Source organism: Cheilinus undulatus, linkage group 13 (assembly GCF_018320785.1).
Source record: "Cheilinus undulatus linkage group 13, ASM1832078v1, whole genome shotgun sequence".
Taxonomy (NCBI): Eukaryota; Metazoa; Chordata; class Actinopteri; order Labriformes; family Labridae; genus Cheilinus; species Cheilinus undulatus.
Genome location: NC_054877.1, coordinates 24,925,056 through 25,043,559, shown reverse-complemented (window position 1 = coordinate 25,043,559; position 118,504 = coordinate 24,925,056). Strand labels below are relative to the sequence as shown.

At 38.7% G+C, this 118,504-nt stretch overlaps 2 protein-coding genes across 2 annotated transcripts; one reads left to right on the top strand and one right to left on the bottom strand.

The window, feature by feature from the left end:
- The first annotated feature begins 4,285 nt into the window (after window positions 1-4,285).
- On the top strand, window positions 4,286-87,765 carry LOC121520789 (corticotropin-releasing factor receptor 2). The gene is made up of 12 exons (XM_041804407.1): window positions 4,286-4,406; window positions 4,519-4,638; window positions 54,739-54,824; window positions 56,945-57,051; window positions 60,294-60,411; window positions 60,522-60,675; window positions 70,490-70,550; window positions 70,638-70,710; window positions 71,206-71,291; window positions 81,992-82,127; window positions 82,565-82,606; window positions 84,331-87,765. The coding sequence occupies exons 1-12, from the start codon at window positions 4,286-4,288 to the stop codon at window positions 84,469-84,471; spliced, it is 1,245 nt and encodes a 414-aa protein (XP_041660341.1). The 3' UTR covers window positions 84,472-87,765.
- Window positions 87,766-95,868: 8,103 nt separating this feature from the next.
- On the bottom strand, window positions 95,869-101,745 carry myl13 (myosin, light chain 13). The gene is made up of 5 exons (XM_041803526.1): window positions 101,638-101,745; window positions 96,882-96,909; window positions 96,364-96,513; window positions 96,064-96,237; window positions 95,869-95,975 (listed from the first exon to the last, which is right to left on the bottom strand). The coding sequence occupies exons 1-5, from the start codon at window positions 101,743-101,745 to the stop codon at window positions 95,869-95,871; spliced, it is 567 nt and encodes a 188-aa protein (XP_041659460.1).
- Between the last annotated feature and the right edge of the window lie 16,759 nt (window positions 101,746-118,504).

Below are 118,504 nucleotides of genomic sequence, written 5' to 3'. Positions count from 1 at the left end.
CAGCTGACTAGTCTAAAGAAAATTTAAAAAAAACCCCAGCAAAATAATTTAAAAAAACACTGTAAACTAACTTCACAATTAATAGAACATGGATAAAATTAGCAGTGCAAGCCATGTCAGCCTTCAATCCTCTTTGAAGATTTGCATCCACATCCCTGTGCTGAATGTCACTACTGAATACTTCCAGCATGTGTAGAATTTGATTCAACCTCTGGGAAAATTTGTCCCAATTTTTCTAAATCAAATAGTGCTAAATCCATGCTGTTCCCCTGACATGCTATCAGTGCTATGAGTTAGTGGTTGGCAGCCCTGGACTGGGAAGAAAATTTGACCCTTGATGTGAACTGCCCCTCAACACCAAAAAATGTTGAATCAAAATTTTATTAAAAAAAAAAAAAAAATTAAACTCCCTTTTTTACTTATGCACATACCCTTCAAAAATGTATAAAACGTAATCTCTAAAGGACATACTATCAAGTGGAAGTGTCACCTTGACAGTGAGTGAACACAGAGCTGGGAAGAACAAACCCAGAGAGAGTTTGGCTTCACTTATTAAAAAAAAAAAACCTTACCCAATGGTACATTTATTAGTTGTACTTGATATCTGCTAGATTACTCTGTGAAAAGTTGTTTACTATACCTCTGACCAGAGCACATCCATCCACTATCTCTACAGGGGAGGAGAGGGCTAAAGCCAATCCCAGCTGGGCACAAATTATCAATATGAAATTAATTTGATTCCTTTTGCACATTTCTAATTTATAACGAGAAGCAGAGCAAACACACTCCAGGCAGTTTTATAGGTAGTCTTAAACACTAACAGTTCAAGGTCACTTTGAAAACAAAAGAACAATCGACCCATTCAAAACAGTCGGTCTTTCATTATGTGTGCAAGAGGAGAATAAATCTGCAGGGCTGATTTCTCAGCTACACCGTTGAGTGGGGCAATTTCACTTTATCAAGTGGATTGTCATCTCAGAATGACTCCCTGTAGTGGGAACATAATGACATTCAGGCTGCTTGACACTTGTTTAAAACCACGACTTGCCTAAGGTACTTTAAATTATCACATTTATTTCAATTTTCCATCCAAGTCATTGTACAATGACTTATTCTAGGTTTCACAGTGAGTCTGGGTCAGGTGGGGAAATAAAAAGAGGCCAATCAGCACACTTTGAACTTTTCATACGTAAGCCTCGCCCAATGACAAACCTGTTCCTGCTCCCTTGTCTATCATCTCCTAATCAACCAGGATGTCCTGGATCCTCCAGTCCCAGCTACCACGCATGACAGGGAAAAGAGAGTAGCTATGGCATGAGAACTATAGCTGAGAAAAACTAATAGTTATAAATAATGACAGTAGTTAAAGCTTGGGAGGGTAAATGGCTACAATTCGATAACAACACTTTAACTTCTGCAGCGCTGAACATCTTATGTTGGTATTTATAGAGCATTCACATGAGCATAACCCCATTACCCGAGTCAGAAATTTTCTTTCAGTTTGGCATGTGATGTACTGAATTGCTCAGAAGAAATCTAGGTCATTTCAAATGGATGTCAACAAAGACTTTATACCTCTTTCCAAATGATCTTTGAACATACAAAAACCGTCACACAAAGGACACAAGAAAGTTGCTCCAACCACAAAATTATTTCCATTTAATAAAGATAAATACATATTTTTTTACTGACTTTTTGACTTGCCATGTGGATCTGAGGGGGTGTTTATGTGAACTCCTGACAAAAAAACAAATTACTCCTACAGTTTGGTCCATCTAGTGTTATTTAAATTACTTGTTATAGTTGGTACACCCTGTGGTGTATAAAACATGAAGCAAAGGAGAGGGGAAACATTCAAATTGTAAAGCAACACAGGAATTACCAGCCTAATATCTCGTGATTCAAATCAATAAGATAAATACAATGTGAAAAAATGTTTTGTTTTTTTTAAATAAGTGCAAGTTGGAGCAATGCATCGTATTTATGATTTCAAAAGTGTGCTGTGATACATATTTGTAGGTAAAAAGCCAATGCAGCACTCACTTTTGCAAAACCATGACTTGCTTACATGAGTAAATGACCCCAGACTAGCTTATGTAAACACAGGATGAGATATTGTAACGGAGCTTTAGCAGAGCACTTGTTACCAGCGTTTTCTACTCTTGCATGTCCGCATGTACCTTTAAAATGTATTAGCTTTGGTACGGTCTTTGATCCTCTCTGCTTTCACATCCAGAGGCTTTTCTAATAGTGTAGAGTTGTGTTTTGTTGTGCATGCTTCTTCCTCATCTTCATTAAGGCTCATTCATGCTCTGTGTGAAAAATGGATATGGACGGAGATTGCACGGATAAAACATTGCAATTAAATATAGTTGTTGGGGGCAGTGTGGAGCAATGCAGCCTAACATTCAGCCAGAGCAGCAAAACATAACATCTCAACAAAACAGACACATGTAATTATGAGGGCAGTGATGGTTGTGATGTTTAATCTATTTTGGTACGAACATAGAGCATGAATGAGCCTGTAATTGTTTAATGGCCGTTAGCAAACAGTTATGAGTGTTACTGCCTGGAATGGCAGATAAATACTCCTGTGTGTTAGCATTTTTTTCTCCTTTTAGACATAATTGTCATGTGACGAACCCTGATCCCCAAACAGGACAGTTCAGAATGAATACAACTACCCTTACAGCTCTTACCAAAACATATGAATTACAGAAAAAAAGTAAAGAAATGAGCTACTGATTAAAAAAATGTTTTTGAAGCTGGTTATAAACACGTTTATTTCTGCTGTTAAAATTATATTATGGGGCTTTAAGGAAATTCTTTGGTTTCTGGTGCTGTTCTCAAGTTGAACCAGGCAAATTGCATTTTGTTTCTTAGTATTATTACAGCTCTATGTTAGCTATATTTTTACAACCAGATGCTGTTGTTTGCAGACTACAGCACATGTGAGAGGGGTCTGGCTTCAGACTTCAAATCTTGGACTCTCTTGCAGACCACTAGCGTGAAATGGTGCCTCTGGCAGAACGAAACTGACATTTGGTACAACATTAATTCCAGTTTTAGATATCTTTTAAACTCAACCTTATTTTTTTTTAACAAACATTCATGAAATACCACATTGCTAAAATTACAGACTAAGCAACATTTCATAAGTAGAACAGAATATAGGTCAGAGGTCTAATCCGGGCTTCTATTATGAATACACCTGTTTTAGAAGTAGTAGGCTAGCTTGCTTTAGCTATGCTAACTACTTAGGTAACGTAGCTAAAGCTATCGAAGCTACAAAGCAAATGTAGCGTAAGCTTATGTAGACTAGTTAGCTGTACTTTTGCTGCACTTGCTATGTGGTTATGTAATCCATGTAGCTTACACAGCTATCGTAGCTTTGTTAGCTTTAGCCCTGGCTGCATTAGCTGTTGAAGTGGTTTTGTCAAGAACAATGTTGTTCCTGTAAGTAGACAGTTTACTCTGTTTTATTAGATGTTTTGTCATCAGGTTTTACAGGTCAGGTTTTTACTTGTAACTTTTGGTGTCCTAACCCTTACCTAAATCCTTACCCAAACATTTACTGGAAGTTTTATTTTGAAAATGGCGTGACAGAGGCAGGCAAAGTCTTACCGTAGTAGTGTACAATGGAGGGGCATCTGAGAGCGGTGGTCAGCAGCCATACTGTCTTAGCAAATTTCAGCGTTTTCAGTGATAACATTTTCTAGTCCTTAATGCACGGTGAGTTTGGCTCTATTTATTTTGCTGTCCATGCAAAGTGGCTTGTATTAATTCAAATCAATACAATTTAGCTTTTTTATTATCAGAGAGAATTTTTTACTTCAGTTAGAACTGATGAAAACACCTTACAAACGCCAGAACTGGGAGAATTTTAGGAAGCTTAAGGTGCTAAATCATAAGGTAGGGAATGGTCAGATAAGGGTACTGGCTGTTGTATTAATATGAACTAAAGCCTTCATTCAAAGTAAATTAACCGGAAACGAACAGCGTGTGAATGCAGTCTTACCCCTTTTAAATAAACCTGACAGGTGGGTGTCAGGACAGATCGCTGTGTCGTCTGTCTTTCAGCGACTCCGCTGTAGCACGTGGATGAATGCGGGCACGCGCGGCTCTGATTGGCCGGGCGCGCGGCTCTCAGCAGGAGCGCTGTGAGCGCTCTGCTTGTCATTACTGATGCACCGATTCACAAGCGTGTGAACACTGCTGGGCTCCTCAGTGCATGCATCTCTGCTCGGACCTGGAATTACTCTCTCATTATTCATTAGTTCTCGCCATGGATGCTACACTGTATCAGATTATTTTCGGGGAGCTCGCGGACTTGAACTGTAGTTTGATGGATGCTTTCCAGGACACTTTTTTGGAAAACGCGTCCCTGTCTTTGCTCACCACTGATGGTAAGATTGACGTGCCTCATCTTATATTCTGTGTTGCGTCATAGGAAAGAAAAACAAAACAAAAATCGCCCTTATTTTGTTATATTTTGTTATATTTTGTTGCCTCCTTAAGGTTTTTATTGCAATGCCACTACGGATGAGATTGGAACCTGCTGGCCGCGGAGCAGCACTGGGAGGATCGTGGAGAGACCCTGCCCGGAGTACATCAACGGGGTGAAGTACAACACAACCAGTAAGAGATTATACTGTCATTGAAAAGTACTTTATCATGCTTTTAGAAGTGTAAATAGCCTTTGTAAAGAACTTGTACGGAAATGTGTATTTACTGAAAACAGCCAGAGGTGTTTGCATCAGGTAAAGGTAAAATCTTCTGGCTGGTAGAAGGCTAAGCAAACACGTTCAGGAATTACATAAATGAAGTTGCTGTACGCTGATTCACTGTTCATGACCCATTCTATATTTACTCATGCAAATGTGTTTATTCTTGATGTGTAAAGCCCGTCTGCTGTTATGTGAAACAGTGATGACAATGAATCTCAATGATCATTACACCTCCTGTCAGTGCAGCAGCTGCATCAGTATGAGCACGTGCTGCTCACTGAACGTTAAAGGACAAATCTGTACCAGAGTTTGGCCTACTCTGAGGCTTAGTTTTATTTTTTGTCATTAGATGAGTGGAAATAAATGTAAAAATTATGTTGAAATACTTGACTTCAGTGAATATTCAGAGGGGAAAATCCTCCCATTGTATGAGGCAGTTTAAAAGGAATAAGATTTGCAATAATGGTAAGCATAACAAAGAATTTCATCATAAAAAGAGGACAGGCATCACAGGCAGAGATCCAGATTTCCTCAGCTTCACTCTGCCAGATTGCATTGCAGACTTTTATTCTATCACATATAAGACTGGTAGCCAGGCAGACCCATTTTTTTCCAATTTAATCTGGTACAGAGCAGAGTCTTGAGGTCTCCTCCATTCTTAATTGTCATGCTGAATCAACCCAACAGTGATTATTGAGGGCTGAGTCTCTGTGATTTCCACTTCTTGTAAGATAGGGTCAGTCCAAATGCACCCCTTGCCCCTACCACGAAGGCCGGAGATGTACTTGCTGTTATCTAAGTGAATGTAGACACATGTGTGGCTTCTGTGCATCCCAGGTGTCTGATGTGCAGTGCACGTTCTCAAGAATTAGCGCAGCATGGACACAGGGTGCAGTATGCACATGCAAGGCCGTCCCTAGGGGGGTATAAAAGGGACAAAGCATAGCCAATCCAATTTAAATAAGACAGCATAGGAGCAGTTAGCCAATGGTGTGCTTAGAGCAAATCAGCTGGCCGTCGGCTGATGAGGGCTTGCATGAGATCAGCTGATCTCAATTATGGCAGCACTTGACTCCATGGCCTGTCTGAACTAATGCTAAACACTGGATTTCCTAAAACCAGGTCCACCTCTGGCCAAAGCAAGGCCATAAGCAGACTCTGGTGTAAGGAACTTATGTTTGGTTAACACTTTGTATGCATTACCTTGATCATATTTATCATACAAACACCAGCCTGATCTGCAGAGAGAGAGGAAAAAATACTTAAAGCGAGGCCCCCATGGATGACAAGACCCTACGCGCTGTGCGTGGTCTGTGTATAGGGAGCGGCAGGTCTGCTTAAAAAACACTCTAAAGTTTAAAGTAAAAAGAATAAGTATGAACAAATAACAAGACTAGCTGAAGTGGGTCCAACAGTCGTACAGAACTACACAAACTTAATTGTGTGCACAGCTGATATATCTGTCATAAAAAGTGTTAGAAATGTTCATGTCTGCCTATACAGAAAGCATGCTGATAATGTTGTGCATCATTAATGTTTTAATATTAATAAATAAAGATAATTGAGTCTATGAGGGTCCCAGTAGTTTCTGTGGGCGGGCCTTTGCACATGTGCAGTAGAGTTCATGTTGAGGCAGAGGAAGTGTGACAGCCAATACAGCAGAGTCAATAATTGCTGTAACATAAACTGATAAACCGACTCTGCAGTTCTCTTTATGTGTACAATGTGCCTTAAAGGGACAGATAATTCAATTTTAGAAAATGATTTTTAAACCTCCCAAAAATAATGAAAATAAGATTTGTCTTGCAGTTCAAAACAGTTGTGCAGTGCTGACTTCCAGACAAGTGTCTTCACTGAATGCATATTTGATGAAGATGTTGTGAAATGATAATAAACTAAACAAAGTTTCATTCACTCTTTCTGTCTTTTTGAACCTCATCTACAAATGCAGTTGCAAATGCAGAAAGTCATCAATTAACACAGTCACTAATTAAACTGGTACACCTGGAGCGTTACGTCAGCGTGAGAATAAAAATGTTGTAGAAATGAAAGTGCAGACCATGAGTCATCATCCTGCACTGATCTGATGATACTGCTGATAATGATGTTATATCACAACAAACATCTTTATAAACTTTTCAAGTATCTCCATGTTTTTAGTTTGCAGGTAAGTAGGAACAAAACATGAAAAGAAAGTATCTCTGTCCTTAGACCTGCCCCTATGTTTTTTTAGGGTGTCCCAGTTCTTGTTGAAATGGAGGGGTAGGGTGAAGTGAGGGGTCCACGACAGTAATCTGATTAGGGCCCAAGCACCTTCGCACCTTGTTTTGGGGGCCTTAAAATGTTTGAAGATGCACACATTTTCCATAAAGTTCCCCCCAGTGGAAATTCTTGTCTGATACTTGCCCCAATAATCAGTCAAAGCACTGGGTAGGAGCTACAGGTATGAAAATTCTTACACATATGTGTCATGAGTAGACAAAAAAAAATTCTCACGGGATCATCCTCTAAAAAGTACAAGTGCACCACAAACAGCTAGGGATTTCCATTGATCAATTCCAGATGCTTTCTTTTTTTTTTTTTTTTTTGCCTTATTCTGGACAAGATGAAGATCCAAAGTGGTGCCATGACCAGGGGGCCAAAGTTTTTCTGCATTTTCTGTGTTCCTAGACAAATGATTCCATATAACTTTAACCCTTTACCTACCAAGCCGGCGCTGGCGCTGTGTTTTATATGTCCAGAGCATTATTACCGTAACTCTGTCAAAGTTGGAAAGCTGAGAATTGTGGGCATGCCCACATTTATGGTTCATTGCGGTACTCGCAACCATAGGACGTGGGCATTCATAGCAAAACACCAGAAGTATCGTGAGACAGCTACATGGATTCTCAACACTGTAACTCCTTGAAAGTTTGCACAATCTAAAAAATTCCAACGCTGACAGAGAGCTGAGAACATGTGCTTTCTGGCAATATATGATGTGTAGTATGTATATTACTGTCATCTCAAACAGCACCGCGAAAAAGGCAGCTTTGGCAGAAGACGAGTGAGAAAAAGAGAGTGAAGGAAAAGAGTAAAAGGAGAGCGAGCAAGAGTGGTTTTTTGTTTTCAAAAATAGTGTTAGATGATGGCATTTGTGCGTGTCTATCATGTGCAATAACAATATGTTACTTGAGAATGTTGAAAATGCATTTTTCCACCTTTGTTAGCACTAATTGTCGCCTATGTATATAGTTATCTTTTGCACTGTGTTTTGTGCACCCAGAGTCCTAGACTCAAAAAATGACTGGTGATTGTTCTAAACATGTATAGGTTCACATTTCAAATGTCAAATCAAAACTTCATGAGCAATAACAACATTTCTTCTCATAAAAGCCATGAAAAACAAATCTGTTTTTGTGTTTTTCTTTGTTTAAACTGCTGACAATTCCATACAATGTGCAATAATCATTAACCAGATGTTGAAAAGTCAAGTTCAAGTACTCCTGTGAAAAGGGACCAAAGCTCTCAGACTTAGGGCATTTCCTGACTATTTTACAGCCATAATAACAAAATATGTCCAAATAGCCATTTTTAGACTCAGTAGGTAAAGGGTTAACTTTTCAGAGCTTTTGTTTATCTTCACCAAACATCACAGCGAAGATCACACATTAGACCTGAATACATTCATGCCTCTGATTTCTTTTTGTCACAGCGCCCCCATGTGGCAACAAGAATTTGATTCTTATTTTTGCCTCCTACAAGTTATTAAAACTTTGAGTCCCACTCTGTTGTCAATCTACACCTGAAATCCTAGCCATAATATGCATCATGACAACACCAAAAAAAAAACAAAAACGCCTCTTTGACAAAAGCCCAATCCCAACAGGAAGTCCACCGGCTTCATCTGCATCTCTAATGCAATATTTGTGCTAAAGCACTGAATCCTGTTGCAATTTTAGGAAACATTAAACACAAACAGTTTTTTCCCTAAATTTTATGGACAGACAACAGTATCAGAATGAGCATGCAAACATCTCCTCAAAGCACCACCTTCTGGCAACAAGAAGTGACATAACTAGCCAGTGTGCTCATTCCTGGTCACATCAAACTCAGATTTTTAAAAGGCCTTAATATTTGACCACAACACTGATATGTTTTATTAAAAGACACCTCACTGGCAATGCCACGGGTTTCCATATGTCACCATTTAACAGGAAGTTGGTGTATCTTTCATATGAAATATCTTATTTGCTTTCAATTTCAGCCTCTCTACATATTTAAATGTTAATTTTATGGTTTTGCTGTAGCGCAAAGTACTGTAACAAGCCGGTAACACCTCTAACATAAAATGTCCCATGGACGTGGGAGAGCAACTGTCTGTGTATGTGTAAGTACATCAAAAGTCCTGTTAGCAATATTAAGTCCAGCACAAGTTTAGTGTCTGCCATAGGAACAAAAGTGATAACACTGGACGTTATTAATGGCCGAGCCAAATGTGTCGAACATCAAACTTAGGCAGGTTCAAACACTTGCTGTCCTGGAAATTTTTTCATAGCAGGCAGTTATGTGCACTATTTTCCATGCCATTTAAAATAAAAATGTAGATTTTGAATGCTTACAAATCAAACCAATAATCTGGACAGAAATCATCCATTTCTACCTAAAAAACCATCAGTTTGAGTGGTGGTTTTAAACCTTTAATTTCACAAGGCATGCCAAGGGTCAAGCCAAAATCTCAAAGCACATATCCATAAAAAGTAGCCTCTTTAAAACATGTTACTATACCTTGAACTTTTGTAAAGTAGCACTGATGGTGGTACGGTTTCCCACAGCACACTCAGCTTTAGGGCAACATCATGTTTGATATCTACTGTAATTTTTCTTCATTATTGAGTAAAAAGCATGCCTCTTAAGATTGTTATATTGTTAAGTTATAATAATGGGTTGATTTGGTCAGCTAAGCTACAAGAATGACTTTTTCACAATGTTTTTTTAAATTAATATCTATTCCTTTTTTTTAAAAACTCTCATAACTCTCAGTTGATAACTTTTTTTAACCTGGCAAGCTTGGGAGCTTTAAAGACACCATTCAGTGCTAAAGCCTTGTAAGGCTGACACTGATGCACATCAGTGTCAGCAAACAGGGAAACTGACCCACAGTGTGACACAGCTTGCCCAAATTGTGCCCCCCGTCACAATTTCATTGATCTGTTTGTGTAGGCATAGTGTTTGGAAGTTAAAAACGCCCACAAAAAAAAAAAAAAAAACAATTTTCAGAAATGACCAACTTGTGGGCAAGGCCTCTTGAAATTGAAGGGTGGGGGTCAAAATTGGAAACAGGACTCAGCCTTGGCCCAACCCCAATATGTTGCACTCTCACCTCTAGGGGTAGGACGTCCAGATTCTTGTTGGAATGGAGGGATGGGGATGAGGTTCTAGGGATGCCCTTCAAACATAGATTTTACCAAGGCACGGTCCAAACCATGTGTTGTGGGAAATCTCCCAGAATGCCTTGTGTAACAATAGAAGTTCGCTGCTTAAGTGATGACAAAAGTGTACGAATGTAAGTTGTTTCTTCATCATTCTTCTTCAAATAAATGTAATTTTGTTTCAGTGCATTTGAAAAAATCTCTCATTGTATACGGTCAATTCCTTCAATGATAGCTGACATATCAGCGTCTAAAAAGAGGAATGTTTCACCAACCCTTGTAACTCTGTTCCAAATAGCACTAGAACTTGAGAGGTAGGGATAAAAATTAGAATGAGACTGAGCCTCATTGTTTCCTTACCAAACAGCATGATCCAACAATTTGAAACGAAGAGTTAAGTACACCATCATCTCTTTTACACCACACCAACACTGCTGTGTTATGTAACACCAGCATTAATCATAAGACTGCTGAAGTTGCCTTTGACACCTTTAGAAAAGGACTAATTTGCTTTGATTTCACAACATAACAGCCAAAATTAGCTCCAGTATGAGCCGACTAGTAAGATTGAGAGTATCCGAGGCTGTATTTTTTATTGAATACTGCATCTGTGATCTCTGTTTCTGGCCCAGGTGCAGCATTATTACTCCCTAACCACATGCTCAAACACTAACACAGTCACGCACATGCTGCCCTCTGTGGTCACCTGTCACAGCGTTGATCTAGCCTTTGCTCTGCTGGTGCTCAGTGTTAGTTGGTGTTTTGATCCGCTCTGTGTGAAGTGCTTTGACAGCACGTGCTGACACCTATTGTGACGTCCGCCTTCATGTTATTGACACCTTTATGGATCCAGTTATTATTATTGACCAGTGGAGGTTTTGACTTTGTCACAAAGTCTCATAAAACGAGTCTCCCCATCCGACAAGAAATCAAATGCGCTAAGGTATAATGTGTTTTTTGCTGTAGGTGATGTATTTGCTTTGCCAACATTGGCTCCAACTGGTTTCTAACATTTGACAAATCAAACCGGAGAGAATGAGATCCAGAATAACAGAAAATATCAGTCTTTTCATAAAAGTGGGTCACGTTATTGAAGTGATTACATTCCTTGGGGAGAATGGAAAAGGTGACAGATATTTTTGTTCCCTTTAGTAAATCCCTTGAGTCAGATAATAACAGGAATCAGTCTTTCTGACAGCAGCTAATGCTGCTTTTAGACCCGCATCATCAACAGCATCTATTATTAAAGGGACAAATTTACTTCAACAATATGGACTGTAGATTTGGATTGATCTAAGGCATATTTGTGAACAAATCCTTTCCTTTGCCTGTAACTTAGAAGTCTTACTATATCGATTCTCGAAGTATGGATAAGCATCATGCACCATAAGAAAAGATTAAAAAAGGAATTTTTACAGTTTGGCGGCATTACAAGCATATAATACAGAGCATTGCATGGCACTGACTGTAGCTGTATTCTTCCTCTACATTCTCTCTGTAATGAAAGATGATATAATTTTGGACCTGGGACTTTGGTATTAGGGTCTCCTGGGATTATTGGCTAAGCTGTCTGTGATCAGCAATCATACTCAAGAAGTTTAGTATTCATGGGAGTCTCACTGAGCAGATGAAAAATTGCTTTACAGAGCTCTTTGATGCACTTTTGATCATATGAAAGAGCATTACAGTCTCAGCAAGAAATATACACTCTCTGAGGGTGGATGATGTGACTGCAGCATATGTAACGCTAAGCCTTAGCATTATGGAGCTATTATTGTTGCAAAAGTATTTGCAAATGTGTACAAAGATCTGCGCACAAATCAACAAATGCGTGCACAAAGCCACAAATGCGAGTACAGATCTGTAAATGCACGCACAAATCCACAAATGCGTGTACAGATCTGCAAATCCGTGTAAAGATTTGCAAATGTGTGCAAAGTTTTGCAAATTTGTACAAAGATCCTCAAATGTGTGCACTAAGCTGCAAATATGTAGACCAGTTTGTATTTGTGGACTTAGCTCATTTTGGTTCAGAATCTGCCTCTCAATTGGCTGTCATACACACGTGACTTTTGCAACACTTGTACTGCGCACGATTTGTACTCAGATCCGTAAGCGTGTTCTTAGTTCTGTAAGCATGAAGCTGGGTCTGTTGCCCTCAGCGCAGGCTCACAGGCAAGGCTGCCTTTCTCATCACATCGGAATCACACAGGAGGCAGCAGTTAAGACCTAGTAAGGGCTCTATATAACGTCAGTGTGGAAGGAGAAATGTTATCGTATTATACTGCTATTGTTATTATTCATATTTTGATTGAAAGAGTGAATATAAATGCAACAGACCACTCTATCGATCTTATTGCTAACATCACCCAGCATCAAAATGGGGATTTCTGTTGAATACAACACATAAAACCTTGTCTTGTAGAGATGGCAATTCAACCAACGCTCTGGCACAGTTTTGGAGATAAGGAAGTCATTATTTTATTCACTGTTTCACGCATTTGCAGATCTGTACACGCATTTGTGGATTTGTGCACGCATTTGTGGATTTGTGCACGCATTTGTGGATTTGTGCGCAGATCTTTGTATGCATTTGCAAATACTTTTGCAACAATAATAGCTCCATACATATAGCATGCACTTTTCAAGGATCCAAAACAGGTGAAATTGTGCTGCGTAATATATGAAGTTGTGCAAGCTTCTGTGTACTTCAGGCATTTACCTTTTTGTTTATCACATATTTGGCACAACAAGCATTGCAACCTGCCAAACAGAGCCTGTGGAAGGGATAATTGCCTGGATAGCAGTCATTTTAAAGTAGGTGTTCAGGTTCAGGTGAATAGTTTTGGAAAGTAAAGTGATTCGATCAATTTATGCATTAGTTCCATATTTTAAAAGTGGCGGTTAGAAAATGTGGGAATCATAGTAAGGAAGTTTTAGTTCCTCATAAGAACACTATATGGACCAAAGTATTTGGCCACAACTATTAATTATTGAATTTAGGTACCACATGCGTAAACAAAATCAAGGACATAGCCATGCAGTCTACATTTGCAAACATTTGTGATACAAAATGGGTGAGCTCAGTGACTTTAAACATGGTACTGTGATGGATGCAACCTTTGCAATAAAACTTGTTTGTGAAATTTCATCTCTGCTCTCTCTCTCTTTGCACCAATTCTGTAGTCAGGCCCATAGTTTTATTTTGTGCTCCTCCACTACAATGAGTATTTCTGTGCCTCCTGACATTATAGAAAAAAATGCAGTTTTGTCTTGTTGGCAGTATGTTTTCATGTTTGCATGAGTGTGATGTCTGCCCTGTTACTAACCAGTGAACTGTCCAGGGGGCACACCTCCTCTCTGCTCATGTCGACTGAGTTTGGCTCCACCACCTCCTAACCCTCTGACCCTATAAGTAGTATAGTGGATGGAAGCCTTGAGCATATATGTTAAATAATACAGTTTTACACATGCTGTTTTATGCAGGGTCACCTCGCCCCATGAAAGCCCAATGACCTTTAACCACATGTCTATATATATAGTGTGTATCCCTGGAGACTGTCAATAGATCTTTACACTGCTGAAGCAAACTACTCACTTCCGTTATATTTACCACCATTCCCATCATATTTATTAGTCAGTTTTTCCAGAAGTTTGGTCAAAATCAGATGGGTAGTGGAGCTTTTTGAATGATTTAAATGTGTTTTAAAATACCAGGGGAGATTAGATGTTTCTGGGGCCTATAGCATGGGGATCACCAAAAGCATGGTCCGCTGTAAGCTGCAGTAACCATATTCTAATACCTAATTACTCATCAGAATTATTAATGCGACAGATCACACATTTTATTTATTCTTGCATCGGTAGAATTTTGCCCCATAATGTAAACCCTCTTTTGTGGAATTGATTGAAGGTTTTTTATTTGTATTATTGTCTTGGGAAGTGTTAGACTGAACCATTTTGCCTGTAATAATCAGTCTTCATAGCCATCATAAAGCAATGAAGTCCACGCACCAGGAGGCTGTGATTGAAAGTGCCATCTTGAGCCCACCCATTTGTCCTCAGAATTGCAAATGCATCTCCCCTCTCTCTCTCACACCTAAACAGCTGATCAGGGCTGAGGTGAAAACATGTGCTGTCTATTTGTCCTCAGTGCTCTCACCTTAAAGTAGCAATGCAGACTGAAATCATGTGTGGCCAACATAATTCCTATCATAAAGAACCTTGGACAACCCAGCTTCAAAAATACCACTTGCTGCATAAGTCAGTGTCCCAGTGTTGCAAAATTAAGGAAAATTGTGTAAGAAAAGAATCTGAACTCCCAGAATCTACTCTATATGGACAAAAGTACATGGCCACCTGATCATTACACCAACAAGGACTGTGCAGACATTGAATTCAAATACATGTACTTTAATATGGTTGCTCCCCCTGTTGAAGCTATGGCAGCCTCCACTCTTCTCAGAAGGCTCTCTACAAGATTTTGGAGGGTTTGTGTAGGAATTTGTGCCCATTCATTCTGTTTGCAGGTCAGGCACTACTGTTTGACAACAAGGCCTGGCTCCCAATCTCCATTCTAGTCCATCCCAAAGGTGCTCGATGGGGTTGAGGCCAAGGCTCTGTATGGGCCAGTCAAGTTCTTCCTCATCAACATCCTTAAACAATGTCTTCATAGTCATTATTTTGTGCCCTGGGGCACAGTCGTGTTGGAATAGAAAAGGGTCTTCCCCAAACTGTTGCCACAAAATTGGAAGTAGGGCTGGGCGATATATTGAGTATACTTGATGTATCCCGGCTTTTGCCACCCATGATGTATAAAATGACTATATCACGAATATCCGAGTATAAATTATGTGGAAGTTTTGAGCCGTCAGTGTGCATTTCTCCCTGGAGTTTCGCTTCTCCCATTGTCCCTGAATGCGTCTGTCATAGCAGCGCGCTCACTCTCTTTTCTTCACCAATCCAGAAAACTCCTCTGCACATGTGCATCAGCGGCGAGAAGCACGGGAGAAGAAGGTTAACACAGCAGTGTGGCTAGTTAGTGGGGAGTTAGCTGACTTTAGAGACAGAAACAGCGCTGGACCTGAAGTGGAACTCAAGTGGTATTCATTAAAATATGCCTCCAGATGAATGCGAGATAACGGCGGCAGTATCACAACACGTTGCTAAAGACATGGGCCCAGTGTTGTTGAAAAGACACTTAACCCAGAATACAAGATTTGCCTGGGCGCGTTTTGCTGAAAACTCCCTGCCAGAGTCGTACAGGTCAGAGAGAAGACGGCCCAGCAACGGACAAATGTGATCCACATCTCCACAACAACAGAGACTTATCTCAGCCTTACAGTTCAAAACACAGATAACGAGTAGTTAAAATGTTCCTGCCTCCAGACAAGCTTTTTCCCCCATGATCACACAGGAGAGCTTCTTGAATAAGGTCTAAAGACGCTCTCATTTTATGAACTTGTCAGAAACTAGTACAGCATTCATCAGCACAGATAATGGACTAATATAATCACAGCTGTGAGCCTAAATGGTGGACTAGACTGCAAGATTTTGGCCATTTACTGCAATCAGGATTGGTGAGTTTGGTTTAGGTTTGCTTCACCCTTAATGAGGAAAATAATCATTTAATAGTAAGCTATAGTAAACATAACATAGAAAACATTTCAGGACTTTCCATACACTGTAAAATACCAAATATTTCATGATTTGTGTATTTTTGATTTATTAGGAAAAGATTGAATGAAGTGCTTTTCAAAATAAAACTGATAAATTTGACTCTATATTGATTTTTACTTTCTGCAAACAGTTTTATTAAAATCCAATAGAACAGTCTATTTTTAATCACCAAACTAGTGCCATTTGGGGCTGAATTAAACATTATACAGCTGCTGAGAGGCCATTTCAAAATATCATGATATATATCGTGTATAGGGATATAGCAAAAATATATCAGGATATCAATTTTAGGCCATATCGTCCAGCCCTAGTTGGAAGCATAGCATTGTCTGAAATGTCTTGGTATGCTGAAGAACTAAGATTGCTCTTCACTGGAGACAAGGGGCCTAGCACAAACCCTGAAAAAACAGCCCCATACCATTAACCCTTTTCCACCAAACTTCACAGTTGGCACAAAGTAGTCAGGCAGGCAACCCTCCTCTGGCATCCCAGTCCAGCCCTGCCCATGTGATTGCAAAACAGAGAAGAGGCTTGGTGTGCTTTTCACCACTCTAGCTGACGCTAAGCTTTGGACTTGGTGATGCCAGGCTTGTTTGCTGCTGCTTGGCCATGGAAGCCCATTCCATGAAGCTGATTACATTGATGCCAGTGAGGGTTTGGATGTTTTTAGCACTGTCACTTTTTGGCACCATGTGCCTTAGCAATGACCCTGCACTGTGATTTCATTTGGTCAATGCTCCCTGGCTAAGTGGCTGGCTAAGTACGCGTGCACTCTTAATAACTAGAAAAGCACTCAGAGAGCACAGACCTCCGCCAGTAGCCCTATCTTTCAATAGTACAGAATCCTTTAAAAAATTCCTGGATCCAGACGGTGATCCGGATCACTGAAAAACCATCTTATTGCAAAAGTGGTATCAATCACAGTACCATGCTTGAAGTCACTGAGCTCTTCAGAAAGACCCATTTTGCATCACAAAGGTTTGCAAATGGAGACTTTGTGGTTAGGTGCTTGATTTAATACACCTGTGGCAACAGGTGTAATTGAAACAGCTGATTTCAAAACTTAACATGTGTGGCTAAACCCTTTTGTCCATGTCCCATTGGCACCTACAAAAGGACGTCTTATTTTGACTTGCTACTGTCAACCACCTTTTTAGGGAACATTTGAATCCCCAAATAATGTATTAAGATGTTTTTCAGCTCCAAAAAGAGGAAAATGTTAGCCATAAGGCTAGGACTGTCACTTCAGATCCAACATATATGCCTGTATATTAATAGAATCACTACTAGGGAGGGCCTGCTCACTGGGCTGCTAGGTGGCCTGGCAAATTAGGTATGGATGATAGAGGTCAAAGTAGAATATGATAAAAGAATTCAAAGTAGGATTGGATGAAAAGAAGAATGACAGAAGGGTCAAAGAAGGGCAGGATTACAGAGGTCAAAGGCATATGAGATGAAGGAGATCACAGTACATCTGGGATCTTAAGACGGAATAATGAGGGGTCACTGTTAAAAGGGATCCAAAAGGTCAGCTAATGATGGGGTAACATTGGGTTTAGGTGAGGTGAGGGGATTCTGGATCAGTTTAGCATGGGATAAACGGGGTTGAAATGATGGGGGTTAATGCTGATTGGGTAGGATGTTGGGTTAAATAAGGCAAAGCGCTCGCTGGGGGAATCAGAGACCCAGTGTCCTAGGCTAAGGGAGGGGGCAGGTCTTGATGTGCTTTTGGTTCAGCACCTTTCAGTGGTTCCTGTATCGAGAAAGAATCATACAGTGAGGAGATGAATGGGGTTTGTGGGGAGGACAGTTTGGAAAACAGAGACAAATGGAGGAGAAAGGGTTAGGCATGCTTAGATAGGTATGCACGGGTAATAGAATTAGGAAGGCATAAGTGATGAAGCTAGTGAGGCACAGGAGATTGTATTATAAGAGAAAGAGGGGCAGAGGTCTGGGTCCTGCTTCTGAGTCATCATGATGACTTAATGCTGATGTTTGAATCAATCTGCATGTTTTAGGGGGATTAAAGATGATAGAGTCATTGTCTTGATTGGTTTGGCAGCTAAGAGTTCTCTATTTGCTGCTGTTGTTTAATAAAAGTTTAAAATCCCAAATTAGGTCGGAGTAAAACATAGAAGTAGGCCTTAGCATCACTTGAGCAGGTGTTAAAGTTAAAACAATGCTGTTGCAAGATGAAGTTGATGTGAAGCTAAGCACAACTCAAACCAAGCAGGATTTCCCCCATCTTTTCAGATCCATGCAGTATCTGACCTTTGGGACTAACAATAGAATTTCCTCCATTTCCCTTTTAGAATGTCTCAGAGCTAAACATTGTATGCTACAGGCCTGCATATTAGATAAGCATGGCCTGCATGTGCTTCTTTTATGCTTAAGAGAAAGCCCCTGTGCTTTGTGCTCTCTGGTGTTTAACATGAAGGGGGCTGTTTCAGCATCTTGTCTGAATTGTGTTAAATGAATGACTGTGTAAATTTTAGGTCAGCAAAATGTTTAAAACCTTTTACAAAAATCAGAGGTTTCTCACAGGCTCAGGTAAGGTGCTATAAATACTGCTCTGCTTTTTTTCAAGCATACATAAATATTAATATCTGTGCAGAGTGGCTTAAGAGGTTTATGCATTTTTAAACCTTCCTGTCTTTCTTCTTTCTTTTTTTTTTTCTTTTTGGTGCGTTTGTTCGCTCCTCTACACGCGCTCTTTTACATGAACTTCACATCAGCACAGCTGGAGCAGAGTTATGGAAATTCATTTATTGTCTGTGCTTTAACAGAAACATGTGACAAGTTTTCTGTCAAGCCTGAGGCAAGACAAGATGTTCACAGTGGTACAGATGAATGACGGCAATAATCACATTTCCTCCTTTGGTAAACTCACCTCATCCACAAGTTTGTCCCCATTCATTTTCACAGAGGAAACGACCGGTCTGCACATAATGTACCTCCACACAGCTCAAAGCCAGGATGGCTGCGTCTACAATGGAACCTTATTGATTCTCTTATCAGGCTTCATAAAGTCTGAGACATATCAGCACCACAGCCGATCGGTTTCACAGAGGGCTGAGCGGAGCAGGTGCAGAGTTGCATGCTGGGAAAACAGCTGTATTGTTAAATCAAATAAGCCTTGTGCAACATTACCCTATGTTTCTATAGTAAACATAAAACTCACATTTATCTGCAGACCAAAGCTCAGGAGGGTCAGGGTGATGTTTTATCACATGTCCCCAAATGCTCCGTAGAGGGCAGGAAGTGGGGGACAGCTGTCAGGAATGATGGTAACAGTGGCAAGCTGGTATTAAGCAGATCTAAAAGGAGTTCTACACTGCAATTATCATCAGAAAATTTCTATCTACATTGAGTACGATCCCTACACTTTACAAAAAAGGGATATTTTCTCAGGTTAACTGATTATCTGGGATGGAGGTAATCAATATTGCAAATTACTCTGTCCTGCAGACCTCCTTGCATCTAGCGTGGTTAATCTTGATGAAGTGACACAAGAGTCTTAAAGAGTCTTGTACATAGCTAAGAGGCTATGCCCTTTGACATAAAAATAATTCTCATTTTGTCACAAACATGCTTTTAATTGAAACAGTGATGTAGTATTTGGGGTAAGCGACCATGTAATGATGTGCCGTTCATGAACGAGCATGTGTTACAAAATGGCTCTCTAATGTGAGCCACAGTAACTAGCTCCAGCTTGAGTGCCAGTTTCCTTTCTGCTATCCTTTTTTGTTATTTAATCCATATTTAAAAAGTCAAACTGTTCAAAAATGAAGAACTAGTTGGAAGCCAAACAGCGAGCTCCACTGAGCACAGCCAAATGATTTAGATCTCTTAAAAGAGATGGTCCTGTCACAACAAGCGAGACTAGACCAACATCAGAAGTAACCCAGGCAAGATTGGACTTTAATGTGCTAAATCATGACAAAACATTCATCTTTGCTCTCTCTTTTAATCACTCACATCTTAAATCTTTGGTCCTCTAGGTCTCAACCTGTGTAACTGGGTTCCTGTGTTGCCTGGTTTCCTATTGTTTTCATCGTATCTTATGATGTCTGGGTTCTTGATGTCTTTTTGAGTTGTTGGGTTATTATCTTGGTCAGGTTTTTGGAAGCTTCTTAAACTGCTTGAGATCTGTTGTTTGGCTGTCATTTGTTCTATTGCCTGTTTTTTGGGTTTAATGCCTTGTTCCTCTGTTTTTCTCTGCACATGTCAAAGCACTTCGTAAACCCTTGTTTTTAAAATAGAACCAAACCAGACACCTGTGTGGATAGGACCATACACAAGCATGTGTGACACCACTTGTCCAGGCTTCGGATGGAGGCTTTTTAAAATCCTTCCTGCTGCTGTTTTACCATAAGCTTTCGTAAACTTTTTATTTTCCTGAAATTCATTACATTTGGGACACAAAAGTAGCATAAGAGTTAATGTTTATATATTCAGATATTGAATGCTTGGCATAGTTTACAAGTATGGCCATATTCAAGCAGTTTTGTGCTATCTATCTATCTATCTATCTATCTATCTATCTATCTATCTATCTATCTATCCTTGTATGACTTTAATCCATAGCCAGAGTTATCTCAAGAGTAGACCGTACTCTTTGTTATATTATTTATTAAGAAAGGCCCAAAATCAAGCCACCATGAGATCAGCACTAAGCATTATTTAGCAAAAATTTCTGATATGCATCCCTTACCAGCTGGAGACTCAAGATCACAAAATCACAGGAGAACTGCAAGGTTGAGGGGGAAGAGTGTGTAAACAACAGATTATTTTGACTTTCTGGGGTTGATTTGCCATTCATTTGGATATTAATCAATGATTTTGTTGCTTCTGCTATGGTATTAGGAAGTCAAAAGATTTATATTTTTACAAAGGATGTGTAGTTCCATATAAAACCTTGTGGCTTTTCACCTCAAGAGATAAACTGTTTTTCATCAATGATGCTATATTAGCTCTGTGACCAACCAACCAACCAGTGACCCGTAGCTTGTGCTCCAGGATGGGATGTCATGTCGAAACAGAGATGATTTACTATCAGGGGTCCGTGCATTGTGTTGTGTTTTAAAGTTGATGAGATGCTTTGCACGGCCTTCCTGCTGTTTGGATTGATCTGCTTTATGCGGATTAGTGTACCACTACTTGAGTGTATATTGAGCGAGGCAGAGTGGCGCTTCTGGGCTGGGGCTGAGATGGACCAGAGCATGTGCAATGGACTGAGAAGAGAGGGAGTGATTTTGTGTGCTTCACCTGTGTATCACTCTGTAGACGGAGTATGTGGAGTTTGAGGGTAACAGCCATGTTTGATAAAGGATTAATATTAGCATTAGCTGCTGAGGTGATACTGAAATGGAGAGGGCTGATTATAGCAGTCAAAGTAGAGCTGCTCTTAGATTCACGTTAACATTTCTAATAATAATAATTGATGTATGGTTGACCTTGATGGATGAAGCAGTGGTTGGCAGGCAGGTCCACAGCAGCAGGCTGTTGATGTAGCAGAATTAGTGTTTGGTATTTGTATGTGTATTGATCATAGTAATACAAGCATTAGCAACAATAATAGCATTGAAAAAAATGGCAGTAATTATAGCAATTCAAGTTGAGCAGTTCTTAAATTCTCTTTTACATTCAGTATCATGATAACAATAGATGTCAGAACCTGTAGTAGTTGGAGTCGGGTGGGTCCACAGCAGCAGGCTGTCCACACAAATGAGCCAGAGGAGCCTGAGACATAAGGAGCACCCAAGAAGAGAAGAGTTTCGTGACTTAACTGGTACACGAATGCATACAGAGAGAGAGAGAGAGAGAGAGAGAGAGAGAGAGGGACAGAGAGAGATGCTAAAACAAAGCAAGAATATTGAAGTTTCAAGATTTTAAAGCCTTTCTGTTTTGTAAAAAAAATCATTCCAGTGAGTATTAGTTGAAATAAAAAGCTATTTCCAATCTTTTTGATGTGTATTTGAAGGAAGAATCTTTTATTAGAAAGTTTAAAAGCTGAGCCACATTTGTAGACAGACCTGTGGGCACGAAACTTCAATACTAACTGGAGCAGTAATGTAGATCATTGGGTGGTACGCTTATGTAACTGGTTTCAGAAGTTAAGTAGTGTAAAAAAATCCTTCCACTTTTCAAAGGCTTACTCATTTTACCAGGAGCACCGCCTAATGACTCATCAGTGTTTACTACTTGAGGTGGCTGACAGTCTAAAGAGGCTTAATACTGCTTCCTCTGTATCAGCTTTCATGTCCCTGAAGAAGCCCTGTGAGGGAGAATTATAAAACTATATTTCTGTCTCCAAAAAGTATGGCATCTTTGCAAATAATATGTATTGATTTAAAAATCCCCTAACCCAGAAACTAACACCTTATGTTGGACACACGTCCTACTGATGCAACTGAGCGTGCAGCCTCTCATGCAGTGAATCAAGCACTTCTCTTAACACCAACCGTTGTTATTTTGCTGAATCCAGTGATTGCTCCAAAAACCTCTGGAAAGCACCTCTCCTGTGGTGAATCTTCCCCCTTGAAAACCTTTGATCCACTTCTCCATGCTGAGACTGGCTAAAAGGGCAGTCAGACAGCAAATTCAGGTCAGCGTGTGAGGCAAACATTTCACTAGCCACTGCACACGGAGCACTACAGGGGGTAAATCAGCCCCAGGCCCCCCAAGGCTGCACTCAGCATTGGCTTGGCATCCTCACGTTTGACAGCATCATAGTCAACAGGCTTAAAGGGGGTTTTCTTAAGCGAATGGAAACCCAAACCCATAAGAACCTTGTAAATATGTGTTGAGGGATCTCATGGTAATAAAAAGTGCATCTCAGAGCACTAAAAATTGCTTTAAATTTAAAATACAGTCATTTAAGTTTCTGAAATCCTTTCTGATATTGGGAGTGAATGGAGATGATTAAACTCTACAACTACAACAAAATACAAGTATAAAAAAATGAAGGGGTCTGAATACTTTCTGAATGCACTGTGCACAAGTGCAACCACTATTCCAGATTTTAGAGTTTTTAAAAACTATAAATATCTTTTGACATTCCATTATGAGGACCTGTTTTCTTACTAGAGTTTTTCTAGTAATATCTTGACAGATGTTCTCACTTTCTCCCACTCCTCTGAAACTGTTTTCACACATCATAACTCGGTGGACAGACAAACTTGTTTGATAAGAGACTTGAAATCCCAGTGCCAGTTTAACAGAGGTAAGTGTTTTAAGTGATGACAATCAGCAGCATTTGTAGATCCCTGTAGTCCTGCAGGTACTTGTTTTCATCACCTCTTTTGAAGCTGCTGCTCCCTCAAGGAAATGGCTTTAGCAGGTAGTTCCCTTGTCAGACAGTTGTTCTTGTACTATATGACTTTTTGCAAGTGCTTTTGTGTGTCATTTCTCGTTTCTGCTGGGGTTTCAATAAGCTCGTCTTTGGGGGGCTGGGCAAGATGGCAGCGTGTGCAGACGCCCCGTTCTGAGCTCTTGGAGAGTTTGAGTGCCAGTACCAATTTTTCAAGACAACAAACTTGAAATGGTAAAATAAAGAACTATATTCACAAGTTTAACGAGATATAAACAGTTTTAGCACTAAAGCCACCCCCTTCTGAAGGAAAGATAACACATGTCAGGCAAAACATATGTTTAGAGAAAATTAACTTAAGGATCAAACCACTAAGAGAAAAATATAAAGATGCCTTTTTGATTATTGGAGGAGACTTCAATGATGCCCCAAATGATTTAACTGACAGGATTCCAAGCAGAAACTCTCAAAATTTTCAATTTAAAGCTTCATTAGTTTTGTCTGAGAACCTGTCTTTTATAAACTTTAAACAAAAAATAAGGAAATTGTGTTTGGTACATTATTTCTTTGTTGTAACAATTCTTCTTGGCAATAAATTTTGTAACATTGGAAAGCCTGTTTATTTCCCTTTTAAATGGTGCCTCATTTGTAAGGAATATGCATTTGTGGGATGAGCAGCACAGCTGAATATGTGGTTTGCGCCTGTGAAAAATGTGCCAAATCTTCTCTGCCAATGCCAAACAGCTACTTCTGCCATTGACTCTTGTTTGGTGTTTGGTGGATTGGATGATTGAAGTTTGAAGGAACAAGGCATATTGACAATTTAACAATTTATTCATTGAACAAACAGGAGCCTCAGTAGCGTGTGGAAGAACCATACACAGCCACATCAGCCAGGCACCTCCTCCTCATGCTGGTCACCAGCCTGTCACTGACACTGCTGTCGGATGGCATGTCAGCCAACATGGTTGTGTTGGTCACTCTGGCACGAACAGCATGCCCAAGCTGAGCCCACAAGTGTTCAATGGGGTTAAGGTCAGGACTGCTGGCAGGCCATTCCATCCTCTTCACTCCCAAATTCTGGAGGTAGTCTCTGATAAACCCCGCTCTGTGGGGACAAGTGTTGTCATTTTGGTGGACAGAGTTCTTGCTGACAGGGTGAGAAAACAATATTCCTGGGGTGTCGTCTTCTTGGGACGCCCACTTCGCAGCCTGTCTCTGTAATTCCCAGTTATATGGAACTTGGCCTTCAGTTTGGAGATGGTACTAGGGTTCACTCCAAACAATGCTGCTACTTGGTTTTGCGGAACACCAGCTTGAAGTTGCCCAACCAGCGGGCCCTATCCAAAACAGTCAAACGTGGCATGCTGATTCTTGAAGCAAACATCTACTGACCAGTGTAGCAGGGCCAATGCTCACAGCCTGATTGGCAGGACCTGGAGGTACCAGAAGCTCAAAACAAGAGTCAATAGCAACAGCAAAATAAGCTGTTTGGCATTGGCAGAGAAGATTTGGCACATTTTTCATGGGCGCAACCCACATACTCAGCTCTGCTGCTCATCCCACAAATGCATGATCCTTACAAATGTGGCATCATTTAAAAGGAAAATAAACAGACTTTCCAACAGAATAAGAATTATTACCAAGAAGCATTGTTACAACAAAGAAATAATCTACCAAACACAAATTTCCTTACTTTTCATTTTAAGTTTAGATGCTTGGTGCCTTTTTTAATCCAAATCATCATCATTTTTGTGTGCAACTCTAGCTGCACACAAAAATCTAGGATAGACCTTTAGCTTACCCCATCTTCCTGTATTGAATATGTATCTAAGGTTTCACACTGTGATGCTCCCTTATCAGATCATCAAATGATTTCCACACTTTTTCTCAGTACTAAGGAAAAGAACAATACATTTTGTGGATACTGGAAACTTAATAACTTACTAAAAGGTAAAACCTTTCAAAGTCTGGTTAAGGATGTAGCTCAAAATATATTCAGCAAAAATGACATGAGTAGCACTCAGAAATGGAAATATTTCAAATTTAAAATCAGCAATTAAACGTAGCAAGGAAATTAAAAGGACGAAAAATGCAAAGGAAAAAGAATTAATGGAAAATATACAAGCTTTGAGTAACATAGAACACCCCTCTGACAATGAAAAACTCAAACTAATCCAACTACAAAATGAGATTGACGAGTTATTTATAGAAGAACACATAAAGTCACATGCATTACTTTTGGTTGATTTGAAGCAGTTGATTATTGTCAGTTTTTTTGGCTATAGTTTGCATGAACTGGCTTATTTGGCTCTCTATCAATGAGGGAAGTTACCATTAAAGTTGTACTCTGGCCCACTGGCATGCATGCAGTAAATCTGGCTGTGAGCTGGACTGAGGTGGATTTGGAGAGGTCTGTGATTGTTTCAGGGTGATCAGGGAGCCCTCAACTCCTTTGTCTCTGCTGAGAGGTTGTGGGTTTTACCTATTTGTTCAGATAGGGCTTTTTAGGTCCAGCTGCCTAGAGGGATGTGTTGACGGTTCTGAAGGTCGAATCTGTGAACATTTCAGCACCAGCTGGTAAGAAGGAGAAAGGGTCCTTTTGTTTCTCATCCTCATCTTAGGGTACTTTCAGATCCATGTTGTTTGGTCTGGACTTTTATCTTTTCAATTTGATCCAAATCTAAATGACAGGTATAAATCATCCCTTGGACCATGGTCCGGACTAAACAGCCAGTCCTTGGTTTGACCAAAAGAGGTGGTCTCGATCCAGACCAAACTGCACGGTTCAGTTATGCCCAGTGTGAAAGCATTATTTTGAAAGGTTTGGACTGTCATATCATTAACAGGAAGTTATGGCATGATGGAGGCGGGGCCCTAAGCTAATCTGGCCAGCTCTGTGTTAACATTATAGTACATCTAGGTCCATCTGTGGTTTAAATTAATGCTGTGAATGTCAGAGACATAATTCATAACATATAATAAGTTCTTTTCTAACACTCAGTTCTTTTGTCATCACTTCTCTGTGAAATATCAGTGCATTATTTCTTTTCTCTATGTAGCCTCATAGTCTGTCATCATGTCATTTTGTAGGCTCATATAGGTAAATGAGGTTCCATGTTTACTTTCATATGAAGAGAGTTTACCTGTGTGGGTGGGGGCAAGTATTAGTCACCTTTTGATTCATAATATTGCTTAAAATTACCATCCCTGGTTCAGTTATACTGAAAAACAACTCAGCATGCCAGCACTGTCATGCCTCTATGCAGAATGTTCCAGAGTGGGTGACACCATATCTCTTCCCTTTTGTGGTGGCATGGCTAACATGTAGAAAATTTATAATACATGTTTTGGTCTCTGAATAACATGAGTAGCAGTTTTTCTTCTAAAAGTACTTAATTTGACTTAGAAAATAAATCAAAAATGAACTTTGAGGGCCTTGAAAAGACAAGTGTTATGCTTAAAAAGAGAATGGTGTGAAAAACAAGAGTATGCGGTTATAGCCGTGAGCAAATATAAATAACATGGATATAGTGCTTACAGCATGTGACGGCACATTTATGCTCTTTAGCTGTGTAATGTGGTATAATATGTTCTTGTTATCGCTATATATCTTTGACTTGTTTTCCCTTAGGGCTACAGATTTGTAGCACTCGGCCTTTTTGCTCATTTTCTCTCACCAGTTGACAGCAGTACAGCTGTGAAGCGTGAGAGTGCGACAGCAAACACATGGGCAGACGTTTGAATCCCTGACCCACAATCGTACTTATTACTTCTGCCTTATGAAGGCATGAAGGGAAACAGGAAAATGGAGGAGACACAGCTGTGAGAAAACAGATTAGCCGGAAACTCTTCCTCGGGCTCTGTTAGCCTGTCTGCCTCAGTGGTCATCACTCAAGTCACAACACTTTAAAATAGAGTTGGACTGAAGGAGACACAGTGGCACAAACAGAGACTCCCTTTTTATTGTGACTGGTCATGGTTTAATGTTTGAAAGGTATATGCAGTGAACCAATAACTCATCATCAACATTTTTAGCTGAGGCATTGCTTTTGAACAAATTGCTGTTAAATATTTGATTGTCTTACAAAACGTAGGATAGGTTGTAGTAATATTTATTACAAACATTGTTTCTAGAGCTTTTCTAGAATTTTCTCAGACTATGTCCAAAGAAATCCAAAACAATGTAAGACAGGTGACATTCAGATCATCTTATTTAAATGTCTGTTAGCACATACATTTACTGTAATTAAGGTTTGAAGAGCCCAACAAAACATATGTTGTTAGGATCTAAAAAACGGCCACCTGTGTCTGCATTTTAAATCTTGAGTATGATCTGTTTTTCAGCCGCCTGATTGGATGATTATTTAAGAGTATAACCAACTGACAAATCAACCAAACCACCACCAAAACAACCAAGCAATCGACGAATCAACCAACTGAATAATGAACCAACTGATTATCCAAGAAACCCACTACCCAGCCTACAAACCAAACAACAGAACCACCAACAAGAAAATAAACAACCAATCAAATTATAACAAAACAACTAAGCAACTGACAAACCAAACATATAAGCAACTGATTAACCGACAAGCCAAACAACCAACCAACCAATTAACTAACAGGCAAACCAACCAAACAACTAACCAACAGACCAGTCAGCCAGCTGTGCTATAAACTTACTAATTAACAGTTAAACCGCCAACCCAACACCCAAACAAACAACCAGCTAATCAACTAAATAACTAAACCACCAAATAAACTACCAACCAACTAATCAACCAATAATTCAGAATTACTTTATTAACCCTTGGGTTCATTTTCTGGCGTAATAGTTGATAGGAATATAAATATGAGTATAAAGAAATGAATTATGTAGAAATGAGGATTTACACATTACAAATTTAGGATGAAATGTCGAATCATTCTCTCGCTACTAGTGATGGGTATGTTACAATGTCGTTTAGCAGATGCTTTTATCCAGAGCGACTTACATCGGGGACATGTATTCCTGGTGTTAAGGACCTTGCCCAAGGGCCCACACCCGACACTAGTGCTCTGACTGGGATTTAAACCCCCAATCTCCCATACAGCAGTTAACAATGTAAAACACTGAGCTGTCCAGCAGGAATTGAGGCTCTTTTCAGATATCCGGATCATTCGGCTCAATTCAGCAAGAAGAGCCAGCACTTTCAGCTCCCACTTTCAGACCCCATGGGTCAAAAAGAAATATATATAACGTCATGTATTTTTCAGAAAATTGTTGGACTAGCACAAATTTTACATAACACTTGATATAAAACTATATTTTTTTTAGATAATAAAGTACCAGTTCTCTAACATTTTAATATGCTGAAATCTGTATGTTATTGTGTTTTTTCATTAAACGTAAAACACAGTGTGAGTCTTTTGGGATTTCCATTAAAACGTAACTATTAATAATAAAATAAATAACACAGCTTTGTCAAAATATTTCCCAAATAAATCAAACTCTAAATTGGGCATGGGGACAAAAAATAAACCATAAAACTCAAAGAATGACTACATTTTACATAATGTTTTGAAAAAAAAAAAAAGAAATATATATATGTTACACAATCTAGCACATGACCTTATTTATAAGGAATTTATTGTTACTGGTTGTTGAAATTTACATAGCTACATTTTCTCCTCTCTCTCTCTCTCTGTGAGTGGAGACTGAGTGGTCACGAAGCACTGAGCAACATCATCCCCCTCCCCTCCAGCTTTTCTGTTATCACATCTGATTGATTAAAAGTTTTACACGGAAACACATACATATGGAGTCAACCACAGCTCTTATGTTAATGAGGAAGTGTCTTTAAGGTGTTGGCTGTGGCACAACAGTGAGGAGAAATATCCTCCCTTTATGCTGTGTTCTTTTGGGAAGGAGGGGTGGACAGCTCTCAACCGACCGATGCATCTCTACTCACAACTGACTGTCGTGCTGTAAAAGTCAAACTTCTGGCCATTTTCTTGTTGGCAGAAGGCTAGACCCTCCTCGTTTTGGCCTTAAGTGTTACATTTTTTACTCAGTACAAGGAAAAGTACTGATTTTAAAAAGTACTCAAAAAAGTACAAGTACACAAAAAAGCTACTCAATTACAGTGTTAATGTAATTAGTTACTTTCCACCTCTGCTTTTAACATAATGATGACCTGAGTAATCACAAAGAGCATATTCCTCTCAGGTTCACTATTGTTTTACCAGGGTATATATTTAGCTTTAAGAATGTCTCTAATGGATAATTGTCTTTCCCTAAGCACTTAAAAGCCCATATAGAATACTTAGCTCTGTTCAGAGAGCACGAGACCAGCTTCTTCTCTACCATTAGTGCATGTAATCCCTGCTTGGTTAGTCATTTATTGACATTTTCCATGCCTGGATGACTAGATTTTTTTCTCTTCAGTATAGATTCCTGGATAGCTTAAGAGGCTCTCATTAAGGGATTGAAAATGAATTATTCCTCTTCGGTTGTCCATAAATAGGCCACATTGACATATTTTGGGGAATTTTAAAGTAAATCAAAGCTGAGTTTTTCTAACTCTGACTCTCCTGTAATATCATGACAAAATAAATGATAAAGTAGAGATAGAAAATGTTACAGCCAAAGCAACATGGCTATCTTTGAGTTTCAAGTCATCTCTGTTTGCATAGGACTGCTACTGCATGCTGACTGTCTTTAAAAGTATGTCTAAAATAGCTGTTAGTCCACCTTCTGTCAGTATCTCCCTCTCGCTCCTCTCCTCTCATGTTTCTGCAGCAGTCATCTCCAGTCTCCTTCTCATTAAAACCTTCAAAGAGGAATTATTATATCCAGAGCAGTGAAGAACTTTCCTGCTGACCCAGCTGCAAGCTTTCCCCAAAACCCCCTCAAGAGAGTCCGCATGAAAAAAACATAGACTTTGCCGGTCACATAAAGTCACAGTGTGGTCCTGTAGTTTCTTTTTGAGGGATTGATTTTTTTTTCTTTTGTTTGAGGTTTTTGTTTGTGTTGCTGCTGTGTTGGAGGAAAAGAAGGTCTCTAAGCGTCAATGTTTGGTGAAGAATTTGCAAGTCACTGTAATCCATGGCATGTAACCTCATGACGTTTCAAACACTATTTTAGGACAATTCAGGCCCTGATATTTTCAGAAAAATCAACACAAAAAATGTTAGCAAGACTCAACTCATCATGAGCAATTTCACCAACCATTACTCTCCCAAATGTGCACATTTAAACAACATGGATCATAGAGCTGTGCATTTTGACTGGTCTCACTATTCAATTTGATTACAATTATCAGGCCAATGGTTCAATTTGATTCAATATGATTCGATTCAATTCGATATCATGATGCATCACAATTCATCCAATGCATCCTCCATTTACTATATTTTTGCACATAGCTATTTTGTAGCAACAGAGGCAAGCAAGCTGATAAACTCCTTTTGTCAATGTAAATTTCTTAACACAATAAACCTATTCTTTATATACCATTTCACTAAATGATATTAAATAATATTAACAAAAAATTGTGGCACTTTAGTGTTTCACAGTGTTTCAATATTGTCTAGATCTAATGCTTGACATTTTTTGGTTTATTTAACCTTCTACTGAAATCCAAAAATTCATGACACATTAATGACTGGCCAATCATAGCGCCAAGACAAAATGACGCAAGCGTTACTCTTGAGCTGACAGGCTACCGCTGTGTAGATTGTTAATGGTGGAGCTTCTCAGTGAATAAGTGATGCCAAGGCTAATCTGGAGACATGCAAAATCATCTTCTCTGCCGAGACAAGCTTACAATGAGGATATATGTTCTTGTTTTAAAAAGAAATGTGGTTCAGTTCTGATAAAACTTCCACTTCTATGCATCTATATCCAAGCTAACAGCTACTGCGGCAACAGCCCCTGGATACACCTGCAAACCACACCAAAATGATCGCAAACATGCTGAAGCAGACCAGGAGAAGAACAAAAACATCTTTTCAATCATGAAAAACTTTCAGTGCTGCTCTCTGCCCTTGTTTTGATCTTGTCCGGTTCTGACAAAACTGCCGCTGTGGCTACGTCTGAGCTAATCACTTCACCAGCATCCATTGTACACAACCACTCGTAGTTTATCTACCCCTTTCCTCCATAACTCTCACAAACATATGCAGAGGCAGGTTGGTAAAAGAGTGCAAAACATCTTTCACATCATAAAAAGCTTTTAGTGTTGTTTTTATTCTTTAGGTCTCACAAAATTGTGTATCAAATATGATTTAATTGGCTTTGAAGGGTTAACACAGGAGTTGATTGATTAAGTAGCATCATGCGTGACTAGTGCTACTGCTAAGACAGGCAAAGCTGCACCATTTAAAACAACCGGATGATGAGATGCAATGAGAACAGATCTGTTTATGTTGTTTAAATAGCAAAAAGCTGGCCCATGGTGCCAATGGAAACGTTCTTCCCATTTCAGCAATGCATTGCAGGCACCTTCAGCGCAAACAGGCAGCTGAAATTAATTAATCTACAGGTCATTCCAAAAGTATTCAGTGTTTTGTGTTATGTGACTGATGCTACAGTCAAAAAGTAATATTTTATATTCTTATTAATCTACACTCCGTGTCCCATCATGATGAAGTGAAAACAGAATTTTAGATGATTTTGCAAATCTATTAAGAATAAAAAACTAAAACAAAACATTAACATAAGTATTCAGGCCTTTTACAAAAACACTCAAAATTAAGCTCAGGTTCCTCCCATTTCTCTGTCTTTGATGAGATATTTCTACACTTAGTTTGAGGTTCACCTGTGGTAAATTAAATTGATTGGATTGGATTTGGAAAGGCACACCTCTTTATAGAAGGCCTCACAGCTGACAATGCATATCAGAGCAAAAACCAAGCCATGAGTTCAGAGGAACTGCCTGCACTGATGGTCACTCTGACTGAGCACCAGAGATCCACAGTGAAGATGGGACAAAGTTCCAGAAGAAAAACCATCACTGCAGCCCATTACATATTTTCTTGTATGTTTTCTAAACAGATTAAATAACACCTATACATACTGTACATTTTTATATAATTAGATTGCTATTTTTGTAAGTAACTATACGAAAATACCTCAGGCTGCACCAGCCCTCAGAGAAATGTTTGTTTCTTTAACCTGCTGCAGCATTTGCAGAGCCACATCTCCTACTGCAATCTTGACTGTCAGGCAAAGGAGGAGGAGGAGAGACGGCGGCTTACAGACACTCTGAGGAAACAGGAAAACAACAGTGGCATTTCTACTCTGGCAGATTGCCTGCACTAAATTCTACCCTGCCTGTTCAGCTCCAAAACAAACATTGAGCTTTTCCTGTTGTCTCGCTACAATGCACACTAATGCCACTTACAATCCAAAGACTTTTTTTTTTTAAACTGCAAGACGTATTCTCAAGAAGTGGGTGTCTAATTCTCACCCAAAAATATGTCAGTAACATTGCTGCACCTGCTGTGAATCTACATGACACAGAAAAACTCGAGCATCCTTTATTTGAGCTATTCTTTCCCCTCCAGCGGTTCTTTTTATAGAAGCCGTGAGTGTGTCAAAATGTCACACAGGGCAACACACGACAAAACAAGGATGTTCAGCTCTGTTTGTCAAAAGTGAATTTGATAACCAAAGTTTGTATGTGCCGTCCACATTATTTTTGTAGCCTTATGCAACAGTTTTGTTTTCATCTTTCATTTTTTGAATAAGACAGGACAAGTTATGATAGTGTGTTAACTTCTCAAGATCACAGAAAAACCTCTACATTAAGTAGTTATTATAGGAATAAAATAGAACATATGAATGCATCTCTTCTTAAGGCTTCTGGAGCAGCAAGAGTAGCTGAAATCTTTTACCTTGTCCAAGTGCTTAAAATACCTAATAACTAATGTGTAGCTTATGATCTACCATTGTGCACCCACTTTGTCCTCCGGGTAAATGTCCCAGATTAGTATTTTTAAGATAATGTGCTAAAAAATGGCAGCTAGACAGCGAATCAGCTCTCTGACACAAACTATAACAGCTAATCTGATGAGGACAAGTCAGGATCACTCTCTGTGTGAAGTGGTGTCTGCCATGTTGTGTTTAGTCAGTTGTAGGTATGCTCATGCTTCGTCCAGCAAAGAAGTTTTAGTGTTATGACAACTGCGTATCAGTGTTGACAGGTTGGACTCAGTTGAGACTAATAGTTTTTGATCGGAACCCCGGGTCATCTGTTTTAAAAATCTGAGTGTTTTTTTCTTTTTTCTTTTTTTTTTTTTGGAGAGAGAGTTTTACCATTTCTTTTAAAATTAAAGAAAATTTTGAGGTAAAAATTAAACTGAAAAGAGGAAGTTCCTGTGTTTGCTGGTGAATGAGTTTATTAAAGTCCAGTTTCTTTGACTTGTGTGAGTGCCCTGCAGGCCTGCCCACAGATTTGACACAGTCCCTGACAGTCCCAGAGAATGGGCTCCTAATAGTAATTTGATGATAGTTTTGATGCATGTGTGTTGGATCAGTAGCATTGGTGCTAGTCTTCGTGACACTTTTTATCAATTTTGTGCCCTTTTTACCAGTTTTGACTGAGTTTGACCACTTTCTGCCTGTTTTTTTTTTTTTTTTTTTTGCCTCTGGTAATCATTTTTCCTTCCTTTAACCCATTTTGGCACTATATACCCATTATTTCAGCTTTTAAAGGTCATGTATTGTACCCCTTTAAGACAAGTTTATATTGGTCTCAGGGGTCCCAAAACATGCCTGGGAAGTCTGTTGCTGACAAAAACAAAACAAAACAAAAAAAAAAACTATTTCAGCCCTGCTAAGAACAAGCTGTTTTTGTGTCTGTGGCTTTAAATGTTACTGAGCAGTTTGACTCTGCCCCTCTCATGAAATGGATGTGCCTCTCCTAATCCTCCTAAGAGAAGGGTGGAACTTTCTTCCAAATGGGGGGGCCAGCTGGGGTTCGTGGAAACAAGGCCTCGTGTAAGAGCTTTATGAAAGTGTTAAGTCTGACTGAAGTCAGAGCAGGTCTTGAACACTGACTTCAACATGTGGTGTGTGTACAAACACATGAATGATTAGCAAATATTTACACTTTCTATCTACGCTGATCATAACCACTTAAATGAAAGTGTTGCGAGAGTATCTTAACCCCAGAGTTTCAGCTGTGGTGCGGCTACCCTGAAATTTGAAAAGTTGCGGGAGGGACTGTCTCTTATCAGCCACAACATGATTCAGTCTATAGTGCTCATCAGACTTGATTACTGTCATAATCCTTCAAGGTGGACTTACTACGAGCTACCTCAGTGTGAAATGATGAAATATATTGTTATGTAGAAGATACAAGTTTGTATGTTATCATCCACATTTTAAGAGGGAAAAAGTTTTACTGCAATTCTACCATTGCCTGCGAATTTTCTGCTTTGTGCCGCTTCTCACGAGTATAAAAATTCATGACTAGTGGCATTCATGAGCTTTTGAAAATTATTCAAAAAATTAGATAAAAAAGATATTCAATGTCAGATGTACAGGTGTAGATTTAATCTTTAAAAGTCCCCGAAAAGACCCCCGAGTTGCAGGCTTGCCAGAAAAACTTCCTTAAGGGCTACACATCATGGATAGTGTCAATGGAACGGCCAAACAGCTAGTTTTAAGAGAGTAAAAAGTAAGAGGCTACGATTCATGGCTCAAAAGTTATTCAACTTTTTATAAACTGTGCCACTTCTTGACAATATGTGACAATGCTGGTCCAGAAGGGTTTTGAATACTTTGTGCTTACAAGCCCTAACTGATCAACAGCACTACTCAATACATACATTTTCATCCAAAAAAGAGCCCTGAGGTTTAGTTGCTCTTTAAAATATTTAGAATACAACTTTTTAAAAGATGACTCTTTTTACTGTGGATTTTATGTCTTCTACAGTTTTACATTTGTCCTTTATCTTTCAGTTTTATATGTTTATTTCTGTAACACAGATTTGTAACATTTATGAAATGGAAATTGTTTCAGCTTAACTCTTTAGGCCCCACAAAGGTTTATGCTTAACATCAAAACTTGGAAATAAAATTATTTGCCACAATGAAGGGAATGAAAGGAATGTAAATGTTAAGAGAGCTCCTTGTACAAAAAGTCTCATCAATTTCTGAAATTCTGTGCTGGTATTGTTAGCAATGAAAAGCTGTTCAGATATATAGTTGGGTTATTAAACTCAGTGCGAGGTTACTGAAAAAAACTGTCAATGCAGAGAAATGAGATATAAAAAATCAGCTGGAGATTTCATAATAATGATCACATCAGGTGTTAGAATAACGTTTAGCAGCATTTCTATCAGTGATAAATCTTTACATGCAGAGCTGCTCTGAGGAGTGACTGCATCCTCAGTCTGTGGGACTGTCAGGGACTGAAAGAGAGACTGAGGACACATGTGTTAAGAATGCTCATACAGTAGGTTAATGACATTAAGACGGGACTTTACTTGAATCTATAAGGGCCCTGCTAATGGGAAAACTGCCTATTTAGCATTCAAACTTAGACCTGGGGGGGAATGAGACAAAACTACAGACTTAATTCTGTTGGTAATCACATGCTTGAATAACACAAATTTGACATTTTAGAAGTCTGAACCAGTTTAATCTGTCATTATTTTGCAAAATTTGCAAAAAAAAAAAAAAAAAAAAAAAAAAAGGATTTATCTGCAATGTTCATATGGCAGCTACTTTAGATTTAGTTCTATTCTTTTAAAGATGATGCTCATTATTCCTGTACATTTTTGCTGTAGTTTTAATCTAGTCTAAGACAAAATCTAAAAAAAAAAAAAAATCTGTCTTAGTCAAGTAAAAGTAATTATATAGTTTTTTCATCATTTAAGACAATAGAGTTTTTCTATTTTGAAAAGTGTTGAGTCAAATCTGTTAAAATACAGTTTTATCATATAGAAAAACATGAAAATCTTGAGAAGACATTATTTAAATGTTCAGCTTCTGAAAGAAGGAGTAGTTTTGAACCCTTCTGATTGGGTTAGGGCACTGGTTCTCAAATGGTGTGTACCTTGCCACACCATTAGTGTGCTATGAGGCAAGTCGAGACGTGCCTTGGAAATATGTATATTATGCCTCTTATAACCTGTTTTTGCACCCTCCTTGACACTTTTAACACATTTTTGCCACTCTAAGCCTATTTTTGTCTCCTTTTGAAGCCTTTTTGCCCACTTTTGCTATTGTTTGTCATTTTTTTCCCCCAATTTTTATCATCACTTTTAACCCCTTTTGCCACGTTTTCTGCTTTTATGCAATTTTAGCCACTTTTTTGGCCAGTTTTTGTTGTTGTTTTTGCCTCTTTTTTGCCAAATTTTTTTCATCTTTTTAACATGTTTTTTCCACTTTTTTGTCACTTTTAACCATTTTTCTTAACCCCCTTTTAAACCTTTTCCCCCATTTTTTGTTTTTTTTTGTTTTTTTTGTAATTTTTTCCCAATTTTTTTTATGACTTGTAACCCCTTTTTGCCAATTTTTGCCACCTTTTGTCATTTTTCCCCAATTTTTTTCATCAGCTTTATCCCCCTTTCCCACTTTTTAACCTATTTTTACCCCTTTTTTAAAAAAAACTTTTCACCCACTATTGTCATTGTTTTGTCATTTCCCCCCCAATTTTTTCATCGGGTTTATTCCCTTTTTGCCACTTTTTAACCTATTTTTGCCTCCTTTTTGCCAATTTATGCCCCCGTTTGCTAATGTTTGGGCACTTTTTCCCAAAATTTGCCACACTAAAAAAGAAAAACTTTTACAACCCTTTTTTGCCACTTTTTCCCACCTTTGGCCACTTATTGCCCAATTTTTCTCATCGACATATTTGTTGTTTCTTTTTACAATTATCCAGTTCTTCTTAACTAAAGTTGTCTCAGTATCTTCCACTCTTTTTTCCGACATCCTGATGTTTCTGTACATTATGACCTCACTATGAAGTTGACATTACTTTCCTAATCATTTAGTTCAGTGTCTCATCAACATTGTTAACATTACAAATAAAAAAGGTAATTCTGTTTTAATAAGATAGCATTTTTAAGAAGGCTATATCTTACCAAAGCATAAATTAATAAATAAAAAAGTTTTTTATTTCGCTCTGATTAGAAAATGTATTATTTGGGTTAAATATGTCAGTAATCACAGTTTAACTTAACAATGAACCATGGTTTTGCAGACCTCCATGATCCCTCAGTTGGCTGGGCCCCAGACAGCTCTCCCCATTATCCCCCCTTATGGGCAGCCTTGACTGTCATTATTGAAATAGTCTATTTTGTATCCATATGAATACGGAATATGGGTTAGGAGTTTTACAGGACGATGAATGTTTAACTCCAAACAATGTAACTGTATAACCCTGGAGTTTTTGTAAGAGTCAAACATTAAAAAACATTGAACTTTGATGTATATCAGATCAATGGGCATGTCTGGAGGCTGAAATAATCATTTAATCCACTGCCATGCCTCATGCATGATTGTGCACAGTCACAAAGCTGAAGGCTTTAAAACAATGGCAGGAGCTCATCAACACTTCTAAAAAGTTTTTTTCTACCTTTTCAAAAACTAATCAGGGGACGATAATCATCCTCTGCTTTAGAGTTGATGGAGATCCCCCTTCCGTGTACATTTACATGACAGTGTTGTCAGCCTGTCTATATCTTTCTGGGATGGATAAACATTGAGAAAAAAGGGATGTTTTTAAGTTTATGACTCTTACTAACAGAGAGCTTCGGTGGTTAAATCTGAACATGCACTTTCAGTTCCTCCTGCAGTTGTTGAGACATTCTTCTCATTTTGCAGGTAGGTGCAGATCAGTCCATCCAAGATTGTCAGCTCATTGTTACATTGCTGTGGTTTATGAATACTAACAGCTTGCTATGCACTTTGGTGCAGTCCCAGTGGACTTAATTGGCTAAGGTGCCCAAGTTGGTGCCTTCTGTGTGGTCAAAAGTTGAAAAATAGCATTTTCAGTAACCTCCAAATAGACAAAGGTTGACAATCTGCCCTCTAGAAAGACAAAATTTGACGAATGACCTTGTAAGTTTCCTCTAGAAAGACAAAAATTTGATAAAGTGCCCTCTTTAGTAATCTCCTAATAGACAGAAGTTAATAAAGTGCCCACTAAGGTGCCCTATCAATACACAAAAGTTGACAAAGTGCCCTCTTTAGTAATCTGTTAATAGACTCTAAATAGACAGAAGTTGATCAAGTTCAATCTCCTCCCAACCTGTAATCTTTGATTTTGTGAATTTTAATATTTGAGTTTGTGAATTTAAATGTGTAAATTTGTGTCTTTTTCATTCTTAATGTTTTGCCAATGAAAGTTACCATTTCCATGCCAATAAAGCCTTTGAATTGATAAAATCCCCTCTAAACTGGCCTCTTAATGGTCAAAAAGTGACTAAGTTCCATCTTAGGCTGGCCACACACTAGAAGATTTAAAACAGTTGGAGACCGCAGACATCAGGACGATTTCCAATGATGTTTCGTCCTGAATCCTCTGAACACACACACTAGACAACTCAGCCAGACTGTCAGCTCACTAGAGACCACATACCTACAGACCTGACAATGACCTCGGGTGAACACGTGACTTTAGAAAAATGAACAAATACGTGTGTCTGTCGATACCCTCTTGCTCTCCCTCCACAACAGGCTGCCCTGGCATGCGTTATGGGTGCAGCAAAAATCATAAAACATGAGAAATACTCTGGATTGAATCCTAGATGGAATGAAGGTATGGTTGTGTTTATGGTTGTGAGCAGTGAAAGTACCTCACTGGTTGATGTCTGTACTTCATCAGAGGCACTACGACCTAGAATAGAATATTATTTATATTTATATTTGATATAAATATCAAACATGTTTGATATTAGGCAGGATCTGCTTTTAGTGGAGGAAACCACATGTCTCAGAGGAAATGCAATAAATTAGTATAAGCTGGTTGGTATAAAGTTTTTCATAGACATCCTTCCTTATGTATATTTGTTTTATCAATGGTTAAATGTTTTTTTTTTCCTTAGCTGTTTTAACAGAGGTGTGGAGCGCACAGTCTTCAACCAGCTCTCAGAATACTTGCAGAACAATGATCTACTTGATCAGAATCAATCTCACTTTAGGCAGGGCCACTCTACTGAAACTGCACTTTTGTCGTTAACAGAATCGCTGTGTTTGGCTTGAGCAGCTAGTCAGTCACCAGTTCTCTTACCGCTGAATCTCTCTGTTGGCTTTGACGTGGTAAACCACAAAATCCTCCTCTCCACACTCTCTTCACTTGGTATCTCAGGATCTGCCCTCCAGTGGTTTAAGTCCTACCTCACTAAGAGATGTTTTAGAGTGTCATGGAGGGGAGGAGTGTCCAAACTGCATGGCTTATCAACAGGGGTGCCTCAAGGGTCAGTGCTTGGTCCCCTACTTTTCTCAATATACGCCACCTCACTCGGTACAATCATCTGCTCCCATGGCTTTTCTCATCTCTTATGGTATTTCCAACACATCAGGCTCCTAAGTCACTAGCCTGACTCTTCTCTTCTGTTGTCCCTAAATGGTGGAATGAATTACCCAACTCCATTCGATCCGCAGAGTCCCTCTCTACTTTCAAGAGAAAGCTAAAGACCCAGCTCTCTAGAGAACTCTGCACTTAGCTAGCCTATTCTCCACTATTATCCCCAGTGGCAGTTTCCCAACTGCAGTTGGCTCACTCTGTCCTGCTCTTATTCTGGGATTTTTTGCTCAGCTATTTGTGAGTGAACCAACACTTGGTACTTTGGTCATTAGTTGTTGTGAAGATAATTTAATGGATGGCAATCATGAAAGATCTCACATTTTGGTTGTTTCATTGTTGATGCTTATAAAAAAAACCAAAAACAAACAAACAAACAAAAAAAACTTGTATACATTATGCGCTTTGCCTTTAACACTGCATGTCAGCACCTGCAGCCAGTTGGACTTCAGCACTTCTTGTCTAGATCTTTGCTTGTGTTGTTCTTGCTCTCGAATGTACATCGCTAAAATAAAAGATAAAAGCGTCTGCTAAATGACATTGTAACATTGTAGGGTATACTCATAATAAACACATTAAATCTTAACCAGGATTTCTAACTACCACTGATTTAATGTTAAGATGACTGAAAGAAATCAGGTCCTGATTTTTTTTCTCTGTAGTTTAAACAAAAACATTAACTACATACAGTGCTTAACAAATTTATTAGACCACCTGTCATAAAAACGAGAAAATATTTTAGCAATATTTCAAAAAATTGTGTAAAACTCAAAATGTTCAGTCATCTGGATGTTTGCAGGCCTCAATAATGGCTTCTTAGCAGCTATTCTTCCCTTTAAGCCTTGTTTCATCAGCCGTCTGCTTATAGTCATTCTGGAGACTTTCTCAGACTCTGATCTAGAAGCATTCATCTCTGCCTGAAGATCAGCAGTGGTCTTCCTTCTGTCTCTAGTACTTCAAATCTTGAGGTGTCTGACATCTGCTTCAGTTAACTTTGGTTTCCTGCCTCTTCCTTGGCGCATTTTGTACCAGTCTCGGCAATTGACTCCAAAGCATACTTGACCACACTGTGAGAACACTTTATGTCTTTCCCTATTTGTCTCAGAGACCATCCAGCATCAGGAAGTGCTTTAATGCGGACTCTTTCATTTTCAGTGAGCTCTCCACGTTTTACCATTTTGAACAGGAATGAGGAATTTCAAACTGAATTCACCTTCTTATACCCAAATTTGAGCCGGCTCACTGGGCTTCTCTGAGAAGTCAGAAATGAATCAAGCATAACATTCAACCACTAAAACTCATTTTTCTGTTCAGGAATGCAAGTAAATAACTATAATTTGACACATTAATCAAGAAATATTAATGTGCTTTACTATTTTTTCAGTTTTTTTGTAAGTCAGTAAATTTGAAAATTCATGGATAACAATAATAATTATATTTTAGCATTAAAAATATCATTTCATTGAAAGAGCTTCTACATATTGGTGTATTAACCATTGCAGAAACATAAAAAAATTATTTTGGTAATTACCAATGCTGTTAATTTAGGGCAGCTGTGGCATAAACCTTAGTTTGGGTGGTGGTCTAATAAATTTGTTAAGCACTGAATATATTTATATAGATAACAGTGTATATTTATCATAGTTACTGCCGTTTGATGATGTTGTTTGAGTTCCTCTTTGTCATGTGTTTGCTTCATCTTCATTCCTTCCATCATGTCCTTATTTGCTCTCTCATGTATGTGAATGTAGCTCCAGTTTTTGCAGTGTACTGTGAAATTCACATGCTGTCATAGCACAGCCTTGCTCACTTTGTGCCCCCAACTCATAAAAGTAAATTTGAAAATGTCTCGAAGGAAACTAAGTGGCTCAGGTTTACTGCTTGCATGAGCTGTTTTGATCACTCTGCTTTGAGAAATAATAGCCTTTCATCTTTCCTTCAATTTGAAACTCATCCAGAGGCTGTGGCTTTACTTACTGTTTCACAAAGCAGCTCAAGCAAGTGTGTTATTTGTGTCAAACTGTTAGTGTCGGCTTTGGGAGGCGGACCAGTGATTTTTTTCTTTTAAGTTGTTATTAGGGTCCATCAATCAGGAAAACAGCTCGTAGCTTAGATCTAACCTAGAACCACAAAGAAAGATGTTAGACCTTAAGCAGAGGGGAATCAGACTCCAGACGAAGAAAGCGGGCTTATGCAACATTTAAGTGAAAAATGTTGTGTGATTTCACTGTGACACTGATGCAGGTCCCACAGTTGAAAGCATACCATCAACCAACATTCAAATATGGGTCAAGCTCAGCAGCAATAAGAGAAAGGCTTTTATTTATCCTCTAGACCAGCATCTCTCAGTGTTTTTCCTGTCAAGGCACCCTTTAAAAATGTTAAAAGTCTGAAGTCACTGGAGTCAAAATATATTGGATAAAGAAAAGAACATTCCACATCCCTGTGGCTGCAGATGAATACAGTAGTAGTGACTGAATAGATTGTAGTAATATGATTAACAAGATAAATCTCTAATGCAGTCTCTCACAACAATTAAAATGTCTTCATTTTCACGCAGTGGTTGGGTAGACCTTAAAAACACACTTTGACATGTTTCCCCCCTACAAACACCTGCCAAAGAGCATGGTTCTTGAGCAGTGCATACTGACAGGTGACTTTTAATTCACTGGTGCCAATATTGACGTGATTTCAGGAAAAGAACATATGAAACATTCTGGTGAAATACCCCTGGCCAGACAATGATCTGCATATTCATGGAAATACTTGGTTACTATTAAACCATGTATTTCACAAAGGTATATGAAGATGTCAGTGCCAGTTGACTCAACACCTAGGACCAGGGGTGGACTGGCAATCTGGCATACCAGACATTTTCCTGGTGGGCCAAGATACCTTGGAGCCGGTATGAGCTATTTATTTAAATTTATTTGCAAAGCACCAGCCCATAGAGCAGGAGCAGCGGCCCACTGGTTATTTTCTGGCCCAATCACATATCCTAAAGTTCCATTGAACCCCCTTCCCCTCCATAATTTGTCCCAGCTTAGAAAGCGTAACTAAAGTGTCTGGTGAAAGCGAAAGTTAAGCGCCAAAACGATCGATTAGATATGTAAATCAATGTTAAATTAGAATAAAAAGTGCTGGTCTAGCTGTGCAAAACTTGTAAAGACTCTGCAGTCCATGCAGTAGAAAGTCTGCTGCAGCTACATGTGGAGGAGGAGGAGGAGGAGAGGCAGGTGTGTGACAGGTACATCACGAGCATCAGGGGAGAGTGAAACTAAGGGTGTGTGGATGACATTCACAGCATGAATGTTTATTAGAATGTGCATCATTTATTCACAAAATCACATTGCTCCTGATGTGAATAGAAAGATGCGACAAATTTAGCCTCCTAATTATCCACATTTTTGTGTGTTTATTTGCGTCACCCTTAATGTGTAAAGGCCTTTATTAATAAAGGTCCTAAATTCAGACTTTATCCCGTCACATATAGGTAGACCTGTGCAAGTATTTTAATTGATATCGAGTTCTCTTATTTTAAATCGTAGAATAAAATTTTATATTGAATTAATTTGCTTATTCTTATCAGAGTCACTTAAAAATATATGCCAATTTAGCACTATTTCATTTCAAATTTTTTTTATATATTTTTTAAAAAAGGCTGGTAAAATGATTGAACAGTACAGCACTGATGTATGACGTACTAAGTATTCATCATTAAATCTGTGTTAATCAACATTATTCCAGTAAATTTACTCCATTACTTTTCTGTAAGCATTTGTATTGAGTTAAGGCCTTTTAATTAAAAAACACTTTCTAGCAGAGATTTTTCGAAATAAGCGTAGACATATTCTACACTTCTCCTTGATATGGTGTGCACTCACCTCTGACTATGAGTCAGTCATTCAAAGCAGAGTGAAAACACCATATAGATGTGTCTGTGACACTCACATCTAAACTATCTCATAGTCTGATGATTATTCTAGTTGCTGTATGTAGTAAGGGGGCAAAGGAATGTGTGTAACATTATTCTATATTCGGCTGTGAGGAGCCAAAAATGCCATAGCTGAATTTTCTCCCCAGTCCAGCCCTGGTCTAAGGAAACGCCAAGGGGCACTTAATCACATTTTGTCCTCTGGAGGGGCACCTTGGAGGACCCAAAACCCCTTTTTTCTACTGAAAGGGCTCCCTAGAGAGAGAAATTTCCTCCCACCCCCAAGTCCACCAGTGGACTACATTTTGGTATGTGTTTTGGTTCTCTATATTTGTCTCAAAATATCTCTCCTGCTGAATTTGTTAGGTTCATTCATCAATCTGTGTCCTGGTTTTCATGTGGCTTTGTTGTCTGTCTTCAAATTGTTTTGCCTCAGTATTATTGTAAATAAACTTTTACCCTCAATACCTCCTCCAGTTGGTCAGTCTAAATGTACTTTTATACTACTTGTGCACTAACCCATGTCACATTTGTGTCATTCAAACTCTCTTTTCACTCTAAACGTGGTGAAGAAGCTTCAAGTCTTCTAATCCTCAATCATGTGGTGTCTGTTTGCATGTACAAATTTGTCCATCCAAGAAAAGCATGAGAATTGGCAGGGTGGATAGCGGAGGAGGTGGGCAGTGTTGGCGAGGATTAGTGTGGTAGGGATTTGCACATTCATTCTTGTTTCCTCTCTCGTTTTTACACCAATGATTTTTTTGTCTCTTTGCTCCTTACAGCATTTTTAACACCTTTAAATGGCAACACTCCACTTACGCAAGCTCCGGAGACACTAAGTCAGTGGGTGATTTAATTTTAACTGTGCATATAATGCAGAGTCAAGACAAACGTGAAGAGAATAGATTTATCATGCGTGATGCACAGATGGTTGTGTTAGTCAGAAATGTGCTCTGCCTGCACCAGCGCCTTGAATTAGTCCTGCCTCAGTGGAATGGCTCATGGGGACTAATTCAGAAGCAGCTCCCTTTCCTCTATTTCTTCATCATCACTGCCTGCCTCTCAAACACAGTGTGAGTTTTTATCCCTGCAGAGACCAGAAACTCAATCAGGAAAGCACCTTTAGCTGCTACTAATGTAAAAGCTTTATATCAGCTTTAACGGTGATGTTTTTAGATATAATACATCTCATAGTGAGAATAGAATCATTGATAATATCTGAGGATTAATTTGCTCTCTCATGCTCCTCAAATATCACACGATCACAGAATCCTTATTAGTGTCTCAAGATGCTGATGTCAGCCTGAGGTATTATACCTTAATTTAGATAAGACAGGAAAAAAGTGATAGGAAATGCCATAATGGGGGGTAGGGGGGTGGGGGGGAGTGTACTATTGTTTGTTCCATGATGTGCACAAACGTAAACATGATAGAAAACCAAGTAGAGGGAACTTCAACAACTTAAATGAAAAAGAACTGAATAACTGTGAAACAGGGACATTGCGGGTGCACAATGGCAAAGAGGGGTTAAAAGCAACAGAGTGGCAAAAAATGGTTAAAAGTGGCAAAAATGGGCAAAAAGAGACAAAAAGTGACAAAGATGGGTGAAAAGTGAAAAAACTGGATAGAGCATGGCAAAGATGGGTTTTAAGGGGCAAAATGGGCAAAAAGAGAAAAAGAATTGTAAAAAAAGGGGTAAAGGTGACAAAAGTGGACCACAAGTAGCATAACATTGGAAAAAAGGGGCAAAAATGATCACATAGTTGCAGAAAAGTAGCAAATAAAAGTGGCAAAATGAGCAAAAAGTAAAAAAAAAAAAAATACAATAATGGTTTAGAAGGGGCAAACAGAATTGGCATAAATTGGTATAAAGGAACAAAGAGGTGTTAAAACTGACTAAAAATTGGAAAAGTTAACAGTCTTTTGCAGACAAAAGTAGAGCTGCATAGACTAAACAACAGACAACCTGCAGGTCCTAGAGGTGCTAGTGTGAGGATCCTTAAATACCTACCTGATACTAAGTCTGGAAAGGATCCTTGAGCCATGCGACACATCCTGTCTGCTTTCAGTCAGAAAGAACATACCCTTGCATCTCCAATGACCCTTCAAAAACAACCTCTAGATGCATCTTTAGTCTGTCTGCCAGCCAAAAAGGGAAAGGCGCTTTCATCGGCCTACTTCAGCTTGCCTCTAGCAGCTTGGAAATGCCAGGTAGTAGTGTCAGAGTCATGTTCTATGATTTTTACACCTTCTGACCTGCTGGGAATAAGGCAGACAGTGATGCAGGGAGACACCACTGTGGTACCAGGGTGTCAGACTCTCAGAGCTGCCTGTCTGACATGGCTGTTACTAAGGGGACCCACAGGGCACGATCCTGGCACCCTTTATCTTCACCCTCATCTTCTTGGATTTGTTTTTGCTTGCAAGCTTTGCATTTTGCTTAACAAAGTGTAGGAAGTGACCTTATTATGAGCTGGAGGGATATTTCAAAATGGGAGTGATTCACATCTTTTATCTAAGGGACTGACTGCTCCTCGTATGACCTCTGGGCTATAACATGAAAACTAGGCCCTTGATGAGGCCAGTTTAAAGCACACCAGGTTTGATAGCCTGACCCCAACCTCCCTTTGAGATAAGGAGCACTGGCCTTCCTTTTGGCAAAGAATTTGAATACAGAATTGCATCTACAGACTTCTTCCTGAGTTGTATCATTATCAGGCTGGTTAATTATTCTCACTGGCTTTCCGTGCACATACAAAGAACTCCACATAAGCACAGATATACCTAATGAATTGAGCTGAGCACCATAGAAAGTGCTGCAAATCTCTGATTCATCTGACATCTTCAAAAGAAGAAATGTTTGAGAGAAATCTGCATATGTCTGATGGTTCAATGCCCGCATTTCTAACACGGCAAGAGTGGGATCTGTGACCAGCACCTCAAAGAGTGAGGGTGTTTGAAGAACATCCAGAGAGACAGAGAGAGCGAGAGAGAGAGAGAGAAAACAAGAAACGTCATCATTTGTGGAGGACTGATGTGCTATCCAACATGTTTACTTTGCTGCTCTCTCCATCCAGAAAAAAAGAAAAAAACTTCAACACAAACTGAGCCAGCAGCACAGTCTGTTGTATTTGTGTTGCAAATGATGACATACAGTATATTACATATTTCCTTCTTGGAAGAATTTTAACACTTAAATTTTTTGCATAAAAAGCCTTCTCCTATATACAGTACACACATCACTCAAAAAGTCATGGACAGATTTTCATGAAATTTTCAGGAAATGTCAGAAATGGCATAAGGAAGAACTGATTAGATTTTGGGACTGATTCAGATCGCCGTCTGGATCCAGGAATTTTTTTTTTTTTTTTTTTTTAAAGATTTATTTTTTGGCCTTTTTGCCTTTATTAGATAGGACAGTGGATAGAGTTGGAAACAGGGAGGAGAGCAGGGAGAGACATGCAGGAAATAGTGCCACAGGCCAGATTCGAACCCGGGTTGCCTGCGTATATGGCATGCGCCTTAACCACTCCGGGTGCTTGTGTTGCCTGTACCAGAGCAAACATGTCTAATGTTGAAGGGCAGTCATGGCAGGCATCTTGTCAGGCCTACAAGACCAGAGATTGGCTGCGTCTCTTCCGGGCAGAGAGCCGTCGGTTGTATCATCCTGCAAACCTTGACTGCAAATCTGTAGAAGACAGTCTATGGTCCCTAAGTGCTGACAGGATTTTGGATGCAATGCTGTCCCTGAGATTGAGCACAAAACCACTGGATGAATAAACAATGCGGTTTTCTGATCAAAGCTAATCCCAGGAGTACTGTCTGTGGAAATTGTCCTGACTAACTGTGACTAGTACAAGCTGCAGGAAGGACACTGCCTTTTTTTCTGTCTTTCTCTGAACTTGATGCAATCTCAAGTCTGGGCACAAAGGAATCAATACTCAGTTCTTTTTTTTTTTTTTTTTTAATTCTACTGATAAGCATCATGGGTCCTGTCTATAGGACTTAATGGCCTGCAATAGGAATGCCTCCAGCAGTAGAGTGTTAGTGCCACCACAGAACTACAGGAAATCTTTCCTTCCTGTTGCAATCAAACTGTTAAATTCATCTAGCTCAAATGGAGACACACAGCAGAGTCATCCAGCACTAAGGTGGCTCCTGGCCCCATTTTGCCTCTGTTACTTAAATCCTGCCTCTACTATCTCTTAATAGACGGAAATCATCACAGCTCTCTGAATTCTGGGACACTGGGGTGGACATAAACTGTGATTTCAGGACGATTCTGACCTGATTTCTGGGTCTGGTTTTGAAGTCAAGGTTAAATTTGGATTGTTTTGATTATTTTTAATGGCAGTTCAAGGTATCATTACATCCAATAATTGCCCCAAATGTGAGCCATTTAGTATGATTTTGTCATTGAAAAAGAAATGATTCAATAGAGAAATAACATTTTTCTACCTGATATTGTTATTAGTAACTTCAGCCCTGATTTTGTGGGTAATTTGCTGAGTTTTATTTTGATACCAAGCTGGAGGCCTTACATCCGTCATATAATGCCAGCATTGACAGCACAAGAGCTCTGTTAATGCTACATGGCAGCCGATCAATGAACACTTTGAGGCTGTTTATGCACAGTCAAACAAACAAGCACAGTGTGTTTCAGACTTCGTTGTAATCGACTGTTTTACTGTCTCTGGGAATACTATTCCTGCTCATTCAAGTGCTTTAGTGATTTAACCGCCTTTGATTTACCACTGAGATAAACAGCTGGGAATTGGGATTTCACTTCATGAACAACACAAAGCGTTGTCTAGTGACAACAGTCCGCTGAAAGATTATTATGATTCTTTTTTTGAGGATTTATTTCTTCCTCCTTCTCTGTGTGTAGCTGCTGGACTTGTTTTCTTCTCTTCTCTCCACATACAAATGTCACATTATGTAACATTTATTCTAATGCAGAGAGGATCTTTCGCTGCTAATGCCACTGCTTCAGGCGTCGCTGTAGGTGTTTGTGAGGTGGATGGTTTCCTCTTTTTAGACCACATTGTTTCGGTCTCGGCAAAGGTGTTGAGTCACGCAGAGAAAAAAAATAACACCCTAATGTGAGATATTTCATAGCTGCAGAACTCTTCAAAGATAAAAATAAATGTCATTCCACTTTTGGAACACCAAAATTTATTTAATGATTTTTCCCTACCATTACAACATAATTCAGGAAGTTGGCTACAAACTGCACATCTTTGCAGACTGCTGTTCACCAGTGAGCCTCTGGACACCCATTGAAGTGTTACTATTTACTCTGGCTGAGAGATTGAAAATGATAAAAGCCAATTAAAAATTGATCCCACTAATAAAGGCTAGAAATTGTGTACTTTTAGGAAGAAAAACTATTCAAACAATAATATGTTAAATGAACCATTTTTTAGATTAGTTTATTCGATAGTTCAGACAAAAGCTCTTGTAAATGTAGTTGATGAAATCTGCTCAGCATAGATGAACTAAAACTGAATGCAGTAACACTGTCAAACTTCAGTGATAAAGGCAGGGTTTATTTGTTTTCAAATTCGATAGCAATAGCATAGCTTTAAAACAGCAGTACCTTTGTCAGAACTGGACCACATTTCTTTATTATAAGGTGTGTGGGTTTAGTTGTACTGGAAACCAGTAAACAATGGCTGCCACTGGTGTAGTGATTAGCTCAGATTTAGTGACTGTATAGTGACAGTTTTATAAGAACTGGACCACATTTCCTTAGTATAAGGTGGGTGGGGTTTAGTTGTACTGGAAGCTGGTATATACAGTCCCCTCCAAAAGTATTGGAACGATGGGCCCAATTCCTTTATTTTTGCTGTAGACTAAAACATTTTGGTTTGACATCAAAAGATGAATATGAGACAATAGATCAAAATTTCAGCTTTTATTTCCAGGTGTTTACATCTGGATCTGATGAACCACTTGTAGATTTCATTTTTTGTTTGAACCCACCCATTTTTCATGTGAGCAAAAGTATTGGAACATGTGACTGACAGGTGTGTTTTATCACCCAGGTATGTGCTATTACATTGATTATTCACATGATAAATAGTGCTGAATGTCTACACTCAGTTTCAGATTTGGGTTTTGTCTGTGCAGACTTTGTTTTATAATTAGAGCTGTAAACAATATAAAAACCAGAGAGCTGTCTGTGGGTGAAAACAAGTGATTGTGAAAAGGAGACAGGATGGGAAATCCTCCTAAAGAAGGAAGACACTACTGGTGTACTCAGTAATAGATGTCGAAAGGGTAGAGCAAGGAAAACAGCATCAGTTTACAACAGAAACATTGTGAGAGCTGTAAAGGAAGACACTAAAACAACTGTTAGTGACATCAGCAACAACCTCCAGAGGGCAGGAGTGAAGGTATCACCATCTACTGTTCACAGAAGACTTCATGAACAAAAGTACAGAGGCTACACCAGAAGATGCAAACAACTCATTAGCAAGAAGAACATGAAGACCAGGCTGGAATTTGCCAAAAATTACAGAGACCACCCTCAAACATTCTGGGACAAAGTTTTATGGACTGATGAGACAAAAATGAACCTTTACCAACGTGATGGAAAGACTGAAGTTTGGAGAAAGAAAGGATCTGTTCATGCTCCCAAAATACAAGCCCATCTGTGAAACACAGTGGAGGCAATGTCATGGCTTGGGCTTGCATGGCTTCTTCAGGGATGGACTCATAAATCTTCATTGATGATGAAACACATCATAGCAGTGGCAGAAATGAACTCAGAATTTAAAGAAAGATGCAATCAAACTGGGAGATCTTTCATCATTCAGCAAGATAATGCTCAAAAACACACTGGCAAAACAACACAGGAGTTCATTAGAGGCAAGAAGTGGAAGGTTGTAGACCGGTCAAATCAATCTCCAGACTTAAACCCTATAGATTATGCATTTTATCTGCTAAAGAAGGGACTGAAGGGAGTAAACTCCCAAAACAACAACTGAAAGCCTGGAAAAGCATCACAAAAGAAGAACGTGAAAGTTTGGTGATGTCAGTGGGTCACAGACTTGATGCAGTTATTGCAAGAAAAGGGTTTCCAACTGAGTATTGCGTCTTACTCACTTAAATCTGTTTCACTTAAAGTCACTTAAAGTCTATCTGTTCCAATACTTTTGCTCACCAAAAAATTTGGTGCTCCGTTACAAATAAAGCTATCTCTAAGTTGTTTTTCAGATCCAGACATAAATATCTGGAAATGAAAGCTGAAATGTTGATCTCTTGTCTCATATTCATCTTTTGATGTCAAACCCAGATGTTTTTGGTTTACAGCAAAAATAAAGGAATTGGGCCCACCTTTCCAATACTTTGGGAGGGGACTGTACAATGGCTGCTGCTGGTGTAACGATAAGCTCAGATGTAGCTATAGTCTATAGACAGTTTTATCAAAACTGGGCTACATTTCTTTGTTAAAGCAGGAACAAAGAGCCATACTGAAAGCTTTTCTTGGTAGAGACGATGTTTTTGCACATTGCAATGTAAAATATGTATATGCAATGGCTATATGACCTCCTGAGCTAGCCTGGATAGGTTTGAAATGCGTTACACGAGTTTTTATGGCACATGTTGTAAATGTAGTATTTTTTTCTGCCTTTGCATATGCATTGAAGCATTCATGATGAACACCTTAATGATAATAAGCCATAAATGCAAATAGGTCACGTCTGTTAGAGCCATTTTTATGAATATATTATTTGTTGTATATGAGCTGCTGTCAGTTTCTCTCAATATTTAAATTACTTCATGGTGAAATATGAATTAGCACATGTAGGATATACCTGATAAATCCCAGACTTGAGATGTTTGTACAGTCTTGACAGAATAAATGTATTAGAGATGAAGATCACAAACACGGTGGAAAGACAGATAATCTATGCTTCAAATCAAGTTTTTATCTCTTGTCCCTGCTGTACGGTCAGTCTCACTTGTCTATAGAGCTCTCTTTTCCCTCTCCTTCTCTAAATCAAACAGATGGTGTATTTATCTAGTTTCTTACTGTGTGAGTCCCTCAGGCTGTCACAGGCAGAAGCATCTTTTGCACCTGGAGGAGCTGATGCTACCTCAGCAAGGAGAAGTGACAGCTTCTTTTTTAGTGGTTTATGCTGGGAAATCTTGATTTTAATGGGTTGATTCTCTGAGTGGTAATCCTCTCAGTGGCAGTGAAAGTACACCTGTTTCATCGCTGGGCAGGCATGTTTGTTTGCATCTCTGAGTTTTAACGGCCAGTTTCTGTTTGACTTCCTATATATATATATGTATATATATATATATATATACATATATATATATATACATATATATATGTATATATATATGTATATGTATGTATATATATATATATATATATATACATATATATATGTATATATATATATGTATATATATATATATGTATATATATATCTCTCTTTCTCCCTCAGAGGTCTTTTTACCATATTCTTAAGGAAAAATGTACTAAAACATTCTGGGAAACGTCTCTTTCTGATAGGATGATCAGACTACTTTGATTAGGAAACCTTTCAAAATATATCAGTGCTGAGGTGTACATTGTGACTGTGTTATGTGCTAAGTGTAAAATGCTTTAAAAACTTTGGGCTTTATATGGACATGACTTGAAATTATACTGATGAGTGGGACTGGAAGAAAGGCTGTGGAAAAACAAACAAGATCAGGATATACTGTGCCAAACTCGGAGGAACAATATTGAATTGAACTGGAATGGTTGGTGGAAACAGACCATACTGGGTGTCGTCTGGCACCTGCATCCATCCAGGTTTTAGACAAAGGTTTTTAATCCATGTCTGCTGCAATTTTAGTCAGGATCTCATCACACATTTAACAATCATTGCAAAATGGATGTACAGTTTTGCTCGGCAGAGAAGGCTCTCCTTAAAAGATTCTCCCTGGATTAGTTAATGCTTGGCTTTCCAGGGAGATAGATACATTTGTGACAATCCATATTGATTACAATGAAATTAGCTCAGATGCAATCAATCTGCATTAGAATGAAACTGAATCTGGGGTTGCTACAGTCTTTATGCTGTAAAGGAGGTGGCTGGGGTGGAGGTGAGGCTCTGACAGCTGTAGTAAGTAGGAATTAGTGATATTAGTGATATTTAGTGCCATATTTAAATGCACTTACATTTTGATAGTAAGAGCTTTGACTGGCTGTTGGAGCTTGAAGGTGATAATTGGAATCAGCTGGCCATCAGCTGATCACAGCTGGGTATATCATTTTTAAGTCCTGCATGAACTAATGATAAGCTAAATTTTTCAGAAAGCTTTTTAAACTTTTTTGCCTAATTGTTATACTACTTTCAGACAGAAAAGTAACTTAAGAATTTATTTTCTCTTTTGCAACTTAAATGGTTATCATAGAAAACAACACAAAGCTTTGCCCTTTTGGTAGTGCTAATCCATGCAGAAATGCCCTCATGCCTCCAATCTGGAGTTCCTCAGTGACATGTGACACCATCAGCAAACAACCTATAGCCCACCGTTCACCTCTATTTTCCATGTCTTCAGTACTTTTCAGATGTATTCATGCTGCCTTCAGGATCTCATAATTACAATCTCTTGATCTCTTGATTTTGAGATTCTAATATAATAATTTTGGGATAATTAGGGCCTAATTATTTCAGTCCTTTATTTTGAATAAAAATCTTGTAATTATGAAATAAACATTTAAAAAAATCATCTTTGATTGCAACGTACTTCTGTGTCTTTAAGCCTCTGAGTAAAATAGGGGCAAACTTTGTTGTTCAGGAAGTTAAAACATATTCATTTTCATCATAGCCTGGATTTCATTACAAGCCATTTTATCTGATAATCCAAGCTAGACTTACCACAAGCTACCTGTATGTGAAACAGTGGTCTAGTTCCTGTAGAAAACAAAAGTTTGCAAGATATCAACCTTGTTTTAAGAAAAATTGAGCATGTAGTGTTAGTTCAGGCAAGCCGTCGTCAGCTGACAGCCAGCTAATTTTCTTTAAGCGCACTATTGGCTAATCTCTCATGCTGCCTTATTTAAACTGCTCTTGCCTGGTTATGTTCTGCTGCTCTCTGTGCAAGCTGCTCTTACAACCCTCCTCCACCCCAGCTCCTCCTTTATTCTGCTTCTGACGTAATCAGTAACATTCAGTTGTCATTGATACCTGCTCTGCTCTGGGGTTTTTACTGGTACATACAACATAAAGCTGTCATTAATGAATAAAATGAATGCCAATGGATTGTGGGATAGGTAGTTCCTTTGTTAGCTGATTAACTTGGCTCATGCATTTAAAGCATTGTAATAAGGAGTCTCCACCCAGTTAGTGTGAACACAGAGCTGAGAACAACAAACCCAGACAGAGCTTTACTTAATCTTTCTTTGAGGCAGTCATTACACAACACATACATTTGATATCGTGTTCATTAATGATAAAAGTGTTTGATATTATAACTTGGATGAATTAATAGTGATGTGCATTACTAAATACTTAGCAAACATAAAGCAATGAAAGCAATGAAATCATTACTTTTTAATAGAAAAGCAAAATAAAAGATGAGTATCTCAGCAGTATCTCTAGTTCTAATAGAAAAGAAGAAAATGACCTTCATTCATTTTTTGCTGCTATGTTCCTGCCCCTCTCCTCATACATTTTCCAGTGTAAAAGAGATAGGAAGGCACACTGAGTGCATGCTGAGGAGCTGCAAATGAAAAATTCAGCTCAAAGTTGATTGTGGGAAGCCGTTTTAGAAAGATATGCAAATAAAGTGACAGAGTGAGGGGCTTCTTGCTTTTTCCTGCTATGAATGAAATTTGTTTTCCTGAATTGTTATTCTCTGTCACACTCAGAGATATAGTTCTCAAGTTTGAACCCTGCTCTTAAGAAATTACAATGATGTTTAAGCCTACCTGCTTTGGCACACTCTTTCATTTAACCTTGCCAGAACAAACAACTGGTCTGCATTGACTCAGCCGGAGTCAGATTGAATACAGATGAAAGGATTTCCTTAAAAACAACAACAACAAAAAAATGATTTTTAGAATTTCACAAGCTTTTAAAGACACATTCAGTGTGTGCAACAACATGTTACTGTGGTCTCTTCTCTTTTCTTGCAGGGAGTGCATACAGGGAATGCATGGAAAATGGGACATGGGCGTTGAAGAGCAATTACTCCAATTGTGAGCCCATTTTGGAGGAGAAGGTGAGAGTGTCTTCCTTATGTCTTTCCGTTTACAAGTAATCTGTTGACCCTCTTCAGTAAATGCTTGCAGCAGTGTGTCATCATTAAGCACACGCGCCAAAAGGAAACATGCTATTTTGATTGCTTCATACTTATTAAGCTGCATTTTATTCATTGACACACCAGACAAATTCATTCATAACTGCAGAGATGTTTTTGTCCTTGTAAACAAAGCCTAAGGCCACTCAGTAAGATTGATGTATAGTACAAAATGAGTTTTGGCCTGATTCCCTCACATCACATCTCTTGATTGTTTGTATTTCTGGATCTTGCTCTATTTTGTCAAATAATTTAAAGTGGTGACATCTGAAGGTTGTTATTGACACCTGCTTGTTAAGCCTAAAAGAAATAAGGACAGAATTAAAATAGAGAAGGCTGATGACTGACTTCAGTTTTTACTTTAAATCAATCAATTAAATTAATTCAAACATAAAACACTTGTATTGATAAATGCTTAACTTAAATTGATTAAAAATGTACTGGTATGTGCAAAGAGGTTACAATGCCAAGGATTTTGAATGTCCAGCATAACATTTTAGTCTTATTTTTAAAGTTAACCTAACTTTTTGTCAAAGATTTTATCATTAAATTCAGTTCTGATAAAAAGTGTTCACCCCCTTGGCACTTTTTGAAAAACAAAAAAATACAAAAAAACCCTCTTAAATGTCCAAGTGAAAACAAAATCATACAAAGTAATGTCAATTTGACAAAAATATGTAATGTAAAATGAGTGACTGTATAAATATTCACCCCTTTAAAAGTAAAGTCCAGGCAATTGGTGTTAGTAGTCTCACAATTAGTGAAATGGGCATCACCTGAGTGCAGTGAATGTGTCTCAAGTGATTTCAGTGTAAAGACACCTGTTTCTGGAAGGTCCAGTTGCTGGTTAATCAGTATTTCTGGCTACCATATCACCATGAAGATAAAAGAACACTCCAAGCAACTCAACTGTTACGGTTATTGAAAAGTATCAGTCATGTGCATAAGTTGTAGCCCTTCAGGGCATTCATGTTGGGGCCCAATATGCCACAACATGGGACTGAACAGGGTCAAGCTCAACACATGTGGACACACATGTGTCGCTAGGCAGCCAAGATTAAGCCAATGGCCTCTCTTTGTCGGGGCTTTTTTCACCCAGAAGTCCAGAGGGCTTGTGGCAACCCTACTACCTGCCTAGATGCTATGTTTACTCACCACACCCTTATGCAAGGACTTCAAGAGCACGTTAAGCTTTGTGCCACCTGATAGTACCCTCAGATGGCATTCCTGCCACATCTAAGCCTTACTCCAGCCTCAATTTTTGGCCCAAACATGCCAAAAGTTCTGCACAGTACTGTGAATATGTTAACTAGTCGTAGTAAAATCAAACATGATTAATTTTGAGTGAACCATTTTTGATTCATTGGGTGCAATTTTGAGAACTTGACTAGATGACACAACTCACAAGCAGAGTTTCCAAATGTGATGCCCACATTTTCACACAATACTTTTAATGTGAATTTGATTTCGGAACTGTTCTTGAGTTTCTGAAGGCAAAGTTTCCTTGTATTTTCTTGATGCCCTTTGCTAAACTTTCTGTACAAACATCATGAAGGTAAATCTACAAAGACAGACTTGGACCTGCCTAATAACTTCAAGATTACTGCAGATTTAGCATCCACTATTTGCCCCTAGAAATGCACAAATGGACAATGACAGTAACACAACCTCCCTTACTGTCTGATTTCTGTCTGTCAGCTGAGCCCCAGTCATTAAAAGAAATATTGATCTTTTTTACTTGTTTGTACAAGAGTTGCATGAAACACTAACAGGCTTTAATTTAGTCCCTGCTGCTTCTAATTTTAGATACAAGCTGATATATGGCCCAGACTAGTTCAGGTAGTTACTTCCACAACAGTCTCCTAGGTGTTCAGTGCTTCTGATTTAATTGACACCTTTCAGCCAATCAACCTGATTTTCACACTATGCTATTGAGTAGCATATATTTACATGTTTAATTAATGTGTAAGCCTATATGATTCCTAATCTCTTCTCTCTGTTATGTTCTGTTCTGAATTATTATTCTTGTGTTTTCTTTTCAGAGAAAATATCCAATGCATTATAAAATCGCACTCATCATCAACTACCTAGGCCACTGTATCTCTGTGGGAGCTCTAGTCGTGGCCTTCATTCTCTTCTTGTGCTTAAGGCAAGTACAGAAATAGTCTCCGTCTAAATGTGTCCTGCATGCATGAGACCTCACCGGAGACAATCAGCCAAATTCATGTAATATCCTCTGACTGCTTTCGTTAACTCGCTTATGTCAAGCAAGCAGATCTGTGCAGCCTCGGCTCAGCTCGGCGAGAACAACGCGAGCATAATGTGCATTTCATAACACTCCATTTCTTCGTACCTATTTTCATGTCCTGGTTTAAACACGCTCACACACCTACATCTGCCATGACAGAGCAGGGCAGAGACTAAACAGCCTCATCTGAGCTGTGCAAAATTGTTTGATCGATGTGGGCTTCTGGAGGCAAATATTGATTTCTTTCTGTTAAAGCTACAAAAAAAGTCAATATTTTGTGCTATTAAATCTCTTTGGATTTGATGCAACAATCTACATTTGAGTTTTCCTTGAGGGTTATTCTTGGCCATAAAGACATTTTGACCATCATCCCAACCTTAAAGTCAGACAAACAGAAATTACTTATCTCCAGTGTGACGCAGATCCTTGTGGGAGACCTTAAGCCTCAAGATGTGTCAAAATAAATCACATTTCTTTTTCTGCTAGTCATAACTGAGTCAAATTTGATCATGCAGACATGTCATTTTTAAATTCAGCTTGACTTTAACCTTCCATGGATATGAATTTAATCATCTTTGGTGTCCAGTGTGATTAAACGCCCTAACATCTGCTGCTTATGGTAAAAAAAAAATCTAAGAAAAACATCACAATTTTTAGTACAGTAATTCATGAGAAGAATACAAACGGAACCTAATTTGGCTCTCTTAGCATCTTTTTTGTGATATAAGTAAAAGGAAATTATACATTAAAATCTTGCTAAATAAACTGCAACCAGTGCTGCAAATTCTTTACCATTTTACTGCAGTTTTACTCTGATCTTGGGGCCATTATAAAGCTGACACCTCGGCTAGTTTTTCACACTCTCCCACAGCCCAAAAAATTTTGTTGCCTCTAAAACCATTATTTATGCTCGTAATAAGTACTAGAGGTGGTTAAGGCCCTTAAAGATTTTACTATATCCTGGTCATTCAAATATGCGAAGCAAAATCATAAACTCTGTGTCCGTGTGGATGGTAGCCATAATAGGTAGAGAAGGCGAGCTTTGTCATCAGATTATTTTACTCAAATTTGTGTCTGTAATTGGCACTAGCCAGGTCTGCCTGGCCAGACCTGGGCATCATTGGGCATCATTGCTTTACTGATACAGCCTAATCAAACTGCTTTTGCCTCACTAAGCTTTTTTGTGTAGTTATTTTTTCAGATTTTCCAGCTTCAATCCCATGGCATGCTATCTGATGAAGATGTGCCTCTAAGGGAAAAAAAGATTAGAATTTAAACCTTATGTGTTAGAAGACTTTATTTATCCCAAACCCAAGGCCCAAAATTATGATTTTTCCAGTAGCAAAACTGCTGGGTGGTGTTACTTTCAAATGTAACTGGTCACATTACAAGATAACTACCTTTAAGAAGTAACTTATTTTGTAGCTGTATTACATACAGTATGTTGAAAACTGATTTAGATTACTGAATAACATAATGAGGAAAGTAATTCCATAGGATACTGTGTATCATGCTGAGACAAGTAACATTACATGATGCGAAAGGAACCGGTGTTACTGCATTGAATGCTGACAGAGTAACTTGTTACTTGTCACTGTGTTACATAATGACAAAGGTAAGTTCTAATATTACAGCATTACATGCTGACAGAAGTAACTTCTAATGTTGCAGAATTATTAGATGCTGACAAATGATAACTTCTAATGTTACTGCATTACATGCTAAGGAAAGTAACTTGTTTCTTTTATTATATATTGAAACAAGAACTTCCTAAGATATTGAGTCACACGTTGAGAAAATTTACTCATTACATTGGGGTGTTACATTCAAAGAAAGTAACTAGTCTCCTTACTGCAGTACATGCTGATGAAAGTAACAAATTACAGTATGTTTTAGTTAGAATAACTGAAACCCTTTGACTACCAGTTCCACACGTCAGAAAATGGCAAAAAGCTGACTGAATGTCTGCCAGTTAATGTATGTATATTACTGACACTCTACAGTCCAGTTCATGACCAATTATTTTTAGCTCTGCTACCCATAAACAGGAGAACAGACCATTACTGCTCTTTAATATTCTCAAAGTCTGACATCAAAGTGGTATGCCGTACTGCGCACAGCCATGTCTATGAAATAAACACAACATGAGCCCTTAAACTTTTATCATTTCAAGATTTTTCATCTTTCTGTAGCTTTTGTCACTTTTACCCAAAATCCCATATGATGGGATTTTTTTCCACATTGTAATGCTGTCCTCTCAGACATCTCATAGCTGAATCAATTAGCCAGTGACACAGATGTGTTTTCCCTCCACTGTTACACAGCTCTGCCAACATGCCAGCACTTAGGAGTGAAACAGAAACTGTGCAGATAACTGGGGCATTTTTTTCTATTGTGGAAGAGGTTAAGGAAAAAATGTATTTTTCCAGTAACAGATTACATTTATGAAAAAGGTAACTAACAGATTACTTAAATTGTAAAAGTAATGTGTTCTGTTACTCATTTCAGGACAAATGCCATCTGAGTTACCTTTAAAACTGGCCTCAACATAGTGCTATTTTTTATTGTTTCATGGGTTATATAGGGCATTCTTTAGGCTACTGAAGACCAAATTATCTACAACTCAAATGATATTTTATTGTTGATTATATAACAGTAAGAGAGAGGTCTGAGTCAAAGGGGAAATGAAGATTTTTTATTTAATTTAGCTTGAGCAGTAGGAGTAGTAGGCATTTTTAAAAGAACAGCCTGTAAAAAAATCCCATTAAGTGAATGCATTAAAAGCCTTTTTCTGTTAAAAAAAAAAAAAAATTTGTGCACAAACTGCTCTTTAATGGGGTTTTATTGTCGAAAAAAAAATTGAATATTTGGTTTTTAAGAAAAGGACTGAAGCTGGTATAAGAAAGATTTGGCTCAGTGAAAATGGAAAACAGCATTATCATAATTTCCTGTTATTTTTTATGTGACCTTTTTGCAGTTCATAAGACACTTTAGAAGCATAATGGTAAAAGGACCTTTTTAATTTCTTAGCAAACCAAATAACAAAGATGAGGCATTGATAAAGCTGTAAACCACTTTTTACTTTAAATATTCCTGTTCTTTAATTGTATATGAGAAAATATTGGTTTCCACCTGTGATACAGGAGCATACGATGCCTTCGAAACATCATCCACTGGAACCTGATCACCACCTTCATACTAAGGAATGTGATGTGGTTTCTGCTTCAGCTGATTGACCACAACATCCACGAGAGCAACGAGGTGACTGCACTGATTCTGTCCTCAGCATATTTGAAATAAGTAACATTTCATGAAAAATGTTTGACTTTTTTTGTAAATTTTAAGTAAACTCTGTGTGATTGCTTTTTCAGCCCTGGTGTCGATTAATCACAACAATATACAACTACTTTGTGGTGACAAACTTCTTCTGGATGTTTGTTGAAGGATGTTACCTCCACACAGCCATCGTTATGACTTACTCCACGGACAAGCTCAGAAAGTGGGTCTTTCTCTTCATTGGCTGGTGTGAGTATGCTCATGTAGACAGTGTTTTACATACACAGCACTGCACTAGCTACACTTTCAGTTCCACACAATTCAAAGAGATATCAGTATGTAAATCTTACAGGATTCTAAAATCTGTGTGAAATATAGATAACTTCTTATTAAATCCTCCTTCTTTACTTTAATATTTTCAATTAAAAATGCAATGTAATTTTTTTGTTTAGGCCACAAGAATATAATCTACATTCTTGTCATACATTTAACCATTAATTTAAAAATAGATACTCAGTTTGGCTGGATGGCGAAGGCTCTGTTCCCTGGACAAGCACAGCAGTATGCTCTGACTCTCTGGGGAGTGCAGTGCTAAAATAAAACATATGAGGGTGCAACAAAAGCTTACGACTAGAACAGAGGAGGCTGGGGTGGTGAAGGCAAAGCTTTGCTAGCAGCAGTTATGTGTGATAATCATGGGTGTAGCAGAACAACTAGCAAGTCATATCTAAATGGAGCCATTTGCTGAGAGAATGAGCTGTGGCTGTGGAGAGAGCTGAGAGACAATAATTAAAGACTTTTGTGTCCTGCCTGAATAACACAGAACCTCATTATGACTTGATTTGATCTATGCCTTACTTTCAGTTCCAAATAGCATACTCTGCTGAAATATACTTTGGTTAATTTCTTGCCCTTGAAGAAATCCAACTTAATTTTCTTTTTTTTTTTTTAAATAAAGTCATTATGTGGCGGCAAGATTGCAAGCGATCACACTGCATGATCTTCTTCAGTAGATGTTTTATTTGTCCAGTCAACATGGGAATGTAAATGTTCAAGTTTACACAGTCTACATGCACTTTAAAGACAATTTGCATCTGTGTTTTTAACATCAAGCAGTGATATCCCAACAGTGATAACTAGAATGGCCGTCTGAGGCGGCAGACCCACGCCTAAGCAGCGCCACCGAGGAACTCATGCTCCCATTGATTGCTATGGTGTTCAAAATTTGAAGTGCGAGAAAAACCGAACGGGTGCGCAGATCATCACCAAAATCGAATTTATTCTTCCCTGTCACTATCTCAATATTCCCTGAAAGTTTGGTGAAGATCCAACTTTCCGTTCTTGAGTTATCTTGTACACATACAAACAAAGAAACGAACATAAAAAGATATGGAACCCTTTACATAACCCCCTGCCGATTTCATCGGTGTGGGTAAAAATCTTAAGTCATCCCAAACAAAATGTTCTGATACAAAACTAACATTTTACATTGCTATGACTGCTGAGGGAGTCATTTGTTAATAGAATTATAAAGATAAATCTCTTAAACAATCTCATAGAACAATTAAAATGCCTATATTTTTACAGAATGGTGGTTCAGACCTTTAAAACAGACTTTAACACATTACATTACATTCGCTGACTTCAGTGCTGATGTGATTTCTGGGAAAGGACATATGAGACAGTTTTGATTAATTAAGCTGGGATATTTCATAATCTGCACACATGCTAATTGTTGGCTGATTAAAATCACTTTAAAGAAAACCCTGACAATGCCTGCACCCTGGTTGAGAATGGCGGCTCTAAAGGTTAGACTAAAAATTTCACATGGAATGAAGTTAAAATATTTGGGAATTTAATCAAATCTGTAATGCTTAATAGAGAGATTTCAACACCCTATTTTTGCTGTGTTTAAGAGAAGAGTCTAGCAATACCTGGCAGTAATAACTGAAAGTAAACTGGAAGTAAAGTCGGCATTGCACGGAAAAAGACTAGGGCTGACACCTTCCAGTTGGTTGCTCATTTAGTTGGTCAATGTGCCGTTGTCCAATCTAAGTCGTATCCGTTGGACAATTGTGCCAAGAGAGACGGAGAGGAGGGTGGGAGTCACTTCTGATTATTTCATAGCAGTTATGCTCAAAACAATGGAGGATGCACTTAGATGCCAGAGAATTATAATGATTATCAGTGTGGATATTGTTTTATGAAGGAAAGTGAAGAAAAAGGATTGTTCTGAAAGAAAGAAACATTTTAATTATCAGGGAGGATGCTTTTTTAATCTGATAAATGTAACTGCTGTTCACCTACAGGTGAATCTTGCAAATCTTATGGTGATGAAATTCAAAGTCTTGTTCTTGGAAGTAGGCATTTATTTTTAAATCACTTCAAATCTCAATAGTAAATCATTTTCTCTGGTTAGCTTCTTACATACAGTAAATACAACATATTGCTCAAAGCACATCATTTTATATACCATGGTAGTTGGAGTCTGAGTGGTTGTGAACTATTTTAAATGGTCATGAAACGGCTGGACCACAGTGATACACACATTTCTGTCCAATTCAAGGTTAGCATATGCTTGAATGAAGCACTTAAGTGAAGTTTGGTTAGTGAATGAATCCAAGAGACTCTTTAGACCTCAGTCTGAAGATAAGGCTTTGATTTCACGAGGGAACAGAGCAAAGGAGAAAATGTAATACTTTTTAACTTCCAGGGATGGAATGAATTTGAACATATGGCAGACGCGCCCCCCCCCCCCATGGACACATCAATTATCTATACTCACCTTGACTCAAGCTATTTGCAAAAACAACCCATTGTCAGAAAAATTCTTCTAGGGACAGAAAATGCACATAAAGACACTGAGTTGATCTGACATTTTCTTTCTTTCTCTTCATGTCCGACACATTGTGTGTTCTTGCAGAAGGCAAAAATAAATACACACTTTATTAAATCTAGGTCATGCAGAAAAACCTTATGCACACAAGGATGGAAAATAAACAGATAAGTGGCAAATGACTTATGATTGATGATGACACACAGATGACATGATCAGGAGGCTCATACCAGCTTTAAATAGAAGTAACCAAAGGCAAATGTTACACAAACTCATGTAATTTGATTCTTTGGGGGACTGAATAATCTGTCTGTAAAGAAGGTCAATTCATAGGGGCATAAAATCAACAACCAGTTCCTGCAGGTGGAGTGAATAAGTGTATCATGTATAAAATAATACAATAGCACTGTTATGTCAGGATATCTCAATGTACAGCAAGCAAAAAAGAAATAGACAAAGAAAAGCAAACAAATTTCTATGACTGTTACATGCCCCTGTGAGGTGTAACATAATGGGTCAAGAAGGGCTGGGGGTGGTGGGGTTGGGTAGTGTGTTTATCGTAAACTTATAAGTAATGGACAAACATGAGATCCATTGACCCATCCATCCATCCATCCATCCATCCATCCATTTTCTATACCCCTTATTCTGTTCTGGGTTGGGGGGGTGCACCCTGGACTGGTCGCCAGTCATTCGCAGGGCTGACATATAGAGACAGACAACACATAGAGACAGACAACCAGGCACGCTCACATTCACACTTACGGCCAATTTAGAGTGATCAATCCATTGACCCTTGACCACTAAGTGGAAAGCATCAAGAAGGAACAGCACCATTCCTGCCTTTCTTGTGCCTACAAGGAAAGCCTGAGACATGGACAGAAGTAGCAAAAAAAAAAAAAAAAAAAACAACAGAGCAGGCATCAATGACAACAAAATGAAACTGATTAAGGGGGCACTCACACTAGGCCATCCGTACCGTGCCGTATTCTGACTGTGCTGAAGCCCATTTGACACCCTCCCCTGTCCCCCCTTTGGCCCGCACTCACACTGCTCAACACACCCAGGCCTGGGCACGGATACGTCACGCACCGACGTCATCACACAAAGCCCCCAATGTTGATGAACTTATACGTGATGATGACCCAGTGTACATAAGTGTTTTTTATTTTGGCTGTAAAATAGCAACAGATTTATACGATATCTAATCTGACATCGGAGTTATTTCACCTGGTCTGGGATCAGGAGCCACGTTTATTATACAGAGCCCAGTGAGGAGAGAAAGAGAGAGAGATAAAGCGGTTCATAGTGGAGAATTATCGCTCACAGCATGTAATCTGGAGACTGATCAGAGTTCCAAGCACTTCTGCTGAATGAAACCTGGACTTTTCAACTCATACGAGCCCCTACAGTCATTCCTCTGCGTGTCCGTATACTATCTGAATCCCCCTGGAATTCCTTTATGCACCATGAGCTGTGCCATTTCTCTGCGTAATTTTAGATGCCTTTCAGTGCTGCACCAAACAAGCTCTCATGTCACAGGACAGCCTGTTTCCAGAGCAGGATTAAATGTTCAGTTAAAAGTTGTTCTTTTTTTACTGTGACAACAGCAATTTTAACCATCTGATGAGAGCTGGAAGTGAAAACGCCACAGGATTAATAAACAATTTTCCATTTAAATGACTGCGACAAAGATCACAATTTCACTTCTTGATAACATGAAATAGAATTAAAGGTAAGTTAATTCAGTGGATGATAATATGGCATTATAGTTTTATAATAAGAGAGGTTAAATCAGCCGTGAGATTAACCTCGACACACACTTGTCCATGTATTTGGCACTCTCCTTTATGCACGGAGGATGAAAGGTGTTTGTTATCCTGTGAGCTGCTGTTTGGGGCTCAATCAAAGGACGAAATTTTATTTCATAAAACAAAAATCCTTTCACAGTGGTTAAAGCCTGACTTTGCTAGAAACTGGTCAGAAATGTGGACTGGACTGGGATCCATTACAACTAGGTTGTAGTGGAGCTGTGCGAAGTTAAATTCTTTAGCACTGATAAAATCTTTGTAACTTTTTGAAATACAATGAGACAAAATACTTAATTCTTGCTATCTTTCTAGAAAAAATCCTTCTGTCTCTAGCATGCAGCTGCTGCCTGGTGTGCTCTCTGTGCTCTGAGGCGGGTCCTTTTGTTGTTATTTCACATTACGTCACATTCCCGCTCTTGTGCTCCTTCATTTGCATCTGTGCGGAACAATTGCACTCACACTGGCCAAACGTACCGGACTTTAGGCTGAAACGGGCCCCTGCACGGTAAGGATGGCCTAGTGTGAGAGCGCCCTAAGTCAGAAGCTGGAGGAGCTGGGGTAGAGGAGGGTTGCAAAAAATGGCTTGCAGAGGTCTGATCTCAAGTATATGGCAGCACTTGACTCAATGGCCTATACCTGAACTAATGCTATATGCTCAGTTTTATTCTTAACTGATACTTGTGCAAAGTGTGAATAAATCCCTCAAAGCATTCTTAGGAAAAAAGATGAAAACTGACTACTGATCTCCAAAATGTACTCAGGTAATAACTGAGAAGACTTTCAAGCAACATGTTAAGAAAAGCTTTGTAACATCTGTGGGATAATTCTTTTCATTGACAAGCATCTGATGGTGGTGAACCACTTAATTTTTGTTAACACAAGTCAAAGCACAATGTGTCAATCAAGGATATGGATTTTATTGATGCACCACTATCTCCACTTTGCGAAACAAGCTAACAAGCCCTATTGAGCGTGAAAAGGGAACAAATATCACAACCACACAACCAGTGCCTGATTGATACTGTCAGGGCTGCAAACAACTTTGTAATACCTACCACACCTGTGTATAAAATAAACAAGATTATTATAAACAAGTGTATCATAAACTATTTAACCATTTATTTCACAAAGACAAAGAGGTCCACAATTTAACTTTTGCCCCCTAGCTAGAGCTTTATCAGGTTTCTTCCACTGAGAGGGTGCTTTATCATGTTTTTCCCTCTTAGAAAGCACCATAGAGGGCACATTTTTTAGTTTTGTACATAAAGGGGACCCTGGAGGGCACCAAGATAACAATTTACCACTTGAAGGGCATCAAAGGGGGTATTTTGTCATATTTGCCCCACTTGGACAGCAGATTTTCAAATTTTGCTCACTAAGCAGGAACCAAAGAGGGCACTTATTATATTTTGCCCACTTGGAGGGCACCAAAGAGTGATATTTTAACATTTTGTTCAGGAATTCAGGAAGGAAATTTGTCAATATTTTGCCTACTAAGAAGTTACTAACGAGGAGTTTGTCATATTTTGCTACTTAGAGAGCACCAAACAGTACGTTGTCAGATTTTGTCCTCTTGAATGGCATCAAAGAGGACACTTTGTCAAACTTTGCCCATTTGAAGGGTGCTAAATAGGACACTTTGTCAAACTTTGCCCATTTGAAGGGTGCTAAAGAGGGCACTTTGACGGGTAATTTTCCATAGAGGGCAAACATATGTGTATTGATTGCCCCCCACACTTGTTCTGAGTCTGCCTGAGCCCTGGAACCTTGATGTCCAAATTAAATGCAAAATTTACTTTCATCTAAGAAGTAGCCCAGAGATCTGGGGGACCATCATCTGTTTCTGTAGTTCCACTGTGTTTTATCAAGTTTAAAGCCAGTGCAGCCGTCTACCAGGAGACGGCTAGAACTATTACTATGACCATGGTATCTATCATCTGTGATTGACTGGCTAACCTTCTTGCCTGACCTGAACTTTAAAGAGAATCCATGGAGTATTGCCAAGAGCAAGAAGAGAGAAATCAGAGCCAACAATACAGATAAACAGAAGGCTGCTATCAAAGCAACCTTGGCTTCATAACACCCCAGCAGGCTAATCCAGTCAATAGTATGAATTGACATAATTTGTGCAAAAGGAGTCCTGACAAAGTGCATAGATTAATATAATTTTCCAAGAAGGTAGTCATCTCTACATTATAAATCTTTTTATGTTGTCTTATGTAAGTCTCCACTATTTTCAGATAGTGGATTTTTGATTTTCATGAGCTTTAAGCTGTAATTATCAAGATTAAAACAGAAACAGCTTTGGTGTTGATGCTATTTGGGTTGTGATGGCATTGTCATCACCTGGTGCTTGCTCATGTAGAACCTGGGTCTATTGAAGGTGTCGATGCTGTGGTAGGGGGGGTAAAATAAAGCAGACCTTTATGTTGATTTGGTGAGAGTTCACAGTCTGTCCTCCTGGAAGTTTTGAGTGACAAATTGGACTAAACAACTGAAAGGGAGTTTCAAAAATTGATGACATGTTCGTGTCCTAGTAACAATGCAAGGCAGATGGATCGGCCAGATTTTACATCTGTCGTCAGGCAGATCCATTAAAGCTCCAATCTACAGAATTGTACCCTGACCAGTCAGCATCATTTGAGAAGACAGAGGCTGGGACTATGGGTGAAGCTTAGTGGTCCTGGAAGCAGATAGCAATGGGTGCTGTCATTGTAGTGTTTAGCTAGGATGTAGCTATAGTCTAGCAGTAGTTTTATCATTTCATTTCATTCATCGGAACTGGGCCAAATTTCTTGATTAAAGAGCCTCACTGAAAGCTTTTGGCCAATGTGCTAACAGGCTAACAGTGCTGATGTGAAGCTAACTGTTGTTTATGTGTTTAACATGGGCGTATATTGACTGACTGCATGTGTAAGGAAAAGTGCGCAGCTTTCATTTTGATACTTTAAACCACTTACACAAAAAAATAAGAGAAAGATTTATGCGTTTTGCTGCTGTTAATGCAGCAAAATAATGTTAAAGCAAATGTCTGGTAGTTGTTCTAAATGGCCGGAATTCTTGAGGACTGCCGGTCATTTTGACCGGGGACAAAAACACTGCTTCAACCTCACCTCACTCTGATTCATCTACCATGTGACAGACAGAGAGCTTGTCCAACTACTGTCCTTTGTTTGGGATGTTTCCCAGATGAATGTGCAATGTCCTTTGCAGTGGAAAACAACAACTAAGTTGGGTTGAAGAGCCCAAGAGGCACCATGTGGGGCAGGTAGCACTGGTGTCGTCACTACCATGGAGCCTGGGTCTGTTGGGTGACGATGCTGTGACAACTAAAGGCCATGCAGTTACAGGTGTGGCCAAATACTTATGTCCATATAGTTTATGTGTATTGTTGCAGTATAGTTCTTTATTGCCGAAACTACAGTGTATGCATTTTCATAAGATAAATCGAGATGAATAGGTGTAACTACGGACAATAATCAGAACAATTGTCTTCAGTGCTTTAACCGCTGCTGTTCTGTGTAGACTGCAAACTAAAGGGGCTGAGTTTTTCATTGTGTCAATGATATTAGTCTTGAGAGATTTTTAATTAGCTTCATTATGAGATGATGGAAGTAGGACAGAATAGAAATGTCTTCCACCGGAGGCCCTGATGTAGCTGGGATTAAAATAGGCTCTTTCAGCTCCATTAAAGGTTGCACACTGATCTTTTTAACTGTTTGATCACACACCAATGAATTTTATTTGAGATGTAAGACTGTCACCATGTTATTAACACGTGTGATTTGTGCTCTAACTAATGGTGTTAAACTGGAAGATGTTTAGCTTCATCAGTTTGTTGGTTGAGGAGAGAAAGTAAAGAAGCAGCCTTTTCTTCATCTGCACTCCTGAGATATTCTACAGGGCTTTACTGTACTTTCTACTCATGATACAACAAAAGGTTTTTTTAGGCAGCACAGCCTCAAAGAGATTTGAAAATAAGCAGAACCCTTTTACATAAAAAATAGAAACTGTGGAAAAATACAGAACATGAAAGTGCCTTTTTGTGAAAGAAAGAGGAGAAATTATATTGCATAGAAAGCTTTGCAAATCATGGATTTTTCCTGGAAAGTTCTGTCTGTTACACAGAGAAAGAAAATTAAATGTTTCTGTTTTTGTCAAAGGTGATTTAAGCTCTCTTAATCTTTTTAAAGTCAGACTTGATAGAATTAAATTCCCAGATCCTCTGCTCAAAAACATGTCACAGCCTTAGCTAATGCTGATTTTTTTTAATTCAGTCACTAAGAAAACTCATGCTATAGCACAATATACTCACTGAATTATAGTTCAGTGAGGACTGCTCACAGAATAGACTGGGCCCATGAAAAACCCAGAGAATGGACCCTCTGAGTTGTGATTTACTGATGATATCAATGCATGTGTGTTGGATCAGTAGCATTGGTGCTAGCGGCCTGGCTGACACTTACTAGATTTTGGAGCTGAAAAATGTGTCAGGCTGTGTAAAGCCACTTTCTACCATTTTTTCATCACAGTATCCAACCATTCTTGCCACCCTTAACCTGTTTTTGATACTCTTGCCCTGTTTGCCACTTTAAATAATATTTTTCCCTTCATAACCCATTTATAACACTAAATCTTTTTTTGCCATTTAAACCCATTTTTACTACTTTATCTGGCCATTTTTGCAACATTTTTGCCACTTTAACCCTAGTTTTGATACTTTTAGCCCCTTTCAACCCATTTTTAACAACTTCCTACTACTTTACTCTAACAGTTAACAACTTTTTTTTCCCAGTCGTTACCCATTTTTGATACTTTTTACCATGTTTAACCCATTTTTGCAACTTTTAAGTAATTTTTGGAACTTTTCCCTTTTTTGCCCCACTTCATCCCCTTTCCAACACTTGATTTGGTCATTCTTGCAACATTTTGGCCACTCTTTACCTGTTTTTGACAATTTCTCTGTTTTTAATCAATTTGTACTACTTTTCACAGAACTGTAGAATTTTTTGTGTCATTTTGCTGAAGGTTTTTAGCAGACCAGCATCCATTAGCCAGTATTTGTTGTTGTTTTTCAGATGCACCTACACAAATCCATTACTGTGCCCTCTCCAACTCCTGAGTGATGCATCCTGTTACTATGAAGCTACTTCAGCTTTAAGAAGTCACTGTGCATGACTCATTGTAAACTTATTCCTACTTTTATATTATTTTAAAGCCAGGGGCATGTAGCCTTGGGAAAAGCTGAATAACTTTATATGTCTCAAATAAAAAAAAACAAAACAACAAAAAAATCCCTTCAGTGCCTTTGGAAAATAACTGTTGGTTCAGAAGTACATACAAATGCTTCCCTTTTATATTTTAGATTTGAGGCTCTTTCTGACTCACATTAATTTTATTATCATCTTTCTTACAGGTATTCCATGTCCTATTATAGTAGCCTGGGCCATAGGGAAGTTGTACTATGAGAATGAACAGTAAGTACAAAAAAACAAGGTTTGCTACTCTTTCCAAAGGTGTTTTTTCTGCTGTTTTGACTATGCTCTCTTTTGTTGTGCCTGCAGATGTTGGTTTGGTAAAGAACCTGGAAAATACATGGACTACATTTACCAAGGACCTGTTATTCTTGTGCTCCTGGTGAGCTGCAATCATACATTCACTGTAATGATTTTAACCCTTTCTAATACACAGTTTACACTTACATTAGGTTCATCATTAGTGCCTGAATGTCAGAGTAGCCTAATGGAAAGATCGGCCATGAAATGAAAATTGATGACAATAAAGGCCATTCCCATTCCACAGCTAGCTTATAGGAAAGGTGATCTTCATTTAATTGATGGGTTGAGGAAATTTTACTGAGAGTAACAATTTATATCCACGGTAATGTGTTTCATAATGGTTATGTACAAGCTGTTACTAGCATGCAGCTATGTGGTGACCAGTTTGGATTTGTGTGCTCCTCACACATGGTCTTAATGAGAGAGGAGGAGGCTTTGACCTTTGTCGCTGCTCCTCCCACTCAGCTTTTAACTAGCACTGTCTGCTTGCTAGAGAAAATTGCTCTGGCCCTGTTCATTCAAAGCGTTTCACATAAGTTTCTAAGCAGATTGTTTTCTTTGTTTTTTCTTCTAGATAAACTTTGTTTTTCTCTTCAATATCGTTAGAATTCTGATGACCAAACTTAGAGCTTCAACCACATCTGAAACAATACAGTACAGGTAAGTAATGAAGACGCTCCTTTCTATGTTTGCGCCATCCAAAGGCAACATACTTGAGATTAGGCAGTCTGTGGTAATACAACACCTTCTAACTATGAGATGACTGAATAACTAATCATCTAAAAAATATCAGGAATGAACTTCAGTCCAACTGCTAAATGTTATCAACAAGTCTTTGCAGCATTTCTCAAATGGATGTTAGATGGGCTTCTTTTGACTAAATAAGTTTGCAAACAATCCAGCAATACAAGAAAGTTTTACCCACACAAGTACAACAAACATCTCTGCTGGCGAAGTTTGCCCCTCTTAAGACACCTTAATTTTGATTCGCCTTCAGCACGCTTGCTGTGTACCACTGTGTTTCCTACCTATCTGTCTACAGACCTACCTACCTACCTACCTAGCTACCTGCCTACCTACCTGCCTACCTGCCTACCTACCTACCTACCTACCTACCTGTCTAACTACCTACCTAGCTATCTAACCTCCTGCCTACCTACCTATCTACTTCTTCCTACCTACCCATCTCCCTAGGTACCTCCCTAACTACCTACCAGTTTTTCTATCTTATATGCTATCTAGCTACCTACCTACAATTCTGCCTTTTTACTGACCTAGCTATCTACCCTTCTTTCTACCTACCTACCTAGTTACCTACCAACCAACCTACCTGCCTACACACATACATACCTACCTATCTAGCTACATACCTACCTACCTACCTAGCCTCTTTACTTCCATCCTACCTACCTACCTGCCTACACACAATCATACATACCTATCTCCCTTCATACCTAGCTACTTACCTACCTAACACCCTACCTGCCTACAAACAAGCATACCTACCTTTCCACCTTCATACCTAGCTACCTACCTAACTACCAACCAACTTAGCTCCCCACCTACCTACCGACCTAGATACCTCCCGAGCTACCTACAGACTTTTATACCTACTATGCTACCTGCCTACCTTCCCAACTACCTAACCCCTATCCTTTTCTATCTACTTTACTGTTAAGTTTTGCACCTACATTCCTACCTAGCTACCTGCCCTCCTGCCTACCTACCTACCCATCTATCTACCTACCTGCCTACCTAGATGCCTAAATATTTACAACCTACTTTTCAAGCTACCTCCATAACTACCAATCTATTTTTCTAATCTACTTTCTTATCTTGTTTTCTGCCTATCTACCTGCTTACCTACCTACCTACCTACCTACATGATCATATCTGTCCTCTGTTTCAGAGAGCACTATGCTTTGCAAAATGGCTGTGAAGAACTGTACTGACCTCAAATGAACATAAAGATTTGTCCTGTGAACTTACCAGAAAAAGTGAGGTCATCTTATTCAGGAAGGAGAATTTAAATGCTAGTAGATTCACACAACACACAAAACATCTTTTGTAAAACACCTCTACCGATCATGATGAGTCTTCACTCACAGTAGCAGTGTCAGTCTACCAGTGTCGTACCGTAAGTACCGTACATGAGATATGAGGCAACAGAACTGTGAGTGCAACTTTGTATGCGAGATGTGTTGGCACCAGTGTTGTAGTACTCGAGTCCAGGACTCGGATTCAAGTTCGATTTGAGTCTCTAAATTGGAGAGCGCTGATTGGTGAGCTAAACAACGTTTGCACCTGGTAGGCACACAGTAAAATAATAATGTGTTTAATGACAGCTCAGACCTTAGAGCATTAAAGGGGGACAAAGTTAAGACCTTTTTATGATGTGTTCAAATATCCCACAGAAAAATTTGAATTTTAGTTTATAGTGAGAAATCTGAATAAATCCAGTCATTTTAAAGGAGGAATGTTTAGTATAAGATAGACGTAAAGTATGAGTCCAGTTAAAAACATGTCTCAATTTTATCACACTAAATTCACAAATAATCTTGTTAATATAATTAATATTATCGATGAAGACCGTGATCATTAAGGAGTATTAATGAAAATATCAATATCAATAAAAATCAATCACCCTCATTCTGGACTGGAATGTTTTTGAGTTTTCATCGACTATAACTATAGTAAAACTATGAAGGGTCATCAGGACTAAAATGTGACTAAAACTGAAAGTATTTTTGTCTAAAGACTAAAACTAAAAACAGATGAGAAAATTAACACAGTCTCTAAGGCTACTCAATCACTGGGCCTAGATGTTTGGTTCTGTTCATGCACAACTGCTGTAAACAGCTCCTCTAGTCCTTTAAAATAAAATGTTGAAGAAATTCATACATTAATAAAACACATCAATAAAGCCCACCTGGAATGCTGGGATGGCTCAAAAATGATTCATAATTTAATTTGATTTGGCTCTAGGTTTTAGGTACTGGAGACTCGTCTAGGACTCGAGCATGGGTAATGGGGACTTGAATAGGACTTGGACTCAGGTAAAGGGGACTTGATTCAGACTCGAGGTTTGGTGACTCAACTAGAACTCTGGTTGCCACATTCAAAAAGAAAAGAAGGGTGAGAAACACAACTGTATAAAAGTGAGAAGAGACAGGTGAGACAACATTTTTCAAGTCAATCCAAGTCATATTAGTCATGTTTTAGAGTCATTATGGTAATACTGCAACTTAAAGTTTCAGGGGTCAAATTTCCCACTGTCTATGTCTGTACATTCATCTTTATGCAGTTTAAACAGTGACAAACACAAGCATAACACCTACACTGACAAACGTGTGCTGGCATGTTGGTAGCATAGACTTAAGTCTTCTATCTGTTGAGGGCAAAAGTTTCAGAAAACTGGAGGATAAACAAAGACCTGGACTTCCTCTTCCTCTTGCCTGGGGAGGATGGAGAAAAGAACTTTGACACTTCGTTTGGGGTGGGCCCCTTGCATGATTGGTCACTTTTAACGCTTGTCTCTCCCACATAGTACAGGATGACGGCTCCCTCAGGCTGTCATCCAGGAAAAAAAAAAAACAGTTCTGTGTAGGAGTGGCCAGCATTATAAAAGACTAATCATATGAGGGTCAGAGCTCACCCTGGTCCTCCCTCAAAAGTCTTTTTTTTTTTTGCAAGTTGAACTCTCCCTCAGGCGAGCAGAAGTTTCCCTCCAGCAAAGACAAAGATAGAGAGCAGCTCCAGTGCTGCACTCACAAAGCAGACTGCATCTTACATGGAGGCTGCATCAGTGCTTGCTGATAAATGTGCACATGAAGAGTGCAAGATTGGAAGTTAATGCCTACGCATACCAGGGGCCATTTTTTTGAACCAGACCTAGGGGTGCTCAGCACCTCCTGTATGACATACAGCAATATTTATAAATATGAAGTTCAGTCACATTGTCTTAGCAGTGTGAAATATATTTACACATTTAAGCAAAAAGTAAGAAGGCATAATAAGATGAAAACAGGTAAGTTAACATACATACATCATTTGAATGGCTAAAGTTAGCTTAGCTGACCTTGCTTGGTCATTAAAACATCTGTTTAATGACATATTTCTCAGAATATGCTATGGCAAGCCAACTTCTTCACTTTTGAAATGTAATATTAGACATGCTTTTGTCTTTGAAATTTTCCAAGCACATATTTCAAACTACTGAATAGCAAAAAAAAAAAAGACAAAATTATCCTCCACCTCGTGGCAATAGGTAGTTTCTATCTGACCAGTTCAGCACCTGGACTCTTCTACTGTGAAGCCAAGCTCTTGTTATGAATGTACAATGTGGTTTATTATTGTCTTGCTAAAATATGAAAGGCCAACACTGAGAGAGACTGTGAGCTTAGCTTTAGGTACCTTAGCTACATATAGGTCCCCTATGTAGCTCTGTTATCTACATAGCTTCCGAAGCGAACACAGCTATGTAAGCTCGTGTTGGAATGTTTTCATCTACGAAGAACTTTTTTTCCTGTGAGCAGACTGTTTACTCAGCTTTATGTTTTGTAAACAGGTTTTGCAGGTTGGGTTTTTGACTTTTAACCTATAGTATCCTAACCCTAAGCCATCAGAGATTTACGGTCTGCAGAAAGACTGTCTTGAATATTTTATACGAAAACGGGAAAATACCACGTTCTCAACATCTGATAAGTCGTTTATGTTCTGTTGTGAGTAAAATATGGGTTAATGGAATTTGCGAATCATTGCATTGTTTTTATGTATATTTTACACAGTGTCCCAACTTTTTTGGAAGTGAGGTTTTACTAGACTTTTTCAGGGGTGCTGAGGATGCTTCAGAACACCCAAGAATTGCCCTAAACCACACACTGTTTAAGAAACAGTATGGTATGCTTATGAGTTTTACATTTTTGTTTAGTGCATTTGTGCATGAAGTTTTATTGTGCATGTGGCAGTTAGTTACCTTGCATGCAAGACTTTATAATTTGCTTGTGAATAGGTTTGTTTTCTCAAGATTTCCTAAAAGTATAATTCCCTAGTCATGGTCACTTGTTTGTGGACATGATATCTGAAGCATGCTTTGAGGAATTGTCTTTAAACTTTGCATAAGTGGCGATTTTTACTCAGTGATCAATTTTAAAGCCTCTCTTCTTGATCTGCCACTACTTTGACTGTCTTTGCAGTAAGATATCACTTACTTAAATATGTGGCTTGTGTGCTCATGCATTAATAAATTAATTAACTATTTTGCATCTTGCGCTTGAGAAAACAGGATTGCAGTATTTTTTTCCTGGAAGCAGATGGCTGGCAGTAATGATGAGACTGAATGGCTATTTTAAGTCCCTGAGTGTTAAGTTCAAGAGCTGCTCTCTCACCTTCTGGTTATGTGTGTTAGCTGTGAGTTTGCCACTTTCCATATGCTTTTTCACTGTAGCTGAAACATTTCATTGGTTATCAAATCTAAGAAAACCCTGTCATATACCAACTATTCCAAATATGGTCACCTCTGCTCTAAAAAACATCATGGTGACCATGATGTAAAGCCCAAGGTTGACATCATGAAGTCTGATTTATGTCTTATATGGTTACACTGCTCTTTTCTTTTAAAATCCAAGGTCCTTCTATCTTTTCTCTGATGTTTGAACCTTCCTACTGTTCCTCTTATATTCTGAAAAGTAAAGTCTAGACAAACAAGTCATCCTAAGTGAGCACACAGTAGCTGAAGTACTTCATGCATAGAACTATTTCATTTCATCCCACCTGTCAGACACACGAGAGAACCTCTTGGGGTGTCTGACAGGACTCGATGAGTGAGTAAACGCGGGGATTTGGTGAGCGTCTGAGAGAGGCCAGCTGTGTGCTGTTCCACTTTTTGTTGTCGTGTTGTGTGTCTAGCCGCTAAATTGTTAGAGCCCTTTTCCTTTTAGGAGATTCTGTCAAGTGTGTTCCTCTCCTTCGGGGATTATTCAGCGTGTTCAGGTTGTTTGCTCCGTCAGCTCAGACAGCCTCGATTCAGGCTGTGCTGGATAGAGTTGGATTTACAGTCGCTGTGTGGCAGATATGCTGACATGAGCTGTGCAGATTTATGTGAAGGGAGAACAGGAGTGTCAGGCATGAAATACTGACCTAAATATAGAACATTATGATTCCTCCAGAATGTTGCCAGTTTTACCAGAAATGCATGAGAAATAAAAACAATTAAGTAAATGTAGTTTTTCTCTTGGATAGGGGCTGAACCCTGTGTGAAGAATATATCAATCATGATAAAGAAATATATACACACTACGCATCGCTTCTTTGCATTGCCCGCCACCTTTGCGCTGATTTTTACTAGCACTGTTCATGTCTGTCTGGATGCCTGTTTATGTAATATTTCCTTATGAATTCTGCTACGGACAAAGGTGTCTGCTAAATGGATTGAAACCATTAACATACGACCTTGTGCTTAAAAAACAGAATCATTTAGGCTTTAAGGCAGGGGTGTCAAACTCAAGGCCTGTGGGCTAAATCTGACCAGTGGTACAGTAATACCCAGCCTGAAAGATCAGATTATATTTTATTATTCTGACTCCCCAGTATGAGGTCTGCAGATTTCCTCCTGTATAAAAATGTAAACTTAACCTTAATGCTTCAAAATATCCTTGATAAGCCATAAAAATGTTTAAAAAAAAGAGTAAAAATAAATAGATAGAATGAAACAAATTGTAACGGGTGGTTTTAGTACCCAATAGCAACACACTAGAGAAGGAGAATAGACGTAATGTCCTTTAATGATCACAGCTGAACAGCACTACAGTCAACAATAAACAATCACTTCTGAAGAGCTGCCCAGTCGGGGGAGAGACAGAAGATGGGTCAGAACCAGAAGATCCAGGAGGAGCACACTCACTGTATCTGAGCAGAGCTGTCACACACCAGCTGAGGAGTCCAGAAGCCGAGCAAACAGAATCCAATCCACAGAGGCAAAAACTTGAGGTCAGGGACAGAAGGCTTTGGTGTATTTCCAGGGCAGAGACGCAGTTCAGAGGTCAGAGACAAGCAGGGTCGGTACCGGGTAGTCAATCCTAAAGAGAGTGCTGGAGAGTCTTGCATGAGGGCTAAGAACAATCTGGCAGAGTCTGCCTGAGCAGAGGAGGCTTAAAACTGGCTTGATTGAGCATGAGAGGCAGCTGAGAGCACAGGTGAGCTGAGTTGGCTGATGAGGTGGGCGTGGCTGACTGGCAGAGTGGAGCAGAGGCAGTGTGAGTGAAAATGCAGCAGGTGAGCAGAGGAGTGACACTGTGACACAAATAAGGGAAAAGAAATTTATTTGTGTTTTCTTTTCAGATTTTTAATTTTGCATCTAACAATTATGACTTAAAGTTAGGATTTTGACTTTATATTTCATATTTTGAAATTTTTATTACATAATTTTGACTTTTTTTCTCACATTTTGACCTGTAAGACTCAGGATTATTATTTCTAAGTCACTGTGGTCACTTAGAGTCATGATTTTGAATTTTATGTCATATTTTGCACTTTTTAACTCATGACTTTGTTTATCTTATGTTGATCTTTTCGGCTCCTAACTTGGACTTTTTAATCCTATATTTTGCACTTTTAAACCTCTTATCTGGAAGTTTATTGGATATTTTGCTCATCTGAACTCGTGATCTGGAATGGTATCTCATATTTTGACCTTTTAGAATTCCATTTTAAAATTTTAATTCATATTTTGCACTTTTAAATGCAGGATTTGAATTTTATTTAATAAATTTGACCTTTAAGCTCATGATTTTGACCTTCTATCTCATATATTTATCTTTTATCTTTTGAACCAGTAAGTCTGTTTTTTTATCCCAAATTTTGAGCGTTTTATCTTATTTTGACTTTTTTTTAATCTCAGGATCATTTGTCATCGGTGTTAATTTCTTTTTTAAATTTCCATAACTCATTACGTGTGAAAATTAGGTCAACAGTTTATTTAAGTGTTGACCCTGTTAGGCCCTTAGGATAGACCTAAAATCAGATTGTAGCACCTGGTGTTGTTAAAATGTTTCACATAAATCTAAGTTTTAAAAATGGCCATTGTTAGCTAGCATACCATGTGGGTAAAATTTACCCCAAAGCATTGATTTTCCCTCTGTTAGATTTCCTAGTAGATAAACGACAGGTGTTGCTTCAGAAATGTCCATCTATTGCTGCACTGCTTAAAGCCTGGCATTAGCTAGAAGATTTTTAAAATCTTAACTGATTTATTTGATACGAGAGAAATGGAGACACGAGGATGAATGACTGACTATTTTGTTTTCACAGCGTGTGGTGTGCAGTGACTCCAGATCTTGTACAGTCAAACACGCCTTTAGAGAAAACAAGCTAAATGTGGAAAGCTGATAGTTAAAGCTACATCTGTTGTAGTTTTAGATTTGGTCCAGCTCCTGTAGAGGGATTTGATTGTGGTTTACTTTACAGGACACTGTATAAACTCCATTTGTTGTTGCCACATTTCAACAAATGAATCCTCTATTTCTGATTGTCCATCTAACTTTATGCTTAATTTTTACAACCATTGACACTGCTGTGTTTGCTGTGCTTCCTCCTTTAGTCAGCTTGCTTTTTGATTGTTTTTTTTGTGATCCATGTAACAGTCCTGCTGCCTGCTCGGCTGTCCTCAGTTTTCTCCCATCACAACAGGATTTCTGATCATAAATGTTACATTTTTAATATTTACGATCTTAAGTTTTTTTTTTTTTTTTCAGACAGAGGGTCTTAGTGTCTGCAAGTAAATTTAAGACTAATTCCAACTGTACTTCATTGCCTTTTGCTAGATTTATTCAGGGCCTGTCTCTAGCCATTTTTTTTTTCTTTGGTACCGGCGGCACTCATTTTTAATACAAAACAAAGGTAATCTAGCATTCTTTGCCTAATAATGCCCAAGGTGTCAGCTGTTTTTTCTCCTTCCCTCACAGCACTCTGAGATGAAAAAACTAAACTTTCAAATAATAAATGCCAGTTCTCTCTGAGTGTACAATCAAAATCAAGAAGGACAACATTTTTTAGCTTTTTCAACAACAGTAAAGAATGAGAAACTGATCTGACTCACCTTTTGGAGGTATTTCAGGCCTATAGCTGCTGCATTTGTTGGGATGGGGTTCCTTTACATTGTTTTCATGTTAAGTGCACAGACTTTTCAAAAACAATGTTCTGGATTCTACACAGGAAAGCAAAATCAACTATCATAAACAATAATACCTAAGAGTAAGACTGAAAACTTGGTTGTTGGTTCATTCATTCATTCATTCAGATGCATGTGTAACATTTTATGGCAATTTTTCTTTTTTTGAGATTCAGTTGAAGGTGAAATAAATAGTTCAGTTCCAAAAAATGACAATTGGGTTAGGAACCCAAAAGTTCAAAGTGAAAAAGGGACCTGCAAAACCAGATTATAAAACATTTAATAAAGTTGAGTGAACAGACTGACACAGGAAAAAAGCTTGTCCTCCATTTAATCATTCTAACACAGCTAACGTAGCCAAGACTGGAGCTAATGATGCTACATTAGCTAAATAGATAACATAGCTACATGAGCAAGTTAGTTATGTGGAAAATGTAGCTAAATATAAAGCTAAGATAGCTAAGTTAGCCACAGTAGCTACATAGGTAATGTAGCTATTGTAACTAAATCTAGAGCTAAAAAAGCTACTTTAGCTATGTAGGTAATATAACTACATCAATACAGCTAGAGCAAATTAAGCTACATTAGCTATGTTAGATTATGCTTTGTTTGCTAAAGCTATACCCATTAAAGACTTAACAATGGCTTGCTTTAGCTTCATTAGCTTTCTGAATTTAAAGTAGCTATATTGACTTATTTAGTAACGTTAACTACATATAATAAAGCTGAAAAAAAGTCAGCTTACAGAAAACAACTAACTACCTTAACTACATAGATAATGTACAATGTTAGCTAAGATAGCCATGCATATAGCTAAATCTAAAGCCAACATAGCTATACTAGCCTTGTGAGCTGCATATGCAAAGCTAATGTAGGCTGTGTAGCTAATGCAGTTCAATCTAAGCTAAAGAAGCTACATTAGTTAGATTACAAGCTACATAACTAAGGCTACAGCAAATGAAGTTGCATTGGCATATACTACATTTGCTTAAGCTATAACCATTTTGAACTAATTATGCTAATGATGGTTTGCTTTAGTTTCATAGTTTTAGCTGAATTTAACATGGCTGAATTGGCTTATGTTGTAATATTAACTACATATAATAAAGCCGAATTAACAGTCTGCTTACAGAAAACAACAACTAGACTAACTACAAAGATAATGTTGCTACATTACCTATGTTAGCTACCTAGGTGACATAGCTCAATCTAAAGCTAACATGTTGATGTTAGCCACGCGAGCTGCATAGCTAACGTAAGCTGCATAGCTAATGTAAGCTGTGTTGCTAATGAAGCTAAATCTAAAGCGTCTGACAGATAATGAGAGTCATAACTAAAGTTACAGCAAATGCTCCATTGGATGAAGCTACGTTTTTGAAAACTATTACGGTAATGAAGTAATAACGCAAACGATGACTTGTTTTAATTTCATTAGCTTTATCTAAATCAAATGTAACTACAACGGCTTACAAAGTACCATTAACTAGGTAGTTAGAAAATATGTTAGCTTTAGTTAAAGCTAGAAAAGCTGAAGCAAGCTGCTGTTTGCATAGCTACTTCTAAACAGGTTTATACTTAAGTTTATCTAGGATTAGGCATCAAACCGTTTCTGGTTTATTTATGAAATGTAAGTCTGAAATGTTTGTAATGTGGTTATTTCATGAATGTAACCACCAGACTTTTTTAAGAATAAAGCAGAATAATAAATTAATAATAAAACATATTACTGGTGAATTACATCCCTCCCTTCTGCATTAGAAACCAGTGGGTGATATCAGTGACATAACATCCATGTTTTATCCAGTATATCATTTCATCTGACGACTACCTTATAGCAGTTATTAAAAAGAAACTCAAATTTTGAACTGATGGTCTGATTTGCCTTTGGATGTAGGAATCAGTGTTAATCTCAGCTTGTTTATCAGCAAAACTTCCACAGGAGCTTTAAGACAAATTACATTCCTTATCTTCAAACAGCTGTTGATGTCTCTGCTAATGTACTGATATATTTTCAAGTGAAGCAGTGTTTGTTTGTGTATATCTTTGTGCAGGTGGATGAAATTTTCCTCTTTTCCACTGACACAGAAAGATACTTTTTTTTTTTTTTTTCTAAAACCAGCTCAGGCTGAATCCAAGCTCTCACTGTACTTACTTACTCACTGAGGTGTTTAATATTCTGTCTCTGTCTTCACAGGAAAGCTGTGAAAGCAACACTGGTCCTCTTACCGCTGCTGGGCATCACCTACATGCTCTTCTTTGTGAATCCAGGAGAGGACGACATCTCACAAATCGTTTTCATCTATTTTAACTCGTTTTTGCAGTCATTTCAGGTAAGATATAAGATCATATGCATCGGTGTGAAGAAACACAGCAGATCCCACTGTTCCCTGATGACATTTTAAACAACATCCGTGTCACATATTTCAGAACAACTTTCACAGTTGTAATCTGAAGTAACACCTGTCTGTGAATACACATTATCATCCTCTTGCCTCCTGTTTTGAGTAGTCAGAAGAAACAAGGGAATCATTTCTGGCCCTTTGTTTTTTCTTATTCGAGTTAAAAATAGTGTAAAATGATAAAAGCAGATCTTCAATGATACAAATTTTATGAGGCATGACAAAATGTAGTTAAATAATGTAATGCCTAATTTCTTTTATTCTTTTTGTCTTTCCTAGTCTGAATTCTCTGATGTCTAATTAAGCTGCTATCTGACTTTTATGCTGTTTTACAGCCTGATTTAACAGGAATGCGTCTCTTTCTGCAGGGGTTCTTTGTGTCCGTGTTTTACTGCTTTCTAAATGGAGAGGTGAGTCACTGCAGCTTTAACAGTGTCATTTATGAATTCCATTAATTTGTCATGTTTTTCTCTATATAGGATCTTCACAAAACCCCTGATGAATTTCCTGGATCAGTTTAGATATGATTTTGTTTTATACTTATCTTGTAGTTTTGAAAAGTGTCAGGTTCAAGCAGTTGCATCAGTTAGCCTACATAAAGAGGAAAAAGCAAAAGGACTTTTGGTTCCAACTGTGGCCTTTTTATGTTGGCCAAAATATTTATCTTACAGAGCTCTGTCATTTTCCTCAAATTAATATGAAAGCAAATTGCTTGAATTCCAGCTGTGGAGGATGTTTAATGCCCTTTGATTACTCATTTGTCAGTAATTGTGAGAAATGAAGGACCCTCTTGGTGCCCTCTCCCGGCCTTCATATGAATAAAACTCGGGGGTGGAGAGGTGCTTAATTTGATGAGGAATTGTGATTTGAGTCACCATGCTAGTACAGTTATGTACAGGGGACATATTTTACCCTTTTAGGACAAGTCTGTATTGTTCTCAGATGTCCCCAAAAAACACGTCTGTGAAGTTTGTTGCTGAGAAAAACACTCTAGTATAAGATTTTTGCATGTCTGAAACCCCTTCTGTTTCAGCTCTGCTCAGAATGAGCCATTCTGTGTCTGTAGCTTTAAATTTTACTGATCTGTCTGACCCCGCCCCTGAACACGCCCCTCTCAGGAAATGGGTGTGGCACTCCTGATGTTACAAGGTTACAGAGGATTTTATCCAAATTTATGGACCTAACTAAGATTTGAGCCATCAATCTCCCAGACCAGGGGTTTTCAGACGTGCAAAAATCTTATACTAAAGTGTTTATTCAGAAACAAACTTTACAGACATGTTTTGGGGAAATCTGAGAACAATATAAACTTTGAGTTTAACTCACTGGTTATTAGATGAGCCTTGTTCGTCTGAGGCCCAGCTGCGAATTATTGAAACTGCATCACTGACTGTTAGACTTAAAGAGGCCAACACATCCACTACTACAAAGTTTTCATCCTCTCCTGCCATGACTGCTTTGTTTCCCTGCTGGTCAGGTCAGCTGAAGAGTTTACGACTGAATAAGGGGAGTTAAAGGCAGGCAGCTACTGTTCAGAGTATTGCAGTACAAGCTGTGCTGTATTGATTTAAATCCCCTTATCTGTATCAATCTTGAGCCTATTTTGGATATATCCTTACAGAACGAAGCCGAGTGGACCCAATTACTCACCGACTTAAAAGACCTGCCTTCTTCTCCCTCTGTTTACAGGCAGCTGTGTGCTGGGATGGATTGACTTAGTGTCCTGGTTTGAGTCATTGTCTTGCTTGTTGCAAGTCCAAAGCCCAAATTTTGGATTGAGACTGCAGCAAATGCACAAAGGATGTACAAATCTAGCAAGCTGAAAACTTAAAAAGCACAGCAAAAGTTTGCATGGTCTAGTAAAATAGGTAAAGAGGGTTTAAAATGAGAGAAAGTTTGGATTATTTGTGCAACAACTCTCTAAAACTGGTGAACACTGGATCATGGAAGCTCTGGTCCAAAGAGAGCTGTTACGGTCTCTTCTTGTAAGGACTAGTGGGTTTTATCTGTGTTTGTAATGGCTTTTATTTGCACAAATTTGTCACAGATAAATACTATTGTTTGCTACCAAAAAAGAGGCAATAAATTACATTTTAAAATGTGTTGAAATATACATTCAATTTGTGCATTTCAGGTACGTTCTGCAGTGAGGAAACGGTGGCACCGCTGGCAGGACAACCACGCATTGCGGGTGCGAGTGGCCCGAGCCATGTCCATCCCCACATCTCCAACCAGGGTCAGCTTCCACAGCATCAAACAGACCACGGCCGTGTGACCAGAGGGATAAGCACACAATCTCCAACACAACATCTTAAAGAACAGACTTTATGTTCTGGATAATAATTTACAGAGTGGACTCATTCCTCGCACAAGATCACAAAGCCAGGGATGTTTCTGTTGTCTTGTGGGGAAAAATAGCATCAAAAGATGCACCTTTTGCTGCACATGAAGAATGACTGAAAAAAAGAACGATTCAGGAGGTTTCATCTCCTTAAACATGCGGTACATGAGGTGAAGGTTCTGAGTTTTCCGGGAGATTAGAGCATCTGGCCTCATCATCAAGCTGTCAAAGTAAGTCTCGTCGTCTGATCTTACAGTGTTGTCATCTTAATGCCTGCTGCTTTTTAATGAACTAAGATTATCCCACTGGATTTGCAGCAGGATACTTTATAACAGCTCACACACTTGTAAGCATCTGCTTCATTCTTACTCAGTGGGTGGGCGACGAGGAATTCAGGCAGTATAATTAGACACGTCAACCAAGATTCACTCAAAATGTGGCTAGAAAAAGACATTTGTGTGTAGGGAATATTAAAATGCTCTTTGAGTAAACTGCTTTTTGGCCTCAGCAGCTGCTTTTGACAGTAAGGAAAGAGGCTTCAGGGAAAGAGACGGTTAACCTGGGTAAAATATCAACAAAAAAAGGTGTAAAATTTAGTAGTGACTCTCGCTGAGAGGGATGAAAAATAATTTTGTGTGAAACTAGCAAGTGTTCTTCACCCCATAGCATTAAGGAACATATTCGGTCAATGTGAAGTGGTGACTTTTTATAAAAACAAGCCATTCAAGTGGAGCCTTTATAATGTGTCCTCAAAGAAGTATTCTTTAATAAGTGATTTCATACAAAGTGAAGCTTGTCGTGCGGTTATGTACAATTGTAAGCATTGTTTTCTTCTTTTGTACAAGCAGAGCTTTCTTTCTGGTCCAGGTATTCGTTTCCACCATTCCTTTTTGCTTCCTATTTCACTGGTATTGTTTTGGAGAGTGTGAACGTACAGAGCAATTTTAGCTCTAATGTGCTTGAGGTCCCTGAGGCTGATGGAAGAGGAGGCGAGATAAGATACAAAACACTCTCACTCATTTCTTTATTTCATTTTTGTTATTATGTGTATGTATGGTAAGTGCAGGCACAGTGAAGTTAATTAATTTATTTTGGCTTTATGAAATCCCTCTTTTAATGAGCATCACAACTTAGCCACTGGTTCAAGAGGGAGGAAGTTTAACGAGTGGGCACCAATTTCCTCTAATACCAACTCTTTCATCTCCCCAGGCCGCTCACACAAAAACAGGAGCACCAAGCATCTATCTGCAGTCTCAAACTCTAAAGTGCTTGTCTTTTCTGCAAAGTCACAGAGAAGGATAATGATATCGGATACAAAAAAGCATGCATTATGCTACAAGCCCAGTCTCTTATGTTGATGCTCCTTTGTGTGTCTTTGTTATTGTTAGGCTACAAATCATCAGAAGTGTAGCCTGGTTCTGTTTGTCCTACAGTACATTTATGTGTATTTCCATCCATTACTTAATTAGGAGTCAACATGTTGAGCAGTAGGCAAAAACTTCCAACACAGAATCAGATTAAACTTCTGGTTACATTCAGGGTAAGGGCTTAGGTTAGGGCTCAGACACCAGAAGTTAAAAGTTAAAACAAGACATGGAAAACCTGATTGTAAAATGTTTAATATAGCCAATAAATCAGTCTGCGAACCGAAAAAAAAAAAAAAAAGTTAAAGTTCACCCATGAAATTTAACCAGCAAGTCAAGCTAAAGCTATCAAAGCTACATTAGATTACATAGCTAAAGCTAACATTGCCAAGGATAACATTGCTACATTAACTGCATTACTTACATAGCTATGTTAGCTTTAGCTATGCTGGCTAAAGCTTACACTACCTTTGTGGTCAGCTACGTAGCTTATGTAGCTACACCAGCTTTCCTATGTAGCTAATGCTAATGAGGCCAATCTTCATGTAGCAACATTAAAAACTGGAAATACATTGTATCTGCAAATCAGGCTACTTCCATCCTGATGATAGGGATGAGTATCGAAATCAGGTACCGACAGAGGTATCAATTCTTCATTTTGATATCCAACCACCCCAATACGACCCCCTGCCACCCCAAATGACGGCAAGAAAAATGTACAGAAGTCACACAATTTTCTTTTTCTTATCCCATGTTTGAATGGCATCTTATAAAAATGAATCATTTACACTACCCAGACAGCTTTTGTTCTCCCACTGATGTTCGACACACTTTTTCTATCTAAAAAGTTTCGATTCAGGCACCGTCAGGCACTGGCACTGTATAAAAAGTACTGATTTAGCACTGGTATCAGAAAGAAAAAAAATCCCAACCCTAGACGGTGGTGGTAATACTGTAGTAGTCTGCAAAAGGGGCATCTGAGATCTGCTGCTTGCATCTACACCTCTCGCTCGAATTTTTGAAGTTGCAGAAAACGGTTGAAGTTTTGATCTTCTCAGCTACCTTTCATCCAGAAAGCTTCCTTTCCATGTCGTCGAGTGACCTGTTTGAAAACATATCTGTTTTCTGTTGCTTTATTTTATTCTTTTTTTGTGCTGGTTTGCTATCATTTGTTGAAATATGTGATTATGTTGACATGTATAAAATCCACTGGATCTAGGGTTGGGTTTAAAGTTAATATACTGAATTTCTGTGACCATTTTTAAGCAAGTATTGATCAGCTGTTCTTTTGGTCTGACATATTTCCAATGTTGATCACCTTGAGGGTTATTTCTATAAATATTTGATCCTTTTCATTTAACTATCTCTGAAATCAGCCTCACAGCTTCAGCAGCGGTAACAGTGCTTTTCTCCACGACGCTGTCGTGTCATGTAAACATAGTAGAACACAATCCAATAGATGTGAAATATTTTCATACAAAATAATAAAAAAAAACACATCATTAACTCAAACTCACCAAAGAGACAAACCATGTTTACCAGCATCTCTAGTTTTTGGCAGCCTATTTCTAAAGCTGTCACTGCACTTTGATGACCAAATTGTGTTCATGGTTAATTTGTACGCTATTTAATGAACACTGTTTAATGTATTCAAAGCAGTCTGGCATCAGAGTTGTTAACTATTACTGTACCTGAATACATCAGACCAACTGATTCTATGGGAAACAAACCACCTATGTTGCCTTACAACAAAATGAACTGCATCTTTATGTGAAAAGGAAGCTAATGTCACCGTAAATCAAATTTCATTGTGTTACTGAAAAACATTTGTACATGCACATTTGTGAAGAAAATGTTCATTTGAATAAAAATCTATTGTGCTCTTATTTTAGTTTCTGTCTTTTTATGTTTCAGGTCTGTTTTTTTTTTTCTCGAAAGCTTGTAAACAACATTAATCAGCGCTGACAGAACACAAGATGCATTATGTATCTACAGATACATTCAGCAAACTGGCATTAGCTGCACATTTCACTAATGGGATCTGCTGAGTTTATTGTGTGAAATAAATGTAGCTGTCTTGTCATAACCTAATCAAATAATTATTCTTATGATAAAGCTGACTAATGCAGCTTCACTGACACTGTGGCATCTAATTGTTTTACTTGTAAACATAGTTAGCAGTGATGAAAGTGAAGATGCCCTAGGAGGATGTTATGCAATATGAATGTAGAGACAGTTTTTCTTCATTTCAGGCTCAACTGGAGTGAAGTGGAGCAGAAACGGCTGCCTAGGCTCAGAACCCTCCGGACTTTAGGAGTTATACATCCCCAAACAATGAGGCCAGACTCTGATGCAGCCTAATAACGGCTTGTTGTGGCAATTAATGCTTTTGATGCCTGATAACAGTATGAAAGGCAGACTGATGTGATGTTCTGGAGCGTAGCACTGCCTGAGGCTAGACACACGTCTTCATGTTATGTGGATGGTTTGCCTTGAGCTTTCTGTGCCTACATTAAACTGCATTCACCAGTCATTACCTCAGGAGTAAATGACTAGCATGTGAGCCTGAGGCTCCAGTCACAGTCATAATGATGCTTCATGGTTACAACCATTTATAATGCTATGATGACTATAAATCATTGTGTATGGAGAAAAACACAAGTGGATTTGAAATGATTTCTCAAATATTTACTGTGAGCGGGGACAATCCCAGATGTTAAGCTAAATTTTAAGCTAAATGTTCCACTGAAATAATCTGTTTTATGTCCTCTAGTGGAGCTTTACCAAGTCACAATATTGCACTTGGTATAAAAAGAACACTCCCTAAAGGTGTAGCTATTCACGGTCAACAATGGCTCAAGGTTCTGAAGTCTAACAGTTTATGAACAACATTCCTTAACATGCAATCAAAAACAATTTAGAGATTTTACTATCTACAGTGCATAACATGTGCAAAACACTCAGGGAATCTGGAGAAATCTCTGCAAGTAAGAGGTAAGGCTGAAAACTAACAAATGCCTGTGGCCTGTGACCCCATAAGCGGCATTGCATTAACAACTCTTATCACTCTGCGATGATTATTTAAATGTAGGCTTGGGAACACTTTAGAAAACCACTCTCTGTTAACACAGTACCTCACTACATTTCAGTGCCTCCCTCCTGTTTTTTTTTATTGTTTTGCACATTGCCCACAAATGCAGTTTTTAGATTTCCTTTAAGGGAAAAAGGCCATCCAAATCTATGTGGCCCTATGAGAAAAATAACACCCAAGTTTCACCAGCCACACCCAGACCTGATTACTGTTATACCTGTCAAATTAAGAAATCACTTCAATAGATCCTTTGTGACAAAGTAAAGTAGGCCAAAAGATCTCAAAAAGCAATATGGTAATGTCATAATCTAAAGAAACTCAAGAACAAAGTCATTGGCATCTATCAGTCTGGAAAGTGTTGCAAAGCCATTTCTAAGGCCTTAGAACTCCAGCCAATCTCAGCGAGAGCCATTGTCCACAAATGGAGAAAACTTGGAACAGTGCTGAACCTTCTCAGGAGTAGTCAGCCAACCGAAATGACCCCAAGAGTACAACGATGACTCATCCAGGAGGTCACAAAAGAACCCAGAACAACATCTAAAGACCTGCAGGCCCCAGTTGACTTAGTTAAGGTCAGTGTTCATGACTCAACAATAACAGACTGGGCAACAATGGCATCCATGGGAGAGCTCCGAGGCCAAAACCAGCTGATCAAAAATTTGCCAAAAGACATCCTGATGATCCCTAAGACTTTAATGGGAAATATTCTGTGGAATGATAAGACACAAGTAGAACTTTTACAACATTACATGTGGTGTAAAACAAACAGCCTTTCATAACAAATGAGCATCATACCAACAGTCAGACATGGTGGTGGTAGTGTGATGATCTGGGGCTGCTTTTTCATTCATTCAACCTTTATTTAATCTCGAGATGCCATTGAGAGCGTGCTCTCATTTGCAATGACGTCGAGAGTACATAAAAACAAAAAATGCAAGACAATAAGTAAGCAAGGAGAAAGAAACACAAATGCAAATAGACATAGATACTTAAGAGTAGGCACAGGAAGTGGAGCACAGTCTAAAACAGTTACAAACATGTACATAGTAGTCCCTTATCATGTTTTGAAACTGTCCTATGTTAATAACTGAGCTTAGTTTTAGTGTTTGCTGTACAGTATTCCAGCTGTGGGCTGCACAAAAGCTGAAAGATGTTTCTCCAATTTTTATGTTTATTCTTGGAACATCAAGCATTATCCAGTCACTTGAACAAGTTTGATCATGGCTAGTGGACACGTTCAATAAAGAGGTGAGGTATAACGGCAGATGTCCAGACAGAGCTTTATAAATAAAAAGTAACCAATGCCTGTCTCGTCTGACTGATAGTGAGGGCCAGCCCACGTTGTCATACAGGATGCAGGTGAGTTGAGTCACTGTCACCAGTATTGAATCTTAGGGTGGAATGATTTACTGAGTCTAGTGGTTTAAGCGAGCTAGCTATAGCATGCCTGTAGATCACATCTCCATACATTCTAAAACCGGTAAAAAAAGTGTCTTCAATAACTTGTTTTCTACAGGTCATAGGGAAATTAGTTCTGTGTCTGTGTAAATATCCTAATTTCTGTCTTAATTTCATAACAAGTGAATTTATGTGAGATTTAAATGTGAATTGTTGATCCAGCCAGTTACAGAGATATTTATACTGAGTGACTCTTTTTTTTATATTGTGACCTTCCAGAGTTGTAATGTGTGAAGTACTGTCAGCAGGATCTCTGGATCGAGTGAAAAGCATGTATTTAGATTTATCTGGGTTCATAATTAATTTCAGATTAAAGAGTGCAGTTTGCAATTTGTGAAGCTCTTACTTTAGTAAGCCAGTGGCGAGTTGTGCTGTGTTAGCAAAGCAGTAAAGAACTGTCATCAGCATAAAGGTGAGTATTACAGTGTGATAAAACAGATGTAATGTCATTGATATAGATAGTGAAGAGTACGGGGCCCAAGACTGAACCTTGAGGGACCCCCTTTGATAGAGGTAAATATGGAGAGCGAACATTTCTTAAACTCTCATACTGTTGCCTGTTTGACAGACAGTCATGAAACAGTTTTAAAGACGTCATCAAAGGCAACATCACTTAAACTCTGCAGAAGAACAGTATGATCAACAGTGTCAACAAACAGAGCAGCATAGGATTTCCCTTTATCAATGGCAGACACAGTATTGTTAATAACTAATGTAGTGGCAGACACAGTGCTGTGCTTGGCTCTGAAACCGGACTGGTGTGAAATACAGTTTGTTGAGAGGAATGATCTGAGCAGAATACTGATTAATGACTCCAGGATTTTTGCAAGACAGGACAGTTTTGAGATTGGTCGATAATTATCACAACTATTTCTATCACCACCTTTGTGTAAAGGAACAACATGAGCAGTTTTCCAGACCTGAGGGACAACTCCAGTAATAATGGAGAGATTGAACAGATAAGTGACTTTTTCAGCAATGAGAAGTGCACAGAGCTTTGAAAGTATGGTTCAAGATTGTCCTCTCCTTTTGCTTTCCTATGATCAATAGCTGAAAGAGCCTCCCTCACACCAGAGGATGAGAGGGCCTGCAGTGTGAACATAGAGGTACTGTTTACTGGTTTAGCATGAGTGAGAGGCTGACTACTAACAGAGGATCCTGAGTATTTCATGTCAAATTGATTCCCAGCAGCAGCAAAGTGTTCATTGAAGGCAAGGCAGATTTCAGTAGTTTTGTCTATTAAGCAGTCTTTTTTTAATGTAGGAATTGTATTGGAGGACTTATTTTTACTTGTTTTAACTGCTTTCCAGAATTTTGATGGATTTGAAGAGGTGCTCAACATTATTTCATATGATAATTTGCTTTTTCTTTTCGCAGTGAGGATGTACATTTGTTTCTGAGTTGTCTAAAAGTAAGCCAATCACCTGCTCTGCCGGAGTGTCTAGCCAGAGACAAGCCTTGTCTAATTCCCTGAACATCACTGATAGTTCAGTGGAGAACCAGGGGTTGGACCTGTCCTTTGTTCTTAATTTTCTTTGCTTCTGATTGGCAGTGTCATTTGTGCCAATGTGGATTAAAAAATTTTTTTGCATGAGGATGTTTACTCACAAGAGTGGGGATTTGTTGGACCAAATCCAAAACCTTGGCACCGAGGAAGCAGTACGTCATCGCTGATATTGATTTTATCCGTCTGATTATGGAATCATCGATAATCAGAGATGTCGGAGCAGACAGGCTGGATGACTGGTTGACCGGAGAGTGTGCAGGAGGAGCGGTGATCTGTTTCCAGCAGGCCCCATATTGTCTGTGATATAAAGTGATGAGTCAGTGGAGTCCTTTTAGAATAATATAGTATAGATCAAACCTTTTGCTAATAAATTGTATACTTTGACTGAATATACCAGCCCAATTGATCAAATAAATCAAGTTAAACACAAGGATATCTAATGAGAACATCTTCTTAGAGTGTGATGTTCCCTCCAAAAGGTTTGGCCTGAGGGAGCTGAGGCTGAGTACAATTTAAGTGTGCTTTAATAAGAGCTGCATTGCTATTTACCTGCACTCACATTAAGAGAATGAGTCCATTATGATACAGTCTCTATGCTAAATCGTTTTCAAAAATACATTTGGTCCACACCAGAGGTCCAGAGGAAAACTAATGGAGCAACATAAGTGTAAATCTATGGTCAGATTCTGGAGCTTAGAGATGAGACGAAGATCAGATAGCATGAAGGTCAGACACAGCAGAGAGGGAGAGGTGCTTTGAAAAAGCTGTTTGTGAGGAAGTTAATGCTATATTTAAATTTGGGCAAGTCATCCCCCTTCAAGGCAATCTGTTCAAACCCTCAAGCCTAGTTTGCATAAGTACAAGTTTCAGCTTTTAAATAATGTTGCATCAAATTTCTGCTTTAAAAAGACGAGGCTAACAATGACACTGCAATAATTTCACACATTTATTTACAATCTAATTACCATAAAGTGTGTTTCAATAAGGTGTTAGAGGAAGCCACCAAGTCACTGCTAATAGTTTTAATTTACTTTAAGTTATCTAATAGAAACCTTGTAAAGCAGATGGAGATGCCTGTTTCTGTTTATCTCACTGGTGAATCCATCTTGCAAAAATCCCGTCTGATCCGTTTGGACCCGGTTAGAAAGTGACAGGACCAATCAGCGACGAGGGGCAGTACTTTTGTGCGCGGCAGAGTCGTGATGCAAGCAAGCAGCGACAAGAGGCTGGTGCAGATATGGCGGAAGAGATTAGCGTGGATGCTGCTAAAGCATAAGTTTTATCAGAACTTGACGACATTTCTTCATTAAAAGAAGAACAAAGAACAGCAGTGAGTTGTTTTCTTTTCAAAAGTCATGTACTGACATGTCTACAGTCGCCATGGTTCAAGTTATGCAGTTCTGTATGGTGTCTACTCCCTGGTAGAGGCTACGTCACATTTTGTTGCTCTGATTGGCTCGTAAAGACAAGACAGACGTCAGAAGACAGAACGTTCATTCAATCACCCTCTGAGTGTTTTTCAAACCCTCTGCCTTTTCCCAAATGCTGTGTATGAAAGGTTTCCCGGATGGATGTGTGAAACACAACCATCTGGCATGCCAGGTTTTGTAATAGAGAATCAGATGCGAAAACTTAAAAAGGATCCTGTGAAAACTTGAGCTCCACTGTCAGAGTTTAAAGCAAAACAGATTCAATTTCAGCCACTTAAAGGCTAACACTTGAAGGTTCATTCAGCTGTGAATCATTAGAAATAATGTTTCAATAATGCCAGAAGGTTCACAAAGATGTTTCTAGAAGCTGTATAAACAATGGTCCACTAATAACTAGAAAGACCTGTGTTTTGTGGTTTTAAATAAAAATCGATCCACATTTCTGTTTTTTAAGCTGATTAAAAGACTGTAATTGGGTTGGTAATTATTTAGTTGGAGGATACAGATTCATTCAGAGTGTGAATGGAGTAAAAAAGAAATAAAAGTCTAAGTTCAAATTCACCATGTGTTCATTCAAGGGCTCAAATCATAGTATCACTTTTTGTCTGCTGTTTAAAAGAATTTTGCAAAAAAGATTGGAGACATTATTTAGACAACAGCTCCCTCTGCTGGCTCAAAAGAAGAATTACAACACATCCTTTAGACGATAAATTAGAATCCTCTACAGTTACAAAACCAGACAGGCCTAATGCTTAACAGTTTAAACTGTGGATAGAACTTATTCAAGCTTACACTGATCCAGGTACTTTGTTTACCATTACAGTAAATACTCTGATATAATACCAGGGGATATCAGCACAACTGTATGAAACTGCAGTGGCGTCCGGCTCACCAATAATATAAGACACCATTGTGATGCTGTACCTGGTTCTTTGTCTGTAGCTTTTAGGTTTTGTTTCAAAGACAGTTGCAAACAGAAAGACAATATACTACTGAAAGATACAGTGTACACAGGAAAATCTGGGGAGAAATTTTCCATTGTTACAAAAAGTAAAACTTTAAACACACCCATTTAAAGACCCTGTAAAGTGAAAAGGAATCTGTATTTAGGTTTGTTGTATGACAGGTCACTGTGCTATGAACCCCTAAATCAAATTTCAGTCAAAGAAGACATCTCTAAGTTTCTAAAATTACCCTCCAAAATCATAAAAAATGAGGCAATAAAATCTGCTCCAGGATGATGTGGGCGTGTCTGTTAATGAGATTTATGTGTGACTGAATTTTGGATGTAGGCCATTAGAAAGTATTTCATCCTTTAATTGCTAGGTTCACTTTGGTCAGGGCAAAATGTAGGACCCCATAATGTAACAGGGTGCTAAGTGAAATATCCCATCCCCTCTAACGCTACAACAATATAAAATCCCAGAGCAGCTCTCAGTACAGTCTGCTGTTAACTGATATCACTGCCGTCATTGACAGTTAACAGCTACATGCTGTGTTATTACAAAACAATCAAGTTAATCATATAAATATGCTTCAAGGAGGGGCGGGACTTCTGACAGTATTTGAAAAAAAATTGATCTACTATTACAGATCTCCCGTTAGTCAACTTAAGAATGCAGATGAGATTAATTCAGCGGTTTAAGAACATCCCATGAATCCTTCCTTGAAACTTTTTTTGGGCACAAAAGAGACAAAACCTCAGATTTGATTCCCACGTCTGATATCCTACTTATGACTCTCCTAGTAACAATAGCAGTACTCTCTGACCAGTCAGTGGTGGGCAGTATCTTCTCATCACATTTTGGCATCAACCCAGCTCACTTAGATTCTTACCAGAGGTGATACAAAAAAGTAATAGGTGCCAGGCATGATAGCTCATGGGGAAAAAAGAGTTAAAATGATTTGAGCTTATACCAAAAAGTGGAAAAACCACCAAGAGTGAGGGGCTTGCTAATCAGGGGTTTGGGGATTTTCTTAAGGGTGCTTTTACAGAGTGAACTTATGCTGCCAAAAATGGACAATTGTATTATATATTTTTAGTGATACAAAATGGTGCGTACTGGTGTGTAATTGTGTATACAGCTCTATTCTCTGTGTCTATTACATTATGATGCATGCTATCTCCTTCAAAATCAACAACAAAAAGTGAATAAACCACTGCTTGGGAGCAGTGATTGAAAGACTAAACACATCACTGGATGATTTTATTTATTTACCATGATCCATAATTTAAACAGGGATAACATCCAATATGTGCACAGCATTAGCACATGGTTTGTTAGAAAAACATGGTGAAATATTGATGAATCACAGATCAATCTGATGCACACAGTGATGAGAAATGTACAGGATGGCATTTGGAGAAGCTTGTGAAGATCTGCTGTGGTCAAGGCAGTAAAGCAGACACAAACTCATTACTCCTTCATTGATTTTAAAACGCAGGGGGATGTCGCTCCAGAATGACAATGAGGAACCTTTTTAAGAAGCCATAATGTACTTTACAAATGCTTCATAATTAATGCATCCGTTTGCATCCTCTTGGTTTTGCATGAGCTGCTCCACCTCATCCTCCCTCATCTTCTCTCCTGATTAAGGAACCAATTAGGAGATACGTTAGCTTTCATTTTGCAAAACAGCCTGTGGAAAATCCTGCAGGAAGCCTGATTAACTCACCCAGCGTTGCCAGAACATGCCTGAGTTCAGCCCCCATGACTGTGCCGTTTCCCTCCTTGTCAAAAACCCTCAAACCCTCCACAAAGTCCTCATATGTTCCGCGGTCCTTAGCCTTGCAGATGTGTTGGTGAATGGGCAGAAACTGGTCAAAGTCGAGCATTTTGGTCTGCATGTCTGAGGAAAAGGGCAGTGTTTTTTACTAAAAGTAACATGGACAGAGCTTGATTCCTGCCCTGGTTTTTAAGTATTAACTTACCCACAGCAGGTAATACATCAAATCGATTGTGCAAAGTGACCCACCTTCAGGCTTGGGCTTTCCAAGGACGTACATAATCTCTGTGTTGGTGGGATTCTGGCCCAAAGCTCTGATCAGATCTCCACATTGGGCATAAGTGATTTTCATCTCACAAGCCGGTGTCCTGTCAAAAAGCTGGAAGGCATCTTTGAAGTCTAAAAAGAGGAGGAAGTGCATTCCTCTTAATTTATATTCAGCTTATGTTATCAAAGAGTGCATGCAGAAAAATCCATTAAGATGTAGCAAAGACTAAAGCATCCAAAAAGGCTAAAATGGCTGTGGTATTCATTTTTTAATTTTTTTTTTGATTGGCACTCGCCTTGATCTCCTTTGAAAGGGATCAACCAAGATGGATGTGTTTACTTTATTATGATATCATAACCCAGTCGTTGTATCATCAGCTGTTGCAGATCATTTCTCACACACTAATGGGCAGTGCAGTCACACAAACCATCCACCCACTCATGCTAAAAATAGCTGACAGTCCATGCAACACGCATGACAACTGTAACAATAACCTTACCCTCAATCTGCTCCGGGGTGAATTCAAGCTGAGATAAAACACAAAGACAACAAGAGAATTAAATAAGGCCAGTTAACAGGACTGAAAGCCAAATCACATCAATGATCAGGTTACAGTCAGCATCTGTTTCTATTATAGTGTATTGTTTATAGTGACCTTGGGTGTAACAGCCTCTTCTTTCAGTATGCCTTTTGTCTGCTACTGTCAGATTCATTTGGATATTTTTAGATGCAATAAGGAGAAAGGAATTTAAAGGGCAATAAACACCACCACAGTGCTGAATTTGCCTCGTAGGGATCATGAATAGTTAAACACACAAAACCACGTTTTTTCTTTTTTCTTTTTTTTTAGATTAACATTCAGTTTTAGATTCAAAATTCAGATACTTTAAAACAAAAGACAAAGCATGATTGTCTCCTCTTTGTTTCAAGTCTCAATGTTGGTGTTTTTTACTAGAATTTCATATTTTTAAGTTCTATTGCCTCAGAGTGCACTGTACGATGAAATTTGCCATACTTTACTAAAATCAAGGAAGAAAATGAATAACACAGCACCATCAGCTGTTTAGAAACTGACAAAGTTAAGATACAGTTAAAGCATTTAGAGGTAGTTTTAAGAAGCATCTAGTGTATTTTAGTCAGGGATAACCTGACACACCAGATGCATTTGTTTCACACATCCATCTGGGAAACCTTCAATACTGAGCGTTAAGGAAAGGGCAGAGGATTTGAAAAAAACTCAGAGGGTGATTGGGTGAATGTTCTGTCTGTCGCATCTTGTCGGGCCAATCAGAGCAACAAAACACGTGAAGTAGCCGCAACCGAGGTGCGCGTGCGCAGCTACCCAGGAATAACACAAAACATGACGACTATAGACATGTCAGTGCTCAACTTTTTTTGTTTTTGAAAAGAAAACAACTCACTGCTGTTCTTTGTTCTTCTTTTAACAAAGAAATATCATCAAGTTCTGATAAAACTGGCGCTCTAGCAGCTTTCACGCTAAGCTCTTCCGTTATAATTGTACTGGCTTTTTGTTGCTGCTTGCTTACGTCACGACTCGGCCGCACCTGAAAGTACTGCCTCTTGTCGCTGATTGGTCCTGTCCCTTTCTAACCGCCTTGCTTTGTAAGATGTATTCGCCAGTGAGAAACAAGGAAATGGGCATATCCATCTGCTTTGTAAGGTTAGTCAGGGACATTGTCGCCATACATTTGACCATATTATTGCAAACTGGATCTAAGATTTTACTTGGCAGAGAAGGCTCTTCTCAAAAGATGCTCCCTGGGTTAGTGAAGCAGCATGCTTTGACTTTCCAGGGACAATTGGTCAGAAACCTTCATATACAGTAGATGGATACATTAATGGTATGTGTACTGAATACAAAACAATTAGTTGAAAAGCAATTAATACACAGTAGCATGAATTTCAATATGAGGCAGCAACAAGCTTTATGAAATAAAGGAGAAGGCTGGGGTGGAGGAGGTTAAGCTTTGCCAGCAGCAGCAGTGTGGTGCATCAGCATTAATCCAAGCAGGGATTAGTGAGAAGTATGTCATATTTACATACACCGAGGGTATAATTGGGATCAGCTGGCTGTCAGCTGATCATGGCTGGCAGATGACTACTGTTTCCTGCATAAACTACGACATAGCTAGGGCTAAAGCTAAAGAGCTATGTTAGCTATATAAGCTACATAGCCAATGCTTCCTTAGTTGTAGCAATCGTGATACTAATATAGCTAAATTAGCTATGAAGGTAATGTTGCTGTGCAGCCAATGTAGCTTTGTTAGCTTTAGCAATGTGAGCCTTAGCCATCATTGTTAATACTAATGTAGCTACATTAGCTACGAAGATAACATTGCTACGCAGCCAGTGTAGCTATGTTAGCTTCAGCAAGCCAAGCCTAAGCTGGCAAAGCTGTGTAAGCTTGAGTACTAAAGTTCAAACTGAGCATCAGAATTGGGAAGAATGGTGAATGAAGTGTTTTTGAACGTATCATGGTTGTTGGCACCTGCTGGGCTGGGCTGTTTCACAAACTTCTAATCTGCTTGGTTTGAAATGTAACAGATTATCTTGAGCACATCTAGTGCTTAAAGGCACTGGTTGCTGCCCTGTGATTGGCTGATTAGATAAATATCTGCGGCCAAGCCCAAATCTTTACACAACATGTGGAGGATCAAAAAGTTTCACCTCTGCCTCCAGAGAAAGTTTATTTAGTTCTATGACATTGGTAAGATTGTAATTTAGCCAAAATATGCACAACAGGTTTCATTCATTTTTTTAAAGGAAAAAAGAAAGGAAAAAAGTAATTTTAAATGTGTATCTGTGCAGAAGCTTTAGAAGTTAAAAAGTCAGATCTTTCTACATAAATGAGATTTATGTCGGCTATTTATTAACATATTCAAGGCAGTGATAGTCCCCTTCAAGAAAATCTTCTTTTATGTATGATAGAAAAAAACACACTTTTTGTTTTGTTTCTTAATTACAGAAATGTTTATTTTGGCATCCATTTGTGGCCTCGAACACCACACAGTCTAACTATTTACTAAAACTGTAAAATCTAAAGAAAATTAAAATAAAATGCATTTAAAAATGCATTAAAATCTAAGATGTTGCTCATTAAAAACATAATTAAGGCTGTGATAATCTCCTTCAGGGAAGTACAGTTTGCATGAAGTATATGAAAAATATTAAATGTTTTGTGTTTTTTACATTACAAACATTGGTGGTTGTTGGACTTAAACTGGTATCTAAAGGGTTAAATTCCTTAATATGAATCAATAATTGTTATTTATGATCAGGTTTAGCTGTTGATTAAAAACTGATTGCAAAAAAAAATTTATTATTTACGTAGGATGTCCATTTTCGGTCACAAACACAGGGAGTGTAAAATTTTCATTCAATCTTAAATTTTCCAAAAATTACATTGATGCAAAAAATAGATAAATAAATAAAATAAAATAAAATAAAATCTACGTTGTTTCTCATTATTAACATAATCAAAGCTGTGATAATCAACTTCAGAAAATCACATTTGCATGCTTTTTTCATTTTCAATCTTTGTAACATTACAAACATTAGGGCTTTGCACTTAAAGTCATATATAAAGGGTTAAATTTCATAAAACAGATCAACAAGTGTTTTATGATCAAATCAATTCAAAACATTTTTTTTGTTCCCTAAAGGGCAATTAAAAAGCACAGAAAGCAGCAGCATAGTCAGACACTCAACAATTAAAACAAGGTTAGCTGTTGATTTAAAAAGTGAATGCAAAAAACAAATAGATTTGCAATGTAGATTGCTATATATGTATGATGTCCATTTTTTGTAACAAACACACAGAGTGTAGCGTTTTTTTGTTTGTTTGTTTTTTTTACCATAAATTTACATCATAATAATAATAATGCCTAAAAATCAAAGTTGTTTCTCATTATTAACACATTCAAGGCTGGGATAACCTCCTTCAAGGAGATCTCATGTGCATGTTATATATAAAATAATTTTATTTGTGATGTTTTTAGATTACAAACATCAGAGTTTTGCACTTAAACTGGCATTTAAAGGGTTAAATTACAATAAAGATTATTTTATTTTAATTAATTAATGATTATGATCAGGGCTGATCTTGATTAAAAAATGTATGAAGTGGGAAAAAATATGAATGCATACTATTTTTATTGTCATTATGTATGATGCCACTTTTGGCCATGATCACCCCGAGTGTAAAATTTATTTTACACCATATGAGGCTTAAAAAACAGCATGATGTCAGCAGGGGTCGCCAAAATTGACACATGTGGAAAGTTTCCTACAGGAGCTTTAATGTGTCATTTCCTGACTATAAATGATATTCAGGATATCCATGACCAATTTAGCAATGCTTGCTCTAAGTATATATTCAATCAGTCAAGAACTTTATTTGTCCCCAGTAAGGGCGATTCAGTGTGCAAAAATATGGGGAGCATAAGAAACATAAAAGCCACATAAAACATATAAGAGTACAAGAAAACATGTAACAGCACAATGTTCAGCAAATATTCTATTTTCCTCTAATACAGCCCGCAGTGTCTGAACCCCAGCGCCTCTGTGAAGCTTTGTACAAATATTATCCAAACACTTATCTAAGCATGTCTAAAGATGGATGGCCATGGATGTAATTATCTCTATTTTTCTTCCCCCTGGCTTTTTCCACCCACTTTTTTTTTCTGCCCGCAGAGGAATGATGCGGGTGGTCTGCTATTCACAGACATAATGAAAATCATATTTTGTGGCTTTGTCCGCGCTCCATTGTAACATGGCAGGAAAATATTCTCCCTGATGAGACGGGGGCCAAGTCAGCAGATCTTTCCATGATGTGGGCTGGTATCAGCTTGTTTGCCTCTGAACCGAACCTCTGACATAAAGTTCAAAGGTCTTTGCTGTTGTAAGTGTTTTTTAAAGCTTATTAAAGAGTGAAAATAAACCATTCCAGCTCCTCCTGTTTTGGTTGCAATGCCAAGATTATGTCACATGGGGTCTCTGATGCTCTTTAAACCGCAACTTGAGGATCACTGTTGAGCGTTTGAGAGAAAACACCTCATTAATGAGACCATAAGATAATAATTACAGTTTATGCAAAAAAAATAGCAAAGTATCAAGCAACGTAATGCTTGAATATCCTAATTTGGAAGTGATACATATTGGTCATTTCATAGATTAGATCAACTTCTAAACTTTGTCTGCATTAATATAAGGATTTTTTTTTTTTTCTAATTTACCGTCACTGTTGTAGGGTCAAAGTCCGGGGTCTTTGGGCGCTCGGGCTCAGGGGGTTTAGGGGTTGCAGGTGCAGCAGGTTTCGGCTCTTCCTTCTTCTTTGGCGCCATTCTAAGAAGCTTTCAGAGGGCTGATAAAACAGAGGGATCCAGCTCAGTGCACGTAGAGGTGTCCCATTAAAGGTCAGGCCCCTTTATCCACTGTCCGCAGGTGTCATCTCCACCCCCCTGCCAACAATAGGGCGAGGACTATAAAAGGATATGCTTTTGTGCTGCTATTTAAGACAAAGGCTGTCGTGTGAGTGGACATAATCGTGATATGGATGATGCAAAACGTTATTGGCTGAATCCCAGCGCAGTCTTTTAATCAGGCTATTTCTATCAACACAAGTGTGACCCTGACTTAGCTTCCTAATCCTCTGTGACTCTGTTTAGTGAGGCATGCTGGTTGTTAAGGAGGAAGGGAAGGAAGAAAATGATAAATGCTAGACTTCCAAGGGTGAATATATTTGAATAATAATGCCTCAATGATACATGATGGACTAATCCCCACAATTATCCATGATTTTATTCAAAACTCAGCATGAACTTTATAAGCCAGGCCAAACCTTTATGACAACTCTAGTCTGATCAGATGGATTTGTACAGTATTAACCTTAAATCCACAGCAGAATAAGGGTCACAGGATGTTATTTCTGTCTGATCTCTGATTTTTTTTTCTTGCAAATGTAGTTTGATGTGAACAAGCCTTTCTGAGTGCTGCATGTCAGGACAATGGGAGTCAAGATAATCATCCAAGGTGACACTAAGTGGCACTTTGTGACGCTGCCGTTCACACTTGAATGAAGATAGAATTCTGACAGAGCAGCAGCAGGGGTGGTGCTTATTTTTGGTGTTCTAATGAAATAAAGATCAGTTTGCTTGAGTGTAAATAAAGAAATGTTCAATTAATATGCAAATGAATTAACATGGGAGCAGCACCCAAAGGAAAAAACTGGAAGTCACAAGATAATCGCTGAAGATCGCACGCACTCAGTAAGATGTTTAGTCAGCAGCTTTCTGAATAAAATGTTCAATCCTTTTAGTCTTTATCATCACATTTCTAATGAAACAAACTCCAGTGTTTTAGTGACTGCCAATAGATGACCACATCTCAAAAAAGACATGAAAACTACAGATCTGTAGTCATATGTGAACCCAAAACTTCCTCGAGTGAAAGAGAGACAACAAGGATGGTCCGTTTATAAAGGTTGCTTCAACTGTTTTATGAGGGAAATTAGAGATAGAAAATTTTAAATGCGGCTATCCTCACTGGCAGCACACTTGAAAAAGGCACAAAAATATTGGCAACATTTTGGTGTCAGTGCTTTTGTGCAGTTTTGACAGTGTCAAGGGTTTAATTTCAATTACAATTACAATAACTGTTGAAAAAATATATAAACAAAACATATAAAACCTGCCCTTGGCTCTTCAGGAAGTTCATATTAAATTAGAAATCAAAAAACAGAAAACAAAAATGAACTGTTTTGTTTTCCACTTCTATTCCTTTTTTCCCTCTAAAGCCAGGTGTACACTGCGATTTTCCTGCAATTCAGCCATGAATTCTGAGTTGCACAACTCACTCTGAAGTCGGGCAGACTTCAGTTGGATCAGGCGTCGTTTGTTGTGCTGTGTACAGGGGGGTATGACAGCCGACCAGACAACCTGCTCCCGACTGGTTGGAAGGATTTCTTGCATGTTTGATATTTTGGGTTAAAGCAGCAGTAAGCGATTTATTTTTAGTATCATATGCCCACAAAAACAACACAACCCGTCAGGGTCTTGTTATTGAAGCCATCTAACAAAATAACACACTTCTGCAACGCCTCTGCGTGCTGGATTCTCACTTAAGGAAAACCAGCAAGGGACGATGCTCCAGCCAATGAGGAAGCTAGCAATCAAGGCTCAGGTCAGAGGGAGCATTCCTACTGGCCGCTGTAGTAGGTGTGCTTCCACCTCTCAGCTCAGTGAGAAGTTGATACAATGGCGGAGTTGCCAGCGGTGTTTGGTCCTATGTAGAATTTGATAATGCTGAGATGAGGTGTTTCCTTGCCTGTGATCTGGCCATTGATTTCAGTGGAAAAGCGGCGCAAAATCACGAGAGCTTTGCTGCGGTCAGTATTTGATTCAGTGGACATGCACATTTGTGAGGAGGTATGTGAGAAGAGGGGAAGAGCTACGGAGCTCAAACACAGAGAAGAACAGGAAAGGAGGGGGAGTAGAGTTGATTCTGCATTGTTCTCATCAGATGTTACATACTCGAGCTTTAATGACTCCAGACACTTCACAGTGAGAGCAGAAATGCGAGCAGAATAAACAACTTTTGGGGATTGTTTTCCTTTGTAAGCTGTCAGTCAACATCCTAAATTACCATGACAACAGCTAGAATGACTTTCTGATGCACTCCCGCTTTGATAAAGGAAATAAATGAACATGAAATATTCCTAACCGCTGATCTTCAGCTGATGCAGATGGTGATAATATTTGTGTGTGGGACAGAGAGAGGTAACGGGAGAGGGAGAGAGAGAGCAAGAGAAAGCAGGGGAGAGAGAGAATATGACTGAAAACACTTCACACTGAATGTGTGAGACTTTCTAAAAAGGAAACTCTTTGGGTTTCTGTCACAGTCTGACCCGACTTCACTCGTACAGTGTGAGCACACAACTCGTGCGCGATGGTCATGCACTGTAAGAGATTCAGTCGTACAGTGTGAGATGACATTCTGCACCGTGTGTACCTGGCTTAAAGGAAATTAATACAAGAAAAAATGTTGTCATCACTTTTGTGTTTTGATTAAAAAAGTAAAATCAAAGACCAGAACACTGATGATGTAGCATTCTTTTTTATACATATATGTGACTGTTCTTTGTGCTCCCTTTGTGATCAGAGCACAAGAAGAAGATAAAAAACAAAATGTTCTGTATAGATTTATTCATTTTTGGAAAATGAGATAATGTAGTTCCAATGTTCTGTTCTTTAGTCTTCTTTTTTTCCATCAGAACAATAACAAGATTGAAGTCATACCCTCTCTTGCAGAGTTTAGGACCTTGGTTTCTAGTTACTTTGTTTCAATTGTTACTGTTTTGATTGATTTCTATTGGTTATAACTGATTGTATTTGATGGTTGTTTAGTCTTGCTTGTGCTTGTAATCTCGACAACATTGGAAATGAGGGACACCTCAATGTCCTTTTCGAGAATAAATAAAAGTTTTAATTGAATAACAGTAAGATGAAAGATAAAGTTTTTTATATATCTTTTCCTTTTGGAAATTGAAAGAAGGAAAGTGGTTGATTGTTCGAGTTTTTTTATTCCTAATTTAATATGAACCGCCTGAAAGGCCAAGGGCAGGTTTCTGCTATGTTTTGTTTTTAAACAGTAGTTGTGTTTCTTGATTTTTGATCTCTCATTTCAAATTAAAAATCAGTTGGCCTTAACATACACTGACCCAGGACTTGTGTTATTTCTGGTATCAAGACCTTCCTTCCTTTCTGCAGATCTTTTTTTCTAAACAGTATTCACCCTGTAAGAAAAAACTATGAGCACATCTTCAAAGCTTACCTCTCTGGTTTTAGGAAAACCCCTTAAATTAAAAAAAAAAAAGGAAATACTGAAAAGTTTTTGTTTTTATAAAACTGATATGTTTTAGTTGGTTCAAGAGCAATTTTTAGAAAAACTAGTTGATCGAGTGACACACTAACAGGTGATTACAGGGATTACATTACCAGCACTTTATTTCTCCTTTTAAAGCACCACTGAGGAGAAATGATGGAAACACAGTTTTTCCCAACTTTATCATCTCTGAGGGGAATCTTGGTTTGTAGTCAGGTAACAACAGGAAACACAGAAATCACACAAACGGCCAAAGTTCAGGGTCAAAACAGTTTTTTAAAAGTCCAAAAATATAAATACAAAAATACATATTACAACAAGTTCATTTCAAAAGTCCCAAATGAAATTAATCCAAACAAAAGGTTGAAAAAGCACAGCTGAGACTTGCCCCCAATTTCCACATACAGCGTACGCACCACGAACAGCCAGCGAATCGCACTGTGGAGCAAATCGCTCCTTCTCTTGTCTATCGGAGCATTTCCACAGCCGGCGCTCCAGTCCAGCCGCGGTGCATGCCTGGACCGACACTTCACTCCACTTTGTTCGAGATACGCTGCAGGTCTCAGCCACTGCCAAACAACATTAATACCCGTCAATCAGAAAGCTCCAAGAAGAGGAAGTCGCAAGCATAGAATATGCTGTTAGAATATGTTGTTTCAAAATACAACGCAATGCACGGACTCCCAATCATAAATCATCACTTTATCAACATAACATCTCATCCTGCAGCGAGAGCAAAGGGTCACCTGGAGGTCAGTGGGTCACAGAGCTACATCGCCACCATTGATGAGGAAAAGTTAGCAGCGCTCTAGATTCGCTTCCAGTGGGCGAGGTTGCTCGCCTTTGGTCGGTGCAAACCCGCGGCGCTTCGGTGCGAGGCGCAGTTGTCCTTTGTGGAGATTGCGGGTAACTGCACAAACACATAGGAGGGAAACACAAGGAAGTAAAACTAGACACAAGATACAAATCACAAGGAAAAAAACAAAAGATATTACTTAATAACTAAGTTTCTGTCTTTGTTGCCTTATTTCTCTGTGTGTAAGTATTAATGTCTAGGACCAGTGACAGCAGATGGACTCTCTCCTTGGAGAGTATATCATCCTCTAAGCTTTCTTCTTTTACAGCTGAGGTTGTTAAAGTGTCTCAAACAGCTACACAAAAAGGCAGGACTGTGATCTAGATCAGTGGTTGAAATAATTTGTACAGGAGCCTGGGTGGGTAGCAGCTCAGGTGAACCCTTACAATCAGAAACTCAAAGAACCGAGACTTATACTGTGACAGTACTCCATGGCTTTTGAGAAATGTACTCACTTGTCCCCATATCAGTTCAGTATGGCTACTATGAGACATTTGTCTGTAATGTAGTAATGTAGCTGCTAGCTTAGTAATCAAATAACTTTTACTGTAAAATAAAAAATCTTGTTACTGGTGTTACTGTAAATCCTCACATTACTTGTAAAACAAGAGCACAGAAAAAAACAAATCAAGCGCACTTTCAATAACACTCGCTGATTCAGGTGACTGACATGCAAGCTCGAAACTGTGGAGGAGGGAGAGGGAAACGGCAGTTTGGTCCAAATGAGGACATCTGTAGATGCATGGAGATGTGAACACTACTCTGGATTTGTCACACAAAATGACAAGAAAGTGACGGTAAAGTGTAAACCGTACCCTGGTCAGAAAGATTTCTCCACCCCTGTGATCTCATCAGCAAATCCTTCCAAACACCTGCAAAGGCAGCATGCTAACACAGGAAGCTGAAAACCCGGCCAAAGCAAGAGTGAGGCTCAAGATAACTGCATGATGCTCACACCTCCCAAGCAGCAACAGGTAACCACAAAAGCTGAGATAACTAGCTTAGAGCTTAGGGCATATATATGTACACTGAAGGTCTTTGCATCAGTCCATTTTTCTTTTGAAATTTTTGTATGTTGAAAAAAGAAAAACAATCACATGTAGTTCTATTCATGTTTTTTCACACTGATTGAAAGACAACTGAGATTTAAAGTTGCTGAGGTTTGTTCTCACAGCCACGTTGTTGCTCTTCATTTCTTCAGCTTGGCTTTATGTGGCATGATGCCTGAGCTGGTGCTGCATGAAGATCTCTGTCTGCTTGGAAGGATCCAGTGTGTTTTTATCAAAGAGTTAAAGAGCCATAGAATCATCATAACTTTTTTTCTCTCCTCAGTAGGAAACAATTTTCCACATTCTACGAGTTTTTGCAGTGAATGAAAATCTTACTACTATAATTGGACAGCTGTCTGTTTGTCTGTCTGGATGTATGTCTCGACTTGAAAACTGGTTTAATAGAAGCCCCTACAATTCTTGCGTTTCCTATGACAAGCATGATATCTTAGTGGTATAATGTTCAGTGTCCAGCAGTCCCTCAAGACTGTTTTTTTTTTTTTTTTTAACAAGTCCAGTCAAAATTAAAGTCCCTACAGTACAGCAGGTCCTCTTATTTCTGTCCAGATTGTGTCTCTCTAATAGCATGGGCTTTGTGCCAACAGATGTGACCTGCCAGCTGCTCTGGCCTCACATTTAAGCCCATACTCCTCTCCCACATCATGTGACAAAAGAGGCAACCCATCAAGTAAATAAAACAGCAAATGTTGAGCTTTGGCAAATCAAAAAGAGCATCAAAAGCATGGCTTGTCTTTCAGAGCCACATACATTTCTCTCATGTCTATCCATCTGCCTATAAACCTTTAAAGCAGCCTTTTTTAAGGGAAATGAATGAGTTCAGAGGTTTCCTGTTCATAATGAAAAGCAAAGACCTTTAAGCCAATATAATTACACTGAATAAACTCAGAGATCCCCTTTGCTTTGCTGTGACAGTTTGGAAAAGCAACACTAGCACACAATAGCTTTACTGTAATAAGGGTTTTGATGTTGTCATATGAGCTTTAAATAAATGCTATAAAAATAGAGTAATCAGAGCTGTAAAATAAGTAAAAGGCCAGCGATATAGGCTTTGAACCAAGAGGACAGCTCATAAAATCATAATCTGTCACTTTATAAAAAAAAGATTTGCATGGTTTATTGTGTGGTTATAGAGGAAACCTCTGATGCGTATCACTGCAGGATGATATTGCTCACTGATGCATCCAAAGATTTTAAATCATGATCTTATATTAAGAGGATATTATTCATACAACACAATTAGGAAAAACTACAGAGAAAAAAAATCTGGCTATGTTTTAATAGCTCTCACTCCTGACCTGCTCTGTCCTGAAACAGATGACACACTGAAGCATAAAATAATCACTGGATTAGAGCAGAAATACTAAGTCACGGCTGCGGTTTTTCCTCATTATTTTAAAAAAGCACATGACTGTACTTGTCTCTGTTTGGCTGGATCTCCTCTACACACAGAGACACAGATGGAAACTGTGTATGTCAGTGAGTGAGTATAAATGGATCCAACCCCATGCCACTCACGGCAAACCCTCCTCTCAGATTCCACCAGACGATTGCTATTGACAGTGTGCGGCAACAATTCACAACATGACTGGCCGCAGCTCCTGAGACATCCAAGACCTGTGCAGTTTGCTATTTTGGAGTGAGTCTGTTGTCCAGCCGGCATGTACATTGGAGAGGCTCCAGTCAGCGAACAATGCCAATTGTTACTTGGAACTATGAGACGACCTTCAGTGCAGCCTCTGCTGTACGCCACTTTTAACAGCCTGAATGGAATCACAGATGTTATATAATTACCACAGTTGATTTCAGCTGTCACTATATAGCATTACTGTTGTACATCAAGTAGAAATCTTTGCCTGAAAGAGTAAAAGAAGCAGGTTAAAATGATTGAGCAGGTTTTTAAATTGAGATGTCACTGCTTGGGACAGGGTGCTCTGCAAGCCAACTAATTCACACCACTGCAACTGGAGGAGAGAATGCTATTTCCATAGCAGTGACTCTCACATGCAGGCACTGATTTTTAAGTGATTTAATTAGAAATACTGTACAATAAATCCGTCCCTACAAGAAGTTTACCACAAATTCACTCTGTCATCATTATGACAATACCTTGTAGGCTAACCTTTCAAAGCAAATGGATTCACCTGTTTCTGTGTTTCTCACTGGTGAAACCATCTTGCAAAGCTCCCACCTGAACAGACTGGGCCCTGGAAGAAAGTGACAAGGCCAATCAGGAGTAAGAGGCAGTACTTCCGGGCGCAGTGGAGTCGTGATGTAAGCAAGCAGCAACAAAAGGTCAGTGCAGCGATGGCGGAAGCATCAGTTTTATCAGAACTTAATGACATTTCTTTGTTGAAAGAAGAACAAAGAACAACACTGAGATCCTTTCTTTTTTTTTTGCTGAAACAATGTTTTTGCCCTTCTCCTGACCGGATTTGGCAAGAGTCTAATCGCCACGTGTTTTGTTGCTTTGGTTGGCCCATAAAGATGTGAGAGACAGAACATTCATCCAATCACTCTCTGGGTTTTTTTTAAAGGCTCTGCCCTTTCCTAAACGCTGTCTATGGGAGGTTTTCCAGATGGGTGTGTGAAACAAATCTATATGGTGTGCCAGGTTTATATTGGGCTGCATGGTTCCTGAATTGAGGCCGAGTTATCACGACTTCTTTAAGATCCTGCCATGCATGTTCCTGGCCATCTCCATTGTAGCTTGGCAGCACAATTTCACTGCAGCACAATTTCACTACACACAAAAATGTTTTTTTTTTTTTTACATAATGACCAGTTTAGCTACTACATCCTTGAGTTTCTCATGTACAGGATAAAAAGGCATAGGGCTATGCATCCTGCTTATGTTATGAAGGTTATTGAGGTCTCCATCTCATCCATATCGATGCAGAAAGAGAGCATTTTTGCATTGTGAGGGTTATTTTTCATCCTGCTCATGGACTGTTTGATCTCCTGCTGTCAACTAAAAAATATACAGATATATACAGGAGCTCCCTTAAATCAAGGACAGACAGAAGTTTCTTATTTTATCTTATGTTTGAAATTCATGCTAAAACTTTCAAAATAAAAAAAAGAAAACAGTTAGGATTAATCTTGCAAAGCGGATGGATTTGCCTAAATCCATGTCTGTCATCAGGCAGATCCTTCTTGCAAAGCTCCAATCTGCACCATTTGTGCAAGGCCTAAAGACTGGTCTGGCGGTGTCATTTGAGGAGAACGAGGTGGTAACTACAGGCAGGGTTAAGTTGTACTGTGAGTCAACAGGAAAGGCTGCCTCCAGTGTAGCAGTTTGCTCTGATGGAGCTATAGTCTAGCTCAGTTATATCAGAACTGGGCCAAATGGGCTTTTCTAGTCATAAGATTACTCAAATAGCTTTTACACCACAGCTCACACCTACCCATTCATACCCATTCACACCATTCACTCCACATTCATACACTGATTTCAGAAGTTGCTATGGAGAATTTCGGTATTAGCTAACCCCATTCAAATGCATCCATACTCATTTACACACAACCAACGAATTATGCTGTAATCCAGTGTATACAAGGGCAATCCACACAGTAGCTATTAGATTGGATGTAGCTGTAGGAAAGCAGCAGTTTAATCAAATCTCTACCCCATGTCTTTATTAAAACAGGGGTAAAGAGCTGCAACAAAAGCTTTTCTTGGCAGATAAGTTGTTTTTGCACATCTTCTGATAGGTTTCAGCATGACTTTTAGCCACTGATATGCTTCCCTGCTTAAACACTATAGTAGCTCTAGCCTGTGTAGCTCTGCTTTGCCTTGGAGCTGCTTATGTCTACTACCTCATTTTGTCTTGTTGCTCTGATTGTCCCGTCATGAATGTGACAGGCAGAACATTCATCCGATCACCTTTTGAGGATTTTATAATGAGTCCTGCTCTTCTCTAATGCTTTGAATGAGTTTCAGATGCGGTGACTTCATACAGTGGAGGTCAGCAAGAGGGGGCATCTGAGCTCTGCAGTTTGTAACCAGACCGATCTCAAAGTCCACATCACAGCTTTGAAATAATCTCTGTAAGGCATTTTATATTTTTTATGCCTCATTTTGATTCTTGCACTGATTGCTGTTATTGTTTTTATTGTTCTTTTTGGCTGACTGTAATTGATTGTTATGAAGGAATGTTATCTGTTTACTTGATGTCTTCCAAGCAAACTGGTCTTAGGTCTAAATGTTCTTCCTCTGTATACATGTTACATAGATATGGATAATAATATGCTGTTGGCCTCCGCCAGGGTTGCTGCTTTTCAACATTGCATTCTTTTTGTGATTTTCATGGATAGAATCTCGATCTGCAGTTTGGGGGATGATGGTTTCCTACGGAAGAGTATTAGGGCCACTGAAAAAAAAATAATTTGAGACTTTTTTATTTTTTCTATTGTGAGATTAAAGTCAGAATTCTGACTTTTTTCTCAGAATTCTGACCTTAATCTCAGAATTCTGACTTTAAACTCAGAATTCTGACTTTAATCTCAGAATTCTGAATTTTTTCTCACAATTGAAAAAAAAAAAATTTGTCTCAAATTTTTTTTTTTCAGTGGCCCTAATACTCTTCCGTAGTTTCCAGTCTGGTAACCTCACAATTAAATCACTGCTTTATGCAAATGATGAGATAAGATAAGATAATAAAAGATATACTTTATGATGTGATTCTGTTGGTTTCTTCAGTCAGTTACTTCCATCAGGCACTGGGGTGGTTTGCAGCTGGCTGGGATGAGGGCAGAGGCGGAAAGTAACTGATTACATTTACTCAAGTTACTGTTATTGAGTAGCTTTTCTGTGTTCTTGTACTTTTTTGAGTAATTTTCAAAATCACTACTTTTACCTTTACTTCAGTACATTTTGAGATAAGTATTGTACTTCACAACATTTTAAAAAGCATCAAGTACAGAGTAAAACATTTAACACTAAAAGCCAAAATGAGGTGGGTCTAGTCTTCTGTCAACAAGCAAATAGCCAGAAGTTTGGCTTTTACAGCACGATGGTCAGTAGCGAGTAGTGATGTGTCAGCTGGCTGGCCCACCTTTGAGGACCAACCAACCCTCCCCCACCCGTCTTTCCCGCCAAAAAGGAGCACGTAATAAAGGGAGGATATTTTCTCCTCACCGTTCTGCCACAGCCAATACCTTAAAGACACTTCCTCATTAACATAAGAGCTGTGGTTGACTCCATATATGTGACCAAAGCTTGTAAAAAGTCCTGCAAGTCGTCTGAGGTCATTTCTGAGTTATTTACACATCGTGAAAGCGTAGATTCCAAGCTTTCAAATGGTATATCACACACCTTAATCTGAGCATATTTTACAAAGATATGCTCTTTTGAATGTTTGTTCTGAGAAAAACAGGCTCAAAGTTTCAGGATTTCTCCTACCTTCAGGCAGGCCGGGAGATGGGCGTGAACAATAGGGCCACATTTACATAAAGTCCACCCAAACCAAGCTTCCGGATCGGACTGGTGACGGTCATCAAAATATTCCCAAAGGAAATCCGCCGTCATCAAACTTGCCCTGTCGAGTGATCTTGAAGTTGTCCAAAGTCTGTTGATATTTCTTGCTGCTTCTTTATCGTCTCTTCTACTTTTTTTCGCTGCAGGGCACATCTTGAGGCTTGTTGTTAAAGGTGATAACTAGAAACAGCTGTATACGTGCCAAGGGGGGTGGCGTTTGAGCAATGCGGGTGTTTGTTATTGTCCATCTCAATGGGCAAAACTGGGAACAATGACTGACTGAGTGGCCAATTATCACCCTGCAGTTTCGCTTTGCCCTCCCCTGAATATATCCTTGCAGCAACTGTGAGAATAGGGCATTGTAAAACACAAAATTAACGCTTTTAAATATCACATTTGTGTTACTTTTTTCATCGAATGAGTAGTTTAAATGTCGGACTTGCATAAAATGAGAAAAAAACGGAAAATGATCATTTTGAAGAAAACGACTTTGTATCCATTTTTCTCAACCACCGGAATGCCGACTTGCAGGAACTTTATCTGGCTTCGGTCACATATGTGTAGCTGCATGTGTTTGTGTGTATGACTTTTAACCAATCAGATGGGATAACAGAAAAGCTTTTACAAAACATTATGTAAAATGTAGTCATTCTTTGAGTTTTATGGTTTATTTTTTGTCCCCATGCTCCATTTAGAGTTTGATTTTTTGGGGAAATATTTTGAAAACACAATGTTATACATTTTATTATTATTAGTATGGTTGTTCCAATACCAGTATCAGAAATACTGGTAAATGCAGGTATTGGTATAGGCTAGTACACAAGTTTATGCACAGATCCGATTTAGCTTTATATTTTGTACATTTAGCCATGCTAATTGTTAGCGCTATAAACTTGAAAACTTATTCTTCACTGCCAGAAAGAATGTCATGCAAGGGCTACTCTTAGAGCAGTGAAGAAAAACCAAAGGACCCACTGCAGCAGCAAAGAATGGTGGCTGTGTGACAATACACGACAAGATGCAACACAGTATATCAAAAGTTGAATAATTTTTGAACCACAAACCGTTGCCTCTTGTTTTCCTCTTGCAGCTAGCTGTTGTGCTTTCCCATTGACACAATTGATGCCTATAAATCTCTTGCGGCAGCATTTTCAGTGAGCCTGGAGCTTGTGTGACATTTGGGGACTTAGATGCTTAAACCCACACCAGTAAACGCGACACTGAATGTCTTTTTTTTATCCATTTCATTTGAATCACAATTGTTTATTACTGCTAGCTAACGCAAATGCTAACGGCCATAATGTGTACTCTCTGTGAGGGTCTGTCAGCCCGTTGCAGGTTGCAATATAATCAGGTGATGCTGCCCAGACTGAGCATAATACAGAGGGATAGAGAGAGCATTGCAGCCCCCTGTATTACTGTTATTTAAATATTTAGGAGGAAAACTCAATAATTGGCAGAAAAAAAACATCTTTAGAGTCACAGAGATGCAGTACATTATGATTCTATTTGTTGAGTCAAATACAGGTCTAAAATAATTTGCTACCCTGTAGTTAGTCCAGAAAGTTCACACTGGTATCAGATCAGTACTTGGTATCAGTCGATACCTAACACCTTGGTATCAGAATCATATCAGGAAGGAAAAAAGGATTTAATTTGTCTGATTTGTTAAAAGCCAAAGTGGTAGCGAATGAAGAGCCGTTTAGGAGCTGAAAGAGCCGGCTCCTCTTGCTGAACTGAGCCAAAAGATCCGGATCTCTGAAAAGAGCCTTAATTCCCATCACTAGGAGCAAGAGAATGATTCGACATTTCATCCTAAACAGCTGTTGCGTTTAACTTTAGGTCAAGTCTCACCTTATAAAAAACAACCTGGTTTTAGCTTCATATTCTCTTGTAGTCAATTCATATTAAGAAAAGACAATACTTTACTGTATAACCCCCCTTAAGTATTAAAAGTAGCTACACAGTACTCACTACTTCAAGTACATTTAATATGTCTTACTTTTACTTGAATAGATTTATAGATTAGTACTTTTACTTCTACTTAAGTAAATTTTAGCCAAAGTAACTTTACTTTTACTTTAGTACAATAATCTAGTACTTTTCCACCTCTGGATGAGGGTCACTGACATCTCCACCAGAAAATGGTGGATTACTGTCTCCCAGTGGGGAGTAAATCTTAACCCCAACTGCAGGAGTTAAAGTATCTTCGGGTCTAGTTCAAGAGTGCTGATGGAATGGACCATTAGATTGACAGGCAGACTGGTGCAGTCTCAGCAGTATTGCAGACATTGTACTGGAGTGTCGTGGTGAAAAGGGAGATGAGCTGGAAATGCTTTTAATTTACCAGTCAATCTAACCAACCCTCACATAGATTCATTAGCTTTGAGTAATGACTGACAGATTGATATGGAGGATACAAGTGGCCAGAATGAGGTTTTTCTCTAGGGTGGCTGGGCTTAGCTTTAGAGATAGGATGAGAGGAACTCAGACGTCCAGAAGGAGCTCGGATTAGAGCTGCTGCTCTTTTCCACTGAAAGGAGTCAGTTGAGGTGATGCGGGCATTGGATGCCTCCAAACCATTTCCCCTTAGAGGTTTTCCAGGAGAAAACCAACTGGCAGGAGACCTCGGGGTAAACCCAAAAATTGCCAGAGGGATTATAAATGCCATCTGGCCTGGGAACACCTTAGGATCCCCCAGGAGGAGGAGCAGGAAAATGTTTGGAAGACGGACGTTTGGATTGACTTGCCACTTCAAGCCAGCCCCAGATAAGCAGATAAAAATGAACAGATGGATGGATGGAGTTATAGATGGAATACATGTGTTTATCGGGCTAAGTTTCCTCACAAAAAGTTTATTCAAACATTAATATATGTATGAATTTCCAGAGAGAATTCCAGTTTGAGCGTGTACAACAAAAGTGTCTGTATTATCTGTATGGTTGGTGTTTATAGCCTTCCAAAACAAGATTTCCACTTCACATTCATCTGCTTTCAACACCCTTAAACTATGGTTCAGCTTGGTTAAAAGTAACTTAAGATCTATAGCTGATATATACGTACAAGCCCTGTTTTCAAAAAAGTTGGGAAATTTTGAAAAATGTAAAAATAAAGTGATTTGCAAACTAAAAACAGCACAATGGCAAAATATTTAATTTTCAAGTTTTAAGTTTTGAGATATGTATAGGTTTTTTGTAAATTTACATATTCTGAAACTGATGCCTTCAATCCGATACTAAAAAGCTGGGACAGCATTCTTGCTTGATGTACAGTACATCTTAAGATACATATAGGTGTGGGGTTTCTGATATTCTATTTTCTTCATTATGAATCATACATTTTCAATGGGAGACAGGTCTGGACTGCATCCAGGCCTTACTAATGCCAGCACTCTTTTACTGTGAAGCCATGCTGTTGTAGCTCATACAGAATGTGTCTTGGCATTGTCATGCTGAAATAAGCAAGGGCATCCCCGACAAAGACAACATCTGGATAGAAAACACATGTTGAGCTCTCAGTATTGAAGTATTGATGGTGCCTACACAGATGTGCAAGTTACCCATGCATGGGCATTAATACCCCCCCCCCCCCCCCCCCATACTCTTCTGAACTTTGCATTGATAACATTCTAGATGGTCTATTTCCTCTTTAGCCCGAAGGATGTAATAGCAAAAAAAAACAATTAGAGTTGTGGACTCGTCAGACCATGGCACACTTTTTGAGAGGGGTCTGGCTGCAGACTGCAGCTCTAGATGCCCCCTCTTGCATACCACTACTGTGAGATGCTCTGTCAGGACTGAATTAGCTAGAATTTGACAGTACAATATTTCAGAGGGTTTTTTTAAAATTCAACTTCAAGGTTTTTGAACATTCATAAAGTCTGGCAGTGGGCACTGGTTTGGCTCAGTGGGTAGAGCAGGTGCCCAAACATAGAGGCTATAGTCCTCGGCGTACTGGTAGCAGGATTGATTCCTGGTCTCTGCATTGTTTGGTGCATGTCTTTCCCCCACTCTCCCCATATTTCCTGTCTCTCTTTAGCTCTATCTGAATAAAGGCAACGAAGCCCAAAAATAATCTGATGGTTAAAGTCATGAAATAACCACATTGCTAACAATACAGACTAAGCAACATTTCATAAATGATAGAGACAGAAAGGTCAGTTGTCTAATCTGGGATTAAGTTAAACAAACAGGGCTTAGCTTAAACTCAATAGCTTTAGCTAAAGCTAATGTAGGTTTGCTATCTACGTAGTTAATGCTTCTATGTAGACCAATGTAGCCTTAGCTTAAGCAACATGAGGTTTGGGGGATGAAGCTAATGCTAATGTAGCTACATTAGCTATATAGGTAACATAGTTAAATTAGCTCAGTAGCTATGTAGCCATTGTGTTTTTTTATGAGATTTGTAAAAAGTCTAGTCTTCAAATATTTTACCTACATAGCTGACATAGCTTTGTTAGCTTTAGCTGTCGCTACACTAGCTTTGTAGGTAAAGTGTTTTCATGGAGGAAAAGCTTTTTTATCTTACCTGTAAGCAGACTGTCTACTCAGCTTTATTTGATATTTTAAATAAGGTTTTTCAGGACAGGTTTTTGACTTAGCTTTTGGTTTCCTAAACCTTAACCGCTCCCTAACCAGAAGTTTACTACAATATAATTTTGAAAGTTTCGGTGTGTATTCCTGTCCCAGCAGAGGTGGTTTCTCACAGAAGAGGTCCGAGAGCTGCGGTCTGCAGCCCAACTTTAGGTCCATAACATGACACCGTAAGTAACATGAGCTTTAGCAAACAGAGCTAAAGCTAACTTAGCTAAGCAGATAACATACATTAGCTTCTTTTTGGGCTTAGCTTTAGCTCTGGTGGCTACGTAGCTTCATTATCTATCATAAGTTAGTTTTAGCAAGGTGAGCTATGCAAATGAAGCTATAGCTAAAAAAAAGCTACACAGATAATGAATATATGTAGTTCATTTAGCTGGTTTGTGAGCTTAGCTTTAGCTGGTAACCTTTGTAGCTATGATAGCTATAGAAAATTTAGCATTAGCAATGTGAGCTTTATGATCATAAGTCCATGTAAACATTGCAAAGCTAAGCTATGCAGTAGATAAATAGCTTAAATAGCTGCTTTGTTAGCTTAGATTAGCTCTGTTAGCAGAGTAGCTATGCTATCTATAGCTATGTTAATTTTAGCATAGTGAGCCCAAGCAGTTCTACTTTAAGCAAATTTAGCTATGCAGATAATGTAGATACGTATTTTATTCAGCTGCTTTCTAAACTAAGATTTAGCTAGGTAGCATCGATATCCTAAACTACCTTAGCATTAACAATGTTAGATGTAGTAATTTAAGCTTAAGCAAACAAAGCTAAATGTAACTTAGCTACACCAAATATGTAGATTAATAGCTCACATAGCTAGGTCTGCAGCCCAGCTTTAGGTCAGTCCTTCTCAGATGAGCCCGGGCCCAGAGAAGTCAGAGTTGCTTTGACTATTCACTAGGGTTGCCACCTTGGAATTATGAAAAAAAGGGACACTTGACCAAATGTTTGGGGCGGAGGGCTCGGGGATTATTACCAGTTCAGACTGACCAAATTAACATAAAATTCGGCTCGTTTTTTTTTCATGCTGGTGGCTGACATGTATTTGCTCCATCTCCTTCCTCGTCAGTCGTCTCTCCTCCCATTTCAAATGAAGACGCCAAAACTTGGCGAAAAGAAGACCTCAGCCCGGATGTCTGCTAATTCAGCTTGCTGTCTCTCTTCGGTCAACTTTCCCTCCCTGCTTGCGTGAGCCGCTTTGAGTGCTGGGGCACGTGTGTGTGACGT

Bases quoted from the DNA above. Each gene is read 5' to 3' on its own strand.
- LOC121520789 (XM_041804407.1), top strand. From the start codon at position 4,286: ATGGATGCTACACTGTATCAGATTATTTTCGGGGAGCTCGCGGACTTG. The intron at 4,407-4,518 runs GTAAGATTGACG...TGCCTCCTTAAG, and splicing joins GTCTTTGCTCACCACTGATG to GTTTTTATTGCAATGCCACT. The intron at 70,711-71,205 runs GTGAGCTGCAAT...TTTTTCTTCTAG, and splicing joins CTGTTATTCTTGTGCTCCTG to ATAAACTTTGTTTTTCTCTT.
- myl13 (XM_041803526.1), bottom strand. From the start codon at position 101,745: ATGGCGCCAAAGAAGAAGGAAGAGCCGAAACCTGCTGCACCTGCAACC. The intron at 96,238-96,363 runs GTGGGTCACTTT...CCTTTTCCTCAG, and splicing joins TGGAAAGCCCAAGCCTGAAG to ACATGCAGACCAAAATGCTC. The intron at 95,976-96,063 runs GTGAGTTAATCA...TTCCTTAATCAG, and splicing joins GCATGTTCTGGCAACGCTGG to GAGAGAAGATGAGGGAGGAT.